This window comes from Vanessa tameamea, chromosome 11 (genome assembly GCF_037043105.1).
Source record: "Vanessa tameamea isolate UH-Manoa-2023 chromosome 11, ilVanTame1 primary haplotype, whole genome shotgun sequence".
NCBI classification, from domain to species: Eukaryota; Metazoa; Arthropoda; class Insecta; order Lepidoptera; family Nymphalidae; genus Vanessa; species Vanessa tameamea.
In genome coordinates this window covers 8,439,039-8,543,017 of record NC_087319.1, presented here as the reverse complement: position 1 = coordinate 8,543,017, position 103,979 = coordinate 8,439,039, and the positions used below count along the sequence as shown (strand labels likewise).

Genomic DNA, 103,979 nt, shown 5'->3' with positions numbered 1-103,979 from the left:
TACACTAATTTACTATTGTGTGATTAAAATTTTACAACTAAAACTATATATTTAAGTTAAGTGATACTAAGACTAACTAAAGAATTACTCAAAAATATGTTTCATTTATCCAGATTATTTTTATTCGGCCGGATACCGGATAGTTACCGGATATGCGTTTCATCTCTAGTAATTATACCACCAGTGTCCTTAATGGTAATTAATCTTTGTTTTTAAATATTGCGTAACATACGAAAAGTCGACTAAGATTTCACGGATAATAAAATTACTCAAGAAATCGTAAGCACCGTTTATTAAAGTAATTTACGTCTCAGTATTAAGGCTAAGGAGTGCGATTCGTTATTATTGAATATCATAGATTATTCAAGAAGTCGTCCATTTAAATTGCGTTAATTTATTGTCAGTTTTTTAGTTTGCTTTATTCCTAAAGTAGTTGGAATTAATTGTGTGTGATTGGTAAACTTACGTTTTTGCGAGCGGGCTCAGTGAGGTTGAGCCGCATGGTAGAAAACATTTCGTTACTATCGTATAAAGTAGAAAATACATAGATACAAAAATATTATTTTCACCTCCATATTGTGCATGGGTTTTTTTTCTGTTTCGTTGCGAAATCAGACAGACAAGACCTGCGCTTTTATAAACTGAATTGCATATTTGAAAATTATGTTATAGCGTAATTTAAATTGACTGTTTAAATGACATTAACAATTAAGTATATCAAAATGATTTTTTCGGAATATCAATTAAAATAATACTTCACCATAAATATTAAGAGTTTCTATGTTTTGGTGTGGCTTTGTATTCTCATTAACTTTTATGTCTTCGTTTTACAAAATATAGTTAAACAAAGTTTAAACCAAATCAATTTGACAACATTTATCCAATGAATTTTTGAATAAAATCTAAATGAATTAACTATATTCACTATGTCTACTTAATAACTACATTTTGATACCTCAACCCATAAAAGGTATTTCAATTTCAAAATGGCAATTTACCTGTCAAGTGAATTTTTTTTTTATAAAACATTAGTTATGTAATGCTTTTTAATTGAAAAGTTGTTAAATTTCAATTTTTATTTAAATGTATTTATTTGAATGTATTGTACATTTTCTCAACCTTGTCTAGAAGACTTTTTAGATCTAATAATGAAAAAACAAATTTTGGGCAAACCAGATGTTATATTTGCAGCATGTTATTTACAATACATATATCTATGAGTTGGAGTTGGGTCCACGGCGACGGCCGAAGGTCTGGACAACATTGACGAATCTAGAAATAAAAATTCATTAAGTATATTAAGTAATAAAAATTAAAATAATAAATTATTACTTAGTTAATATGAGGGTGATTATTTCCAAAAGAGATAGATTTTTTCAATATTAAAAAAAAATAATAACTTTAGTATTTTAAATTATGAAACTAACCTTCTGTTGTACTGGATCCTACGTTTGGCACGGCCAGTCTTCTTCTTCTTCTTTTGCTGCTTTTCAACTTTTGGTGTTTGTCCCTTTACCTTACCTAAAAACAAAATGTATTTCTTTTATATCCTAAAAACTTTATTAATGTGTGTTTTTCTCTATTAAAAATTTATAATTAATCAATCGGAGTCAAGAAAAACCACATAAAAGCCATAGAATAAAACATATGCAGAACATTAGGAACAAATCTATATATGAAGCTTAATTTAGTTGTTTTAAAACAAATTTTATACTAGAATTTCAAGTACATTTATACTACATAACTTACCAGCACGAGCGAGGGAACCGTGCACTTTACCACCAAGTAGCGGTACAGTAAGGTCCAATTCTGTTGAAGCTAGCTCAGATACAAGGAGTCCATCTTCAAGAGGTGCTCCACATACTGACAGTGTTAATTCATCATTGCCAATGTCAGAAAGGGCACGAATGCGCTCCTAAAAATAAGAGTACAAAGTGAAAAAAAATATTACTTTAATAAAATAATCCAAAACAATCATACCCTCCTAATTATATATTTGCACTTACTGTAATACTAGAAACAATGATCTATCACAGTATAAAAATACTATATAGCATATCCATTATCACTATATCTGATATGAAATTATTACATTAGTCATATAGTGTAATGGTGTAAATATATATAAACTTTCCTATTTACAACTCTATGTAACTATATAATAGGGACACTTGTAAAGTAATACTGAATCTTATAAGAGCTAATATTCATTACATACTATTATAATACAGCTTGCTACATATTATACAGAATGAGAAATATAATGGATTTGGAATCAATTAAATTTCTGATGTTCAGTTCAATACGACAGTAGATTATTTAAATTTAAGTAAGTAGAATGATTAACGCTGAATAATTTTTATAAAGTAGATACAGAATTATTTTATATCTATTCCAATTATACACGGTACTACTATCATATTCTTAATATCGTATAGGTTATATGAAAGGAACAAAAAAAAATTCGAGCGCCTTAAAAATCGCAGCACTTTAAATTTACCTTAATCTGGCCAATGGATTCTTCTCCATTGACATCGAGAATGTGCGTAGACTGTCCTCTGATGTGCAATTGCATTTTGAGGTATCTGAAAAAACACCATGAACATCTTGTAACGGCGTGGCCACACTGATATTATAAAAGGGACCTAGTTTAAACTTATTAATAGGATTTGCATTTACAAATATGATGTATTATAAATTAATGCTTAATCAAATAAGTATTTAAATAACAAAATCACACATTTTACCGATTATTTTATAAAAAAACACAAATGTACTAACCTATCAGCTAAGTCTGACAATTGAAAGAAACAATCATGGCCGATAGGAAACGGATATCACCGTGAGAGCGAATAGTTGTACTGACAAATTACAGAATATACAGAATTGAATTATTTGATTTTCTTTGGTTTGTTAATTATTGATGTATAATCCTGAGTCCGATTAAAAAGGATAAACTAGTAGTTATTTATGATTAATAATTAGTTTTGTTCCCAGATTTTTTTATATATTTTAAATGATTTTTTTACATATTCAATTTTTAGTAAAGTCTGTGTCAAATGTTTTATATACATTATTTATTTATTAAATTACTTATTATGTCTTGTTATAATAATAAACATTTTTGACAAAATAGACAAACATCCGTTGTTTTAGGCTAAATAATTGCCAGGTTGGCCCGTCGAATACCATTTACCTATTTGAGGAAGTATTAAACTTTTATCTTGCATAAATATATGGCATATTTTCATCAAACTTTGTTATTGAAATTCTTAAAACAAATTTAAGAAGGTCTGAATGCATCGGTGGATATAGGCTTTATTTTACTTTTTATTAACTTCCTGCTATCAAAATATTGGTAAAATATCGGCTGGTTGATTTTCGTAGTAGATTATTTTTTCAATTTTAAAAACTGAAGCAAATGCCGAAAATACATATATATCAATAAAGTCATATGAAAGATATCGTGTTTTAAAAATCCATTTTCAATGAAGAACTAAAAGAAAAACCAAAAAAAGAACTACAAAATGTAAATGAAATAATGAAAGTCAAAACTAATTGAATAACAAATTGTTGAACATGTGTTGAACAGTTATTAAAAGTATTGAATAGTAATAAATATTTTAATTCCTATCGTTATGATCAAATTTACTGATATTTATTCTTCCTTTTTTGATGATATCATTCCAAATTATTTTAATATCTATTCTTATCAAAATTATATTCCCTAAGATTATTATTTTCGTAATAACGATGTAAAATGTGTCAATAGTTACGTTTTGATCTTGGAAAATTCAATTTTTTTTTATAAATGCATATATTTTTGGTCTCCAAAATAGCCTGAAGTTGTGCTTTGTAAGGGTGGCCTGCAGTGTCAATTGCTTAATTTATACTATTTTGTAAGCCACATTTTATATGAAAATAAATAAACTAATGATGATAAACTAAAACTTTTAGTTTCGTATTATTTTTTATTTAGTTGCATTTAAGTCTTCATCTTTGACACTTTATTTATTAAAATTCTTTATTATTTTCTTAGATCGATTCCTTGTTAAAAAATATTAGTTTTCTTAGTTCATTCGTATATCTACTCTAATTGAGTGAAAACTTATACTGTTTCAGAAGCATTTCGTAGCAGTACACTATATTTAAAAGTAACTTATTCAATTTTATATTTAAAATCTTTTTTGTTTTTTTCCTGAACGTATTTTATAGGAATGTTGGTATTACTGTCTTTACACATATAAGCTCGTGATTGGTCCTAAATAAAAGCGGTTGATAGTTGCGGGCCGATGAAATCAGAAATGATCGGGATCACGTTTTGTGAATGAAAATTGAAATCTGTCAAAAAATGATACGTATACTTACTAGTAAAATAATATGTTAAAACACGAAAGCAGGTGTGATATTGCAAATCATCGATCATGTTATCGAAGCTACTCCGACAGTTATTGTACATTCTCGTACATTTGGTAGTGAAGATACTTGTTGCTGTTCAGAATGTATCTCGCCGATTATGTAGTAAAAATTGCAATTTATCCAAGGAGCAGGTGACAAAAAGGGACGTTCTGATGTTATTGGAAAATGTGCCAAAAATGAAAAACAAATTAAAACATTTAGTAGTGTTGGCAGATAGCAATGTTCACACCATCAGTGAGTTAGCTCAGCTGGTCATTTGGAACCTAGTTGTTGGAGTACCCTATGTAAGCTTCTATGATGTAACAGGTGAGTAATAATTTACAATAAAATATTTTATCTCAGGTCTCTTATTATAGTTACAGAGTTACAGATGATGCAACTATGATGAATGTGGTTGCATATATTTATTTACATGTTATTTAATCAATAATAATCTTACTCTTTAAACATAGTTGATTTAAATTTCTATTGTAATATAAATTTTCTTTATACAGGTTCCTTGAAGAAAATGGAAGAAGAGTTATTTTATGAAATAGAGAGAAACAAAAAAGGCATTCCAGGCTGTATCAAATGGTCAAATAAACCAGATTTAAATGGTTATACCAATGGTATACAGGCAAATACAGTTTTCGTAAATATAATTTCATACAGTGATGGAAAACCTAGAATAGCCCAGTGCATTAAACTTATAGCCAAAGGGGACCTGCAATGTGATAGAATGTCCAAAGAGTTTACTGCACAAGAGTTTGGTGAAGCTTTTATGAAATTAAATCCTGCTATCCCAGATCCAGATTTGGTCATATTTACTGGACCATTGTGTTGTACTTTTGGTCTATTGCCTTGGCAAATTAGACTAACTGAATTTATTCAGGTAGATGTGCATCATAATATTAATATAAACTGTTATCTAGGTGCTCTTTATAAATATAATAAATGTGATCAAAGGTTTGGTAAATAATTATTCTAGATGTTAGGTTAAGTTATAGAGAATGTAAATTAAATTGTGATCAACTGTTAGATTCCTGAGATGTAAAATTTTATAAAGAAAATGAACTTTCCGATTTTTAATATTGGTACCTATGTATTGGTCATTTCAGTAATTTATGTCTATTCATTTAATGTTTTTTTCTTTTATTTATATTTTATTTAAACTTGTTTGCAGTTCAACCACTCATGTTAATAATCTATTTATTCAATAATCTAAGAATACTTGTAGATATATTTTTAAAAATGAATACATAAGTTATATGCTTAATCTTTGCATTTCATTATCCTTTATTATTAAATTTGCAATGCTTTTGCACAATTTTATATAGTGTAAGCCTATTCTTAGGAATCTTATCTTATTAACTGGAACTTTAGTGATATATTTAAAAAATCTCATTATAATGAGCAATGTTACAATGTTTTTTCTTATATTCTATAATTTTTTGTTAGTGTGAAAAGTAAAGATAATAAAAAATATACAAAAAATACTTTCAAATAGTAAAATTTATTTGTATTATTACATTCTAATGCAAATAAAATATAATACACAAAAATCTATTTACACCGGAAGCATACTCTTATGGGCCACCAGAACCTGCAAGGAAAGTTAAAAATAATTTATCACAGCCTTATTTCAAATATATGGACAGATTAACTATTTTATTTTAAAGTATACTCTAGAAGATTGCAGGATAATACACAGTAATAAAAAAACCTAATCAAATCTTAATAATAATATTTTCACTGAAAACCGAAGATTAGGAAGTATTTACTATGATGATAAGAATATTTCAATATTGTACGATAATAATAATGGATGTTTTGACGAAAGATACACACAACTTTTTGAAATGTAAGTAAAAAATACCACCTGTGTCTTTTGTAACCTGCTGTTCACCGGCGATGGCGGGAGTAGCTGTCATGGCGGTCGTCCCTAGAGCGTGCATACCTATCGTACTTGTCGTAGTCTCGACCGGACCTATCGTAAGACCTATCCCTCTTCGAACTATCCCTATCGTATGACCTCTTATCCCGCCTACGAGATCTGTCTTCGGAGCGATCTCTACTTTTTCGTCGATCGGAGCGCGATTCGTAACTAGTGGACCGAGAACGCTTGGAGCGTTTTTTTGGCCTGTCTTCGTCCGAATCATCCCTATACTTGTCTTTGTGCGACTTCTCGTAGTCCCTACTCCTAGACTTATGTTTATCGTAGTGATCGTCTCTCTTCTTTGATTTTGTTCTTTCGGTTTTTTCTTGTTCGCTGTGATGCTTGGATTTTGGGTAGCACTTCTCACTCGATTTGGTTGATTTATCTTTTTTATGTTTTTTAGATTTCTTATGGGATTCACTAGAACTGGTACTTCTACGTTTACGTTTTTTGGTCCGGTTATTCTCAATTCTAGCTTCGGGTTCACTTTCCGATGATGACTTATTAGAACTAGCTGAATCGTCATCAGAATCACTAGAACTAGAGTTTGTCCCATCTTTACTTGCTTTATTCGATTTTTGTGGGCTTGGCGTATTTTCATATTTATTAGACTTCTTTGGTTTTTCTTCTTGGATTGTATCTAATTTTCTAGTATCGACTTTATCAGAGGTTTTATTATTTATTCTCTTATCTTTAGAAGGCCGACGTTCAATTTTTTTCTCGGGCGTTTCACTGTCTATGGGCGGTGGTGTCGCAGATGATCCTAAACAAAACATTTTTTTTTAAATTTATAAGGTATGAAGATAGAATTTTATAATAATAACCTCAATTAAAACTGTAATTATAATTAATTTTAAAAATAAATTATAATGTAGATAATTATTTAAATATCTTTAAGAAATTAATTAATATGAGTATTTGAATAGTAAAATTGAAAGTGTAAATTTTTATCTCTAAAATGTATAGGCGAAAAAACTCAGTTTTACAAAAAAGCTATAATAAAAATTTAAATACCGGTCCGTTATTCGACTCAAACTTTGGACACGTTATAAGTAGTCGATATAAGCGCAACTTTAAATATTATTAGCAAAATATATTTCACATTTGATACGGGTGATTGACCCACACTTTTATAGTCTATAAATATCATATTTGCTTCCCAAATGTTTTTAAACTCACGTGATCGTCTTGGTCTCTCCGGTGTAGTATTGGACGGCGTGGTGGTTCCTTCGCCTCCGGTCTCCTTTAATTCGGCACGACGCACCTCGGCTTCTATTTCCCGCGATGTTCGCTCAAAGTCCTGACGTTTGCGCCTTATGATTTCCTAGTATGATTTTATTGCGTTTAGTTATTGTTTACTACGTTTAGTTAGTTGAATATTAAAATAATAATTTTGTGTCGCTCCAATTAGTATGACATCAGCACATATAAGCAATAAATATAAGTTGGTTTAATCGAATACCATATATGATTTTAGTGTAGTTAGTTAACGAACGATGTCAATGATTTTAATATACCGTATTTTAATTTAAAGAAAAGTGAAAATAGTAATTTTTTTCTTTAAATTAAGGTAAGATGAGAACTATTGACTCCGTTTCCTGTTAACATTTATTTTGTCTTATTGGATCAGCGCGATTAGATGGCTTCCCCATATTTGATAATAATACTTATTTAAAAGTAAAAAGCATTGATTGTATCTATTGTAACAAATAACAATTCTTAAGCAAGAGTTACCTTAATGGTAACAATGTCAAAGTATTTTTTACGAAGATTCGAAAAAGCATTTTAAGATTCGAAGCTTTGCAGCATTGCAAATTGTAATTTATATTGATTCTAATTAATTAGAATTGTTTTGTTATTTTCATATTATTACTTGTCTCTATCCAAATAACGTTACAGATATTGAAATTATTTTTACACTACACAAAAAAACTGTTTTTTGGATATCAGCTCCATCTTACAAGCGCCCGGGCGCAAGTAGAGATACAACGATCTGCCAACTCCCTCCAAAAAAAAAATTTAATAGGCCTCCTGGATCGCCGAGACTTTGATGGTAAAAATAAAGTTAATAATCAAGAATCGCATGAAATATGTAAACTAAGATTTGAAGTAAGTTTATTTTTACTCCTTCTTCGATTGGAATTGGCTATACATAATTTCGTCGTCGTTATTTTTGTTAGAATTACGTTTGCTCGTAATCATATTTCATTAATTTAATAAATGTTACTGAATATTGACCCAGCTAAAACTTACTACATACATAAACAGAAATGAGTAAACTAAAAATCATTGCAAGATGATTATGACTAATTGCAAATTAAGTGGATAAAGTCCCCGGTGCGGCTTTTCATTGACAAAAAAATTTATGCTACTCAGAAGTACCTATAGAAATGATAGATTGGTATATTGCTTCTAGCACCTTCTTGCCTTAGTGTTACGGTAGCTGTTTAAAGTATTAAAGTTCAATGGCATGGAAACCTTTCTCAGTTAATTATTCTGATTTAGTCTTCAAAATTGTGTTTAGGTACAAATAATTTGTATACTTAGACTTAATATACAAGTTATACTCAGTACAAGAAAAACTAGTAATGGAATGATATCTTTAAACAATAATATTAGACAAAAGTATTACATTAATTTCATTTTATTTTCTTAATTAACTTCTGTAAAAATTGCATTTTTATTTCATACATATCTGTCATTTGTTCTGTGCATATTGAACCAATTGTGATGATTCTTACTTTAGTTAACGGAATATGAGTGCAGCGCCATTTCACACAATGAATATTCCTTCACCTTTAGTTGTGGGTGGTATTGCGCAATTTTTAAGATGCTGTTACCCAAAGCAAGACAAGGCTGTTTAGGTTTTTGTTGAATTGATTGGTACAATAATATCTAGTAACCGAATAATATATTGCTAAATGAAAACTAAAATGTTTCTAATTAGGCAAATACATTTAGTTACAGCGAAACGGGAATTACCTGAACCAAAATATGTTATATCAACGTGTTTTTTTTTAATCTAGCAAGCACCTCTTTTTTATTTACTCTTATGGCAACCCTTTTTTTTTTAAACTGAATCAAACAAAAAAATAAAAATATTTCTTTGAAAACCGTTAAGTAAACTTTTTCGGTTTCGTTTGGTCAATGGCATATCAATTTAGAAATCACTAGAATATCACATTAGAAGAAAACCGATCCAACAAAAAAACAATTAAAATCTCATGCAGTTTTTATACTAAATCGCTCTCCTCCCCAAATTTGAATAGACAAGCGACATCGTTGAAGCGGGAATGTGTCCGTGACGTACCTGCAGCTGCATGTCGGAGGTGTCGTGGTGCTCTTCGTCGGCGCTGTCGTCGCTGCTCTCGTACGCGCCGAGCCCTGCGACACCCACACCGATAACACACGGGCACACACACCGTGGATACGATTTTAGTCTTTATTTAAACCGCTAAATTTATTTATATTTTAAATGAAGACATTTTTTCTCAATTCTTATAGTCAATAGTAACTGTTGCGTAAATTAATATAGTACAATATTGATGAGAGATCTACTTATATTTCTTATAATCTATGGCGACAATTTAGGAATCGGTATTAGAGTAAAACATCTATTAATATTAAACAAGTTTAACATAATTATGGTTTTGGTTGACATAAAAATGCTTGGCGTATAACAATACCATAACGTAATCTAAGTTCAAGGATTCGTCCTGCATGTATTATTTATACAATTATTCAAGTGATCGATTAAGTCATTAAAATTAATAACTATTTACAATAATAATTTTAGACAATTAATCTTTTAATTTAAACCTATTTTTTTACTAATTTTATTATAAATTAAATCTTACCTATCGTTTCCCATTAATGTAGTTAATAACCAATAGTGAATACTAAATAATAAAGATGACGAAATGCTGAAAAAAATCATATTAAATGTATGTGGTGTTTTTTAAATGGTAACACTGATTATTATACACATAGTAATACCACCATATACATTTTTGCAATAACACGTAAAAATCATTATAAAATCGGTCTTTAGATCCACTCTTATTGCTGTCTTATTGCAATATGTTCTATGTCAGTGTTATATACGGAATTGCTGTTTTAGTGGACTAATATGTATCCAAGTAAATAAAATTGTGTCTAAAAATTGTGAGAACTAAAGTAATAACTATATCATATTTATTTTCTTATCTAGTTTATTGTGAGAGCAAATGTTGTATCAATGTTCTTATCATTAATTTTGGTACATACACATGATTTGTTTATCACTTTTATTTATTGTTATCATTTTGTTGTGTAGTCTGATGTACTGTAAGTAGTTATACATTGTGATAACTCTATATGAACAACTTTCTATTTCTATATATGGGCTTTGTATTCAAGTACTAAATTTAAGCTGGGTGTGTATGTGTGCGTGCGCGTGACATAGAACACCCGCAAGAGCGAGAGGGACAGCGAGAGGGAGCGAGAGCGAAAGGGACACTCACCGAGCCCGCTGGCGATGGACGCCAGCGCCTTGGACTTGCTTGCCTTCATAGCGTTGAGGCGCGAAGCTTTTACCATATAAATAAAACCAACATTAATAACACACTACATGTATTCGATCAACGGGCGACATCTGAAATTAAACTTCATTAGCTATTATAATACACGATCCACATCACGGTCCGGTTCGCGACACTTATGACAATGGGCACACTATACTACATCGCGGACAGAGTCAGGCGAACGTTTCTTGTATAGCAAAGTCTTGGCGCTCGGGGCGTTTGGTATAAGCCTATATGAGTGGAAATACCTTGAGCGGCGGTATACCGCGCCAGTTCTTCCTGGCTCACCGTATGTATCTCCTGGTCGGTCACTTCCAGCAGAATTTCTGTTAGCGATCGACGTACGGCTAACATCTGTTGACGATGCATATCATTTTACTAAAAAGGTTTAATTTATATTATTTTTATATTGACTTGACCCAGCAATTAGAGTAATGAATACATATTTTATATGGTTTCGAATATTCATTCAGTCAGAATGGTAATAATTTATAAATAATTACGATTCTTTTTGTAAACATATTCAATATATTGTTGCAACTTTCTCAAGGTGACATGTCTTAAGATTTTTTTAAATACGAACGATTAGAAGTGTGTTTACTATAAATAAATGATTGGAATTAATACATATTATAGATGTGTTCCCGGATGTGAAGTGTAAGTGTTTTGCAGATAATTTAACATGAAGGCGCGCGCCTTACTGAGTGAACAAATCCAATATGATAGTGTTTTGTTAACTACTTCTATTGTAATAATATTTATAAAACCCATAAAGACCTTGAGGAACAAAATGATTAGTGTCTTATTTGAAAAATGTTACATTGCGTATATTTGTGTTTTACCCAGCGGCAGCCGCAGCGCGCTCCCCTCCGACTCCGACTCCTAAGGCGAGGCGGTACAAGCGAGTAGAGCAGATGGCTCACCAGCTCCTGCAGTAGCTCGTCGCGCATCTTGCGGCCCAGCGTGCCGCGGGGCGTTCCCCTCCGACTCCGACTCCGACTCCTGAGGCGAGGCGGTACAAGCGAGTAGAGCAGATGGCTCACCAGCTCCTGCAGTAGCTCGTCGCGCATCTTGCGGCCCAACGCGCCGCGGGGCGCTCCCCTCCGACTCCGACTCCGACTCCTAAGGCGAGGCGGTACAAGCGAGTAGAGCAGATGGCTCACCAGCTCCTGCAGTAGCTCGTCGCGCATCTTGCGGCCCAGCGTGCCGCGGGGCGTTCCCCTCCGACTCCGACTCCGACTCCTGAGGCGAGGCGGTACAAGCGAGTAGAGCAGATGGCTCACCAGCTCCTGCAGTAGCTCGTCGCGCATCTTGCGGCCCAACGCGCCGCGGGGCGCTCCCCTCCGACTCCGACTCCGACTCCTAAGGCGAGGCGGTACAAGCGAGTAGAACAGATGACTCACCAGCTCCTGCAGCAGCTCGTCGCGCGTCTTGCGGCCCAGCGGCGACGCGGCGCGCTCGCTCTCCGATGGCGACCCCTCCGACTCCGAATCCTATGAAGACAACAGAACGATTAATCGATGTTGATGTATATTCAAATATTAACTTAAATTAACTATTATATAATTTTAAATTATTATAACATTATCGTGTTTTCCGATTTTTAAAGATATATATTTATATATATATATTTTGTTATTGCTTTTGAAATATAAACTTTTTTGAGACAGCATAATTGGTATGTGTAAATGTTATATTTGTTATGAAAAGCTTTTCCGTTAATCCAGTACAGTATCATCTGAGCTAATTGTGAAGTATTTGTGGACATTTTATTCATATACATGTGTGAGTCATTTTTTTATAAATTGTAGATCTTACGAATTTGCTCTTAGCTGGTAGAACAGGTTGACCTCCGGCCTCTGATTTTATTCTTTCTAATTCTTCTTCTTCCAACCTCTTCTTCTCAATTTCTGCTTCTTCTTGAGCCTTCTTTTCTTGTTCACGCTCTATTGCCTTCTGCTTTTCGCGTTCCATTTTCTCTAAACCTTAATTCAATCAAATAGTTATTAACGAATTTAATCACTTATATAAATTAAATCATTTAAAAAAAAAAAGTCTTTTAGAATAACCAAGAAGTTTAATCATTTTAAAGTATCAGTGGTTAGAATAAAGATATTATGAATCTGTATAAATAATGTGTACCTTCTCTTATCCATGCAGGGAGCTGCCGCCTTTTAGCAGCATCAATGGTGGATGCAACAGCAGGTGTCGGCATAATTATCGGTTCAATGACTGGTGTTATTAAAGGAGGTTTATCCCTGAAAAATATAATAGTATAAAAATTATAGCATCAAAAGTAGAGTTTCTCAACAAAGGCTTATATGTGATTTTTCGATTGGAGCAAGTGGTAGGTAGAAGCCTTAACATGTTTTTTTGTTAGTGTAGTTAATACAATTACCAATGATGTATTTTTGTTTACAAAAATTTCTTGGACTATGTGAACTGTAAGAGAAAATATTCTCAGATGTGTAATATACATTGTTGTGTAAAATAAAAATGAAATCAATTTTGAGATATAAACTTATTTAAACATTTAATTAATTGCTTTTTTTTATTTGTACATTGTTTAATTGTTTATAATTATATTTTTATGCTGGCACAAGGTATACCAGTTATTTAAATTATAATAATAAACAAATGTTTTTACCTATGCGATCTATTTCTAGGAGTTTTATTATCTCTATTTTTGCTTTTGGATCTTCTATCTCGACTTCTACTCTCACTTCTATTATTGGATGAGTTTTCTGATTGCGGTGCTGTCCAGTATCCATGTTGAAAGGTAGGAGTGGTTACTGTACCCGTAGTATATCTGAAAAATATTGTAAGATAGAAAAAAGTTACTAATGTGAATTATAGTTTAAGTTACCTCATAGGAGTGTTTTTAAAATATTGGGTATTTAATTTGGTAAATTTATCGAATCACAGCTGCACCTCGAAAGTACTCCAAATTTTTTTTATCATTATGCAATTTCATTCGTTCATATTCAGTAGTATATAGCATCCTAAGTAATATTAAGGAGGCGCATGGCTGTGGACCCCTTAAACAAATTATAAAAGTGATAATTAGGTTATATTAGGTTTCTCGAATCACTGCTCCACCTCCTAAGTGTTCCTAATTTTACCATTTTTACCCTCTCAGTCACTTCGGTGAGCCCCACGAGATCGCTTTCGCATTCTACCGTGACGATGACTTTATACTTGATAAGTGGTCACCACCACCCATAGACAATGGTGCTGTAAGAAATATTAAGCATTCCTTACACTGCCAATGCGTCAACAACCTTGGGTACTAAGGTGTTATGTCCCTTGTGCCTGTAGTTACACTGGTTCACTCACCGTTCGAACCGAAACACAATAATACCGAGTACTGGTGTTTGGCAGTAGAATATCTGATGAGCGGTTGGTACCTCCCAAACAGACTTGCACAAAGTCCTACTAACTACAACATATCTAAAAATCATGCCTTCAAACTCAAGTCTCAAGTCATGAATGATTTATCTGCTTCAGATATACATCTTGTTTCCTTTTACATATAGGAAATACTTTTCTATGTTTTTATTTACACAGTACATTTATAGTACATCTGTATATATAATGAAACATAGTCAAGGTTAAATTTTATAAAATAAATAGATTATTGGTTTAAACATAATATTAAAAATTACTGTTACTTTGACTTGAACTTGTTGTATTCGTACATTGTTATTTTGGTTTTACAAAGAATTTAAATAGAGAAAAAGCAATGACGTCAAGAAAAAGAGGTGTGTAAAATGTATTAGTACAGGATGAACAAACATGCCAGTCCAACTCTAAAGTGATGTTAGATTTAACTTATAACTAAATTATAAAAGTTCATAATAAGAACCTTCTTAAATTAATGTTTTGATTTACATGATTCTTATATAGATACCAGAAGATTTAGATTTGTTGGCAGAGAGTCAATATTCAATTTAATTATGGCTCAGTCCAATATTCTTACTAATATTTGGCTTCAATTATGAATCATTGATATACTAATTGATGTATGTTTTTGCAACAGAACAGAAAAATCCAATGGTTTGATTCACTTAACTTCATCTTAAAATAATAAATGATTTGTAATGTCAGTTTTATGCTAAAAAATAAGATACCAGCAATAACTATGGTCTATCTTAATAATCTAATATATCTTTGCCATTTATTAGTTAGTGGAAGGCAGATTTAAAAAAAATCTAACAATTGTTTTTAATATGATTAATCTGTAATATGAGGAAGTTATTGAGTTTCTTCCAAGTTTCGTATTATTACTCAATATTCCACAATTAAGTAAGTTTCGTAGTGATTGTAGCATGTACAAGAAGCTAAAGTGCTAGGGTACACAGAAAATATAAAAAGAAAATACACATATTGTGTATATTGTATGGGCAGCCATTTTCAATGTTCTTCGATTTGAGATCCTCCAATATTTTTTTTTTAAGTCAAGTGATTCAAACCACATGCATCACAGTTTTAAAATAATAATAATAAAATGTATTCAAATATGCCACAACAAAAGGATATTGTTTGAAATAAAAGCTTCATGATGAAGCAGTACAATAAAACTTTGCATTGTAGTATAGTAGCATGACTGGTGCCCCTGCAAGTGTTACTTTTGTGAAAGAAATAATTATTTACATTATAAAATTGTACTTATTTTTTAAATAATTGTGCATATAAATAATTAGGTTTTCTTTTACGAGCACATGATTTAAATAGGAAATCAGTAGAGAATGGAAAAAGTAAATGCTTCTATGAAATACATGCAGTTTCTGCTTCATGACAGTCACCTTGTTATAAATTATTAAAGCATATTAAAACAGTTTCTTACCCAGGTGTAGAACTTGTTGTGTCAGAGTATCCATCAATCATTGGTGGAATAGCCATTGATGGATCAGATGTCATCTTAGGGTCAACTGGCCCCGAACCTGACCAACCCCAACCTATGATAATATAATTAATATATTGTGTACATATATTTTTATTTGTACTGTTCAAGTTAAAAAGTGGACATTTTTTTTTACATATTTGGATTTGACACGCTTATTGCTATTTTACAAAGATACCAATATTATACCAAAGATTTTAAGACAAGTTTTAACTAATTGTAAAATAATTGTTTCAAGTTCTTATTATATTATACTATTCCTATTAAAATTAACTTATTGTGTTGGTGAGACAACCAATCAATTTAAAGGTTATGAAAGCCTCTTAGTGACTTACCCCATTGATTCCAAGAACTTCCCCATGAATTAGAGGAAGCATTCCAATCAGAGCCTGGTGTCACAGGTGCTTCACAATTGGTGTCTGGATTTTCGACTTCCATAGGTGCTTCACCCTCTTCTGCGTCGGCCTTTGGTTGTGGTGCTCCTACAATGGCTGCAGCCTCCTTCATAGCAATCCATTGTTGAGCTAAAGCTGCCCAGTCTACTTGGCTTGAATCTATATTTTGATAAGCAGTTGGATTCAAAGCCCACTGAGTGGGATATGCTGAATTTGCGGCATCTTTTCCAGAGAACATTTTGACTACAATGTGTAACTAGTTAATAGAACTTGATTATCTTTATGCTTACAACTAATTGACGATTTTATTAGATTTAACATTTACTTAAATATGTTTTACAAGATAAATACAGAAAAAAATGTGTACATAATTAAAATATGGAAATTTTAACCACACTCTACTGTAACTCACAGAGCTTTTTATTTTATAAAGCATAGATTAAATAGTAAAAACAATATAGTTACTTCATCGAAACGATACAGATAATAATCATACGTAGATAGAAAAATATAAACAAATTACGATTCTTCAGTAAGTTTTTAGGTAAATCGCAGACAAAAATACATAATATTAATTACATCTAGAGAGGTACTTACTAATAAAAAGTAAATATGCGTTTATCAAAAATCCCGAATATTTTTATTTTTAAATCGACAGTTTTCTACTAATATATATAGATGGCTGTATAATAGTTATTTTAGCAGCTACTTTAACTACTCGTCAATAGATGGCGCGTTGAGCTAAAACAAACATTATTTAATAGTACTAGTAGTAATCTATTTTTCCTCACTAATCGTTACCGGAAAACTTAAAATTGTCATGTTGGTTAAATTCTAGTATTTCTTCTTCGTTAAAAATTAAAATCAATTAGCAGCACTAAAAATAAATGTGCTAAGTGATCCACTTAATCCGTGGTTATTTGCTCATTTTTTCTAAGTTTCCTATCAAAAGTTTTATTTTATTTCCATCAGAATATTAAGTACATCACGAAGTGAGCCTTCTTATTTGATACATGCAACTCCTCTGTCGATTAATAATTGAGTTTGGGACGAGATATTGTGCTTTGAACCTTTTCTCCTCAATTTATCCGCATATGGATTGTGAGGATTTTCTGCATCATACTTTTTACAATTGGATTGGCGGACGGGAGAATGGGCCAACAAGAATGTTAAGTGGTCACAGCTGCCTCTTATACATTGGTGCCGTTAATTTATTAACCCATTCTTTACATCGTCCCTTGCCCCTCTCACCTTGGAAATTAAGATGGTGTGCCTGTAGTTACACTGGCTTCAACTTTTTGTCTATTTCGGTACAAATACTATTTTTTATAGTGAGCAATTCGGTTTTACAAGACGTCGCTCGACAACTAATAGAATAGCACTTTTCAAACATATTTACAATGCATGGGAAAAATCATCGAATGTTATTAGAGCATTTTGTGATTTATCTAAAGCATTTGATTGTGTAGACCACGAGACGCTTCCTTATAAGCTCAAATACTACGGTGTTAAAGGTAAAGCTCTTGATTTGATTGCTTCATACTTAAATCAAAGAGTACAGCAAGTTTTCATTAATGAATAAGGTCTTCTGGATCTACGTTAAAAATGGGTGTTCCACAAATATCAATTTTATGTCCTTTTCTATTTCTAATATATATGTATATAAATGATTTCCTTTCCATGTTAAAGGTATATGTGATATAGTGTTGTTTGCTGACGATACTTCACTGATTTTTAAGATCGACAGGAAAAAAACTGACTATGACGATGTGAACGGTACATTATTACAGATAAACGATTCGTTGACAGTAAATAATTTAGTTTTGATTGCTGAAAAAAAACAAAATGTGTAGTTTTTACCCTATTCAACTTTAGAAAGCAAAATTATAATATATCTTTGAATGAATTTTACAAAAGAGAGCAATCCGGTCTATTTATAATCTTGGAGCTAGAGACTCTCTTCGGGATGTTTTTAACAAAGTAATAGTCACTGTTGCGTCACAATATATTTTCTGTGATAATCTGTGATAATCATTGTATGTGTACAAGAAGTAAGGATAAGCTTATAACGCCAAGTTTTCGACTCCGACAAGTCAATATATCCTCCTTGGGGCAAGGTATCCGTTTCTATAATAAAATTTCGCAATCATTTTTAACTTTTAAATAAACCATTTGTAAAAAATACATCGGTGAATAAGGCATATTATTCAATACAAGATTATATACAGATGATAAAAAAGCGTGGAGTTAATACTTGTTGACTTCTAGGCAGGATATATTACATACATATATAATTGTATTTAACTAACACGACTGTATTTTTAAATGTTGAAAAAGAGTGACTGTAGTGAGTTTCTTGCCGGTTCTTCTCGGTAGAATCTACATTCCGACACGGTGGTAGCTTCACTTAATATAGTTTGTTAAATGACGATTCAAAAGTGCTTGTAAAAGCTTACTTGAAAAAAGTATATTTTGCTTTTGATTTTAATTGACATGTATAACTTACCCAGACGAGCTTGCCATAAAGCCATCCTACCAAGTGTACTTATAACTTATTGTCGCATGTAATCCCTAATCGACCTCTTAATGACCACCTCTCAATGTCTCAATCTGAAGTTATATATAAGCATATTTTTACATTTTCTGGGTTATGAAATGCCTATAGACGTCGCAATAATTATTTAGATATTATTTCTAGTGTACTAAGCTCTAAAAGTTTTAATCTAAAAATAATATTTGCTTATATATAGGTTACGTGTCTATGTATTATAAAATTACACACATAGGAACAGTGGAACAGAAATTTTTATATGTAATATTCTAGTTTAAGCTATTTTATCATTTAGTGGTAGTGTCCTTTTCGAAGAGTGAATAAGTCAACGTGGCATAAGGGACATAATATCTTAGTTCCCATGGTTGGGGGCGCATTGACGTTCATATTTCTTACAGTGTTATAGGTTATGGTGAACATTTATCATAAGTTGACTAATTATTTTGTCTCCCACCTTACTAAATATGAGAAATAGTAGAGCGACATAAAATAATATTGTTTTAAAGGTACATATTATGTTGAAATTATACAAATAAATTATGAGGTTCTAAATTAAAACAACTAATATATTTAAGAAATTAATTTATTAATCAGTTTTCACACAATAGCAGTCATTCAATACCATAACTAAAACTCGTCACAACACGCACACTATATACGCTTTTATTATTAATTTAGCCAGTGAGCCATTTATCACATCTTTGAAGTGACAAAAATTGTAAACTACTTACTTCCTTATCACTATGAACACGTGTACCACGTATTAAGTCTTTTTTATGTAAAAACTAGATTTAACTTAGAGCTAATAACGGTTCTTCTGGGTCATGTTTTTGGCTAATGTATTTCGAATTGCCTTTCTTCCATTGTTCCTTTTTATGCAGCATCTTTTGTTTAGTTGCTTCTAATTTATCCTTTCCTTTTGATTTCTTCTTCGGCGGGCTCGGTGTGTCGAGCTGTTCTAAAGTTTCTATGATATTTTTAGGTTTTGTTAAGACATTTTTAGTTTCTTCACTTATTTCATCTATCGTGGCATTTTTGTTAGCATATACGACTACATAATGCGAATATGCTGAACTAGAAGGTGCATTTATATCGGCAAAATCTCTGAAATTAGCAAATTGATCTTGCTTGTAATTGGGTCGTGGATTTGCTATGTAACCGACGTTAAGGGATGGCCTACCATGTCCATTATTGTAATAAGAACTAAAATTATCATTGTATTCAGCATCTTCATCGTTTTGAGCAAAGAAAGTACCTCCTCTAATGATACCAAAATTACCAGAACCTAGAATACTACTGCTAGCGTCAACTAAAGGTTCAGAAGCCGGCGTACTTTTTCCAAAACCTTCCAAGGGTTTGTACCCTCCGAAAAGAGGATAATTTAATAGCGATCTATATGAATTAGGTCGTTGACTGTAGGCAGCTTCTTGGCTTCCGAAACCCAATCTAAAGTTATTTTGTTGTCTTGGTTCAAATAAGTTAGCAAATGTGGGGAAGAATGTTTGTGAATCACCGACGACTTCTATTGAATGGTCTGCTTGGTCAGCAGCTGCTATCAAATCTGGTTCAACTTGTTTGTATAAGTTAGGTGGCGGGGCTACTGCTTCTGATATGATTTCTGAAGATTCAGCCTTCAGATCTCCTGTTTCGTCTGTAACAAATAAAATATCGTCAATATTTTTTTATTGTGTAATTTTTTTTTTGTTTCAACATTTGCGTTAAATTTATCTAAACATTTATCAAATAACTGTATCTAAGTAAAGAAGAGTAACAAATCATTCATTTTATTAATTCAAACATTAATATATGAAATAAACTATTCATAAATCAAACGCTTGATATAGGATTATGCAATAGCCAATAACGTAAATTTAATCACGAAAACAAAACTGTACCCGAAAATAACAAATACATACATTGCAAGCGTCGGCGATTGCATTTATGAATTATGCAGCAGGCCTTATTATGTCGATTATACTTGTAAATGAAGTTTTACAGTACGTAGGCGTAAAAGTGATGTGAAACATGAATAACATTGGAATTGTCTTGTAATGACATGTGTGTAGTGACGACTGTTTGCTACTTAATGATCTGTAGTGCGTATGGACTTGTATCAAGTATATTCTTCCTGTTCGAATAAGTAATGTGCTGTGAGGTAATAGAGGAAAGCTGACTCGAGATAATTTCCGTATTCTCGATGTCTCGTTTAGAAATAATGTCATGATTTTGTGGTTTCAACTAACTAGCTAAATATAATGTTGTTAATAAATTATAAGCGGTGGGTTATTCTGATATTTATCTTATAATTATTTATAGTATGTTTCCAAAATATTAATTGATTATATCGATACCAATTTATTACGATCGGTATAAGTTTTCTATATAAATAAATAAATAAATAAATGATTTAAAATTTCTTTTCAATGTCATCAAGATATCATCATGATATTTGCTTTGAAAAGATCGGAAAAAATAGATTGTCGCAAAACAAAGCTATGAGTGAGACTCATCAGTTTGTTATTCAATAACTTAGTTATTCAAATTACTGCAATATAATTAAATAATGCACATATTTAATTATTCAAATTATTTACAGCAATTCTTATTATTAAAATTTCATAAAATATTTTCGATTGTATTAATTTATATGTTCCTTTAACATCTTGACCATTTATTAAGAAATAGAAAAATATACACAAATATTGCCAATATTTAATGTTCAGATGACAAATGAATAAAATGGAAATTAGTTGTTAGTAAAACAGACCATGTCAAAATTAACTGCAATTTGCAATCGCTTTGAAATGAATGAATAAATTCGAAATTATCTTTGCGACTATTGCTTTTAAAAATAATGAAAAGTACAAATAAACAGCGTTAACGTAACATATAACTTATACATTATACGTACTCCCATTCACCGCCGTTTCACTTATTTACTATTCAGCTGCTTGGGGTCGAAGCGTAAAGTTTTCTATCCTTCAACAGACGGACATTGACACTGATTCTTGTAATTAGCCATATTAACTTCACATCTTTATAATATCGTATATAATTGATAAAAAAATATATACCAGATAAGCGCTAAGCTTTCTTAAGGTGTTGTTATTTTATGTGATTAGAATTCTTTATACTGTTACGTCCTGTGTTACGTGCGTGTTGATTTGTCACACTCGCGGTCAGATATTGGATTTGTAGAGAAAACGTAAGAATTATGTCATATCTAACTACATTTTAGGCGATGAGAATTTTCAATGATATAAGAATATACTTTAGAAAAAGTTATGGAGTATTTCTCTTTGCCATGCTTGGATAATATGATGACTCTTAAAAAATGCTTTAAATAAAAGTTAACCTAAATATTCATAATTTGTATCTTATATAAAAAAGGAACTTGAACCAAGTACAAGGCCCAAGGTTTCATGATAACCGCAGAATGAACGAAAGTTTTTAATGTTATAAAAAACAAGGACAAAAGTCTCCAATCCGTAGTGACATTACAGAATTTTGTCATTCGATTGAGAACACTTACATAAAGAAACTTTTATTTATGTTTTAATGAATTATTTATAAAAATATTAGCGATGATAATTCTGATGTCACCTATCACCTCCGACCCGCTATCATAATCACTTTAAAAATTTACATTTTTCTTTCAAAAACAACGTATTATGAAATTGTGTCATAGATCAGGAGAAAGCTCGGGTTAGCTGGTAATAATGATGATAAATAACGTATTTGAAATACGTGACCACATTATTCAATTATAAAATTTTGGTCACGTATCCAATGAATTGTTTTGTGGCTAATCGGACGGGGTCATCTCGTAGTATACTCGTATTTGTCGAAATAATTGTTATATTATTATGAAAATAGTTATTTCATATATGGAAAATTTTGGTCATAGAGATCTAGTTTTGTTTCGTAAATAGACTCGATAGCAAGTTATGTTTTACTCATACTTGTTGATGAGAAGATTAAAGTTTTAGAAGAAGAAATACGGCTTTAGCTCGACGGAGCTTTAGTAAACTTTTCACGTCTATTACATATTTGATTATAAACTGTCTCGATTAGAATTAAAAACTTTTAAATATGTCGTAATGATTTTGTAATTTTTAATACATTTTCAGTTAAAGAAAATCATCTTTGAATGAATTGCAATGTACAAAATCTTCGCTCAATCATATAAAAGGAAAATCATGTAACAACCATAATTATGCCCTCCCTGCACGAAGGAAGTTTGCATCATGTTCGACCCGTCAATCCATCATTCCGTCTCTTTGTAAAATATTCAATTACTTTATCCCTTCTGAGCAAAGGTCGGCTGTTTTAATGAAGGAATCTTCAATTCATGATTTTCATATATGTTAGTTTCTTAAATTGAAATTATAATCTTTTGTTGTGTTATTATTGAGAACTCGTATGTATGCATTATCTATGTAGCGTTCACATATATACATAAAAAATCAAATCTAATATAAACAAAGGTGTAGTTTATGGTAAAAGATGTATGTATATCAAACATACGGATCGCGTAATAAGTCGAAATTTAAGCATTTTTGTGTTATTATATTGTTTAAAGTCCATCGGTAAACAAAAACTAGAGTTTGGTTTTTATCAGTAAAATAAAAACAAATCGGAGTTTAATTTTGTTTGATGTATTATTTAAGCAAAATATAAATATATGATATTCTATGTTTTGTAAGGGAAAGCTAGATTTTGACCATACACGTTTTTAAATGACCCAGTTCTAACAAAAAACTAGCTCTGTAAATATAGTTATGTGATTGTTACGTAAACATTTATTTTCGTGTAAGTTTTTTTTTATTAATGAGCATTCTTAATAAAATTTAGTATGTCAAAACAGCGACCAGTATTGTCTTGCAGGTATAAATGTCGTTGAATATAAACTCGTATAAAATTTCGGAAATAGAATGGAAAAAAAAATAGATTAAGTTCCATTACGAAATAGGCGGTATGTGGTTTACGATTTTTATGTAATAAGTGGTACAAAAATAACCATAGACAAAAAAAGTTACATAAATGAAATCGAGATTCGCTGTACCATTACGTTCTTATCTGTTCCTTTGGTACTTGATGACGTTTATGATAAGCCGCAGTATGATCCGAAATAGCGAAACAGAAATTTAATCCAAAGGTATAAAAACATCGAAATATATATTTACACCACTGAATTTTTATGTGCTTAATTTGTGGTAATAATTCATTTCGTGCTCGGCAGTGAAGGAAAACATTTTGAATTCCATTGGAGAGCATTGGAGCAGCGTGGTGGAATATGTTTCAAACCTTCTCTTCAAAGGGAAAGGAGGCCTTAGCCCAGCAGTAGGAAATTTACAGGCTGCTAATGTAAAATGTTTACATTGTTATGAAAGTAAATACACTTTTAATAATTTTTTTATATAAACTTTCACTACCAAAAAAACTTTACAATTAATCTTACTGTTCTATATTTCTTGACGCCATTATTTAAATAATTGTAATAAATGACCACACAGAGCTGTGTTTGTTATAAAGTTATTGGGCGATTTTTTCCAAGCAGATGGACAATTACATAAAAAGAGGCAGTTATTGTTGAATTTCATTTTATAAGGTAACAGTTATGTACAAAATAAGAAATTATTCCGTATCGGAATGTTTCGAAATTTATCTATTATTTTAGTTTATTGTTATAAAAATCTACACACGTGTAAAATTTAGTTTATTGTAAGTATTGTGTACAGAAGTTAGTTATTTTCGAAGTAATCGCTTCCTTCTTCGGAATTGCGCTGTTTTCCTGACCGCCTCAGGCACAGCAGGTATTGTACTTAATAGCAGTAAATTGTTATCTTGTCACATCCGCTAGAACGACAACCCATACTTAAATAATTTTAAGAACAAAAAATTATAAATAAATATAGTTTGCTATTATACACAGTAATTAAAAGTATAATTATTTCAACGATTAAGAAAATAAATTAAATTTGCATAACCAGAATAAATCTGGTAAGAGTTTTCGATTATAAAATTGATCTTATACAATAAAAGTGTATTTAAAACAAATTATACATATATATATTATTTATCGAATATAAATATTGATTTATTATTATCTGAGGTATAATTCGAATAACTTTAGTAAGTAACGATTACTCAACGGCTCATCTTCAAAATATGCCTATTGACGAAATCTGGAGCGTGACATCGATTTCATAGACGTGCAATTGTCAACGTAATGGTTCCTACTTGTGTTGTATGTTATTGAGCACTTAGAGCTTTCACCAGAGCATAGATATACAGATAGATATAAGGCTATAAGAAAAATACATGTTATAATAAATTTATGTTAAATGTATTTAATAATTTATTATTACTTAAGACGCTATTCACTCATATTTCATAGATTTTTACTTAAACGTAAATTAATATCGTACGTATAATATAAAGAACTATAATAATTATAGGGAACAGAGCAATGAAATACATGTAATATATAATAATAATTACATAATAACATAACATAATCAGCCTGTAAATTTCCCACTGCTGGGCTAAGGCCTCCTCTCCCGTTGAGGAGAAGGTATGGAGCATATTCCACCATGCTGCTCCAATGCGGGTTGGTGGAATACACATGTGGCAGAATTTCGTTGAAATTAGACACATGCAGGTTTCCTCACGATGTTTTCCTTCATCGCCGAGCACGAGATGAATTATAAACAAATTAAGCACATGTAAATTCAGTGGTGCCTGCCTGGGTTTGAACCCGAAATCATCGGTTAAGATGCACGCGTTCTAACCACTGGGCCATCTCGGCTAATAATTAATTATATTTCCGACTATAAAGCATATTTAATCTGTTATGAATTGTCTCATAAAAATTAATAAGTTTTTACAGTTTAAAGTCGTTATTCAACATACTTATATAATAAAGAGACCCGGAACATTTTAGTTAATGCATTAAAAGTATTTGTTTCTTTTTCAATGACGATCGTGACGTATGCATTATTTAATTCTAAATAAATAATTTAGGTAAGGAAGTGACTCAAAAGATATCTTAAAAAAAATATAGGTTATATTACCAGACAGTCATGATTGATTTACGTTTTATAAATAACACCGATTCTGTTACAGATAAAAAATGGTTACATTAAGACATGATATATATCGAATTATAGATTTAAAATAAGGGCGTGCGTCTTTTTAGTGGTCGATTTATAAATAAACTATAAAGAGTTCTTTTGAGAAATATATGTTTAAAGAGACTGCATTGCATGATTGTTTCATCAAGACATCACTTAGATATAATGCTTAACTTGTGTTTATAAATATACTCATGCTGCGTCAGATGAAACCCTTGTCTTCTCATTAATAGCAGAGATCTCTTATATTCCCAACAATAACAGTATTACGTTTAGGGGTTCTTATTTTTCTCAACTTTCGTTTTTCAAGACTCAATGATAAAATTACAATATTATTACTCATACGTAAGGTTATTATAGAAATTTTATTCCATCTAATAACATTTAAGTGGTTTTAGTTATAGAGAAGTAACGTTGAATGGATGATCACCGTTGCATAGTTTTACGCGTCAGTAATCGTACAATCGCTTACATAAAACATAATTGAGTTACTGTCATTATGTGAGTGAGTATACGCATATCTCGCGTAGTTTAGAGTAATAATTTTAATTTATCATTGTAGTAGTGCGATGTTGTATTTTTATAACAAAGACCATTTTTGATATTTACAATTAGTTATATATTTTTAATAAGTATTTTATTTTTTTTTGTTTTCTTACTAAACATTTTCGTAGTCACCGTAGGGTTAAGAGCGACCCGTATGACGTGACGGCGAACTGTACGACGCTTCTTTATACCGTCATGACCCTGCTTCGCCTACTTATACTTCGATGTTCAACATCAGCTGCGCGTCCGGTGACGCTACATTTTGCTAAGCATAATAATTGAATTTATGTAATTTCAAGCTCAAATGAAACTAAGGAAATATTCCAAAACAAATAAATTACGTTTAATGATAATTATCTTATTATTAATTTCAACATAGGAAATGGTTAATGCTTACTTGTTTAATTACTTGCTACTTATAGCATTAAAAATCTATTGTTATTTTACGTAATAAAAATCAATAAAAAAAACGTCGGCGCAATATGACTTTTTTGATCATAAGAAACACGCCCGATCGTAATATGTCAAAAAAAAATAAAGACTAGAAATTCAGTATATTGTTTTTGAACAACTTAATTTAAAACGATATTAATTTTTGCTATAACTGTTGATGTTCTTTGAGGTTTGTCAACCAACAATATTTATCAAATAGTCTCGAGCCTGAAAGATTATAAATTGTATTTAGATATATCTAGTATATGTATCATATATCTAGTATGTCATATATGACATACTTACCATATTGGAACTAAAATATTAATTACATATATATAAAAAAAACCATATATATTTTTAAATTTAATACAGACATTCCTTTGTATGATTAATAAATATTAATTACTCTCCTCGCCCGTCTTAGCTCGTGTGCCTCTAAGGTCTTATTCTATAATAATAGTTTATATTTTTTAAGTTGGTACACTTTCACAAGTATTACAAATAAAATAATTGCTCTATGTGGCCTCACGTACTGCGGTAATATGTAACAGGGGAAATCTACACATAAATAGTGCAAACCTGTATTTTAAGTGACGTAAATTATTCGCTATATCAGTCAAAACTTAGGATCCATAATTGTTACAAATAAGGAACTGTAAATAACAAATGATTAATGTTGTCACGACTTTAATATTTGTATAAAACTGTTGATATTAGAGAGGCCCAAGGTTCAAGTATTCGCATCGTGGGTCATGCTGTCTAAGAATTCAAAGGATATTGAGTTAATACCAATACCTAAAGAATTGCAATTTCTGTGAGTCATATTGTGAATGTAAAAATATTTATATAAGTAACTAGAATTAAGGTAAAAAATGTAGACTTTGTTGCTTAGTAAATAGGTAGTGGAAAGCATACAATAACATTTGTTTATAAAAAAAATAAGAAACATTAAAAATGGTTAATGTTCTTAAAGAAAGCATGCCTCAATTTTCTATTCACGAAAGCTTAACTCGCTCAGTTGAATAAAATGAGCATTTCGGTTACATAATATGAATAATTGGTCTAATTTGTTATCTCATTATGGTCTCTGAGAAAAGTTCATCATATGAGGTAACATGTCGGCTTTTACTCAAATACTAGTTTGTGTATTGACCGATAGGTATAACAAAATGTTCTTTTTTGTTTTAAGATGAATTATTAAAAAACCAGACTAAGTATATTCCTTCATTCAATAAATAGTATATCTCAGTAATAAGATATTTGATAATTTTGGAATTGTTACTTGTTGGCTACTCATTTAACATAATAAAGAAATAGTCCGAAGGTAATTACTTCAATTTCAAGCTGTATGATCTTCTACAAAGTCACTAAAGTATAATAGCTGTTGGTCACAAATCTTATCAATGTTTTTTTAATATACGCATCCTGTGATCCGTATAGTGAAAGTCAAAGTCTATTCATTATAGTTTAGTATTGTTTGTTAAAAATCTAATAACATACACTGCCTCACAAAAGAGTTACCGTCGTTCGAGTCAAGTAAAGTTGAAAGATAAAACATTGGTAAAGAAACAAAGCACCGTGACATATCATGATGGTAATGCAACAACGCCTTCTTTTAACAAAACACGTTACTTATGGACAACCATTACAATTTTAAATGAGTACATATGATGTCTACATTTCGTCATTAGTAAACTAGTTCTCACATTGCATTGTATATTTCCTATTAACACCTCTCAGATAGTCTAGACTGCATTATTCATAGAAAGTAGCGAATTGTGATACAAGTTACGTGATATTGCTATTCGCTTAAACAAAATTATTTTATATTAAAATGACACTTTATTTTAAATTATACCGGAACATTTAATAACTTTTTTATTGCTTTAATTGCTAGTATCACGTCATTATAGCCCATAAAACACTTTAAATTTTATTTTCTCTAGTTTTTATAATATATTTCATAATAGAGAAAGAACGAACTTCTTTAATTTTAAACTACTAAATAAAAACCCATTTGTTGTTTAGAGACCCAAAAATTTATTAATAAAGAATTTTATATGGAGTTTAGATATACTAATAAGGAAAATAATAATGTATAATTAATAGACTTATATAATCGCCCGATTCTGCAGCACCTTAGGCATGTTTGCGGACGCGCTTACCGACTGCTTCCACATTACAATGCTAGCGGTGCGCATCTTTGCTGCGTCGAAAACTGGCCTGCAACATCACTATCCCGAAGATGATTGTGGCTAAATTCGATTGTCCTTACCCGTTACTGGGACAGATATTTTGTAAAGCCAAAAGTGACCGTCTAATCTAATCTGTGCCCTAGATAAACATAAAGTATAGTTTACTAAATAATAAATAATAACATTAACAAATAACATTTAATTTCAAACGTCTTGTGAAAGTTCATCTTGACAGGTTGAACGATCGTAATAGTCATAATATAAAAAGCCTTCCTTTCTACGCCGTAGGTGTTTGTGTGTTGTTAAAAAATATAACCTTTAAATGATTTATATGAATTTAATTTCACAGATTCAGACAGACTGATCAATTTGACAGATATTTTCAATGGCCGTTAGGGCTAAGATAAATTCTCAATCTGTCTTAATGCGACTGTGAGAGTTCTGTTGTCTACTTTTGATATATTATGCTGTTTAACCGTCGTTAAACGTTAATGTCTCCGTAGGTAGCGTAATATTATAAAGTTTATGATCTTTCTCGATACATAATCTTTCTCAATAAAAGCAAAAATATTTCATAAAATCGGGCTGATATACTTTGACATTATCCCGACTAAGGAAATTCTTTAGCTTTATAACATTAGTACAGATAAGGTTTTTTTTATATTTTAAAATTTAAATGATTCTCATTCTTGCTATTATTATAATATATATATTTTATTAAATTTATTTTAAATGAAAAATTTATTATTAAATGCATATTTATAAAAGATTAATGACACGTACTAATAATTATAATCGAAATAAATATTAAGTGCTTTGTCATATGGCAACAATAACCAGGATATAAAACATATATAAAGAAAAAAACTTGTTAATATTCAATACCGTGACATAATTTTATAACAATTAAGCACCAGTAAATTATAGAATCGTAGTATGGTAATCAAAGTATATTAACCTCCCTTTTACGGTAAGTTTTAAGATATAGATGAAAATATTGTTATAGATATCTTAATAACTCTCAGTAATCAGTTGTTTATAATAAGTCTTTCCTTGATTTTTGTTTCCGCATATATGTAGTTCATATGCGGAAGAAACACTATATTCTTATGCATAGTTATATAGTAAAAGCGTACATGATCAAAATCATCATATCGTTATGGGTAAATAAATGTAAATAATATATATTCATTTATGAATATCAATAACTGTGTTATCACTGTATTCCGAAATTCATAAAAAAATTTACGTAACGTAACGGTATAATTATGGTGCGAATAAGAATGATCTGATAACCGATTATTTGATTCAGACCCTTTACGCTATCGCATAAATTTAAGCCGCGATCTATCAACCCAATTACAACCTACGTTAAAAAAATATCTAAAAAAAATTTACAATGAAAAAATATCTAGTTCGAACTTATTTTAAAATAAATAAATAAGCGTATCTCCTTGTTTTAATAATTATCCACATACATGTTACTTCTATACTCCGCTATATTATCCTTGAAACTGACCGCATAGTTATTTCCGTGACACCGGTACAAATAGCCTAGATTACATTTTGTAGGTTACATTACAAAACTAATCGTTGCCTAGAACCTAAAACGTGTTTTATGTTATTGTAAAACTCGTTTAAAGTGAAACAAGACAGCCTTAGGCATCTATAATTATATTGTTTTTAGCGCTTGATGGAAGTTACGTAATAATATGCAGGAATCCAGATAAAAAATAAAATAAAAGTATTATTTTTAATTGTGCAAGAATAGTACAAAGAGAACAGTGTAATCTATGTTAACTGCGATAAACATAATTACACAATAGAGAATAATTTAAAATTTAAATATAATAACTATTATTTAAAATTTTATATGTTATTATGAATATGTCATGTACGTTCAATTTTTTTTTATATTTAGAAGGAGAACATCAATTCAAATTTATTATTTTGTCTCTGATAAATTAAAAATAAAAATTCGTATTGAATACATTATAGAAATTATTCAAGGATGGTCTCACAAATTGAATGTAAATAAAAAATAAACCTTAATGGGGGAATATTAGGGGAATCATTACATTATGTGTGATCTATTGTAAATAGGTTTTAATATATATTTTTTGAAATAATAGTTTAAAGATAGTGCTTAATTTATATCTTAACCATATACATGATTAAACTGCCTTACTCACAGCTACCTTTACTGAACATGAATAAGACAAAGCCTACTACATTAAAATACATCGGTGTTTATGTTATTTAATTTATTCGGCTTTGCATTTATTTTATATTTAAATTTATATTTTTTAACCAAACGAAATATTCCTGCAGAAATTCAAAGCATTAAAAATTACAATATAAAATACGACTACTATGTTCACATCAGTTCGGCCAGGTAATGCATATGAAGAATCATTTAGATAAAACTTTTAATAAGATATAAACGATAATACTGTAGACCGATTCGTTATGATAACATAGAATGCAGACATTGCAACTGAGTTTCTATTTTAGGAGTTCCTCTCACGGAAACTAGGAAGTATCCACGTTTTTATACTTTATCGAATAAATCTTTACAAGTTGTAGGTGCAAGTTTATTTATATATTCAATTGTTTGCATATCTTTGTTAAATGTTTTTAATTATAGTATATAGGGAAAACGTCGCATGAAATTAAAAAAAACTAAAGGGTTTTGTTGTGGTCGGTTTAAATAGTAGCAAATCATCATCAGTCAATTACAATCCGCTGCTGGATATAGACCTCTCCCTAAATGCGCCAAAGCTTCCGATTCTCAGCCTTCCGCATCCAGACGAGGCCGATCAACTTCTTCAAGTCTCGGTACATCCGGATGGCGTGCTGCACGTGGCATTTTCTTCTTCAACGGCCATCGGTCCTACGTCATACGTGACCAGCCCACTACCACTTCAGTCTTCTAATCATACAATCTATGTCGGTAACTTTGGTTCTTCTCTGGGTAATCTTATTTCTGATTTTATCCTTCAAAGATATGTGAAGCACACTCCATTCGCGCAGATATAATCCGCGTTTCGGCATCGTACGTCATACCTTGGTTGAAAACTTTCGGTTTCAAGGAGACGTAAGGACTTGACGAAGGTTACAGATCCGGAGTTACAAATCCCAGGTCGATCCAATAATAGTAATTAGGATTTTACACCAAGAAACTGTTTAAAAAAGACGGTTAGCAGTTAGTCTTGCACCTGAACCGATTGTGTCGAATTATGGTCCCATCGCATCTAGGTTAAGCATCTCTTTTCTAATTATAATAAGCAGAACAACTTATCAGACAGAATAAAGTGAAAAAGTGCTTTTACTCACACACTTAGTACAGTTAAGAAACAAAATGAAAATTACATTATTATAAACACATTAAACGCACAGTTTGTAGCTGATTATGAACGCTGCAAAAGTAAAAAAAGTTACATGATATTAAAAATTACATGCTCCTATTTAATTGTGAATTAGCTTATAAAATAAATTCGAGTATATATAAGAGGCATCAGATATGCTTGTTATGTTATTTCCGTAAAGCTTTCTCCACACCAGCACCTTGTTTGCATTGGATGAGTCTATAAAACTATGAATATATTAGCGCCTTTTGTATTTACAATTGTAATAATGCTTAGTAGGAAGAGATGAAACTTGAACAATAAACGCTTATTATAATGCGAATTACCAGATATATTACTGTTCTTTATTAGTGTATGGGATGATTAAATTAATGAGCTGGCTTAACAGCATTATCACTGTATCATTTCTCGTAATTAATTAAAGTCCGATATTCTCCTCGATGTAACGTTTATTCTTTTGTAAATGTATTTTTTAATAAAAATATTCGTATGTCAATATCAAATCATCATCATCATTTTTTTATTATAATTAAACAAAAAGAACATAGAAGTTTTTAATTTAACGTAATAACAAAATTGTGCATAATATTTAAAGGCAGTGAAATACCCGAGAACCCATTTTCATAATGACGGTGTTGAGGTGTTCGTAGAGAAGTGAAGATGTCTATATTGATGGTGAGAATTTAAGCAAGCCAGACGTTATCTAAATCTAGATAGATAAATTGTAATGTTTTTTTTTTAAATAAAATAGTTAAACAGACTGGCTAACGACCTGATATAGTATGTCGTCATCACCGTCCGTAGATATTAGGGAGATGAGTAAAATTTTATCATCGAACACCGTAAGGGTAAAGAGAACGTAGTTCCAGATGCTTTGTCACGCTCAGTTCCGGTGGTTTCTGAAATTAAATCTGAGCTAACAGAACTTTGGTTCAAGAGACTTTGTACTAAGTGTAACCAATTTCCTCGTTCTTGTCCGAACTACACCGTTGAGGGAGATAAACTTTTTAAATATTCCAAAAATAAATTTGGGTTTACAAGTGAATTTGATTGGAAGGAAGTTGTACCTTTGTTACATCTGTTAAAGTCCGATCATTGTAGTGAGACTTCTCCCCACTTCGGCATTTTTAAAACGTACAAACGTTTATCTCTTCGTTACTATTGACCGAATATGTATCAGGACGTTATTAAATTTGTGAATAATTGTGATGTTAGGTTAGGTTAATATTGTGATGTTAGGTGATTGTAAGCTGGCTCCTAAATACGAAAAGTGTCGGGTGGTACGTAAACTAAGCCCATTGGTATACGAGTTAGAAGAATTTCATAGTGGCAAACATTTAGGTAGTTGGTATGATAGAAACCTCAAAAAGTAAATTCTTTATTAATGTTCCGTGTTAGAATATTGTTTTGGTCCGGGCAGCAGAGAGTAGAGGTATGTAACATCAGCCCTGACAGTTGGTTTATTAAGGTATAGTAGTGTCATTAGGTAAGGCAAATTGTTTTGGTCCGGACAGCTGAGAGTTGAGGTATGTTACACCCGTCCTGACTGTTGGTTTATGAAGGTTTGGTATTGTCGTTAGGTCATGCAAATTGTTTTAGTCTGGACAGCGGAGATATTATGAAGGTAACATCAGCCCCGACGGTTGGCTTTATTATGGTATGAATAGCATTGTCTTTAGGTTTCGTTTGTGTTCGTTAGGTTTCCCTTTACCGTCCATCTCGGCCCGAGGCTCATCAACGCCGCCGCCGCTCTCGGCCGCCTCCTTCCGAATGTGGGGGGGCCGGGATCGTTATGCCGGCGTCTCTACTCCGGCGTAGTGAGGTCGATGGCGCTGTACGGTGCCCCGATCTGGGTCGACGCTCTCACCGCTGACAACCGGGCCCTGCTGCGAAAGCCGCAGAGGGTCATAGCGGTGAGAGGCGTCAGAGGGTACCGTACGGTGTCGTGGGCTGCGGCGACACTTCTCGCGGGCGATCCGCCCTGGGAGCTCCAGGCGGAGGTGCTCGCGGAAGTGTACCGGTTCCGGGTCGAGGCGAGGAACCGCGGCGACCGTCCAGGGTCGGCGGAGGTCGGGCGGATCAGGGCTCTAGCCCAGCGAGCCCTGATCGCCCGATGGCAGGAGGACCTGGGGTCACCCACGGCGGGCCTGGCGACAGTGGAGGCGATCCGCCCCCACTTGAGTCGCTGGGTCGAGAGGAAGAAGGGCACACTCACCTTCAGGATGACGCAGGTACTTACCGGGCACGGATGCTTCGGTAAGTACCTGCACGGGATAGCGCGGCGGGAGGTGTCACCCTCCTGCCACGAGTGTGGTGCGCCAGTCGACACGGCGCTCCACACCCTGAGTGAGTGTGCCGCGTGGGGGCCCCAGAGGCACACCCTTGCGGCGACTATGGGCGGAGACCTCTCGCTGCCGAGCATCGTCAACGAAATGCTCGGTAGCGAGACGTGTTGGTCGGAAATGCGCTCCTTCTGCGAAAACGTGATGTCGCAGAAGGAAGCCGCGGAGCGGGAGCGGGAAGAGGATGCCGCTGCAGACCCGCTCCGCCGAAGACGACCGGGGAGGAGGAAGAAGCGCTACGCGCACCTTCTCCCCCCGCCTCAATAGGCGTCGCAGGGACTAGGGGGGGTCTCAGTACCCCGAGAACCCCCTCTAGGTGTTGGAGGCCCGCATAGGCGGGCCGACCGTCAGGGCGTCACGGTAGCATGCGCAAGCGATCCCGTGGCGCCCACCGAAAGACGGAGAGGGTACCGCTGGTTTTTTAGTGGGTAAACCCGGCGTACCTGGGCGCACTCGGCGTCCAGGGCTCCGGGGAGTCCCACACCCCCCCCCACCTTCCATCACGTGGGGGAAGCGCGTAACGCGTTTTTCCAGCGAGAAAAAAAAAAAAAAAAAAAAAAGGTTTCCCTTTACCACTTTACCTTGTCGTTATATCCCTACGGAAGGGTTGGTGATTCCTTAAATAAACCCTCATACTCAGAGCGGATTGTAACTCTGTAAAAAGAAGCCTTACTGCTCAGAGCGGTTTGTGACTCTGTAAAAATAAGCCTTAAGACTATTCCTTGACATCTCGTCACCTTCCAGTATCCACTTTTGTTTCAGTGTGGTATCTGTTTGGTTTCCTTATATTGCATCCCATCCCAAATAACCTAACTAGTGTTGTTTTTCGTCTGGTAGAGAGATTTAAGTGTGAGTACCATCAGTCCTGACAGTTGGCTTTATTATGGTTTGGTATGTCTGTTGGTTGGTATATGTATTTTTGTCTAGTGTTAAAAGTTATTTAACCGTATTAAGGTTTTGACTGTTAACTTCTCGTAGGTTCGAATTGTTATTTAGTTAATTTCCTTATCATTGTTTTCTCTATTTTTTTAGTGGTATAGCCTACTAAATAGTTTTTTTTAAAGATTGCTTTTGAGAAGCATCTTATATTATCTGTGTTAGGGCAGATATTAGTTTGTTCATGTGTCTAGTTATGCATGTTGTAAAGCTTTTGTTGAGTATAAGCTTTAGTTGAGTTTATTCTGCACATACTGTGGGAGCTCAGTATATTTTGTTTGGTTTTTGCTAAATATAAGATTGTCGTTATGTGTAGTAATTTTTATTTAAGATGGATTTTCCAACTTTTTTGTCGTTTCAGATTTCACATTTGAAATGGATATTACTTTTGTTGTTCGAGGTTATGAGGTGGAGGGTCAACTCGAATTTTTCACGTTTAACCTCGCAAAATTCTTCCGGGGATCCCTCCCCGGAAGAATTTTGCGTTACTGTTACATTAAAAATTATTTTAATAATTTTAACCTTTTTTTAAATTATATAAAACGTCACAAAAGTGTCAATTCGCTTAAATCCGTGCCGTTAACCCATTTCCCACTTCCCAAATATCGGTATTGCTAGCTCAATACATCATTTTGGCATTTTCTTTGAATTTAAATAATAAAATAAATTACATTTATTATCAGTGCAGTGAAATAATTATTAAAATTAGATCTTATTATCTAATTCTATAAATATCTAATTCTATAAATAAAGTGATTTTGCATCGTTTCAGATTAATTTATTAGCTGTCATCCAATAAAGGATTAGAATTTGTTTGAAAATGTCGGAAATTTATTATGACAGTTTTATTCTGCCTTATAAATGGCTTTTATTAAATAAAATAATTATTCCATAATTATTTCTCTTATATTTATTTTTAAGAGAAGGGATATATGCCAGTGTACATGCGTAAGGGAAACTACATTTTGATACTATGGTTATCATCATCATCATCATGACATGGTATGAAATGGTTGGCATATAATGTAAATGGGTATATTTATCCTCGGTGGGTTTTGAGATTTGCTATTTATTGCTATTGAATTTCAAAGTATGCTTCATAAGTTCTTAAGTAGAACCTATACTAAATATAATACTAAATATTTACATAATTTATTAAAACCATTATTACTTAATTATACAAATGACTATCAGAAGTTAAATAATTCAATAGTTAAGCATTCGGAGTTGATTTAAAAAAGGGAACTTATCCATTTTTATATTTGTTATTTCAGAACTCCGTCATTTAAGACGCTAATAAAAATTGGTGGATTTGGTTGAATGAGGTAGTCGGAGCTTACAGAATCTAAATATATTTGAAAACTCTTCTTTAGAAAAAAGGCATAAAAGAAGAAAACTATTATACTTATAAATTTTAATTAAACGTGTTTGCAAGTATTATGCAATAGAAGTAAAAAGACCTCGACACTTCCTATGTTACTTTTTACATTGTAAAACTTTCTCACTTACACACATTATATGCAAATGTACATATATTGTATTGTGATCGAGGCAAGCAGACTGCTATATAATTTATTTTAAAGTTACCTTTAAAATTGAGTAGAATTTATAGAATAAATTCGTCTCTATACAAATAATAAGATTTTCAGAGAATATGAGGTCATTATATTTCTTCATAATACAAATATTTTAAAATATTAATATTTAAAGAATGGTCAATGACAAAAGTCACGATTTTGAATATATTGTCACAGGCAAAATACCTGCTTGTTTAAGCAATAAAACAGAGTATATGTGTGACCGAATTTTAAAATATATTTTTTTTTGCAATTTAATGGTGTATTCCTTTTTTAAATAACGCATTAATATTCTTCGTTTCTTTCGTGGTCAAATGCTACATTAATAAAATAATCGACTCGTTAAATAAATAAAAGTTCTTTCCACACAATTGTAGTATCTTCTTGTAAATATGTATATTCTGAATTAATCAGAAGAACTTACGTGTAAATTACACGTAATTAGTAATATTCAAGCGACAACTCCGTTATTATTTTAAATACTTTCCTTAGTAATATTGTTTATTTTTTATGTCTTTATATGGTTATATTCTTAATAAGGCAATAAGTATTAAATAAACATAAGCCATAATAAAGTTATTTTATATATAATGTAATAAATAAATATAAAAAAAGAATAACTAAAAATTAGTTGCCGGTTGTTTAGAAGAAATACGATTTTACATTAAATGTAAATGAAAGATGCTTTGTATTATCGCTTCCAGAGCATTGTTTTGTACTGTCTTAAGAAATCAATCAAGGCTATCGTGAAGTGCTTCGAAATAAATTTTCAACACCAGCTTCATGCTTTGATGGACCACGCAAACGATGTTCTGATAATGATCACATTTCAACAGATTACTTAGAGTTGATTATATTTTGAGTAATATTTCTCGGAAATTAATTAGAGAAAATTAGTCTAACTTGTAAGATTAGTCCATGACGGTTTTATTGCAGTTAGTCTAAAGATGCCTTTCAATATAATTTTTACATATCTATAATGGTTATTGGTTTATCGTCAACATTTTGAAGGAAAAAATGTAAATGAAACTTTAAGGAAATACCTGAGGTAAAAGAATCATAATTATTGTTAAATTCTTTACCGATAACCCATAATTTCTTAAATCTTCAATTTTTCTAAATAACTTCACCAGTCACCTGATTAGGAAACATAATAATATAAGGGAAAATAATATAGGTAATATAAATATAATATTTTATAAATTAGTAGACCAACGATTTCCCATCGACCAATTAGCCATTTACCGCAGCAGGTTTGATCAAGATTTATTACAAAAGCATGATGTAGTACTGTAGTAGTTTGTCAATCTTTAAAAGTTAATAATGAACTAATAGTACTCGTAGAGAGAATAGCAAATAGTCCACGTAATTATTTAGCAATTATGGTATGTGGTTGCCTTCGTTCATTGAACTACAATAACCCAAGAAGTATTGCAAGTACTTCAAGAAGTATAAACAACTTCTTACATCGTCAATGTTATCAAAGATGCTATTTTCCTTGCGCATCCAATTACACTCATTCTCCTTTCAACTCAGATCAATGAAATATGTATTATTTATGTTAGGAGTTAACAATTGAATAAGTTGTACCACTCGTGAATAAAGAGGTAGGCGCCAAAATATTTATGCCATTTGGCAAACAAACTATGAATGGAAAATTGTTCGGTAATCATTTTTAAAAGTTATTCATATTATAATGAATATATTATGGTATCGATATGTTATCAAGATTTCAACATAGAAATCATAAAAATAAGTGACGTTAAGAAATTGTTTCGATAGATCGTGTGATGTGATGCTATGTGAAAATTATAATTCGTTTTGAAATTTATAAGCACATACGTAAATGTAGATTATAAGTGAGCGTTACTTTGTATTAAAATTTTAAACTGAAAGGTAAGAAGTCTGTTCCAATTATGGTTGATATCTCATTACCTTATCTCACCATGGTAGGTAACCTTTCATAATGCTTTGTGAATATGTTGTATAATATCGTTGTAGTCAATTACTTAATTACCGTGAGAATTTTAATGATTAATTTTGTTATTATAAATACAATGGAAATCGTGTTAATAATAAGATTCATTTTAAAGTTATAAAGATACGATTGAATATGCGTTTTGAAAATAAGATTATCTAATGTGCTTTATTATAAATGTATAAAATTAAATAATTATTAATAACAATATAAATTAATTTATAATAGCTCACACAACGATGAAGAATAGCGTGAGAAAGTAATATGTCATCTCTAACTTTGAAATATTAATCTATACCTTTTCATATGAAAATGTAACCCTTTACTTTATATTAAAGCGCTTTAAGTGAACGCTTACAATACCTACTAATACTTTGTAGACTATTATTTTAATCAAATGTACTCATAAACAAATAAAAAGGTTTGTTCTTTAACAATTGTTTATAATTTCAATATTTTATTTTATTCCAAGTTTTATTTAGATATTAGTAGTTTAATTATACAAAATATATACTAGTGTAATATCATTAGTATAAAATATACATATTTTATTTAAGCGAACAATAAAATAAGTCGGAAATATACAGCAGCTAGAAGCGCTGAGAGATAAGATACAGTACAAACATAGGTCAGAGATCTGAATGTCGCGACGATCACGCTTTACTATTCCACCATTTATTCCTATACGAATTTTAACCTACCGTGGTGAGTCAAAAGGTCGGCATTTATTTATATTAAGATTTTGGCGTATAACCTCTTTTCCGTTTTATTGATAATATTTTTTGTTATATGTTATTAATGTGGTTGTATTTTTTTAGTTTTATAAAGTTATTTTATATTCGATTAAGATTAGTTACGTTACCTACGTTATGTTTAATTTATACAATGATACTAAAACGCTTATCTTCAATGTTAAAAACAACACTTTCGGTTGCCTCTTGAAACCAGTACACGAAGGATGTAAATAATTACAATCGGCTTCACCTCGGATTTTCATAACTGAGTAAACATTGAATAAGGTTAATTATTTTATGAATACTTATAAACCGTTTCTACATTTGATCAAGGTTGGTTTGCTATTTTGTTTAGTATGTACTGAACGATACAAATATATTCGAAGAGTTGATTAAAAAGTTTTTATTAAAATAAGATATTTATAAATATTGACGATTTACATTAGTATTAAAACAAACAAATTAAAAATAGCTACCGTATAAATACGTAACGTGGAATAGTGGTAAAACTGCGAGCAGGATTGTTGCGTTCTATGGAAATTTCAATAATTGAAAATGAAAAATGCTTCTGTTATTGATCAAAGTAACATGAGTGTTACTATTGATTTTGCTATTTAAGAAATGTTTTGGCACTGTTACTCGGGGTTTAATGTATTATTTTATTGATTTTGATTAGAAGGATAACAGCAATTAGTTTACCTGATGGTAAGTAATCAAGTATTCGTAACATTAGTTTGGTAAAATCATTACCCTCCATATATTGCCAACTCTGCGATTAAATGTGTTATATTCTTCGTGTCTGACTCGCTAAACTTTAAATCAGAACACATTTGTGCACGGAACAATGTTCATTTGTTATGAAATAATTAATGAATGCGTGGCATATGTCCACGAGTTAACGGTTACAATAGTTAATGGTGAATAAATAATGTGTTATAATTCGACATAAAATGATTATTAATGAAAGTATATGATCAAATATTAATCTGTCAAAACTTAAGGAAATGTATGAGGACGGTCATATGGGTCACATGATATGAAGTAGTCAACGCCTATAGGAATTAGCTCTGAATTGGCTAACCCCTTCAAACCGGAACACAATAATACTAAGTATTGCTGTTTGGCTGTAGAACGTATGATTAGGGGATGGTCCTTATCTAAATGAAGTAAGGGAACAGAGAATGATAATAATGAATGGGGTTCAAGCTCAACATCGTCATTAAGGCAGTTGTTACTTTTGGCCACTTCGCAAATTAGTCGTCGTAATATAATTATAAATAATATATTGTATATAATGGCGACGATAACTATGTGGATAACACTAATTGACACAAAGTATGTAGTCATGATTCTAAATTCATATCTAATGATGTATCTTATTGTCTCGGATCCATCCTTGAACTGAAAATTTGAATGTTAAATGTTAGCTATTATGCTTCTGGCCCTGCAAATGTTTATAAATAAACTTCTTTAATATTATAATAGTTTGATAGAAACGAATTCCAAGTTATTTTCTGACTTGACCATGAAAAAAGAAATATATGTGTGTGTAGATAAAAAGTTTTGAAATAAAATTTTATACAACATTCTTTCCTAATTTCGTAAATATATTTTATTTGCAATTCATTTACATATATGTAATCCAAACGAGTAATCGTACTGGTGAATGCAGTCTTATTTTGATACGTATTTATTGTATATTCTTGTGTTGCTCAGTCTTGAAAGTACATTCGTGACGAAAAACGTTATACAGGTTCTGATATATCGGTTGTAGTCAACATGGAGTCTCATAAATAAATTGCACGACAGTCATCATTAAGTATGTTTGTGTATGCCTTAGCCATTCTTTTCCAAGATTAAATGGAAGACTTGGAAATTATTTAATAGTCAGATTATGAAAACTTACTGCAAAGTGCATACTTTTTATTTCAGACAATGTAAAACGGATGTGATATTTTTGTAATTCATTTAAATACCAAAAAGTTGTAATACCTCGTTTAAGAATTCATACGCTTAAACTTTTTGCGTCTATAACCTTGAACTAATTATTCAATCACTTTCCATTTAATTACTGGATCGGATTGTGGTTAAACGGTTTGTTCAATCACGGCATGTTAAGCAACGTGATGGTAATTTTTTGTAAAAAAAGTTATAACTTATTTAAAGTCTTCCTAAACAATACAAAAACAAAATATGCATTATTTTTAAATAGAGCGCTTATAAGCGTTCTGGAATCGTTCATTTGAAAAAATCGTACGTATAAGTGATATACCGAAAAGAATTGGCAAGAAAATCTGCACCTAATTTTCTACTTAAATAATATTATACAATCAACTTTGTAAATACAATTAAATGTACATATCCTGTATGGTAATCAAATAGTACTAACTCGACGCTTTTTTATCGACAATATCTCGTATAGATTAATATACCTTTAAATAAAATTTAAAGCAGAATTTTAACGTAGAAACAAATACTTTACGGAGTCAGAAACTTGGTTACATATTATCATTTAGAAGCTTATTATTCTTACTTCTTTTACAATACAATACAATGATTTTCAGCGATTCTATCAAAATAATCAATAGTTAACTGTATTCTTGTAAATTTACTAAATTTTTTTGTTAATAAATTGTTAAGAAAGTCTAAGCGATTCTATTTTGTTACCGCTAAAGTAATCTTGAGCTCCAAAATCATAAATATAGCCTGAAAGTAGAAGTCTTGAGTAAAAACTAGTTTCCATAATGTAAAAAAGTTCTATGTATTCTGAATAAAATTTTAGATTGGCTAGACTATAATTTATTCTATAATGCTGATTTCGTAATGATAAATGCGACAATGAGAGGCACATAGATGTTAAATATCATTATTGTAGAGAGGTCAGTTCAAATAAAATAGTTCTGATTAAGTATTTACCGACGGATGACATACCAACAGATATTTAACAAAAAGTTTGTATCCATCTAAACCTTATAAGTTTATGCATATGTTAGATATTGAATTTGTATAATATTTTGACAGTGGAGGTGTTAGTAATTAATCAAAATATTGTAAAACATGGCAACACTATTTTTTACAGTGCCATCTATGTCCGTTTGAGATTATTAAGAACATCATTATCCTTTTTTGTTCTGTCAAACATGTTCGTTTTATTTTAAAATTTCATATAATTGCATCTTATAATGTCGCCAGTGGTTAATATAATTATCCCATGGTGCGCCTTGGAAACCTCAAAGCAAAATTGCAATGACCAGAAAATATAATTATAATAATATTTATTCGATGATATCACGGTGTTTTATGTTTTTTCCAAGAATTTATTTAAACGTAAAAAACTTGAGGTAAAGTTCTATATGTTGTTAGTGTTGTTACTAAGTACTTAATGCTTATATTGATATAAAAAATGCTTTTACTCGTTTCAGGTTTTTTTGATGATTTTACTTACGTTTATTATATTAATAGATTTTTAATGTAACTCATTGTAATTAATTTCTTATAATGCTACTCTAGTATTATTATTTTTTTTCCCTGGTCGTGGTTTACGTTGGTGACCCAACCTACTCGTATACCTAATGATGTATAATATTCAGTATTGAACCTAGTTTCAGTAAGTAATGATACATTACTACTAGTTATTTATGATATTAACATTTTCATATCAAATTTCCAAATTTCTATAAGAAAAGGAATTATATAAGTTATCGTGTTGGAATAATAATTCAAATGTGACTGATGACAAAGCGAACTTTATTTGATGATCATTTCATACAAAGGTCCTTGACCGCAGTAAACAAAGGTGATGTCTTTTAAATCATGTATTAACAATCAATGGTACTTTTTATAAACATTTCTTATCCAATGCTATTAAAAGGTTTGTCACACTAACATGGATTACACCAATAAAAGATTGATTGTTCGGTATAAAATACAGTTTTATTTATTACAATTACCTGTAATAGTTAACGAACTGATAAGGGAAGCTAACAAATGTACTGATGAAAAGTTTTTATGATTTAGTGATTGTTAACAAAATATAGTTGTAGTGAGTTACACATGGTAGATTTTAAGGTATATCATTTATTTCAACTATTTTTAGGTAATTTCTTCTGAAAAATAGAGAATAATAATATGATTATATTTAAAATTTTTACTTAATGTACTTTCAAATTTCCAGTTGTTTCTTTCGATACATGCACAGACGGACCGTAACAAGTATTTACCTAATGTTTCTGTGACATATTTATACTTATTCTCACATGAGAGATCAATGAGATTGCAATGGTTACTTGTAAGGTTTCTCGTTAAAAACTTAAATTATATTAAAATTGTAACATATTTAAGTGTGATGACGACGATGACTTTATTTTTCAGTTTTACCATAGATATCTCATTAACCATCAACGGTAGGTTAGAAATGTATAAGACCTGAATTGCAGGGCGTAAATGAAGCATTAAAAAGTATCTTTTCATGATTCTCGTATCTCGACGCACAGCCAAGTTATCGCAAAAAACCGAAATTTAACCCCTTTTTCAAGATAGCGGGCGAACGCACGTAGGAATTCGAGGTCGACCATTTTAAGTTAAACTTTTCTAAGCATTACTTACAGCTTATCCAAAAATTTGCCTTCTCAGTTCATTTGCATTTCCAAATGTATATAATGACTAGATTACTAATTACAAAAGATTCTCAGACAAATCTATTTTGTCACATTTAAGAATTTTAAGTGGTATGTGTCATAGAGCGACTATTATTTCGTCTATATGAAATACGTAATAATATGTAAAAATAACTTTATTTTCTGGAATTTGCACGACTATACAATTTCCGTGGCCACGAACTTGCCTGGTTTGGTTAAAAGCAATAAATTAATATTAAACAACATGACATACAAATCTGACTAATAAGTTATAGGTATTCAATTATTCATTTTCCTACCTGGTAACATTCCATAGTAACAAAAACACCCTGTCGTTACAAACATGTTTAAAAAATGTAATTTTGAATTGGACCGCTACATTAAAAGTAAACAGGAAAAATAAAACACTTGCCATAGTTTTAATTAGATATATAAAATATTAGTTAATTAATAAAAAGAATGGCAATCATTCGATGTAAAAAAACAAATCGTTTCTACCTACTGCGTTAGCGTTCTAAGCATATTAAAAAATATATTTTGTTTATGTATAAAATGTTGTAATATTTTTATATGAATTAATATTCATTAAATTAACAAATAATTAAATTACCGTATACTGTTAAATAAGAAAATAAATGTAGATATTAGAAAGCGTAGGTAGGTGCTTAGAATGGCGTGCATTCCGCAGATCTAATAAATCGCACAGATAATAAATAAGTAAAAGCGCGCACGTGGCCTTGACCGCGGAGAACAATGGCAGTACAGAGATGTACACTGTACAGTAGTGGGAATGGGAACGTTTTAAAGGACACGCGCTAATAAAGGCATCTGTGGTTACATTGAGAAATATAATTTCAAATACGTAAACACAGCTCGGTGTGGCAGTAAATTATCAATATTTAAATATTATGTAAAAAACATTTGGTGAGCAATAAAAATATTGAAAACATTTATATAAACAGTAATTATAATAATTTTTCCTTCTATGATCAATTTCTTTATGGTGCTATGGATTTTGTGTATGGAAACACTTCTATATAACTGTTTATTTTGCTAATCATTATAATTTAAACTCAGTTTTAATAGTCATCGTATTGGTAACGCATTCATCAAAGCCTAGCACAATGCTGACTAACTGTATCTTGTCATAATATGCTGGAATATTATGTTCGTAAGTAGATATTGTACCGTAAGATACGGTATTGATTATTTGATGATGATTATTGATTGCAGCTCTATCCAATTATTATTCTGAAGATCACAGACTAATACATAAATGTTTTGTTCAAATCAGTTCATTTGTTTTAACAGGAACGAATACTATATATTAATATATTGTCTTAGCTATAAGAAATGGCAATTGTATGATGTATAATTTTTTTTGTACAATATTTTTAAGTTATTTGTTTTGAGTAGTCCATGAACTTAAGCAAATAAAATGTTATATGTATACTTTATTTGTATTGTCACAAGCACCAGAGCTTCAGCTCAATCAAATTTATCGATATTTTGCCCACAGATTAAAAATTTAATAAAGGCATATTTTTGTACTCGTTTAAATTATTCACATAAAATCACACGTATTTCATTAAGCGGTTTAAGAGGTTCAGCGGTTTTGTACTGCTGTATACAAAACCGCTTGAAGCACTTGAAGCCGTCAAAACTTTATGCAATATTTCCTTAACAAACAATGACTCAGATTTCAGTGTGATTGCTTTATTAGCGATCATTGGCACTATAGAGTTTATTGCACTCGTTTGTGAGCATGGACGGTATTTTAGCACATTGACCTAGTTTACTTATTCATGTAAATTTTATTTGCAAATAGATGGCTTAAAAATATTTTCCGTTAAGTACATAGTCATATTAAATTTCAAACAACTCACGAACATATATGAATTCGGTATCTATTATTGTTTATGGATAGACTAATATAAAAAAATAATAATGATCTTAAAACTGTGAGACCTTTACGTGACGATATTTTAAGATATATTCGTTCTCAGTTCTCAGGGTTTGTGTTTTATTATATAAGATATTATTTAAAAACTGCATATTCTTCAATTATATGTTTATGGTTAACCGGAAGAATTTTAGTGATAAAGTTTAAATGTCATATTTCGTTACAGTACGTTTCTCGGTTGATAGAAACACGTATTGCGACTAAGGTAATAACAATTGGTAATTTAATAATAATAAAGTATATTTTTATTTATGGCCACGAAAATGTTCCTTTTTTCCTCACTTAAATAAATCTTAATACTTTAGTATATTCATGATGATTAAAAATGAACATGTGTTCTGCCTATTACATTTTTAAATTACTTATAAGGTAAATGACATTCGTAGAATGTAAATAAAACATGTTGCATTACGCTACTTTCAAATTAAAACACGTTATAATTTATTTTATGATTCTAAGTATTATATTGATTGAATTATATAATAAAAAAATATTCATTTCATATTTAAATGTAAATATTATATTAATTAAAAAAAATAATTAATTTCAACATTTATTTGAAAATTAACCCTGTCAAAGAAAGAAATTGCAGTAATGAGATAATAATCATCTCTCTGATTTCGTCACTCCATTGTCACGATGTCCCGCGGAAACAGCATTATCTCTTTGTCAAGCTTTCGAATTGTGAATATTTAGTAGATTAAGCCTAATGTGTAAAGGTTGTGTAACCAACAATTACATTAATAATTTATCAGGTCAAATAAATAATTGATAACAATCATAAATGATTTCAAGAGCATAAAATATTTAGATTGTATTTTATTAAAAGTACTTACTTCTTCTACTTATTATTACATTGATATTTAATGTAAAAATAAACTAGATAATTTAATATAACATACACAGTAACATACAGTTACACATAAAAAGAGAGTGTTGTTTAAAATAAAAGCTTAAAATCGTACTTCGTATCTGTAAAGGCAACATAAAGTTATTTGTGAATCAAAATTGAAATAATTATTTCGATGGCTGCAATACTTGAATGTTCCCACAGTTTAATTTTCTGTTTGTTTCAACCTAATAAGCTCTTCAGTTGTTTGGTTTCCTTTCGAGTTTCGTCGTATTATATCGTTGCTTATAAATATATAAACCTTTTATACCGTACATTTACACGTGAACGTGTAAAATAAACGCGTCTGATATGTGTTTTAATATTATTTTAATTATTGGGTTTAAATAAATATTACCGCGAAATGTTTTTAATAAAAAATCCATTGGCCTTAAATAATTGTTCATAAATAATTTAACCTTACGCCTTTTTTTTTTGCTATTCTACGAAATCTCTGAAGCGGTTATCTTTACTAATATCCTTGACGTCTGTATTTCATTTTATCACCTTCTTAGTTACATTAAACCTGTAGCTTCAATTGACCTTGTGTGTCTGTAAGGTATTTTGTTAAATATGTCAATATTTATCAGTGGTAAAACATTTTAATATTAATTGAAGATTGCGGAATAAAATCCTGGCAAGCACAATTGATTTCATGCTAAGGAATATATTGCAAGAAAACTAGCCTGTGTCGGAAATTTTGCCACGTTTGTAACCCGTTCTAATTCGTATTGGCACAGTATTGTGGTTAAGCTTCAAACGCATCCACAAAAGGAGAGGAGGCCAGCAGAGATTTAACGTTGGGGCCTTCACGGACTGTTACTTTTAGTTTTTATGTTAAAAATATGATTTATCATTATCTTTACAATTACCAAATTTGGGTTTTATTTGACTTTTTTGTTTATAAATTAGTAATTCGAAAAGCATTTATCTTTATCATTACAAGTATAATATATAGTTAAGTTTCTCTATAAAATGAACCTTCAAATAAACTTCGTATAATTTACAATAAGGCAATTGCAGACATTAGTATTTTAAGGGGCATTACGTCAACATTATATTACCAAAGACCTGTCATTTATGAGACAAAGATGTTATGTTCTTTATGTCTGTATTTGATGACAAGCATTGGTTTACTCTACCTTAACATGGCGATACAATACGTTTGACAGTAATATTATAGGTTTGTAACTGTTTTGGGATGACCGATAATTTAGAGATACGATCGCTAGTATATTTGGAAATTTATTTATTTGATTCGCACATTGATGTTTATATATGTGATTTAATTAAAAACAAAAAAATGCCATGTACATGTAAATGGAAGAATATAATTATTGAACTGTAAAGATTGTAACTGATGAAATAGATTGCAGTCAAAACAAAAGAAATATTTATTTCATATTTTTCTAGGTATTTATCGAGATAATTCCTTTCACTATTTTGTTACATTCATATCTTATAGAACATCTTATAACATTTCAAACTTACTAAATTTCGATTTTATCAATATTTAAAATGAATTAACACAAATCTTACAGTACTTTTACACTTCGAAGCAAAACTTCCTAATCATAAAAGTTTGATTACTAGTTATCTTTTACCATTCATCTTACTTCATTACGTAACTTATTTTATAATTGTTATCTTTATTTCAGATATAATAATATACATGATCTTATAGCATAATGATAAATTTATTATTATAAATCGCATTTTTTTTGAAAATATTGTTCTAATGTAATAATATTATATAGTAGTTAGTTATTAGTAGAAATAGTTTTTTATAACTTAGTTATGTCAAATAACGCATACAATCACCATCCCGTATTAATAACAGATTGCCTATATTCTGACAAAATTAAAATGTATTTCCCAAAAATATTTAAAACGTGACTGACAGTCTAAAGATTGAAGCACGAATTTACAATGAAGGATGAAACAACTGCTTAACAACAACAATTATTCAAATATTAAATAATATTACAATCGTGATCTACATTCTACAGAACTAGAAGTTTTAAATAACACTATAACGTAGTTTTAGAAATCAGCACGTATAAACAAACAGCCGCAATGGAGGGACTTTGTAACTTTTATAATATGTAGTGATTTTAGGATCACGAACTTCAACGAACGACTTTAAATACAAATATTATAACATCATAATTAAAAGTAATAAGATTTATATAATATGGAAAACTAAATACACGTATAACAAAGTATGATTTATCTAAAGATAATTAGTTTCTTAACAAATGTTGTTTACATATCAATGGTCCATGATTTAGCGTTTGTTGATGCAAATATTCATTGAAATAAACTGCAAGACCTGTCAGCGCAGGAATGTGCGGTATAAAAAAAAACTTAATAATTAATTAAACTAACATAAGATGACGTGATAAATTAAAACATGCACACTGATAAGCAATTAAACGTAAATATAACCATTTATTTCCGAATACCAAATAAGAGGACATTCTAGTTTAATGTAACTAGATTTTTTTTATATAGCTTGTTCTCATAATTATTAATCATTCATTATCTAATAGATTTAATGAATTAAAAAAATAAAAATTTTATTCAGTAAATTTAAAAAGTACAATTCTATCAAGTAACTAAAACGGAAACACGCCATTTGATAAAAGAATGAAGAAATCTAAAAGAATAGTATCATCGTTAATAGGTGATTATCTTTTTTTTAAGTGAAATAAGAGTCTACTAACTTGAAAAAAGTCCTATCGAAGCTGGGGTTGTTTCAACAGCCGACTAAAGGTTTTTTATTGTGTAAGCGCAACAGCAATTAACGTTTCAACAACTTGTATGCCGACGGAAAACTAACGCACCCATAAAAAAATGTTCCCTGTAAAGGCAGAGTCAGTCTGACAAATTATTTTCCTTGTAGTGCTTAAAACACGCTGTGCCGACCTCAAGAGTAAACATAAACTTAATAATTTATGTAATCAATCAGAATACTTAAACAAAGTAATTTGATTTAATTACTTCACTTAATAAATATAATCGTACAAAAATATAATTCTTTAGAACAAAATCAGTATTCATCAACGTTCGTGTGAAAGTGTAGTTCGTATTCTAAGCTGAGTTAAATTTAACGTATAGGGGAAAAGAGGAAATGCGAGCGCGCAAGAAGTAGGAAGAATCAGTTACATAGCTGTGTGAAAAAGCAATTATATTATGTAATCCAATAAAGGAGATAGTTGCAAACCTTGAAGAGCAATCAAGATTAATAGTATAGGTATTCGCTTTACAAAAGGTGAACTAGATTTAACTGTTTGTTTTATTAACAAAAGATGGGTTTATCAAAAGCGGATTTAAGTAGGACACAATTTCCGCCTATTCTTTCGTAATCAAATCGCAAGTAAGAATAATAATAAAATATTCCAGAAGGCTGAGAAATCTCCGTGCTTAAAGGCGTACTGTTTTGCTAATTAGTAAACATCATTAATTTTATCTATGAAACAAAGCGAAGTATGAAATTTATTTTAATTGTTAACTATTAGTTTAAAATATTTTCGTGCAAAGCGTAATTTGTTTATGTAAAGGTCATTGGAAATAATTATGAAACTACATTTATAAATCAAAGAATTTTGTAAAATTGTTAGAGTAACAATTTGAATGAACTTAAATTAAAAGTATGTCATTCACCAAGTATCGTATTTTTCGAAAAAATCATTCAATCAGTATATTTGTGTGTAAAATTTTTCATAAAATAGTGCTATTAGTATTCTGTTATTATTTAATAACATATTGTTTTTTTTTATAAAATAGGTAGACGTGGAAAGAGTGAAAATGTCACGTGATGGTATGTGGTACCATCGCCCAGAGTAATTGCCGATGTAAGTAATATTAACGATTCCTTACAGTGACAAACCGCCGCCTACCTTGGAAACTAAGATGATATGTCCCTTGTGTCTGTAACCACTCAGAAACAAAACGACCTAACGGGTAATTGGTAATAATATCTATCTCAAAATTTTAAAGAGTATATTTAAAGTTTCTACCATTACACGTAAGATTATTTTTATATTCTTATAAGAGCGTAGAGTTCATTAATTGTTTTATTTTTGTTTATTATTGAATGTGTATATTATATATATATATATTGAATGTACATAATTATTCATAAACGACATCTATTAATTACACAGAATGTACAATCAATGACAGAGTCATAGATATATGTAAGTACCTATCAATTTGAACTGTTTTAATTTTTGACTAAGATCAGTATTAATCTGATATTAATTAGGAATTGTTCACGTATCAACAAATGAAATTAGCAGATCATACGAACTAATTGGATCGATCCCTTTTGTTATTATTATTATACATAGAAAAGCCGGTAGGCGTTTGCATATAATTTTAGGTAGCATTGCTTTTTCTTCCTAGTATTTGACAGGGTCTTATTATTGATATAACTCAGAATGTATTTGACAAGTATTCATTATTATCAGTTCGTTTTAAGTTGTACGAGATCTAGATTAGTGAACATTTGAAATGACCTTAGAACCAGTATAAACAAACCGGTAACAATTTGAATATATCAAAATTAAATTCCTTAAGGTTTTACAAACACTTTTGCATAGTCATTTTATAGGATTATATGAAATGTTAAGCTACTTCGTTTTGTATACTTACAGTTACGTATTAGTGATATATTTATAAAGTCCGACAAATTATGGCGCAATGACCTTTTATATTATATCAATTTAAGGTTACATAATATTTATAAATATTTTCTGATATTTTTTTATTAAAATCTTTATATCCATTATATTTATCTTATTCGTTGATTTGATTGAATTGAATAATAAACCTTACTTGTCTATTTTATTATATACACGTTGAATGATTCGATGCGTCAAATTAACTAAGCTACGAGTGTATCAACGACCTGAATGAGCTTGATTGATGGGATTGGTCACGGTTACGTCAATGTCGATCATGAAATTGTTGTAAATAGACTGTAATTTGATTAAGTGATTTCCATACGGACATTTTATTTTTAAATTACATTTGATATATTATAATATGAAATATACTTGTTGGTAGGGCTCAGTAATGTTGTGTTCCGGTTTGAAGGGTGAGTGAGCCAGTGTAGCTACAGGCATAAGGTGCATAATAACTTTTTTCTCAAGATTATTGCAGTGGTGCAATTGAGGTTTAAGGAATGATAAAAAAAATTTTACGGCGCTAATGTTTATGGGCGGTGGTGACCACTTACCATCAGATGGCCCATTTTACCTTTCGCCAACTTATTACATAAATATCATATGAATTTATATTTCATACTGATATTACAATAACATTATTGATGAATATAATTGTGAAATTTTATCATTTTAAACTCAACTTTGAGTTTGGAATATAAGAATTATATTACTCGTGAAATCATACAACAGTTATGAAAGTCTCATTTCAAAGAGCTCAATATAAATTGTGAAGTGTATGACAATTTGTGTAACACTTGCCTATAACCATTACAGTGAGATCATTATTCCGAATGAAGCAATATTCGAATAGAATATGTCTTTAAATGGGTGCATAAAATTTCCACATGTCACTCAGTAAAGTGCACCACGTAAGTGATGTGCACATTAAGAATTACAATCGACTTCCCAGAATAACGATTCGAATCGTGTAGACCATGCATCTCGGATGTGTTGATCCGATATATTCGATTATGTAACGCGCGACATCGTTTCGTGCCCAATACCATTATATATTCCAAGTTTCACTTTCGCGTAAGCTACGGTTTCGCTGCGGCTTAAGACTTTTTTTGTCGAACATATTTTCTACGTCGGACAAAACGCTTTTTCCAGAAATTAATGAGAAAGCATGAAACCTTTTGTTACGCCTTTTTGGTGATTTATAGTTTATTTTTATCGTAATTAAAATAATTGTAATATATGTATAATTAACTGCAGTGTAAGCTTTAATCATTTCAATATATTTTTTTACAAATTTTAGTAATTTTAAAAAGTGTGAATAGAATCGTGTCTCAAAAAAAAAAATGGTTGTATTTATTTTTCGCATTATTACTTTGAATTATTTTGTTTTGTTAATTAGGTATTCACAAAAACCTAGCTTAAGTTGTTATCACATGATTATGATCTAATTAGCGACAAAACTTATGAAAACCTACCTTATTAGAAATAATGGCAATTTATTTTTTGAATATCAACCAATTTAACTAATACACTGTATTTGTAATTAAACAAAACTTGTTTTAAATTATAAATTTTTTGTCTATTTGTTGGCGAGTTTCGCTATAGTGCCTATAAATCTTATTAATTAATTATGATATACCGAATACATTTCAGTTGTCTTCGTCAACTTATGTATGTTTATTTATAAACCGAGTTATTCAATTATATTTGCTCTATTTATTGTAGCAAAGTTTAACATATTACTTGTAACCGAATGTATTATAACTATGGAATAAAAATAAAGAATAAATACAAAGATTGAAATTGGCGTATTTGAATCTTTGGTTTTCTTCAAGTGACTATTCACTGGAATATTTCAACTGTGGCGGATCAAATATTTAAAACAGCTCCAATTATCTATTCTAATTAATATGGAAGATTCAAGGCTCCAATACCTTAGTGGTAATCTTTCAAAATCGTGTGCATTGACAGCCACTAAATTAAAGGTCGTTCAAGCTTGCTTGTTTAATCTTGACCTACTTCAATCGTCCTAAATGCCAAAACATCTAAACAGTGCATTTATTCAATCAAAAATTGTTATATCGGCATTCAGTGAAAGTGATATGCTCGAACAAAGTCTTGCCTAATATTTTTAACGTACGCATTAAATAATGGATCGTAATGTTCATTTCGTAAGTATTAAAATTGAACTACATAATGTCTTATGTTAATGTTGCTTTACGGGAGGATTGACACAAGGGTAAATGCCATTGGACCAAGGTCGGCTTCTATTGTGTATGCAATTTTCAAAGATTTATCGTGACTAATGCTTCACAAGTCATAATATATTAATTAAAGACTATTTTTTGACGCATCTACAAAAAGACACGTCATTTCTCAAATTTGTATTCGCTTTTGTTCAAAATAATGTAGAGCGCGTTCCGTCTGCGAAATTTCACATATGTTGTTGAAGTATGATTTAAAAAATCTCTGTTTATATAAATATAACTATTTCTAAGCATATTATCTATATAAGTTGTATACATAATACATTTAAATGTTATATTAAATTTATATACTAAAACTTAAGCGTTATTTAAAAAAGAAGAAATAAACTGAATAAAACATTTGTCAGCAACAGTCAGACCGTTTCCTTGATGTTTTGATAAACAGCTTTTGTATGAAAGACAAGTTCCCAACTCAGTTATCTTTTTTGCCTCTATTTAAAACTTATGTTAAGAACTTGGCACCCCATAGTTCCACACCAGAATATGGCGCCACAGATCCACGCATTACACTTTGCTTAGGTATATGGTATTTGTATTATATATGCACACGCAACGTTCTCTATATCTACAGGCACGTTTCTGTGGGCGTGTTCAGCGAGCTGGATGCTAGTTTGATTGTGTGATCGAGAACCTTCTATCACATACTCTACACATAATTTGAAGATTTTCTAACCAGTTCTAAGTTCGATTACGGGGTTATACATTGTTTTCAACGTCAGATTTAAATAAAGTACAGAGTTTAATCTTGTTTGTATCATTTCCGGGCCATTTTGATATTATATCAATGTTTTTTTTTGTGCAATAAAATCTATAGAGGCACCTAGTATAATTATATAGATCATTAATTTCAATAATAATGCATGACCATAATTTTATTTAGTGGTTATCATTACAACAAATAAACTTTGTATGCAAAACTTTGTTTGTATAAAAAGCGAAAAGGGTACTAGTGTAAGCTGTTACGTAATAAAGTATAACACGAGTTATGTAATATTTATTTATTATCCGGTTTAGGTATACTAATTGGTTCAGGGGTCAAGCGATTATCTGTGATGCGTTCCGGAAACTGTCGAATTTAATTGTGAAGACAACGCAAGAACGGCTTAATGATTGATTGATTAATAGAAGTTTTTGGTTCAGTAGAGCTATTTTGTAAGAGCGAATTTGGAATTCGTCGGTCAACATCAAAGTGTAATGTTTTATATTCACCGTAGACACATGTGTGATAGAGGTTTATATCAAATTATTATATGGAATTTCAATTCTAGAAAATTCACTGCAAGTTTTGGAGTCATCCTTTAACCGCGTTTTCTAATAAGCGTCAATAGCGCAATGGTTTATCTAGTGATGTAGAAAGTCGCAGGTTCGATCCTGACCCCTTGGGCTATTGTCCCAACTCCTAGTACAAGCTTCAAGCTTAATTGGAGGAGCAAATACGTTAGCAATTCCATAAAATGGGGCATTGCTATTATTCTTAAAAAACAAGGAAGGATTAATGTGCACGTGTACATATGTATATGTGCGGTATCGAGTTCTTTGGTTTACGCCAAAGTATCTCCTCTTCTCTAAAGGAGAAGGTGTTGGAGCTCATTTTACCATGCCGCCTTAATTCGGCTTGGTAGATGCATTTACGATTGAATTTCACAAATTCAACGATTGCCTTCACTGTATAGCACTAGATAAAAAATAAACAAAAATAAGACAATGACATCTTAACGGTGCTCCATCGATATGGAAAATGTGATCATCATCGCGCTAAGACATCTCAGCTTCATAATTGAATGTTTTATACCCTAAATTTTGGGAGCAACAAACCATATATATTTTTCTATGAATAAGCTTACTTGCGCGATTTGTTGGTTCTGTAATATCACAACTTACTATTATGGATATAAAGTAAATAGGAAAATAAAATATCTGGTTAATGACTCTTTACCATATAGGTATATATCAAATTCTTCGATTCATTACATGGATCTTACAAGAATATTTATGAATTACTTAACTACAGATGTTCGATTTGCTCAACAGTTAGCTGATTATAGCGTATCGTGCTCATTAGATTTATCGCTTCGAGTAGTATAACTTGCGTTTTGTTTTTAATTAGAAACATTATTTGTAGTATGTGATAAACTATAATATAGAATATGTAGTTATAAGACAATTAATTGTCAATTTTAATAGTAATTTTGGTACAGTAATTATAAAAAGTAATAATTAGATACTGCTATTTTGTGTTTCATTACAATTGACATAAGTGTAATATTTTTAATATGTGTTTAATATAAAACAAATACAAATAATAATAGTACATGTCAAATGGTAATGATGTATAACTTACAACGTTCTTCTTTTATAAATATTTACATATTTAAATATTTAATAAATTAGAGACCAAATATTAGTGTAGAACATTATTCACAACGAGATCGATTTAATGTACATCTTTAATTATATAGTTATTAAAGTCTGAGTACGAGAAAAAACATTTCACGAAGACTAAATATTGTTTAAAAAAATGTTTCTTCTTATAAGTATTTTTCCGAAGTAGATGTTTTCCATCTATCATTGTATCACAAAAATCTCGTAATTGTCTTTATCTAAATCAGTTATATGCTCGTTTGTACTTATTGTAGTATTATTATGCTTCGTGCTATAAACTTTTAATAATATTTCAATTATATTTGAATAAAGTTAACTGGTTATTGCTTTCTATTATTTAAATAGACAAATATATTTACATAAGAATATAAACAATTGTATGTGTCCCTTAAATATATTTTTTTTCAGCTTTCACATATCACCTCGATAAAATGGTCATTCTCAATTTTTTTAACATTCATTTTGCAAATATGCTCAAGCGTTTAATATAATTACAATAATATTCGTGCTGCAATTGTTGCGCGGACCATGTTGCAAAGGTTTGCTAAGGGGCGTTGTCGACACAATGCCGCCCGACTCAGTTATTGTATTTCATATTTATATTTTAAATATTTAGTTTTCAATCGCCTAAATAAATATATATTAACCATGATTTTAGTTTTATATAATTATATCAAAATTATTATTATATTATGCACCTGCACTTAAAGTAATTAGTGATTAAATTTTTTAGTGTTACATTTTGCAAATGTTTGGTTTCTTTCAAATGTTTTAGCTCTTACGTTTTGTTTAATATTAAGTACAAATATTGAAATATGATACCTTTATGTTTTAAGAACATAATATTGAGATCACCACACCAAAGTAAACATTATATTAGAAAATATTGTATAAAAAAAATAACATCCATAACAAATCGAATTAACTCATATAAATGTATTTTTGTTTTTGGATAAATGTTGTTTATTTTTTCGTTGGTGCTCCATAGCGCACCTATACACTACGGAACTTTAAATTCCGCTGTTATAAAACTGTCATACACAATAGACACGTATTTACTGAAGATACAAGCACACGCCCATCAGTAGTACAGATAGGCTACAGACAGGTAAGTTAAATTATACGACAAGTCATGGCTATTAGGTAGGCGATGATTTTAATTTATTATTATCGGTAATTTATTTGAATAAGAAAATACTTTTATTTTTTTTCTGCAATAAATAAATGGGAATTTGATATAAGCTAATATAATGTATATAAGAAACTGAAATCTGTATGTATCGCTACTATAATGGGAGCTGTATATTATGGAATATACTTAATTATATTTCCTGCATTTATAGTAAACCATAGTTGAAGGCCTTACGTGACCGTCAATGACAATGTTTAAGACAATTCAATGCTAGACAAAATTGAACATTTTGATTACACATCAAGCTCTATAATGAGGATTTACCAAATCATAGTAATCGTGTTGCGTTCAAAACCTTACGGTCACGATTTTTCTTTCAAGCAATGTTGGTTGTAGTGACAGCGGCTAGTGTCGAAATAAAGCTATTATTAACTATGAAAGAAGTGTCAGACTTAATGACACTTTACTTTTTTTACTCAAAATTGAAGTCTTTATCATTTCAACATTCCTGTTTGTTTCTCATTTACATCTTTGTGGAAACAGTTTCATTCTTTTATATTTATGATTTTTTGCAGGCAATATCAATATGATTTTATGGCTGGGTTTTATTTTATTTTGCTATACACTGCTGTTTTGGGGTTGACTGGTGAAACAATAGAATTAAAGGATTAGCACACAGCGTTTGGTAATCTATGGCTATACATCTCACAACGGTAATATCGAATCAAATCTGCCAAAACAGATGCGACCTTTAACAGACACTTCCACATCAAATTGAAAAAAATATGAGAATAGAACCTTAACATCTGATTCTGTTAACTAAAACCAAATCTTTTTAATGATTACGAAATATTGATGAATAAAATAATGATTTTTCGTCAAAGAAATACATAAAGGAAGTATTTTGCATTGACCATTGATTTGAACGATGAACGATAACTGCACATTTAATTTCATACGGTAAAAATATGGCACACGGAATTACTTTGATGACACAGCTAATAAAAACTGGCTGTATTTCATGCTGTTATTATATCATGAAATTTTAATCATTTTATTTGATGTTTAAAATTTATAGCCACGTAAATAAGAAAATCGAATTAATGTTGTTTTGAATAAGCCATTGTGTTGACAAATATGGTACACCAATATGGTATGTCGGCGCTTAAAAAATCCTTAATGAAATCGTGGCTACATATATGTTTGGTATTAAATTAACACTTTCTCCCCTAACTTATTTCGAAAAGACTTACGTCATGATGACTAATGTATTGTAATTATATTTTTATCTGCGCATACAGCACACAATGCTTCGATTAGAGGTCTTACAAAAGTTTATCTCAGTAATACATAATTATTATCAACGATGCGTCATTTCACTTTTTTAATTACACAATCATCTTTAAACAATTAGAACCTTGAACTTTTGTATATATATTTAGCATTTAATTAATGTACTGTAAGTGCATTCTTTCACTGAAAGTTATATTTTTTACATTTATATTTTAACAAAAATGCAATAGAAAAATAAATACAATTATCGAGATAAAACATACATTTACTTATACATCTAAAATTAAATTAAATTATTAGTAACCTAGTATTACTAGTTAAATTACAATTTGGTCGGTTTAGAATATAATGTCTTTATTATTAACGTTAAAATTAGAACAAAACTTTTAACATGACAATTACACACCTATAAATAGGGGGAATATGTTAGTAGTGTGTTTAAAAGTAAAGATATACCTAATTACGAATAAATGTACGATTCAACGGAATAATTTAGTAATTTTTATTTCAATTAAGCTTTAATTCCTTATTACAATTTCATGTTGATACATAGGTACCCGTTTCGAAAAAAATAATAACAATGCAAATAAACATTAAAGATCTATTTATAAAAGGGATTATTTTTTATTGATAATATTATATTTGGAACTTTAGTTTGAGGCAACGAAAATCATAATTAGCTTATGAGTAGAAGTTAAAACTATATTTTAAAGTCATGATGATTATTTTAAGTAACATGCGGTTTATTATAAATTGCAATTAATAATGAAATAATAATAAATAGAGCAATTTCACTTATTGGCATCAGTGTCAATTTTCATTAATTTACTGCGTAATTGTATAATCGAGCAATTTATTTATATTGGAACATTCAACCTTGCCAACGTATATTTTGAACGACGTTGTGAAACTCCTGCAACAGTGTGCATTGTTGATGTTGCAAGACTGGCGGTTATCCTATTCATTCCTTCATTCGTTCCGACATGGCCCCTTTGATGACATTTGAGATGATTGCTCTCGAGTTTGCTGTGATTGTTGACAATAAATCTTAGCAATCGTAAGGAAATCTAGTTATAAGTTTGTTGTGAGTAACAACATTAAAAGACATTTTTTTGCTAAAACATGTATTGATTATTTTATGTAAACATTTTGATATATTCAGATAAAACTATTGTAAGCATTTTTAGATTATTATTTAAAGTTAGTGCTTTAATATAAATGAATATAGGCCCTAGTAAGGTCTAGTCTAGGATCACAAGACTGTTTTTTATAAACTATATAAATATAAGTTATTAGATTATTATTTCTAATATAATGATTGACATCCTATTATTTTTTAAGGGTTCATTTTTTAGCAATAGGACTCTAATTTAAATATGACATTTGACTTCTAAGAAAAAATAGCATAACGACTGCAAATCGGGAGTCATTGTAATTCATATCAAATTGTTTTTTTCTCAAAATACTTTATTTGTGCTTAGATCACGATGTCTGATATTTAAAATAGATCCACCATATTTCGTGCCGGCGACACCGCAAGAGTCGATTATTGAAGTCGGTTTTTTTGCGTTAAGTTCATACCATTAGTGCTTAGTGCTTAACAAGAATACTACTACTATTGCCCGCTTGTTTGTTAGGCAGGTGGCCAACCAAACGACTCTGCAAATAGTTTTTCTTAGTTATAAAACACACTGCGTCGACCCCGTATAAATGGGATAAGGACAAGCCATTCATGAAGATGATTTTAAATTTAATTTCGCAATAATCGAATTTAAATTATATTGACAAGACCTTCAAGCTTTAATTAATTTATAGTAGAGTGGTGATGTTGTGCCGACATAATTATTATGTGTATTAACGTATATGTTTTTTTTATAATAATGATATTAAATATCACCACGTCACATAGTAATAGTAGTAGGTATCAGTTGTTAAAAATAAAATAATTTAAGTATAGTTTAATAAGCACAAATCACTAGGTAATTTACCTATATTCTCAAAAAAGAGAATTATGACGGATTCGAAAACGAATCACTTTCAATTTAACCGCTTTCACTTTACTTACTAGTACAGTTTGGAGGCATTGAACTAACGCGGTACCCTTTACAAAAGATCATTAATATTGTTTTATTTTGATCCAACATTTTCCGTCTAATATAATAAGCCACGCGTTAAGCTGCCCTATCCACAAGATATGATAGTGAGTTTAGAGTTTAAACATTATCGTTGGAGTTGATTTCCTACATAGCCATCATTGGTGTGGAGCACGCTCTGCTGGAATGTTTGCGTCAGGTCTGGTTATGTGCTTATAAAACGATTGGGATAAACAGACAAATGAAAAATTCAAAGTTAGCTTGTACTTTAATATTAATTGGTCTTTATTCGGCAGTAGGACCTACCTACCAACGTATAACAAATGTTTCTTAAATTTTATTCTTCTTAAAAAGAAACAAAGTGGTCGCAATTCTTGTCAATATTTTTTCTAAGACAGATTTTCCTCTTTAAACTTAAATAAAATATGTTTTGCTTCTCTCAATAAGGCATTAAAAAGAGGAAGAGTTATATTTTCAAAATAAACAGGTTTGAAATATTTTACGAGTATATCGAACTTACGACCTAAGCTTTTTTGTAAAGCCGTGTAGGTATTCTTAATAATTTATATAATAATGACTCATTTATGGCCACAATAAGTATTAAACGGATATAAATTTAGTCAATACATTACACTTAGCTTTAAAAAATAGGTTTGTTTAATTCTTTTGTATAGAACAAAATGTGTTAAGCTATGTAATGTTTTCAGGCACCCGGTGAAAAACTAAACCACATTCTATTTATTTTCTCTAAATCTACGGGAAAAGGTGCAAAAGGTGCTAATACAGGGAACTAAGATTGTGAGTGTAGTTATTACCTCCAAACTGGAACACAACAATACTCAGTACTGCTATTTGGCGTTAAAATATAAGATGTAGTGAACTACCCAGATTGGCTTGCACAAAGCCCTACCACCATGTAAATAAACAAATTCTGATTTTGAAGACTTCTTCTAGGAGCCAAAATTGTAAATGGAACATGAAAAAACAAAACGAACGTATTAAGAGACGTTTCAAATAAAAGGGCTCATTATGATAAAATAAGTAATCTTTGTATTATTGCAACATACGTAAATATACCGATAATAAAGTTTCAATGAATTGCATTTTAAATAAATGTTTTTATTACGTTCTTAGGTATTTAAAGCTTTGTTTACATTACAGTTCGTTGACTTATCTTTCATTTAAAATGCACAATAAAAACATCCAAGTCCAATGTGGTACTTTTTACAGCAACGAAGATGACGTATCAACAGACAGTCACAGAAGGAATGTTAATTGTATATATACGAATACATATATTTAAATATATCGTACTTATTATAAAACTACCGTTTCGAAATGCATTAATAACATTTATTGACTTAAACATAACGTTTAATTTTTTTTAAAACAAAATATTGGTTCTATGACATAGCAGTCGCAGTTTTTTATTAAAATTTATAGATTGGATAGCGTTGACAAGATGCATGTATTTTCCATTAAACTATTTATCTTAACATAAAACAAGTAAATAACAACATACATATGTAGTAGTTACCTAATGACTAATTTAAATGTAATAAATATCTAAGTGCATAATATTATACTTACAATGGTAAAAAAATAAACTCATTTATTTATAATTGATTTTACGTTAAAGTTATAAAAATAAATAAAAAGTTTATAATTTGTACAGGTATCAGACAAATTAAATAATTAAACTGTTGTCGCTCCAGCTTTGTCGTAAGCCTAAGCCGCAATCAGTGAGAACATATTATACTGATTATTTCAATAATAGATTAAGGCAGTTTAAAATGGCGCCATGTACTTATATGAGATTTTGACACATGCGACATCAGCGGCGAGCGATGACTCTTCATTTACGGCGCCGTATGCAAATAACCTATGAATTTTTATAATTGGCATTTTCTTTTGTGATCTACGATATGAGAAGTTTTTTTTTTCATTACATTCAATGGGATTTAATGCTTAATGTGTTTCAAAAATAAAGCATAATATTTTTATACAGATAAAAAAAGTAATTAGAATTAATGGAAGCAACGGATATAACGGAGGAGCGGGTTTGCTTTTCAGTTGGCATACAGTTGTCATAAAATGTCTTAAAAGACCAATCAATAAGAGTTTCGATAAAAAATATATATCATTAGAGACACATTTCCTTATTACATACGTAATAACTTTGATTAGCTTTAATAAAAAAAATATTTATTACATTTGTGCAACGTAATGACGTTACGAAAATGACATAACAGATTATAACGTATGTATATGTTGATAATTGAAAAGAAATCTGTTAATGTTTTTTTGATTCCAATAAACGAAATTAATTACTGTGGAATGATGATAATTTATTGATAGGCGTTTTAATTTTATTCGTGTGGTTTCGACGAAGTTTTGACGACGAGACTTTAGATATTGTTGTATCGATATGACAACAATATTTTAATGACGTTTTAAATATATGTAATTTGTTTTTAAATCCATAATAAAAAAGGGAAAATAAAACTGACTGAAAAATTATTTTTCGTGTTATATTAAACTTTAAATTACAAATCTAGATAGAAATTCCAATATCACGCCTGTTTAAAAAATCAGGAATATCAAAAACGGTTCACAGTCGGTGAATATATTACGTAACAAAACAATATACGCTTTTATTAACGATTTGGAGTAAGCTATTAATGTGGAAGTCATATACGGCAACTATTATTTAACTAATCATATTTTTAATAACGATTTTATGAAACAGTTATTACAAGAACTAATTAAAGAAATATTTTTATTAGCAATCACTTCATCGATGTTACAATAATAACCAGTGACAATAATCGATAAAATACGTGTCGTATCGTTAACTTCAATTTTGATGTTATCGAGTTTCATAATGTAAACAAATCACCTGTTACAGAATTATGAGTCATAAAATATAATAATAATATTTATATTATAATAACTCTATTATTTGTATAAATAATCAGTACATATTATAAAACAAAATACCTCCATCGCGTCTGTATGTTGGATCGCGATTAACTTAAAAACTACCGAACGAATTTTCTTATGGTTTTTACAAATGGACGTCGTGATTCATTAGGAAGTCTTTGACATATTATTATTTATTAATATTTTATCGCGATTATGATTGAAAATCTCGGAAACAATCACACCTACCAAGAAGTTTTACTAGTGTGCAACATCTAATGTAGACTTTTTTCTATTCACGCAAAGCCGGGACGGTAAACAGTTTTTCATAATTTACTGTCGTCGATACTTTTTAAAAGTCCAAATGAAGTCCCGTATGACCTTATTTGTGTTTACTCGATACATCGTAATGTATAGATTAGTATTGGCATAAATATTATATTGTTTTAATTTGTTAAAATAACACAGGCGAGCAAATGGGTCACCGAATAGTCGCTCTGACCTTCGCACATACACTGACATTGTAAGAATTTTTAACCACTTATTACAATGTTAATGAACCTCCACCACGAGATCTAAGATATATTATTTCTTGGTGTATTTCACTACTATTACAGTGACTCATCATTCAAACATTTTTTTTTGATAAAATATAATTTGGTGGCCTGGTTGACTATTCGAATTTAAACTTTTCTATTTTATGAACAATATTAATACTTGTGATGCATTATATGTGAGGAAATTACTAATCATTAATTATCTTAAAATGAATTTAGAATGTTAAAATAATAATAAAAAAAAATATTATTTTAATCTACTGCAAAAGACATGCATACAACTTATTTTCTTACATCTGCACCTTTAAACACATTTATGCATACTTGTGTTTTCAATATATTGTATTATTTTTTAAACTTAGTATGAAACATTAATCAAAGAAAAATGTACATTTTTTTGGTTAACATTGATATTGTTATTTTTATTGCTTTTTTTTGCAACCTACAGTGAGCATTAAAAAGACTTACAATAAAAAGTCGTAAAATTCGAAGACGAATTGTCAATATTTGTAGCAAGTTCCTAAGGGCATTGAACTGAGGCGATATAAGATGATGTGTTTTGTTGATTTGATATTTAAAATTTTGCGGTTCGAAATAATGACATGCATGTTATAAATCATTATACTCGTATAAGGAAAACAATAAAGGATCAAAGTTAAACGCAATGGAAATCTGTTTTTAAATACTAAATTCCTTAAAAAAAGACTAACTGACCAGTTATGTGAAAATTGATAAAACCATTTGCTTGAGAAGTTTACCATATAAACGGAGAAAATAATTAATTCCATAATTAGCGCGCAATCAAAATTCGTAAATGTTAACCATAATTTTTATTAATAAACTTATAGGATACATCCATTTTAATATTTTAACCTGTTTCAATTAATATTATTCATGAAAAAATGACGAGCGACAGACCTAAAGAGAAATTGATGACATTTACGTAATTTTTAATAGCAATGCATAATCCTTTAAAAGCGAACGCAATAAATATTGTATAGTTCACGTAATCGAAGATTTAAGCTATGGTCATACCGACGCTGGGAAGTGAAAATGGATTGTAATAAATTTAAAGACAACAAAAGTCAAAGAGGTTAACCCGTGAAATTTCTCACGTAGATTGCTCAACAGTAAAGCTCTACACACGCTAGTCTTGTCATATGTACGCTCGTTCGGTAATTTTAATAAATTGGAGAAATTTACGTAGCTTTATCTCACATACATATTTCTAAACTAAATGTTTTGTTTTCAATAACTAGAAACAAATTAAAGTACCTAGATATTGTTTTACGATCATTACAGACATATTCACCATGTTGTTTTTTCGAACCGTGATCAGATAAGTACTATGAATTTTATTTACATACATGATAAAGACATATTTTTAATAATTTTGGCTTTAGTTAATATAAAGTATAAAAATCGTAAAAATATATGCGCAGCACTTAAAAAATGCTCGGATGTGAATATTTCCGTTCTAAAATGACAATTTAAACAATGCTATTGAAAAACTAACCAGTTCTGAGCATTAGCGTGAACCTTGGCTTCTATTGTTGAGGTCTACAGTTGGAGCAATTAGGCAATTTAGGATTAAAACCTTGGATAGAGAAAATCAACTCTATAATCAGGATGTACGGAACGTTGAGTTAGCGTACCTATATATTCAAGGAGTGAAACAGATTCTAAGCGTAAACCATAACAAAAAAAACGTAGCGTTAAGAAAAAATTGTATAAATATAGATTAGTATTAAAAACAACATATATCAATAAGTAAAATCGGAAATTAAATCAACTAAATATTTACAGCTTACCGCTGACAATGATCTTATTAATTATTATATTACTAGAAGTTACGTCCTCGATTTGGTTTTCAGTAGCATACATTTTATTTCTAAATATGCCATTATTTTTTTAGTTCATTAATAATTATCGCAAGGATATATATATTTTTCATAGCGCTTGTTGGTGTCACTTCGGTATATCAATTTTAATTAAATTTTGACTGAAGTATGTGGTATAAGTAGGTCATTATCAATAATAACGTTGACTGTTTCGTTTGAAATTACCCGTAAACTTTTATCGCAACCGTTTCGAACTGCGAACTCTATTGCAAAATTTTTTTGCAATGATCCAAGTATTCCTTTCTTTTTAAAGAATACCAGTTCAAGTTCATATCACGGTCCATTTAATGTACGATGTGTAATGTTATGTTAATTGTAATTAATACTTATTAAACGTTGCGATTCGTATTACTAATAGCGGAATTCAGCGATTCTACTTTCGCTTGTGTTTTTATTTCAAAATTATAAATGATTGAGAGAAAAAAAAATGTCTATACTAATGATTACTTTTTTAATATTTTTAATTAGATACATTATGAATTAAACTAATTTAAAACAAAAAGATTATTATAATATTTGCGACAGGTTTTTGTAAATAATCACGTACCATCGATCCTTGGAGTCCGATTCAAGTCTCCTGTAGGAACAGCATAAGTTGCAGAAACCAAAAGAAACAGGACAGCAATCCTTACACAGACACCCATTTTAGAGTTTGCAAGTTTTTTGTTTATTTTTATTGATATCACGATAAGACGCAACTATTTCCCGTATACGGCCGGTTACATTTGCGTCGGGACGTTAACTGCCTTCTACGTACTGTCAACAACTGAAGTCAACCGAACAAAACTGGTAGACTTTCTATCAGCTGTGCGCATGCGCAATCGACTGCGCCCGCATGCGCGTGTACTCACGCTGTACGCTTTGTCCTCACTCCTCAGTATAATTTGTTGCATTTCGGCGTCCCGACATTGAATAAATTGACACGGTTATAACAATCTTAATTGTTTTAATTTTAACAATATAGGTATCTAATACTTTTCTCAAGAATTTCTACAGACAATTTTTAATTAATTGCTAAAGTCGTCATATTCTATTTATTTTATCCGAATCAAAATTTTGGTGATTTGTAAAATAAACATATATTTATTACAAAAAAAATATTTCATATTTTTTCATTAAAGTCATCTATAATTTTTTGCATAGTGCAGTTTTTAAAAGATCAACAAGGAAGTATCTTTTACACACACAGAAAAAATATTTAGCTAAAACAAATCATCAAGCTAAATTTTATTTAAACAGTGTTTAATATTAGTAAATCTGCCCAACCGCAATGGTAAGTACCCCAAATGTCTGTGATGGTAAATACTGGTACAATGGGGCGCTTAATCTTCGAATATTTCTCCACAACACGAGACTTATCTCCTTTGTGTCATTTGCAATGTACTGGTATTACAAGGAAGACCAGACTAGTGATAATGATTTTGAAACCTATTTACTTTACATATACTATGTTAATATTAGGTATTAGGTAAATTTTATTACAAAATTTAGTTATTTCGACTCATAAAAAATATTTGCTTCGAAATTAAACTCCTTCCCAGCCATAAACTTATACGACTACCTAAAAGTCATAGCATATGAATTATTATTATTTACCCATTAAAAATAAAATAAAAATTTATCAAACCTAGAATTTGATACTTGATACGGCAATATTCATTAATTTGCGTTTAAGTATTGAAGTATTTAGAACTAAAAGGTTATATGTACAAGGTAATTTTTTTGGGTTGATATTTAATTGGAACTCAGGAAATGACATACTAAAAAAACTAACTTATATGCTTTTAGTTCTAATCAATGAAATTTTGTACTTACATTTTGTGGTTTACCGCAATTAACATTTACATTACATTTACATTAACTGTGCGTATCAAACTATAAAATCGTTAATTTGATGTTTATCTCGTTTTAATCGTTTATTGAAGCATAGCACAAGAAAATATAATGAATTGAACTACGCTGAATACAGGAAAGTTTGCAATTTAGGAAGCCACATTGACTAACTTCAAAATATAAAACTAAATTACTATAAATAACTATTAATAACTATTAATAATTAACTCGAATTAAAAAAAAAAATCAAAACTCTATACTTTGTTAAATATGTCACCTTGCCAGCCACTTTAGTCCCATTATCTTTTTATATCGATTTCTCATTTGATTGCATCGAGTTTATGATTTAACAAATTGTTCATTTATTACAAATCCGTTTAGAAAACTATGAAATTTCAATAATCAAGGACGCTTTGCCATTTTAAGCGCTATTCGGTATCTATCGCTCTTAAACCGAGACTAGTTTGTTATTAGCGTGAATAAGAAACTCAGAAAGAAACGTCATTAACCCGATTTTCATGGGTAACTGGTCGATGAATAGTAATTTTGTGAAGTAATTCTAGTAAACATGTGTGTAGAATGCTTTTGTTATTAATACTAGTAAACTATTGATAGTATGTAGTATTAACCCCTGCGATTAATAATATCGTAATATAATATTATTATTGTTTTTAGATTGGCTATAGCACAAGATTGAGTATTGTACAAAAAAAAAATTCAATTTTTGTTGAAATAATAATTAATATATATTTCTTTTAAAAATTATATACAATTTTTTAAGTGGACGCGTAAGATTAAAACCGTGTGTTTCGATTTTTGAAAAATGATTTTACCAAGCGTAACGGTAGAAAGAAGAAAATCATTACCGATCTAATTTAATTTCAACATGTTCATAGATTATAAACCGAAACTAAACAAAATAGTTCAGATCGATCAAAATAATGCTTAATATATATAACGCATATCGGAATTGGTTGATTAAGAATCACAACAAAACTTTAATATCAAATATTTATGATCTTGATGCCGTAAGTAATGATAAAAAAATATATTTTTTTATGAGTACGTAGTGTAATAAGATATGGAATTATTACTATAAGTATTTGAAACGGGATATTTCCTATGTTTTTTATTTTTATTTGGTGGAGCTCGATATTTCGACATTATCTACGAATGTCTTGTTCACGAGACTGATTACTTATAGTAATAAATATAACCATGTTAATTTAAAATCATATATAGATAAGGAATTATGTAGCGCAATAGATACTTTTGATTTTTGCATCATATGTTGTTGATTATTTTAACACGGACAGAAAAAAAACCTAATTTGTAATTAATAACAATCACGTTAGCCGGCGTTGGTGCACGGCTTGCATCACAGTCATTGTCGACGGAAGCCGTTTGACGAAACGCAACTCGTGAACTATGAAGGCCAGACGATCCGATTCACATTGTTTCTTATTCTTTAACAGAATATAGATTTTTCTATTTTTCGTTCAGCAGGATGAGTCTCTTGGTTTATTTCGTTGTTATTTAAAAGAGAAAGGGAGTCGATAACTGGTCATCATGGTTGTGGAATTTTAAATGTTGTCATTAGTGAATGTGTTGTGTAAATATTCATTAGGTACATGTTTAATCAAGGTTTTTACTGATAAGTTATTTGTATAATTTTAATATACTAAATACTCAGAATTTTTTTATACTTACATTATAAATTAAATTATATATCTTAATATTTTTTTCATAGTGATATAAATCTTCACACTCGTTCGCGCCTTTTATGTATCTTTCGTTTGTTCTTATTAATAGTCTTTTAGACGAGATTATTCCATTTGAACATAGGCATAGTATATCTTTCAATAATTAATACATATCAGAACAAAACATTGTAATAAATATTTTAAATTATATTTATGGCTATCGATATTAGTCAGTCAAAATTATTATGTCAAAAAGTATGTATGAAAAAATTAATATTATCTGTAAAAGCATTTTTTTTTAAATCTATAAGTTGTAGAGGATAATCGGAAAAATGGGATCATTGGCAAATCCCAGGACGATTCCATATAATTGGAATAAAATGATGGTTTTGACAATCGTCCGTGCTATTTTTGATCATGGCATAAATCCAGCTTACCTTAGGTAAGTCGCGAATGATCACCACTTCATGAGCGTTGAATGACTGATATTAATGTTATGGTCTAGACGGATCACTAACTGGCTGACACGGACAATCAGATTAAAATTGTTCTATATCGCCACTAACGAGCTAATCTAAATATACTTTTATTCTAGCAGGCTCTTCTGAGTGCTATTGAATCCTCATTTTATATGATTAAATTTAAAGCTATCATAGGTTCGCCATTTGGATTCTAATTCGAGGCACAGGCAAGAAACTCAGTTATCTATAAGTTGAATCATATCAGAATTTCCAAGTGTCCTTAAAATAGCTCGGACGATAGCGAACTATTTTTAAGATCCCAATGTTCCGGTCCTTTATAATCGTCCTAGTATATTTGAAATGCTCAGATTTTTCCTACATCATGAACTAAATTTAAACTAGCAGTATTTATTTGCTTTATTTATTTAATTGCTTTTCTCGTAAACACTTCTAAAACAAGCACATTGCTTAACTATATTTTCTTGAAATAAGGGATGAATACAATTAAAAAACAAATCCTTAAAAAATGCTAGCATTCATAAAAAGAAAATAAATAATATAATATAGGTACTGCAGTGAGATGGAATCTCTAAAATAGGTAGTGGTATGTAGTTGTATTCTTTTAGTCAAACTCCAATGGCTAATAGGTGTTAGCTCTTGGTTCTTCTGCCAACGCAACATGAAAAAAGGATTGAAATATCTTCAAAAATTTACACCGTATCGTGCCCTCGTGCCAGAATAGCACAAACATGAAGCTTTCTTCAATACCTTCATACTTACCTTAGGTCTTCATGATATGAGTAATTAACTTTAAGCGTTTTTATATTATCTGTCTGGTCAGTCTATCTTTACGCAACCTGCGGACGTTAAGGACTTGGAACATAACACGCTGGACCGGGGCCACGAAATCGGAAGGCAGTCAAAGGTGTGGTAAGGTAAGTAGTCAGGTTCAATTAGTCAATTTCCTTTTACTTCAATACAATTATTATTATTTTTTATAATTTATACTTTTTAGGACACCACTAGACAATAATACAGAAATGCTTAGAACTGATTGTTATTGTGTAGTACAAGAGCTGATCATACGGATAGTTAGCCATTGCTTTCAAACAACGATAATAGTAATAATCTAAAAAAAGAATTGGTAGAAGATTCTACCTTGAAGAAGAACCGGCAAAAATTCAATCAAAATCATTCAACAGCACCGTTTAGTAAAGTGGCTGTATTGCTAATTAATTATTATCAAATATATATTAAAACTAAACTATAATTTTATGAACACGATTATTTCATATATATATTTATTTAAGGATCATATTATATGTTTCTAATAATAGACCTTAGTTTATATATTACCACTTGTGAAATGTGTTAGAATCTAGGACTACCCAGTTTCTTATAAATAATAATTCCACAAACGAATTATCTTCATAGTTTTTTATGCTAACAACACACTATGCAAACATACAGTAGTTATAAAATTAATATTCAATTTTAATTAAATATATACATTAATAAGTAGTGGCATCTATCAGTGAATAGCCTTCGAAGGTTATAACAATTAAATTATATTACTTTTAAACGACATCTAGTGTCGATTAGTAAAACTTCGTAACAAAATCATCTATCAATACTACTTAGTTTTACTATTAATCGCTAGATGGCACTACGCATAACTTATATTTATGTTAGATATTCAAATTTATTAAAATATTTTTAATCTTAGTATCATTTTTTTATACTTTAAAAATTATAGGGTAAGTTTATGCATCAATTAATGAATAAAGAATTAAAGACAAAGAAAGCTTTTGTTTCTCAATTAATCAATGTTTATCACTTGATGAAAAAATTTATAACTTGCATTTATATATTTAATAAATAATAAAAAATCAATAGATATAATAAATAGAATTTGGTGTTAAAAATTCAAATCACTTTGAATTTCGAAGCGTTTTTTTTTATTTCACAAATCACTTGAACTCTTGGTGGTTTGAAATTCTATATGACATTAGGGGCTTATTAGACACAGTTGAAGGTAAATTCAAAAATAATAAATTTGTTTAAAAAATATTTATTGCTTAGTTCTCAATTAATTTTCATTTGCAGTAACAAATTACAAATAATGTAAAGCTATGTACACAATGTCGATGACATTAACATGGTATCAGTTCGTTCGCTACAAACTAACGGCACAATTTCCATTCTAATCTAAACTATATAAATAAGCACCTTACATAAATAAGCTAAAAGTCTTTCTTTTCTAAAAAAGGCAATAATTGCCCACTAGTAATACTTACTGAGATTAAGAAAATTAAAATTTCATTTTAATACAGATCACAAAGCAATCGGAATAAATATTTGAATAGTCGAAATAAATAATAAGTAAGATCGAAGATATATTTACAAGGAAGTAAACAAAGAACTTAAGTACACGAAGTTTTGCAGAGGAACTTATTAAATACTCTCAATAAATTAATATTTACCAACTACAGAATACTAAATATCACAGAGAAAGTACCCATTACTTAATCAACGTTACGTTTCGTCAAGAAATTCATAATCCAACGTCTCATGTTAGAGAGCAAATAACTATCCTAACATTAAATAAGTACAAAAGCGACATACAGACACGGAATAAATTAAGTAACCAACACATTAAATATTTCGATTGTTTTTGAAACGTTTGTTGTCCAATTTCTCATTCATCTTCGCGTGGAAAACTGCGCATTTTCTATCGCTCTTCTTATTCAACGGACATCTGAATTCGGAATACCAGTTGTTTAATAAATTTCCGTATCCTCTGAATGCTATGTAGTCGTTTTTAAGGCACTGAGTTGCGTCAACTTTCTTATCCAAGGCGTCGAGTTTCATGCGGTTCTTGTCAAAGGGCGGTATCGGCATATTGACGGCGATCATATTTTCTTGTATTTCCGCAATGGTGCTGTACAACTTGTCCAACGTATCAGTGAGAAGCTTCTGTCGAACGACGATGTAGTTCGTGAAAGGATCGTCCGATAAATCCAGTTGCACGTTCAGTAAGAGTTTGAAGATAACTTCGTATTCCTTCAGAGTTTTGTAGAGTTTCGGCATTAAGTACGTGAACTGTAACAAAGAGAAACAATTATTAGCATGTATAGTCATTACCATAGGCTTTATTCATTCTGACTGACGGCGTGAAGATATTTAAGTTAGAATTAATAAAGTATTTATATTGCGAATAGTTTGCGACGCGGCCAATTCGTGTCGAGGCTGTATAATCTATAAGTATTTGTGATTGTATAACTCGTATAACTATTCTCGTGACATTATTGAGGAACCATGTTATATTGCGTCGCGGTTGAAGATAACTCGTTACTATATAGAAGGTGCATACAAAATCAACTAAAGTGAAATGCGTTTTAATTTCAAATGTACATATTAAAATAATCCTAGTCGATTATCACATAATACTCAGTGTTTATTCGATTCCAATAAATCTATTAATTCCTATTATATCATTGGTTACATAATAAATAGTATTCTAAGAAAACCACATAAACAGAAGTGGTATAGTTTAGTTTTAACGACTAATATACTCGCTGTATGAAAAAAATAATATTTTCGTTAAATAAATGTAAAATTCCAATCAATAAATGGATGTGATTTTGACATTTCGCTTTTAACACTTCATATGAATTGTACTTAATTGAACTATGTACAAATGGCAGTGGGATGACGTAATTTTATACTATTTCACATGATTTATAGATAAGGAAGTAAATTGAAAATGTTTATTAGTATACCACTAATAACAAGCCTTTGTCTCAATCACTAAGTTTTAATAAGCAAACAATTGAACGATAAACAATTTTATTATAAAACATTAATACGACGGCTATCGTTCAATTAATCGATTACTATTAAGCAGAAGCACTATAATAACAAAATCAAAAGGACAAGTAATTAATTAAATAGTAAAACTTAATAAGAAACAACAAAAACTAAATTAATATTTTTTTTGTATGTTATGAGATGAATTTGAATACATTATTATTTTGTTTAAATTGTCTACGTGATATAAAAAAGGTTTTCAACCTACGACAATATAATCGGTAGACATTGCTTTATAATGATGGATATATTTCAAGTAAATACTAGACAGGCCGGTTTGCCTTAAGCTGTACAACTATCATTTGATATTATTGTTTCTTTTTACTGTAATACAATATATATTTCTATTTAAACTTATGTGAATCAACTGTTTATATACAAATATTATTATTCAAACTTTTCATATGAGTAAAGCAAAATATTCTAAAGCGATTAAATACTTCGCACAAAATTAAATGACAAATACATATAAAACAAATGATGTATTAATTATTATAAATTCATTTAATGTTTCCTTTTATTAATTTATACTTTCATTTGAATATACTGAAGTGTTGACATGTTATAACTAATTCTAAACATAGCGCCGTGGTAATGTATGTATATAAAAATATCACCAATCAATTAATTTAATGCAAAAAAATAACCCAGTTCCAATGATCGTCAATTAAATTGTTGTTAAGAAAAATGTAATTTTCCGCTTTAAAATGTAATCCTATAATTTCGATTTGGTAAACGTTTATTGCGAATAGTTTACCTTATTGAGAGATTAGGTCATCGACTGAAAATTGAGTAATACGTTTGAGTAATGTTTCAGGAAAACACTACACGGTTCCATTGAAAGAATGATAGTTAACTCATTCATATTCCGGGAATGGTGTGGCGCCATTCGTATAAACGATTAACGTAAATCATATCTGGCTAATTCCCCTGAAATAATCATGAATGAACCTGACTCACGTCGAGTAGTACAATTGTGACGTCATGCGACTCGTCCTCAACTATAATTACTATTGTTATCCTTCCGTTACTTCAAAATTGTCAAGTAGATCGCAACGTTGTTTTTAAGGTATTTAACATGTTTTGCATTATCTATTATTCATCCGTGTGAAAAACATTTATTTATAATCAAATAAAACTGTTAAATGCAATACAACATTCAACAATTAAACAAAGCATAACTGTAATATGTTAAGGGTTTTTGCACAAGATTATGCAAATAGAAAAATGAGCAGACGCAGTTGCTGCGTCAATATGGAGATAAAGTTCACTAATCCATTAAACAATTGGCTCTAAAATCAACCGTAAGCACTCGAAGTGTCGTAAAATCAGTTCGCTTAGAGCATTGCATCCAATCCATTGTAAGGGAGCGACGGAGAACGACGATAATAAAAGCGCCGGGGTCTGTGTGCAAATATGGCGCGTTATTAAAGCTAAGACCCCGACAATAAGCCGTACTTCAGCCTTAAAGAGCCAAGTCTAACCTGAGGAACGTGTTGGAGACAAACGCAGCGCACCGGAATCGTAAGTTCGAATTCGTCTCACTCGGACAAATAATGTGTTTTTAACATTTCGTGTTGTTTTGTTAAATCGTAAATACTGAACAAACACTAACACTACGGAGCGATCGCTTAAGCGCTTGTCAGCGTGAAAGCGTCTCGAGGTAACACCTGTGGAATGTCTTTCCTAAAGTTTTTTTTCAGACTGTTTAGTCTTTTTTAATGCTGTATGAAACTGTTAATAGCTTAAATAAATATCCTAGATGTTGCCTAAATGTAAAATTATAATTTATATTATTAATGAATGGGTCCTTTCATTCTAAAACTATAATAGTAGTTAATTTTAGTAGCATATGTATTATTAAACTAGAACTATTTCAAGCCGTTGAATTTATATAAAATAAATGAAATATTTGAAAATAAATATTAAAACGACATTAACAGTACATCCATACAATACTTTAGTAGGGCTTACTGTTTTAACATATCATTTAAGCGGTATTTAATTTTTAAATTGTTCATAAGTCAACTAAGGCCGAGCGAAGCTGAGATCACTTGAATTCTAACGCTTTCCTTTGCCCAAAGTTAAATATTTGAATTTCTTAAGTGGGCATGCATTGACGAACTGTCGAAACATACACAAGAAATATTAAATATTCATTGACATGGATACTGAGCGACTCTACACTCGCGTGTTAGAAAATAATTTTGTCGCCGGCGTGCGAGCGGAGGGCCCTCTCGCCCCCACTGGAAGGACATCGGAAAGCCAATGTTTACATATTTATTGTCTCGGTTCGCCCTCGACTTTGTGTACTAATTAGTGACTGTCCAATATGAATACGTAATGGAAAGTCTCGCGGTCCAGATGTGTGTTCGGCAAATAATAAAAGCTTTGAAAGATCCGTTACGAAGCACTTATGGATTTTGTATTTTGAGAGCGGAGGTGGTTTGTATAATCTCACGTTGAAACGATCGAATTAACGCCATTAAATGTTAAGTATACGCAAACAATGTCGAATTGCTGTAACGCTGCTATTATTTCTAATACTATTTGACGATAAATATGTTTGACATATAGATAATAGAATTCTATTAGAAACGTATATTTATAAAAATGTTTCATAATATTGTATGAGTGTTCGATTTTGCAAATAATAACTCGTGAAGCCATTTGGCCAACTGAATGCGGCTTAACCGTTCATTTAAGATCGCGTGCGCACAACGGAATCTGTCGGTGTCCATCTATGCAAATTTCCTCGAAACATTTAACTGGACCCTTGGTTTGCTTCGCTCCCACAGCGACTAAACAAAAGCCGGACTCGTCTCAACTTTTTTCAACATATTCTTTTTCTTATTAATATTTACAAAGCGACTGGACATATATTTGAGATAATCTTTTGTGCTTATGAACCTGCAGTGAATTATTTTAGTACATAATTACTTTTCTTTAAAAGTTTTACTTGCTCACATTTTATGAATAGCCACAAATATTCCACGCCTACCTATTGCTTCATACAAAATATATATATCAACGGGCCTAATGGAGCGATATTGATCGAACGGGATACTAATAACGGTATACAAAATGCTTAAAACCAAACAATTTGCAAACAAAATGCGGCGCGGAAATTAAGGGTTTTAGTTATTGCCCTTAAGTACAATGTGAAGTAAATAAACAGGGTACAAAGGCTGGCCACATGTAATTTGGCTCGATGAAACCTCATTTAAGTTGCAACGGTGAGCCTCGAGCACAGCTAATGTACACGGGGATTCTTTGTCTTAAATAAAGCAAAAATAAATTAAAATAACGTAAAAACACTGAACGGGTAACAAAAAAAGTGATGGGCTGGACCACCACACCCTCGAGACGCGAAATGATCGGCTACAGTAATTACACTGTCAGACTGTTTAAGCCAACATCAAATATTAAAGGCGCCTTCAAATCACAAGTCAACCGAAATGATCAGTCCACACGAAAGCAATCTAACGACCGTTTATAAATTAATAGTTTGGGATTAAATAGACCTTATATCAATATTAGCACATTTACCTTTCGTTCTGTGATAGATTTTCCGACTTTTCGCGATGTTCTGTAATCGTGAAAGTGGATGTCGACGAAGTTGACCGCCGGCAACCAACTGGGCATACCATCCCTGTACTCTCGCGTCTCGTTCAAGACTTTCCGATCTTGATCGAAGAATCTTTTTGTGTTGCGTAATTTATGCTTTATCTTTCTTGTAGCGTTCTTGAATTGTTCAGTACTTGGATTTTTTGGCCGTTTCATTGTCTCGTCTTTGGTGAGTTGGGCCATGTCTGGTCGTCTTTGGTGCCTTCTCCTATGCTCCACTGAACGAGCCTCCGCTGGCGTTAGACACATTGCAATGATTATGACTACTGATACAGCTACCAAAAGCCTTTTGAAAAAACCTGAAACAAAAATGTATATGTTTAATGACAATCATCAGTCAATAGCTATGCTAAAATATTATTTATACATAATATAGAAAGGATGTTAATTATAATTTGTAAGGTTCACGCAAGCGACATTGCATTCCGATACACGGGTGGGAGACATTAGAGGAGTCACATAAAAAATAATAAGCTTCATGATTAAACGCACTTCTACGACGTTCATATTAGGTGCATAAAGCTTGTACAATCTTCATCTTCAGACTACTTTCCCGACGACCATTAGCCTCGGGTTGAGTTCCGCACGTGATTTTTTTGATCAAATTCGTCTTGAGTGGACCAGTTTTTTGTAGTTGAAAAACGTGAATTTTGAGTATGTTTTTATGGTCATCAAATCTTCGAGTCACTATTGTGCAGAAATCATATATGTTTCCACTTCAATTTATCGTTGCGCTGTTATTGAAGGTTTTGATGTTTGCGCCTGGGCCATAAAACATATTTTATGTTCGGACAGAGTCGCAATTCTGTACAGCGACGATGTCGAACTTTTAAAAGAGAAACACCACCGACTTAGCAACGTCGTTCTTTGTCCGACTCAAGTGCTAAAACGTAGAAAGTTACACTTTTACACAGTAAATTTATATGTCTCTTCATTTTATATAAAGAATAATAATTTTCATTTTATTGTTAATAGGAAAATAACTAGCAAACGATATAGTTCAGAAACTATCCTTTATTTAGTATTAAAAGCTAATCAAAAATAAACAATGTTTATTACAGGAACTGCAATTACCTATGTTACGTCAAACGAGGATAAGCCGAGGTTTATGGTCAGTGAATCATTAGGTCAATCCGTGTCGTTGACAATTCAATGTATGTTAAGTAAATACGGCTTTACTTGTACAGATAAAAATTGGACTCGTATGAAATGTTGCTAAGCTGTTAAGTGACAAAGTTTTAATGTTGGACATTTTTTACTCTGTAACCATTGTTTGTGATCACTGACTTAAATATCTATATTGGATGTATTGTCGAGATCAAACAATGCTTACGTATTTTACCACGAAATCCAAGTACTGTAGGCTATATTATTCGCTATGGGATTTCCCCGCTATTTATCGTTTAACATATAGGTAAAACTGATTATGGATTAACTTAAAACGAACGTTAAAGTAAATATTAATTTTATGATTGTAATAATGTTGATCTGTATAAAAACTACATAAGAATCCAATAATGAACCGCGTTTAATCGAATAAAATAATTAGCAGCGTCCAAAAAGTATGTGAGGTAATCAATCGAGTTTGGAAGGTACTGCGGGCAGTATCGGATGTCATCGGATGAGTTTCAGTGAATCCCTTTGATTGAGAGCCGACGTTATGTTGAACATTCCCACACGATTCGCTGGCTAGGCTATATCGATTCTTTCTCAATTCGTATTGTTTGATTCCAAAAAAGTTCATGAAACGAATTGGCGCGCCGATTTTAAGAATAACATTCAATTATGTTTAATGTTTTGACAGCGTTTTTGGTGTGAGCTTTAGGTGGTATATAATTTCAACGCACGGTTAAGAATCGATAGTTTTTTTTGTTGCATTAATTAAAAATTTAATACTTACGTTTTTTGTGAGTATATTATATATATATTTATACAATTTTTTTATTAAAATAAATAATAAATTAAAATAATTGTCAGTTAGTTCTAATAAGATTTTTTGCTGAGTTGTTTATATTGTTCTTGTAAATAATATATTTTCATCTACCTTCATATGTCAAACTCTTACACTTAACATGTCATCGCACCGGTACCGCAAATGATTAACCGTTGTTTATTAATTTTATAACACAAATGTTAAATAAAAACAGTTGAACATCACACACCAGTTAAAAAGACATCCATGAACAACGCATTGATGTAGCTCCTTCGGGCAAGTCCATATTCATTTGGCGATCTAATTCCCGATTTTATAAACGTTTAAAATATCAAATAAATATCGAACTGAATGTAACACTTAATGAAAACACGTTGGACGCACTGTCACAGTTTGCAGGGTTTTCTGGATTCACGATATACAAAGTTTATTCGCACTTGGTTACGAAGGCTGGTTTGTAAGTGTCACCGCGAGGAGCGTGTGCGAGACCGGCGCGCGAGCAGTCGACGCACGTTGAATGAGCACCAAAATGCGGCACGGTACATGAAATAGCCGGTCAAACTATGCGAAAACCCTTACGCTCGCCGGAAAGCGAACTTCGACCCTCACGGAGACATCATTAAGTATTTTCATTTTCGTTTAAAATTATAGAATTTTATTTTATTTAAATATTATATTACTAATATTTGATTTAATTATCTATTATCTTTTGGCGAAATATTGCGTATTTATAATAAGCAATTTCTGTAATATATTGCGAAGTTATTTAAACAGATAAAAGAGAAAGTGACATTCAACATATTAATAATGTTTTGTGCATTTAATTTAGTGTAATTTTATAGAATTAGAGGAACTGAACCGCTTTAAAACTTTCTTGATAGTTTTTACAAAATTTATTTTTTGCTACTATACTTATTAAATCTAAAGTATAAATTATTAAAATTACAAAAAATCAGATAGATTTCTATCTAATTCCAAACATATCAATTTCTCTCGAATTCATTATAAAAAGTTTCACATAATATTACGTCTCCATTCCATTCGCTTTCTACATCTTGTGCAAGTGAACAATTATTCGGTTAGACGTTGCGGTGATTCATCGATGAGTCTATCCTAAAGTGACTTTTATCGGGCGTTCGTCGCGACGGTACACGATCGCAAGTAGTAAGCACGTGTTGGACACCAATATGAATATAATCGCTAAATACAATCGCGATAATGCTCTAATTTCAGAGTGATTGTTTCACAATTGTGTAATTTGGCATTTCATTTGTAAAGTTTGATATACATAATTATAAATTGAAGGGATAGTCGTCATCATCAGTAACCAAACATCTATATATAAATAATTTGATTAACATGTTGTGATAAATCATTCGGCTTATTTATAGTTACTGTAACGTCTTATGAGTTTATCGTAATATCTATTGCACGCCGATGACAGTTGTAATCAATGATCTCATTGAAGAGAAGTGTGTGATTTATGTAAGCACAGGAACTCTTAAATACCCTTTTCAAATTATTATAAAACAAATATTTAACTTAAAGGTATACAATAAAAGTAACTTTCGTTTTCTTTTTAACGATGTCTGTCTTCGTGAACGAACAGCAAACACGACGCGAAAAAGAACCCAAGGACTAAACGTGAAGGCAAACTAAGTAAAAAATAAATAAAATAATGTATGGGAACGACGTTTGAGTCTGACACAGATAGTCGTACAGATTCACCTACGTAGCAACGACGATTAACACTGTGTGCTGTGCAGAGCTGTGGGGCTACAATTGGTACGCGACACAAGGATATCTGTACAAAAAATCTTATAGATTTACTGGTTTACTGGTTATTTCTAAAACCATATTACACACCATATTATGCTCAACTGTGGTTTGTGGTGTAAACGTTTGAGTGAGCACCTCAAGTATTTACATTGACACGTTTTTTTGTCTCGTGGTTAACAAGGCGATGCCATTGTACTCGGCCGCTTATTGATAGTGTCAATAGAGGATTATATTCATGATTAATAACACTTCCCGTAAGATATGTCTTTGTATTTCGACGTCTGGAAGAAATGTAGTTCAATGTGGCACACGAGTCATAGTTTTTATCCGATTGTTTCATTTTTTTGCGCTCGCAGTATCGGAACATTAACGCTATTCAGAAGGCGTAATGAGACATGCAATTTATAATCAGATAAATTATAATGACAAATTGATTAATAATGAGCGAATTAAATCATTTTTTGTTCAGTTCGTGTAGGAGATTCCCAATGTGATTCTTTCTTATGACATGATGACACAGCTTTCATCAATTAGTTGTTTTTATGTGAAAATGAGTTTGTAATTAGCTTAAGTAGAGGCTTTTCCGGTCGGCAATTGTGCTCTGGAGATTGCTCAAACTAATTTCGTTTTTGCTTCAGAGCCTTAAATATAGAATCGAAGACTCTCTTAAAGTAATAATGGTTAATTGCGAGACACGAATGCTTTTACTGAAAAACGAATACGTGTATTGAATATCGAGTATTTCAAACTTTAAGATATAGATATCTTTGTTTGTATGGCACTCGCTTGATATCGTTAATTTCCAGCGAATAGGTTGGGTTTATACTTTTACTTTTAAATAATTGACGTACGTTGAGTTATAAAAACTGTTCCGGCGATTGTCTTAGTAATGAGTCACGGATTTCCCAAATTTTCGCGAAGACACGTCACTGAAAAGCGTCTGAAAGCCTACAAGAGCGGTGTCGAATCTCCGGTCAATTTTTTCTATTACTCATGTCTGATGGAATTTATTTTGAGTAATTTATCATATTAAATAGAAATTATGTTATTATTTCGTTATGAGCTATAATAGTTTACATAAATTTAATTTTGTTTGTTGTTGAAGTTATTTATACAACTTTCTATATTTAAATTACACATAAGTTACTGCCTTAAAGGCCTTCGTCATATCAAATAGCATTACCAACATAGTTTCAGTTAATTTAGGTTTACCGTAAACCAAACACAGCTTCCGCGCCTTTCGCCTTACTATTGTTGTTCCCGCCACAATATAAATCACGGCTGAGCTGCGCACAATTCTAACTTACACTTTACCCTCAATGGCACAGACTATATAACTGTCAACATACGCTTAAGAAAATCTTACGGTCTGCCCGTATTTTAGTAAGAATAATCGCGGGCTGTGTACATTAAACAAAGTTTGCGGTGGGCAAGTAATTAAGGTTACATTTTGATGGCGCAGGGTTTAGCTAAGCCTAGAATGACAATGGTAGGGAAGTATATGCTAAGCTTGTATATAATTTGTTACTTTATGTTGTAAAAAAAAGTTTAGTGCACTATCTATTACTAGGACATTTACACCTTAGGTGTAAATGATTCGACTATACAAAACAAATTAGAAATTAGGTCATCGGGATTCACACTTAAAACTGCTATCAGTTGCTATGATGTAATAAATGTTATTATCCAAGCACAAATTTCCTCTTCATTTTCCTTTTGAAAGTAGCTAACACGAAAATTGTTTGTTTAATTAATAATGTAAATAATTAAACTTACTGTTTTTGTAAGATGTAGCCGATTGCCACGAGGAACATCCACTGCAACAGGTGCAACTATCGTTCATTGTTGTTTTTTGTTATCACAGATAATATTATAAATCTTTGGTATAAACGTCACGGGTCAATATCACTAAAATCACAAATATGTAAAAATATCACTGTCACATAACTTATCTCAAAAAAATAAATAAGTTATCTATGGTCTAATTTAAAAAATGTACTGGCGGCTACCGCGTTCGGATCGCGTTTAGGGCTCGCTGGCGGTTATGTTCAGTTGGCCGCGTTACGTGTAATGTGTGTCCTGAACGGATTTCCACGGCTTTTATGTAGTTGGTCGGCGCTCCCGTGATAAAGGGTGCAAAAAACCGATTGTTTGCAGGAGGGCCCGCCATTACGTCACAGATTAGACGACGCGCGCGATCAGGACGTAAACGAGCACATGCTCTTACGCAATGCCTTGTTCAAATAAATAGCATGTGTTCGTTAGCCGGATCCTGAACTGGTGTGAAAATTCATTTTATCACTGTCTATTGAGACGGAATTTATAGATTTAGACAAATTCGATGCAAATCGGAAATAATTTAGTGAAAATGTTTATGAAGAAAAAAGTGAATGTGAAATACCCAAATAAATGCAATGTAAGGTACCTATTTTTTTAATTTAATACGTACTAACTATGCTTTACGGTGACTTTAATTTAAATTTTAATATTTTACAAATTATCTTCATAGTTTTGTTATGGCGTAACACCATAAATAGCTTTGGTATTGAACAATACCACTTAAGACTTGATGCACTTTAAAAACATTGGAATCTTTATTATATGAATAAAATCAATTGTTGAAGGTCATGGTTTAAACTGTTTAACGAAGTATAGTATTCTGGATCGAACCATTAGTAGAGTAACACAAACTCATAAACTGAAACATTCAAAACTAGCTCCTAGCTACACGCAGTAAAGATCAAAATAGTCTAAAATTAATTTACAGGTGTTATGGATTAAACGATGTGTTGAAGAACTTCAAACGATGTTCAAAATAAAACAAGGATACTTAGTAGAAACACTAGGCAAGACGTTTTGCAGAACATGGCCAATGCCGGAATAGATTATTTTTAAAATATAACATTATTTTTTATCCTTTTCTTTCGCATGCTGTAAATGTGCAGTTAGTTTTTGATATATGGCAACATCGCACCATTGTGGCGAAAAGGTCGTTCAAATTAAAAATAGAATTCAGCGAGTTAGCCCATTTGCAATTTCAGCGGGGGTGTTGCATCCTTCTTCCCGCCTCCAAGGGAGTCCGCCTCTCAATTTAATCCCGAAATAGTCTCGCTTGATTGGTCGCTCAATATAAGCCCTTCGCCTATTACATACAGCTAGTGTTCTCGCTTAAGCTGTTTAGCAGATTTAGTGCAGTGAGAATCGGTATAAATTTCTATTTTTATGATCTATTTAAGTTTGAGTCTTATGCTAAAATGTAGCTGACTGTACCGTAACCCAACCTGCAGAACCTTTTTAAAGTATTATGAAGAAGACAAGTGTTTCGGTAATATTGACTGCCATTATTGTAAATGTAAAAAAAACCATTTTTGTTATTATTTTTAACATTTTCTTATTACCGATTCAAAAATTTAAATTACAAATAATAATTTTATAAAAAATATAATTGCTTTCAAAAATTTACTAGCCGGGCAGGGGGATTTTAAATTGTTAATTGTGTTACGTGACCAGATATAACCTATTTAGAAACGCACCGTGAGATGTCAGCGAACATCGTTAAACGTGATCCGGTGAAAACCCGGAGATGTGTCGACTCATTGTCTATGCAAATCCGCATTTCTGTATTATTGCTGTCATATCCGATTGTCTTGAGCTCATAGGTTTATGTCATTACGATTATCACGCAACGTAAAACTATGTGCGATGTTTGGAGAAAACGAAACGAATAAAAAAACGTAGCTACGACGCGTAGCGCAACTACTTGATACAAATTACTTGAAAATGATATTTAAATATTTTTTTAAATGAAATTGTACCTGCAAAAAGGTGTGATGTCTTATATTACATTTTATATTACAGCATTAAGCACTTCGTAATGTCCTGAAATTTTATATAAATGTAAACATTTTCCTTAACAAACGAATTTTTAGCCTTATAATAAAAGATAAAAGATTGTTTCGTCTGTCGGCCAAAAATTCGTATCCATATTTGATTTATGATTCGACTTGATCGTTCAGTGATGGCGATGACTAATTTCGTCATATAGGCTTGTTCGCGGAACGTTCAAACTCTCAGGTACGCAATGTTAGAGGAAATGCCGTAACAGTCTCGTACACCAGACCAGCTAAATCTAATACAAGATTTGGCCACACAAAATTAGGTTATATGTTGTAAGTAATATATGTCCAATTAGAATAATAGGGTTTAGGAAAATACTACGTTGCATAAAGTTGCTTAAAAAAGATGACGTGAAAAGGTTTGAATGTGATGCCGGAGTGATATTAGGTCATGGTTAAGCATTCAAAGGAATGTTTAAAATAAAAAATGAATTTTAAATGGTGATTTGTTAAGAGGATTCACTCATTTTGTAGATACTATGAGTAGACAGGTTCTGCTGAATGTCTTTTTCTAATACTTTTATATTTTAAAATATTTGCGCAGATTCAGAGGCTTAGTTTAATAATCTTAGATTTATAATTTTTATAAAATAAATTTTAATAAATTTAAAACTCATGAATAAAGCAATACTAAAAGTGTTTTTCTGACCGGCATTATATGTAGACAAATGTTCAATATTTAATCCGTGCTGATATTTATTATTATAAAATACTAATAAAATTTAATTAAGAAGTAATCATAAAACCTGTTTATTATACAATTAACAAACACTTGTCCGATGAAATGATATTATCTGATGAAACAGTGACAAAACATTATACAACAATTGAAACAAAGAGTGATTTGAATATAAATATTATATTTGTATCAATTGCAACACGATTAACGTCTTGTTCGGAACAAATCTTGTAAGAATCAGCGATTTTACCGGAAAAACTGGAAAGTTTTCTATTAATGTTTTTTTTTTTTGCGCGAATCGAAGCGATTTGAATACGGTGCATCGCACGCTCCCACGCTTGCCGCCGGCCTTGCTTAGGCGCATCTTAATCGGTACTGATTATTAAGGTCCATGCACATACGATCGGCTCAGTTATAACCTTAATTTAGAATATTTTACCTTAATATATTTCAGGTAGCTTAATGATTTGAAATATTTTTTTAATTGAATCTTTTTGTATTTTACGATATATGTATGTGTTTACTATTTTTATTTTATTTCATTTTTTGGAGGATGAGTTGGGACAAGATCAGCAATTGGGTAAGACTGTACCAATCGAATTTCCGACTTATTCTTGCTCCTTTTTATTGATTATATGCTCCAGGTAATACGACCTAATAAAAATGCGTCTAGAGAACAAAATAAAATAACAACATAAACAGTGGTCGAATCAGTCGGAAATTTGATCGGTACGATCTTACCCTATTGCTGATCTTGCCCCAAGTCACCCTAATGAAAATGCACAGAAAGGCATGTGTATACTTTTACACCGAGGGGTTTGACGCCTGAATCAATTTTGATACAAGAAGTAGGTATGATTAGATCTTTATAATTGTTCTGAGCCCGGAGTCTAATAATAACTAATAAGTTCTCACTAAAGCAAATACATCCAAACTTTGTATAGATGCCTGCAGGATTTTCCGCAATGCCATAATTATAATACAAAGCATACTCATTTGTGTTATTTTATTTATCACACGTAATTAAATTGAATTCATTCATAATTAAATTTTATTATTAATAAAATGTATGATAGAATATTTTTTGACACCACTATTAAATCCGTGAGATAAAATGAAATACATATTCTGTGTACGGTATGCAGTTCGAACTAGTAATTTTGAAGATATACTTATAAGAAATATAAAAAAACCTAGAACGAATGAATGAATGTAATGCACATTCAATTAAAAAAGTAATAAATACGAAACGAGGCTTTAAGTACGAATGGAAGGATCGATTGGCTCTATACTAATTGTCTTAAAATTTATAAGTATAAACACGTGTTAAATATAAAAAAAATATCTGCGCAGAGTTTGAGCGGTGAGTTGTATGAATATTTAATATAATGTTGGATGAATGGATGTTTTAAATACAACTAATAGTAGCAATTAAAAGAGAAATAAAGGGGAGATTTCTGTGAATTATTAATAATCACAATCGAATACGAACGTAGACATGATCAACGGCTTAACGTGTTTACAGGGTAGTGTAAACGCTGCCAACTTCTAAATTTGTGTCTGTTATTTCGAATTTGATAAAAAACATAATCTCTTTTTACTTATGTATCCCACCCGGATTTAAACTCGACTGGTATTGGTACTGGAGTATATTTAATAGTTTCTTTGAATAATGATAACGTTGACCCCGTTAATTCTCTATTTCATTTTGGTGCAATTAATAATTAATTTATTCAACTAAATAATTTCTTTGTTAGAATGTTTTCTACGTTTGATTTTGATTTATTTGATTTTATTTGCTCTCTAATTGACATTGAATATATAAGTTTACAAATATTCAAGTCAGTGTGAATTTACCATTATAGAAAAAATATATTATTTTCACATAATTTACCTATTGAAACATTGAAACATTTTATGAGTAAAACAATCTGGGATAACCGTGCCGTGACAATAGTCTTAACATGTCGTGTGATTATTGCAAATGAGAGGAAATATGCATAAGGAAATTAAATTCAATCATCATTGTTTAATGATTGAAATATTTTGTTTGAATTTGATTCAAATAAACTATGTATAAATAAGTTTTGAAGCAGTAATTAATTTAGGAACAGGATATCGTTGTTACAAAATCGTACAAACACCATACAACAGTATATTTGATGTGCTTAAAATGCATTTATAAGTAATTCAGCTCTTGCTCGTCGGTGATGGAAAACGCTGTGAGAAAACTTACTTTAATCGGATTAAATTCAGCCGCATTGTATCCACTATAATCATAATATACTAGCGAGTTAAAATAAGGTCAAAAATTAGAAAATGTGACTCCTCTCCCAATAGACTCACATATAAGGATAGTTATAACTTACAAAAGTATAAAGTTAATAATTGTTTTTTAAATTATAGATAAACTAGCGACCCGCCCCGGCTTCGCACGAGTGCTATGCTCATACTAAATACACTACAGAATGTATTTATATAGAATCACAGCTTTTATTGTCATTAGACAAAACAAACCGCTATGTCCCTGCATTTTATTTTTGTATCTTCGAAAATATTCGTTTAAATTACATGCTGTAAAAGGTCACATAGATCTATATTAAATGCACAACGTATTTAAGGCACTTAATTGGATAAGGATTAATGCTGTATTTCTTGAAATCACGTTGTAATTAAGCCATTTTTTCTCGTCAAAAGTAAAGGATAAAAAATGATTGTTGGCTATCCCTAAGAGATATACATATACCATCCCGGATTTTTTTGTAGACCTTTTAAAGGTGTACAATAATGTTGTACATTATTTAGATCTATCTCATACGGTTCAGGTAGCGATGGCAATGTAAGCGCAAAAAAAATTTATTTACGACATCAAATTAGAAACCTCTAAAATTAACAGTATTTCCCTACTATATTATGCACGTATTATATATATAAGCTTTCACTTGAATCACTCTATTTACTAAAAAAAACTGCATCAAAATCCTTTACGTAGTTTTAAACATCTAAGTATACATAGGGATAGACAGACGGCCGTAAGTGACTTTGTTTTGTACTTTGTAGTGATAAATTGAAAAGCACTTTTTAGCTACTCTTAATGAATTACAAAAAATACTGGTTTAGTTTTAAATCGATACAACGGTCCGAATTAGTTAAAATCGACTCGAATCGATTTATTTACATATCGACTTACTAGACGTACAAATGTAAATAAACGTGTAGTAAAGTAACGGGTGTAAGACGTGTAGTGAAATTAAAGCAAAAATACTTCTTCGCATTAAATAAAATAGAAAACAAAGTGTAGTTTCATAGAATTTATTTTGTTTTTATATATACATAGGTAGTCCGGGCAACTAGTCCGTGGCCACCACCGCCCATACAATTTGGCACCGAAAGACAATAAAGAATTCTTAATATCGCATTGGCAACCTTGAGATGTGATAAGACCTTATGGGCCTTGTGCCTATTGTTATACTGGCTCATTTACTCTTCTAACCGGAACACAAGAATATTAAGTATCGCTGTTTGGCGGTAGAATATTTGATGAGCGGGTGACGGGCTTGCACATAATTTTACTACCAAGTTGTGTACTAGTTGCATTTACAATTAAAATTACGTATTTATTATATTTTTTATTATGAGGATGCTCTCCTTATAATAAAAATCAGCCCAACCCAAACGCCGTTAAGTTTGCTAATGAAGTGCCAAGTGAAAGAGTTGACTTGTTATATTCCATGGAGCAGCTAAGGTCCACGCAGTTGCAGTCGTGTCGAAGGATCTGCTTCATTATATCACATTATACATATATAAACATTCCTCAAGAATCATCAAAATAGGTTTTGAAATCGACTCATAGTTCCAGAGATTCAAAAAAAAAAACAAACTTTCAGTTACTTTTTTATTATAACATATTGTGTTCCATTTATTATAAAATAATAGCAAACCTAAGATTACTCAACAGTTTTGAGTTATATCACATCACACACATTCCAGAGGTGCGAATTATAACACTCATAAAAACAAGTCATATAAAGAAATCGTAACGAAAGTAACTTTTGAAAATCACTCAAGTATCATTGCTTACATAAATCTCTCCATGAATACAGCAAAAAGTCTAATTTCACACGACAAGACGGCTAATGACTGTTCATACTCACTTGTCCTGTATTTCCTGTTTCCTACATATTATGCGAAATTGCGCTTCAATTCGAATTCCATCGCCACAGCACGATATCATTGTAATCAGATAGATTGTGAGTAAGTTTCCTTTTCATTTCATTGTCGAGTGCTATCAGTGTTACTTTACGTAGTTCCTCATCTATGTAGGTTACGATCACTTAGTAAATTCTTTAGCTAATAATAATTATAGGTCTTGTTCAATCTCAATTCAATCAATGTGTAATGATCTCTACACTTTACACAAAATAATTCACTCTAAAATAGATTCTTCTGCCTTGTTATTATATATTAATTTTAATATAAAATTTAGATCTCGTCGTGCACACTTGAATAGTTTCGTACTCAGTGTTCACAGTAATAATACATCATATTATAATCCAATTGTTAGATTTTGTCGTATTTACAACGATTTACTTTTAAAACACAGTGTCATATTAGACATATTCAATCCCAATTTCCCGAAATTTAAAAACATTGTAAGGAATATTATATCTACGATTCAATGATCGACTGGAAATACTTAATAATTTATTGACAGATATTTCTGAATTTACGCGTTTAAATCCTCTTTTAATCCTTTCTCTTTCGATAATTGTATTATTTTATGATTACTTGATTTAATTTATTATCTTAGTCTCATAATTCAAATGGATGTATTGTTATTAGTTTAATAGTAATGAATATTCAATGTTATTTAGATAATTAATTGCTGTAATTTATTAATTTTTGATTATTACATAAAATAGTACCAGACTGCATTGATATATAATTGATACGAGCATGCCGTGTACACATGCTTAGGAATGTAATCTAGCTCAAAATTGTGTAATTCCATAATTTTAATGTATGTTCTGATTGTATTCTGTTTGTGTACCTATGAATAAATAAATAAATCTGTATCTTTGAAATTTTCTTTAACCTTAAATAGCAAGCCGTTGCTGATTTTTTTTTATAAATTATCATTTATAATTTATTTAATACCGAAACTAAGATTCATGTCTATTTATACCGATACTGTCTATATCGTGCGGGAACCATTAAATCGATAAAATAAATATACGCTTCGCACTCAACAGCGCCATTAAGTCCGGAAACACGCTCAACATATCGTGGCTTATAAAAATGAACCTGTGACAACTGTCGCAGAAGGCAGTTTTGGTGGCCATTGCACTAACCAGTCGTTTAACTATTATTTGTTTCAATATAATATAGTCGTATCCTAATTCTAACTCTTAAATATTTATCCGCATATCATTACATTTTGCATACGAGTACATATTATTGTCAGGAGTGCAGAAAAGCACATATACCTGCCTCTTCTCTTACGCGGTTTCTCTAGTTTGCTGAGCCATCTTCTGTTCCATCAGGTTATGAGAGTACAGAAATTTCGTGCAGGCAATATTTCGTCGTCCATATCAACCTCGATCTCGAATCAATATCAAATCTATGTCAATGTAAAAGAATTCAGTATTAGTAATCAAATGTATTAGGATCCATCCAGGCTTTCGATCCAATTAAGTAAAAGATATTCAAACGTACGACTTATGGTAAAAATCGAAAATGCTTCAACAGCTTGTTTATAACTTTTTCAACATGAATAATGTTGAAAGATCAAAATCAATTAAGTAGTAGTAGACTAGCCATGATAGCGTAACAGACAGACAGACAGACAAAGTTACTTTCTCACTAATTATATTAGTACAGATGTATTACAGACCCATCCACAAACATTGTAAATGTGATTACGTTTGACTTTACCATTCTGTTATAACAAGACTGTTTAAACAATCATATCCGTTACGAATGATTCCTTTCAGTGTAATATAATCTGAGTAATATAAACACAATATAGATAGGAAGGGCACTTGACCTCAAGTTTTAATTAAATAAACACTGTGTTGTTTTAAAACGACGCCAAACGACATGGGTATTCATTATTTTTTTACTTATTACGGTTGAACACACTCTTTTTACGTACACTTTAATTAGTTTAAACTTTAACTATAATGTATCTTAATTTAAAAATTTAGTTCGGAATAAAATGAATACACCAAGGGGTGTAAAGTTTTAAAATAATTTATAGTGAAAAGCAAAATATTTATTTATTTCTTAATGTCAAAATGATTTATTAGGGTTAATATCTAGTACGTAATGACTTATTCATGGCTGAGTGCGGGGCAAACGCCTTCTCTGTTCGTAAAGAGAAGGGACAGATGAAAGAAAAGCTGATCTTTGGTTAAATACATTTGTTTTATACACTGGGATATCTCCACATTATTTAGACTAACGCATAATAAGAATATTTATCAAAAATAATTATCTTGTTTTAAATATTTACTATAAAAGATTACAATAAACAGTTATATATGGTTTTATATTTACTCCGTATTTCTATGACAATATTGTTTAAGATACTTTCGATTGTCAGAGTAACTCTTAATGGCATAGAATTTCGTAGTTTATTCTCATTAGGAACATTTAGACTCGAGTCCATAAAGTCTAGGCGGTATTGTTCCGTGAGGTTCGCGCGCTGTGGGCGGAGGGCGGTGTAGCCATCACACAAATTAGTTACACGCCGTTTCTGAACGTAACCCATCATAAGACGAGACGTAAATTACATATTCATTAAGGCATGTTTATAGACAGAAATGCCCTATGATGACAGAGTAATTCACGGTTGTACTTTCTGAGGTAGTTAGAAAATGTCCTTTTTATCAGAGTCTCTACTCTAATAAAGTAATCTAATTAGTACTCTAATAAAAAGGACATTTTCTAACTTTAGATTTTTTACATTTCAAAGTTCAAATTATTTTTTGGTAAACTTATTTAAACTTAATCGGTTTTTCTAATTTTTATAATTTTAAAAATGACAATACAAACTACTGCTATATTTAAAAAACGCCAAAAAAGGAGGAGAAGGTTTGGTACATTTTCCATCACACACACACATATTGTGTCAGATTTTGATTCGACATGTGAGCTCAAATTAAGCCACATTTTTCGGTTAAAATTCACGCGTTAAAGCAGTAAAAGCAGTTGTGAATGTTTATTTAAGGAAAAAATTATATTTATTTAAATTTTAGCTTTTTCTTCTTGTAGTTTCTGATAAATAATTCTTATACAGTGCTTGAAGATGGCTAAAATAATGATTATTGTATATTCCTAAAGTACTAATGATTAAATGCTGTTGATTACAAATAAATAAATTGAAAATTTATCACTTTTTCTAGTGATTAATTGAACATTATAATTTAATTATATTAAGAAAATTTATACCAAAATAAACGAATAACTAAAATTAAAAATAGAGAACTTAATTGTAGCACGGTTATGAATCATTGTATTAGATCACTTTAAAAAAATAATTAATTAAATAGGTATAGGTTATTGAACTTTAAACAAAACAATACGTGCCTTACTGAAGATTATTTATAAGACACGTTATGATTGCCATAACAGATATACATATAATTATTTAAATATATTCAGTTACCTATTAAAAACATTTTTTCTTTAAATTTAATGCAAGATTGTTGAAAAAAATAGGCTTCGGACTTTATTTGTGTTATTTAAGCGTTACAATATATAAAAAGGGACTTCTTTTTTAGCTTGCATGAATGACATTTCAAATAGTATTCATTACAGCAAATCCTTAACTTTCATCGATCTCAAGAAATATAGGCCCATAAAACTAACAATATGACATGACATGGAACTTCTTCAAGTTGATATGGGCTCCGTATTTAGTTGATGTAATATAAATTTAATAAATATTTATATAGGTACAAAGTTCACAAAAAGTAGTTTTAACGGGCAAAAAAAAATGGCAGTTCATTATACTATAAACGAGTACCCGTTAAAAATCGTTCGTTATAACAATTTCTAAAATTTTATGCAGAAGTGCAAATCAAAACAGATTGTTCGATACACTTAATGACTGATTAAATTACTGCGATAACGATCCTTCTACTTCCACTAAAACAAGTTTTTGTTAAAATCTGCAAGAAACTGTCTGAGACGATAGTCACGATACCCAGAGTTAAAGATAAGAGATTCGTTGTTTCATTTTTTGAATTTTATTAAGTATGTAACATTAGTAACTTAAGTTATTCGTCGCGATTTCGCATGGGTTTAAATTAACCTACCTACCGTCTGGTCTTTTTGGTAGAATAAAAATAAAAAAAAATACGTATTAATATATCTTACCGAATGCCTCACGTTTTCTTTTTTAAACTCTATTTTTATGTATCATTTATAATTCTGAAAATATAGGTACAACTTTCTCATAAATATTGTAATGTTTTAAAAAAGTTAAATTTTAATTGTGAAATCGCCCGAGCCGACAATTTTCTCTTCGATTATGTGTGTTTTTTCAGCTTCTCACAACGTTGACACGAGGAGCTAAAAAAACATACATAATATATTAGCACATATTCTACCTGACACTATAAACTCCATCACTAAGACAAATCAAAACTTAAACAATAGTTATAAGTATAATTTTAAAGAAGACAAATGAACCAAAAATTTTGCATGGGCCCTTTAAGAAACATTTATTTTTAAATATTTTATCACATCATTACATGTGTACACATATACTCAAGTATCTCATTCGATCTTACTATTCGTAAGCTTTGTTTACGTGTAATCTACGAATGCCTTGCAAATACACAAAATAAAAGGAGACCAAGTAGAATAAATAATATTAGTATGCATTTAATTATGATACTTTTATAGGTGTAGATATAATATAAGGTATATATAATTATATTTGATTGCACCTTAAATTGCAACAATGAAGTAACATACCCAAATACTACTTACGACGAATACCATACTTAAATATTGTCATGGATGAAAACTTCTATGGGGATAATTATAAAAATATAATAAAAATATTTAAGCGTTTGGTTTTTGGAGTGTATTTTGTGGCTTAATCATAGATTAAAAAAAATATAATAAAAATAATAATTAAAAGAAACATAAAAACACAACAATTATATTAATAAAAAAATGATTACTACATTTTCCCTTTTTTTTATTTTAAAGATCAATGTTAAGAGTAGTTAGGTAATTTTTAAATAAACATAGGTATATACTTTTTATAAATATAAAACGTCCGGAGTGAAATTTCTCAAACGATCGTATTACTGAAGTTTAGTAAGCGATAAAATTTATAATAATTCGTTTAGTTCGTTATTGCTTTATTGAAGTAGGAATGGCATTGATGATAAAATACGAGCTTTAAGCGACCATGACAAGTAAATGGTTGTACGTATTACACACGTTAAGGTATAACAGCAATTTCGGCGGTGATGATTCGTATTTATGCATATCGTAAATTTATTATTTATAGAAAAAAAAAAAGTTCAATGGATGTTTATTATGTTGGTAGAGTCTAAAAGAAATATTTTACTAAGGTCATGACATCATCTTCAGCTAAAAAAATCATTTGATTATTTAGAACGGTATCAATAAATGTTTCAGTAAACTTCAGCAACTAATGCACTTAGAAGTTACTATTATTTTCACTTCGATGTAATAATTTTTACGCGACATCGCTAAAAATTTGCGCAAAACAAAACGCAGGCTAATATTAGTATTGATTCATGTACTTATTGATTTTAAGTGAGGATTTCGAAACTTTTAACCTCTAAAAATATATTTTTATTCCATCCAAAACATATTGATTCATATAGGTTAACGGTAATAAAAATATTATAATGCGAACAATACAAATGAATATGTCACGGCAATTATGCAGCGAATAACCAATTAGATATGCAATGGATGGAAATGATTAAACTGTCAAATTTGCGCATCATTGAATTGTAAATTCTGACGATACGACCCTTGTCACCTGTATCAAATTGAACCCACTTCATACCGTCAATACATAGCCCGCCCACGCGCTTTATGGAAATCACTAGGTCACTAGGAGCTACTCCACTGATATTTGTTACGCTAGATATCATAGACGCTTTGATTCATACAGCCTGTGGGCGAATTGACGCGCAAGGTCGATGTACTCTTTGCGGTACCTATATTTGCATATTAACCGAAAAAAATGACACGAATAGACATATTCATGTAGTGCGAAACTTGATCAAGGCCACAGTCTGCTCTCTCCTTTACTGGGTAAGTGTAACGCCTAAAATCAACTTTGCTTATGATAAATTATATATTGTATCTGAGATAAGTGTCATCTATTTGAGCGGTTTCCTGTGTCGGCGGGGTGAAAGCTACATTTTAATTTATTGGCATGTAGGTTTTAGGATAAGGATAATTGTTTTTGAATGTATCTAACGATATGTTATTAATTAAGTTTCATTTTTATTTTATTTATAACGAAAGTTTGATTATTAAGAGGTATATTTTTTACAATCCGTTTATTATAAATATATTGTTTATTTGTTAATTTATTACTTTTGCTTTCTTTCTTTTAAAAGGTGAACGTTTATATAACATATTTTTCTAATTTATTATGAGCTATTAGATGTGATAACGCTTATATGGTTTTGCTTACTTTATTCGTATGAATATATTAGACTTAACAAGACACAATGTTACAAAACTAAAAAACGGCTTACGTGCCTTATTGGAATAAAAATGAAAAGGAGAAAGAATTGACGTGCAACTCTTCGTGCACTATAGAGGGTTCAAAATTCTCCGTAAACTATTAAATCAATTATTGTTGTATATATAGTACTGTTATGTTTTTTGATGACAAACTACACGGGGGTGTATTTGGAACGAGGGTACAAACAGTAATTATTTTAATCTTTTGCGTTCTAATAAGTGGTTTGATTATAAGTCTGGTTGAGTAAACTGTATGAATTGCGTACACCTTCATGCTTTCAATAATTTGGCTAACGTTTAAATGTTTGAATATTTCGTATTTTTAATGTTAGTATTTCAATGGCGGCCGAAATAAATCAAAAATATTTAATACAATAGTGCCGCTCATTCATACATTCCTATTATTACGTAATTCAGAGACTTATAACCTAGTTATCACAGAAAACGTAACCTCTTATGTTCAATGATCTCAATGATAGTAGATTTAAACATATGCAAGCGAAGTACATACTTATGACCTTATGAATAAAGGTGACACTCGTTAAGTTATTTTATGCGTTTACTCGTGGCCCGCAATACCTACCTATCAATCAGACATACTTTCACGAACTACAGCCCACGCATGTCTAGCTACATTTATTTTATTTTTACATACGGGGGGGCTGTATACAAACATCGTAGTGAAATATATTCGGTTGATATCCTAGTTAAATAATTTGTTCTATTTATGTATAATAATTGATACGGCGAGTGAAACAGCTATTTAAAATTATAAATTGGATTTCCAATTTAATTTCGTCAAATGAAAACACCCAGTCATGTGTTAAATTATATTAATTTTATATACGACTTGGTGGTTAAGTTTTCAATAAGTGCTGAGATTGAGAGAGTTCGCTTGTAAAGGAAAATATTAGCTGCTGATAGTTTTGAAATGAATTTAACCCATTTATCCACAATAGCGATGCTTTACAAGGGCTGGATTAGCCACTGTGTCTTTCTATTAAAACAAGGGATTCTTTTCTCGACTTTTGAATAAGTACCCAGGTACTATATGTTAACGCAATACTAAATAATATTAAATGTTCCTTATCCGTCGTCTACGTCAGCTTTCTGAGGTTCTAATAAAATCTGAGGTAATAATAATGGGACGTAAGCAAGTATATTGATACAATTTATTTATGAGTATCAAATAGAATATGTAGTAATACATAGAAATATGTTATGTACTGAACTACTATTGTAATAAATAATTCTATTGTTTTAATTATTTTTTTAAAAAGAGACTTCATACGATTATAACAACGATTATAACCTTGTTAACGAAACGGCAAGCCACATAAGGAATATTTGCCGTTACTGCAAACTTTAATTATTGCGCTTACTAATGCAACAGTCACTTAATTCATATTTGGATAAAATTAACAGTCCGCGTTTATTATGCTTAATAATGAAACTGTGAACCGGAAAATTGTTTTCATAAAATAAGAAATTTCGCACAGCAAGTAAATTAAAATTAATTTCGCACCATAAATAGAAATCCGATTCGTTGCATCAATTGAATCAAGTGCCGAAGAATAAAGAATTAATTGAACATTCGTGTTAATAGTCCAATTAAAACGGTCAAATAAAGTCGCTAATAAGTGTTTAACTTTTTATTGAGAAGTTCGGATTAGTACTGTTGGATCCTTTTTTTCCAGTGAGTCAGATAGCACTATATTTGGTTATACGTATATTAATAGTTTGTTACAAATGAGGCGTATAATATAACAATATTTTTTATATTATATGATGTAAATTTTTTGGGCGATATGATTCAAATCCTCTTCTACACATTATCACGGGCGATTGACGTAAAAAATAACTTTTACTGATTAACATAACGCTAACGGTTGTTAGTCACGGCTGCTAAAATATTACATAAGTATATTAGTTGACTTCACAAGGTCCGAGGTCGAGCGAGTCCGCTAGTCACTAACAATATTTGCTTCATGAATCATATTGCTATGTTTTAAATGACGATTCCTATCCGAGAGTGGCGTCGGCGCAGATCAAAAAAGTGTTTGATTCATGTTCATACTTATATTTTATTATAAACCACTTCATTATTTTAAGTATTAAAAATTAATTATAAATTAAAAATGTATTAAGTTCAATTCAACCATATTGCATATATTACATATATTTGCCCCGTCTTGCAGAGCGGATGGGAACTACTAGTAGGGAGTAACAGGTTGTTTTCTATAATCCATTTAGAAAGACCTTCATTATTTATGATTTCATGGAATTATTTTAGTTATAATAAAGATAACATATATTAAGAGAATGATTCCATCATTAGTTTAAGCCGCATCGAATCGATGTTTCCAGTCCCATGCTTACGTAGGCGGCGACATCACTTTGACGGAATAATATTATATTATCAAGCATTCATCTTAGCGAACTTTCTTATAATAATGAGTAATAAAATCATCGGCAAAATATTTCAATCGACCTTGTCGCCCGACGTTAAATCTATGACGTGTTGAAAACTACCGCCCGCCCACCGTTCTCTATGAGTAAGTTGAATGTACCAAAAATGAGTATATTGCGACAGGTGAAACAAATGATGAAGAAAACGTCACAAAATTATTATATAGGTTTCTGTATGATATTTGGATATATTTTTTTGAAGATACAACTTTGGCTACCTCGCTGATTACAATAACGTTATTAAGTTCCGATTTTATATTATTATTGGAATGTGTATGTACGAGAGGGGGTACAAGAGTCTACGTGATGAAGAGAAAGAGTGCCTATTTATAAAATTACGTATGATTCTAGTAATTGGGAACTCTTAAAAACTATATATGAAACGTTTTAACCATACGTGTTTCCCTCCTCGAATAAGCTAGGTTCCTTCAAATGAGGCGTGAAGAGGCATCTTGCGGGCCGCCATGGCGAGGGTGACTAGTGCAGTTCATTCTACCTGACTGTACTGGCCATCTTCGCGTTTGGACTAAACTACCACTTATCAACAAATATCTAATAAACTAAAAATATGAGTTGGAAGCCGTTAATGGACTTCACTGTCTTGATAAAACCATGAATTACCGTTGATATGATCTATTAAAATAATTGGTGAGATTTATAGAAGACGACCCCCGCCAAAAGCAGATGAATATTGCCAGCATTTCAAATATGGTGGCAAAATTTGAAGACATTTTAATTATTAATTATAAATAATATTGCATCACATTTTTTGGATAGACTGAAGAAAAACCATTACGGAATAAGATGAGACAGCTTAAAAATTAGTTAAAGGGAAAAAATATTTGGACGATATTAAAGTAGAGGAGATTTTTTTACTCATATTGAGATAAATTAAATGACATTTTATTTCGAAGAATAAGAACGTTTTGTATCAACGAAACTGTAATGAAATCGAGCCTTATTAGATTCAAAAGTAAATATAAATTTTTTGTACAACCCCTTAAGTACGTGGATTTTTGAAACTCACCTTGTATGTATATTTTTACTGTTTCTTCTGTCTCATGAACAAATTATTATTACATTCCAATCTAATTTCATCCTACGCATAATACCATAACGAAGAGCTGAATAAGATGTTTTAAAATTCGATACACTATTTTTTTATAGTAAAAACACTGCATATTTTTTATTTCTATTATACTATCAAGTATACTTGTCATTGAAAAATCTACATTTGGCTAATTATTTAAAAGACTAAAAATTAATATAATCACATTTCTGATAAAATATTACATTAATACAAGTTATATAAGGTAATCAAAATGTTATTATACCGGTAATAAACTAATATTTATATATATCAATGAGATACACCAGAAACATCATGATCATTTTAATTTGTGTTAAGGATGTTCCAAGAATTTTACTAGTCTTTCATTGAGGAAAGATCAGTATGTAATACATAAAATAATAATTGCGTCTCCAATATTTTTCCCGTTTTGAGTGTAAAATAAATATTAGTTGCAGTTGTACATGTAGATTTTTTCGGTAAGAAGAAGTGAAGAAAATAATATTAAAAAAGACTGTATGCCATATTTATATTATAAATATCGTTGAACAGAACAACATGTTTAATTGGACATGTACTTCACTAACGAGAATATTGTTACAGTAATTAAATTACTACCGTAAAACATAGAATAACACTCGGAGAGATTCGGTTGATACGTACAAAAATATCTTTGCAATATGTCTCCTCAATTTAGATATAAATCTTTATAAAGTACTGCACGTACGACCTATTTTACGCTCATATTTTATAACCGGTTATTTTGCGTAAATTGTACTGACGTTTATATGTAATAGAGCTAATTATTTAACGCTAAGTTATACGGGACTGTTTATAGGTTCCGTAAAAAGGATGTCCCAGTAACTAATTATGCATGTTACACGTTTATACTGCACTCTTATTGGAATATAAACTTAAATTGACATGTTATTATGTAGATTACATATTAACATAACCAACTAATACATATTATTGCAGTAAAGTTGTATACAAGATTGTCAGATGTGACTAGGCATATTATTATTTGACATGTAATGCTTGTAGCTTTCATATTTGTTTATTTAAAGAGTTTGAATAAATAAGTATTTAGTACTATTTTGTTTAGATTCTTGTCTTTACTGCTTAGAGTAAAATAATTGTGTAAGCTGTCATTTGAAAAATGATTCATAATTTCCATAGTCAGAAAACGTTATAATTATCTTTTAAGCAAACAATTATAATTAAATAAATATTTTGTTTATTAAATGTAGCAGAAAGTTCAGAATATACACGTATTTTTATTAAATTATATACTAGTATTGCAAAACATTTTTCACCGTAAAGATCATCTCTCTTTGCCCTTATTTTACACTTTGTCAATCCTGACCTTACCTTTAATCAGTTTTGATTGTCAGCTCGTGACCACAGCCTGTGCAAGACCATCGAAACGTCGACTGAATTAGAATAACGAACGCGACATGACCTGCGACAAGAAAATCTTATTATTAAAGTTAAGAAATTAATATTTTATTAATCCGAGGTAATTCTGGTTTCATATCTCGCTAATATATATATATATTATTATTAACAATTATCCGAACGACTCACAAGCCACTTATTTCATATTGATATCAGCCAGAAAGCTTCAGGTATCGCTAACATTAACTGTACATAGTTTCAAATCAATCGGATGTACGTATCCTACGAATACTGCCTTAATGATCTTATTTTTTTCTTTTATTGCATAAATTAATTATCCTTGTCATATTGTAACTTAGTTTAACCAAATCTTTTAAACCAGTATTAATTTTCAAGTAAATTAGATTTTAACAAAGCCAAGATTTGACGTACTTTACACAGCACAGCATTTTTTACAACGGAAAACCCTAATTAACTCCATAATGCTTTTCTTTTCGCAAGGTATATAAAGATTAAAAAGTTGATATTTATAAGAAATCCATTTATATTGTAATGATTGAAAAAAATAATAATATCAGAAGCAATTCCATAATAATAAATTATTAAAATTCAGTTGATCAAGACCTTATAATTATCAAAGTGTATTCCGAAGGAAAAGAATGATTGGGTTGGTCAGGATTGCGGTATTCGATATGTATGGAAGAGGTGGTAGTTTATAGGATAGGTATTTGTGTCTTCCTCCTGCGATTGTGGCATTTTTGCAAATAAAGGGTAATAATAATAATAATATTTTTATTATTAATTTAATATGTTAGCTCGTTTACCAGAAGTAATAATGATGATGGAGCATCATCATAATTTGGTCGATTTCTATCACTGAGGCTGTTCTTAATAGAGACAAGCCAACTGCCCATAGTAGAGCACCTACGCAAGTGTGTGCATTGATAAACGTGCATTCTTTATTCATTTATTCTCATAGCAAGACGTGGACGAACGGCTTTTCGTGCTTTTGTGCTTTTGTATAAAAAGTCAAACTTTTACCTTTGACAAGGTCTTATTTAGGGGAAGGTTGCTATCATTGGACCGGCTCTTTCATTGGACCGCCTAATTCTTTCAAAAACTATGTGTGTTACGACATGTTAATTACATTGCTAGGCAACAGTACCGCACCCGTTGCCCCCCCGCCAAATCTCAGTGCGCTTGCGACGCGTGGTAAGTAGTAATGCGTGCACCTGTGTCAGCGGCGACCGTGATATAAAAATCGAGCCATCAACAAACTGATGTAAGTAGCATTGTATTTATTAATATTTGATGATTGTAATAGATCAGGATAGCAAATTTATCTGCTCTTACAGAGATGATGAAGTTTTTTACCTTATTTTACATATTTTTAAATACCCGCTTTCGTTCTGTTGATATACCTAGTTGCCATCAATGGACCACTATGGTGACGCCATTATTGGACCGGTCCAATCAAAGAAACTTAGCGAATTACTTATTTTCACTTAGTAGAATTCTTAGAAATGTTTTTGTCTGTATGAATTTTTTTAAAGTCCCTACGTTTACCTTAACATCTTTTTTATAAAAATAAAATATCTCTATGGACACTCCAGCTAATTTGAAAAAAGTTAATAAATAAAGATTTTTGTATTTCACGTATTTAATACCTCTTTGTTATAATTATATTTCATTAGTATATTCCAGAATGTCGGCAGAGAAAAAGAAAAGGAAATATTATTCTTGAAATGAAACTAGTATGAAACTCGCTATAGAATCACAAGCCACACA

The 103,979-nt window shown here is 30.7% G+C and overlaps 5 protein-coding genes across 8 annotated transcripts; 1 reads left to right on the top strand and 4 right to left on the bottom strand.

Moving 5' to 3' along the window:
• Window positions 1–1,161: 1,161 nt before the first annotated feature.
• On the bottom strand, window positions 1,162–2,842 carry LOC113402573 (ubiquitin-like FUBI-ribosomal protein eS30 fusion protein). Its single transcript, XM_026642862.2, has 5 exons — window positions 2,782–2,842; window positions 2,501–2,585; window positions 1,750–1,915; window positions 1,428–1,521; window positions 1,162–1,272 (listed from the first exon to the last, which is right to left on the bottom strand). The coding sequence occupies exons 2-5, from the start codon at window positions 2,573–2,575 to the stop codon at window positions 1,215–1,217; spliced, it is 393 nt and encodes a 130-aa protein (XP_026498647.1). The 5' UTR covers window positions 2,576–2,585; window positions 2,782–2,842; the 3' UTR covers window positions 1,162–1,214.
• A 1,413-nt stretch (window positions 2,843–4,255) lies between these two features.
• LOC113402571 (dehydrodolichyl diphosphate synthase complex subunit Nus1) lies at window positions 4,256–5,674 on the top strand. The gene is made up of 2 exons (XM_026642861.2): window positions 4,256–4,725; window positions 4,914–5,674. Exons 1-2 carry the CDS (start codon window positions 4,425–4,427, stop codon window positions 5,375–5,377), a joined length of 765 nt encoding a protein of 254 aa, XP_026498646.1. The 5' UTR covers window positions 4,256–4,424; the 3' UTR covers window positions 5,378–5,674.
• A 218-nt stretch (window positions 5,675–5,892) lies between these two features.
• Window positions 5,893–16,639, bottom strand: LOC113402568 (arginine/serine-rich protein PNISR). Of its 2 annotated transcripts, XM_026642858.2 has the most exons (12): window positions 16,135–16,639; window positions 15,743–15,854; window positions 13,544–13,705; window positions 13,039–13,154; window positions 12,715–12,881; window positions 12,300–12,389; window positions 11,145–11,250; window positions 10,837–10,902; window positions 9,645–9,718; window positions 7,514–7,658; window positions 6,278–7,097; window positions 5,893–6,001 (listed from the first exon to the last, which is right to left on the bottom strand). In XM_026642858.2, exons 1-11 carry the CDS (start codon window positions 16,430–16,432, stop codon window positions 6,301–6,303), a joined length of 2,133 nt encoding a protein of 710 aa, XP_026498643.2. In that variant the 5' UTR covers window positions 16,433–16,639; the 3' UTR covers window positions 5,893–6,001; window positions 6,278–6,300. The 2 variants fall into 2 exon arrangements, with proteins under 2 accessions (XP_026498643.2, XP_026498642.2); XM_026642857.2 differs by having other exon boundaries at window positions 5,893–7,097.
• Window positions 16,640–19,312: 2,673 nt separating this feature from the next.
• On the bottom strand, window positions 19,313–67,570 carry LOC113402570 (uncharacterized). The gene is made up of 2 exons (XM_026642860.2): window positions 67,267–67,570; window positions 19,313–20,396 (listed from the first exon to the last, which is right to left on the bottom strand). The coding sequence occupies exons 1-2, from the start codon at window positions 67,361–67,363 to the stop codon at window positions 19,537–19,539; spliced, it is 957 nt and encodes a 318-aa protein (XP_026498645.2). The 5' UTR covers window positions 67,364–67,570; the 3' UTR covers window positions 19,313–19,536.
• A 5,201-nt stretch (window positions 67,571–72,771) lies between these two features.
• On the bottom strand, window positions 72,772–83,977 carry LOC113402596 (uncharacterized). 3 transcript variants are annotated; one of them, XM_026642891.2, is made up of 3 exons: window positions 83,702–83,977; window positions 78,136–78,512; window positions 72,772–73,818 (listed from the first exon to the last, which is right to left on the bottom strand). In XM_026642891.2, exons 1-3 carry the CDS (start codon window positions 83,766–83,768, stop codon window positions 73,372–73,374), a joined length of 891 nt encoding a protein of 296 aa, XP_026498676.2. In that variant the 5' UTR covers window positions 83,769–83,977; the 3' UTR covers window positions 72,772–73,371. The 3 variants fall into 3 exon arrangements, with proteins under 3 accessions (XP_026498676.2, XP_026498677.2, XP_064072327.1); XM_026642892.2 differs by lacking the exon at window positions 83,702–83,977 and adding an exon at window positions 80,376–80,675; XM_064216257.1 differs by lacking the exon at window positions 83,702–83,977 and adding an exon at window positions 80,258–80,349.
• Between the last annotated feature and the right edge of the window lie 20,002 nt (window positions 83,978–103,979).

Coding starts and splice junctions, on each gene's coding strand:
- LOC113402573 (XM_026642862.2), bottom strand. CDS start 2,575: ATGCAATTGCACATCAGAGGACAGTCTACGCACATTCTCGATGTCAAT. Junction 1,916..2,500: donor AATCCATTGGCCAGATTAAG/GTAAATTTAAAG, acceptor TCTTATTTTTAG/GAGCGCATTCGTGCCCTTTC. Junction 1,273..1,427: donor AGGATCCAGTACAACAGAAG/GTTAGTTTCATA, acceptor TTTTATTTCTAG/ATTCGTCAATGTTGTCCAGA.
- LOC113402571 (XM_026642861.2), top strand. CDS start 4,425: ATGTTATCGAAGCTACTCCGACAGTTATTGTACATTCTCGTACATTTG. Junction 4,726..4,913: donor AAGCTTCTATGATGTAACAG/GTGAGTAATAAT, acceptor TTCTTTATACAG/GTTCCTTGAAGAAAATGGAA.
- LOC113402568 (XM_026642857.2), bottom strand. CDS start 16,432: ATGTTCTCTGGAAAAGATGCCGCAAATTCAGCATATCCCACTCAGTGG. Junction 13,155..13,543: donor CCTAGAAATAGATCGCATAG/GTAAAAACATTT, acceptor TATATTTTTCAG/GGATAAACCTCCTTTAATAA. Junction 7,098..7,513: donor GGAGAGACCAAGACGATCAC/GTGAGTTTAAAA, acceptor TGTTTTGTTTAG/GATCATCTGCGACACCACCG.
- LOC113402570 (XM_026642860.2), bottom strand. CDS start 67,363: ATGGGTGTCTGTGTAAGGATTGCTGTCCTGTTTCTTTTGGTTTCTGCA. Junction 20,397..67,266: donor TCGGACTCCAAGGATCGATG/GTACGTGATTAT, acceptor TATTTGTTACAG/ACGAAACAGGAGATCTGAAG.
- LOC113402596 (XM_026642891.2), bottom strand. CDS start 83,768: ATGAACGATAGTTGCACCTGTTGCAGTGGATGTTCCTCGTGGCAATCG. Junction 78,513..83,701: donor GGCTACATCTTACAAAAACA/GTAAGTTTAATT, acceptor TTTTTGTTTCAG/GTTTTTTCAAAAGGCTTTTG. Junction 73,819..78,135: donor AATCTATCACAGAACGAAAG/GTAAATGTGCTA, acceptor TCTTTGTTACAG/TTCACGTACTTAATGCCGAA.